The 144,179-nt window shown below is 49.0% G+C and overlaps 1 protein-coding gene across 1 annotated transcript; it reads right to left on the bottom strand.

Annotated features, from left to right (window-relative positions):
• Window positions 1-24,094: 24,094 nt before the first annotated feature.
• POC1A (POC1 centriolar protein A) lies at window positions 24,095-102,565 on the bottom strand. The gene is made up of 11 exons (XM_063941321.1): window positions 102,350-102,565; window positions 94,951-95,035; window positions 93,672-93,843; window positions 66,417-66,596; window positions 64,658-64,765; window positions 64,359-64,474; window positions 31,572-31,705; window positions 29,748-29,816; window positions 27,880-28,032; window positions 27,353-27,526; window positions 24,095-24,299 (listed from the first exon to the last, which is right to left on the bottom strand). The coding sequence occupies exons 1-11, from the start codon at window positions 102,359-102,361 to the stop codon at window positions 24,207-24,209; spliced, it is 1,296 nt and encodes a 431-aa protein (XP_063797391.1). The 5' UTR covers window positions 102,362-102,565; the 3' UTR covers window positions 24,095-24,206.
• Window positions 102,566-144,179: the final 41,614 nt, after the last annotated feature.

Genomic DNA, 144,179 nt, shown 5'->3' with positions numbered 1-144,179 from the left:
ACAAACAAATGCAATGTGACTTTCTACTTTGCAAAGTCTGAGTTTCAGATTCCAGGGATAAAAAACGAGTTTTATGGTAAGAACTTACCTTTGTTAAAACTTTTTCTGCGAGGTACACTGGGCTCCACAAGGAATGGACAATGGGGTGTAGAGTAGGATCTTGATCCGAGGCACCAACAGGCTCAAAGCTTTGACTGTTCCCAGAATGCACAGCGCCGCCTCCTATATCACCCCGCCTCCCTGCACAGGATCTCAGTTTTTAGTCAACCAGTCCAATGCAGTAGCAGGAAAAGAGGCGACAACGGTTAATAGCCGCAACACCTCATTCTCACGACAGGAGACGTGTCAGCGGCTAATGCCATACCAACCCAAAGAAGCTAAGTGCGTCAGGGTGGGCGCCTTGTGGAGCCCAGTGTACCTCGCAGAAAGAGTTTTAACAAAGGTAAGTTCTTACCATAAAACTCGTTTTCTGCTGCGGGGTACACTGGGTTCCACAAGGAATGGACAATGGGGATGTCCTAACGCAGTTCCTTATGGGAGGGGACGCACTGTAGCGGGCACAAGAACCCGGCGTCCAAAGGAAGCATCCTGGGAAGCGGCAGTATCGAAGGCATATAACCTTATGAACGTGTTCACAGAGGACCACGTAGCCGCCTTGCACAATTGTTCAAGGGTCGCACCACGTTGGGCCGCCCAAGAAGATCCAACAGACCGAGTAGAATGGGCCTTAATGTGATCAGGAGCAGAGAGACTAGCCTTCACATAAGCATGTGCAATCACCATTCTAATCCATCTGGCCAGAGTTTGCTTGTGAGCAAGCCAGCCACGTTTGTGAAACCCAAACACAACAAAAAGAAAATCAGATTTCCTAATAGGAGCAGTTCTCTTCACATAGATACGGAGAGCCCGTACCACATCCAAAGACCGCTCTTTGGGAGACAGATCAGGAGAAACAAGTGCCGGAACTACAATCCCCTGATTAAGGTGGAACGAAGAAACCACCTTAGGTAGATAGCTGGGACGAGTCCTAAGAACCGCCTGGTCACGGTGAAATATCAGATATGGGGAACTACAGGACAAGGCACCCAAATCCGACACTCTTCTAGCTGAGGCAATAGCCAGCAGAAACACCACCTTAAGGGAAAGCCACTTAAGGTCAGCTGAACCAAGAGGTTCAAACGGAGACTCTTGTAACGCCTCCAAAACCACCGACAAGTCCCAAGGAGCCACAGGCGGGACATAGGGAGGTTGGATACGCAACACGCCCTGAGTAAAGGTATGCACATCAGGTAAGGTCGCAATTTTTCTCTGAAACCACACCGACAAGGCAGATATTTGAACCTTGAGGGAGGCCAGACGCAGGCCTAAGTCCAGGCCCTGCTGAAGAAAAGCCACCAACTTGGCTATACTAAACTTGGAAGCGTCATAATCGTTAGATGCGCACCAAACAAAGTAAGAATGCCAGACCCTATAGTAAATCCGAGCCGAAGCCGGTTTCCAGGCCCGCAACATAGTTTGAATGACCGCCTCAGAAAAACCCTTTAGCCCTTAAGACGGAAGCTTCAAGAGCCACGGCGTCAAAGACAGCCGGGCTAGGTCCTGGTAGACACAGGGGCCCTGAACGAGGAGGTCTGGGCATTGTGGAAGTAGAATTGGATGCTCTGACGACAGGCCTTGCAGGTCTGAGAACCAGTGCCGTCTGGGCCATGCTGGAGCTATGAGAAGCAGAATTCCTTTTTCTTGCTTGAACTTCCGAATTACCCTGGGCAGGAGTGACACCGGAGGGTACACATACGGCAGCCGAAACCTCCACGGTACCGCCAGTGCATCCACGAATGCTGCTTGAGGATCCCTTGTCCTTGCTCCGAAGACCGGAACCTTGTGATTGTGTCAAGACGCCATCAGATCTACGTCTGGAAGGCCCCACCTTTCCACTAGGAGTTGAAACACTTCTGGATGGAGGCCCCACTCGCCGGCATGCACGTCCTGACGACTGAGAAAGTCCGCTTCCCAATTCAGGACTCCCGGAATGAATATTGCCGATATGGCCGGTAGATGGCGTTCTGCCCACTGTAGAATCCGTGAGACTTCCTTCATTGCTAGGCGGCTTTGAGTGCCGCCTTGATGATTTATGTAAGGCACTGTGGTGGGGTTGTCCGACTGTACTTGAACAGGATGGTTCTGAATTAAATGCTGGGCTAGGTTCAAGGCATAGAAGACCGCCCGCAACTCCAGAATATTGATCGAGAGGAGGGACTCCTTCTTGGTCCACCGCCCCTGAAGGGAGTGTTGCTCCAGCACCACGCCCCAACCTCTTAGACTGGCATCTGTCATCAACAGGACCCAGTCGGATATCCAGAACGGACGGGCTCTGCACAGTTGTTGGTCCCGGAGCCACCAGAGCAGCGACAGACGGACCTCCGGAGTCAATGAGATCATTTGAGACCTGATCCGGTGAGGCAGGCCGTCCCATTTGGCTAGAATCAGCCTCTGGAGAGGGCGAAAGTGAAATTGAGCGTACTCCACCATGTCGAATGCTGACACCATGAGGCCCAGCACCTGCATCGCCGAATGTATCGACACTTGCGGACGAGATAGGAAGCATGAATCCCTTCCTGAAGTTTCAGGACTGTCACTGACCTAGATTGAGGGTGTTGTGAACTCGGGGATTCTTCCGATGGTTGAGAAGAGGAACCACAACTGGGCCGGAACAGGGGTGACCTGATATAGGATTTCCTCATACAGGACTCTGACAGTAAGGTTTGGTGAAATATTGAAGAGCTTTATTGCAGGAAAAGAACAACTCAAAGTCATATAGCATAAAGGGAAACTTATGAGAGAATGTCCAGGCCCATTGAAGGGTTTGTGAGCAATGTAAAAGATACTGAACTTGTAAATGGTGGTTAAAGACACAGATGACTTAAAAGAACTTGATAACGGAGATTAAGACGCTGATGATTTGAAGAACTTAAGTGCAGTGGTTTAAGACGCTGATGATTTGTAGAACTTGTGAACGGTGACTGAGACGCTGATGATTTGTAGAACTTAAGTGCAGTGGTTTAAGACGCTGATGATTTGTAGAACTTGAGAACGGTGACTGAGACGCTGATGATTTGTAGAACTTGAGAACGGTGACTGAGACGCTGATGATTTGCAGAACTTGAGAACGGTGATTAAGGGCCGCAGCCCACGCTGATTCCTAGGATCACTGGTGACTGGACCGCAGAGAGACACACCAGCCGCTGGGAACGCTGGAACCTGTGCCTGGAAATGCCGGAGACACTGGAATACAGCTTCAGAGATTCTCGCCGGGAACAAGAGCGCTGGCATCCACTTCAGGGGAAAGACGATACTCAGGCACCGAGGCTCTGTCCGGCGTCTGACTTTGAATCTCCCGCCACCGCTGGATTGGCGGAACAGTCTGATGACGTCACCTGCTCCCCGCCTACGTGATGCCGGGTGTCATGGCGGCGCCCTTGCCCTGGAGAACCTCCGGAAGCCGCGCCAGCCAGACGCCGGAGCCCGTGGCCCACCGAAGGCGGAGGCCGCAACACAGACCAGCAAGCACGCAGGGGTAAGCACGGCGAACGCCGCCTCTGGCGTGTGACAAGGACTTTCTCCTGAGACAGGAACAACCGCTGGTTGTGAGTGTCCAATAGTGCTCCCAGATGCACCATGCTCTGAGCAGGGATCAGGGATGACTTCTTCCAGTTGATGAGCCACCCGTGGGCTTGCAGAAACTGGACCATCACATCTAGATAACGCAGGAGAAGTTCTGGGGAATTTGCCAGGATTAACAAGTCGTCCAAATATGGCAGTATCCTGACCCCTTGACAGCGGAGTACCACCGTCATCACCGCCATGACTTTTGTAAAGACTCGCAGAGCCATTGTTAAACCAAAGGTAACGCCCAAAACTGGTAATGGCAGTTGGCAATCGCAAATCTCAGGTATTGCTGATGAGACACTGCTATAGGAATATACAGGTAAGCATCCTGTATATCCAGGGAGACCATGAAGTCCCCAGGTTCCAAGGCCAGAACTATAGAGCGAAGAGTTTCCATCCGGAACCTGGAAACCTTCACAAACCTGTACAATGCCTTGAGGTTGAGAATGGGCCGGGAGGACATAGAGGAGAATAGTACCCCCGGCCCCTCTGCGCAAGAGGCACCTGTACTACGACTCCTGTATCCAGGAGAGTCTGTACCACCGAATGTAGAGTGTTTGCCTTTGTCTTGTCCAACGGGACATCTGTCTGGCAAAATCGATGAGGGGGTCAGTTTTTGAAGGCTATAGCGTAACCTCGCGTGACGACTTCCCGTACCTAGGCATCTGAAGTGGTCTTCAACCATTCCTGGGTATACCCTAGAAGCCGGCCCGCCACCCTGGGATCCCCCAGAGGGAGGCCCGCCCCGTCATGCGGCAGGCATATCTGTGTTGGAAGCTGGCTGACGGGCCGCCCAGGCTCTTTTGGGCTTAGGCTTACCAGGTTTGGAATGGCGGGCCTGCTTGTTGTACGCCTGACCTTTTGCTTTACCTGAAGGACGAAAGGGGCGAAAGGAAGAACCTTTAGCCTTCAACACAGAAGGAGCAGTACTTGGCAGACAGGCAGTTTTGGCAGTAGCCAAGTCAGCCACAATCTTATTTAAATCCTCCCCAAACAGAATATCTCCCTTAAAAGGGAGTACCTCCAGGGTTTTTCTAGAGTCCAGATCCACAGACCAGGATCTCAGCCAGGACTGACGTAGTAGAGGCCTTGGCTGCCAGGATACCGGCATCAGAAGCCGCCTCTTTAATATAACGAGAAGCTGTGACAATATAAGACAAGCATCGTCTAGCATGGTCAGAGGAGATTTCAGCATCTAACTCCAAGGCCCATGCTTCAATGGCCTCTGCAGCCCAAGTAGCTGCGGGTGTAGTATGGTATGCCGGCAGCCGGGCTCCCGGCGACCAGCATACCGGCGCCGGGATCTCGACAGTGTGGCGAGCGCAAAGGAGCCCCTTGCGGGCACGGTTGCGCGCCACGCTATTTTATTCTCCCTCCAGTGGGATCGTGGACCCCCATGAGGGAGAATAGCTGTCAGTATGCCGGGTGTCGGGATCCCGGCGCCGGTATACTGTGCGCCGGGATACCGACATTCGGCATACTGAAGACCACCCGTAGCTGCAATAGTGGGCCTTTGTGCAGCACCCGTGAGGGTGTAAATCGCTTTCAGACAACCCTCCACACGTTTAGCCGTAGGCTCTTTTAGAGATGTGATGGTGGTGACCGGTAGATCTGAGGAAACCACCATCCTAGCCACATGTGAGTCCACTGGAGGAAGTGTTTCCCACTTCTTAGACTGCTCCGGCGCGAGGGGATAGCGAGCCAGCATCTTCTTTTGAGGCACAAACTTCGTACCCGGGTTTTCCCAGGGTTCCTGACGTATATCAATTAGGTGGTCAGAGTGAGGTAAAACTTGCTTAATCACCTTCTGACGCTTGAACCTATCTGGTTTCTTAGGAGAAACGGATGGCTCGGGATCATCCATAATCTGTAAAATTAACTTAATAGCCTCCAAAAGATCAGGAACATCCACATGTGAACCACCCTCCCCATCAGCCGTATCTGAGTCAGAACCTGTGGGGTCAGTGTAAGTGCCGTCTTCATCTGACGAGGTGTTAGTGACAGCAGTGGATTGTGAGGAGACAAGCGCTCGCTTAGAGGACCCCTTGGACGTAGGCGAGCGACGGTCAGACCCATTAGAATGTAAGCTCTCACGAGCAGGGCCCTCTTCCCTCATGTGCTTATCCTTTCTTACTTTAATAATCTTCAACTGCATCAACTCCAGCAGTCTTCTGCCACCTGATACTTATTCCAGTGTCATCTGCTGATGTAACTATGTTTATTTACCCTGTACTTGTCCTATACTGTAAATTGCTGTTTTCCTGTTTGATTATTTATGTACTCTGTAGTTGGGCGCTGCGGAACCCTTGTGGCGCCATATAAATAAAGGATAATAATAATAATTTAGTAGTCAGGGACTGGTTCAACTTCTTTATTTGAGCAGATAAATCGTCCGCCCACGGCGGGTTAGCTGCAGGGACCACATACGGTTGCACCGGCATTGGGGGTCCCATAGGGGGTGTTAGTTTATGAACTAGCATATGCAGAAGCGTGGAAAAAGCGTCCCACTGCGGGTCATTATTTGCCCCCGCTGCCACGTCCCACTGGGGGCCAAGGAGCCCCCAGAACCAGAGCCCACAGCTGCTATATTCCCCTCATAGGTATCTGCGGCTTCAGCAACACCGGCAGTGTGTTCAGCCCCAGAACCGTTACCCTCAGAAGCAGACATGATGTAACTTGCAGTATCAGGTAACACAGTACAATTGTCAGCAGTACAATACCTCTAGCCCAAACCCCTGCGCAGAGTAGTCAGCACTAGCAGAGATAAAGGAGAGATATGGTGACTAAATCACAGAGAAAAATACGTAATACAGTATATCTTTGTGAAAATCCTATATTAGATAACACCTGACGCACCAAGCCCCCTCAGGTTATAGAATATAGGGATAGCAGGTTGAGTGAAAGACACGAAATGGACACCACTCAGCTATCAAATGCACACACAGATAGACACAGTTTGTACAATGCAGAGGTTATTACTAACAATAATACTGCACTGGACTAGCTTACACAGCTATATAACAATAGATATAACAGTACACAGTAAGAACTGGATGTATATCACAGGGTAATTGTACTAGGAAACCCTAAGTGCACTCTTTCTTAACTAACACTGTCTAAAAAAGGCAGGTAGAATACTTAAGTGTCTTGTAAAGTCACAGCGCTGACAACCAGGCGGCTTTATATACGAGGATTTGCCCAAGCAGTCCCAGGAACAGTGAGCTGAGGGATAATGGCGCCGCAGACACTGACAGGGAGTGAGGGAGAGACAGATATGCAGCTCCAGGGCGGGAACACTTGCTAGAAATGGCGCCCTGGGGGAGGGGCTTCAGGTCCAAGCCTTATCCCCTCTGCTGGCAAAACCCCCGGGTACTGCGGGCTCTAATAAAACGGTTTATAGAGAAAACCTGACCTGTTCCATGCCCTGGTGATCTAGTGGGATCGCCTGTACTGCCACAGTGTCCACCGTCAGCGCGCGCGGTCCGTCTCCCACTGACCGCACCGGATCGCGATAAAGACCCACTTACCACCTCCCGAAGCGCGGCCACGCGATCCCAGTGAGCCCCTGTCGTGTGTGCCTGACAAGAAGAAAACCGGAGCCTCCTGCTGTAGTTACCCGGCAACCAGGGCTCGGGAGTGTACAGCGCTGCTGGGGAGAGCCAGAGCAGCAGCCGTGAATGTCCACTGACATGTAACACTGCTGCTGCCCTTGAAGTCTTTTCCTCAGAAAAAAAGCTCTTCTTAGGGCTGCCTGGAGCAGCCCCTCTGTTAAGTGCCTGCTACTGCAAAACTGAGATCCTGTGCAGGGAGGCGGGGTGATATAGGAGGCGGCGCTGTGCATTCTGGGAACAGTCAAAGCTTTGAGCCTGTTGGTGCCTCGGATCAAGATCCTACTCTACACCCCATTGTCCATTCCTTGTGGAGCCCAGTGTACCCCGCAGCAGAAACAGCATTTTGTCTCTTCTATAATCTGCTACCATATACAAGTGCGGTGCATACAGACTGCACCTGCCATATGGATCCCTCTCCGGTACTGTAGTAACCAGCACATCTGGGGCACAAGCAACACTACAGACCAGCAGGTTCCGCAGATTGTGTCAGCGCTGAGAATGTTTTTCCAGGTAAGTCTAACCCTAACGTCAGCATTTTCACTATGTCAAATTTCATATGTCGACGGTCTGTGAATGTTTCCCAAATGTTGGCGACGTTGACATTTTAAACGTGAAATTAATAACGGTCGACAATACGAATGTCAACACAGTGATTGCCGACGCAGTGACTGCATACCCTGATCAGCATTTATCGGTTCCCGGTCTCTTGCCTTTTATCTCAGATTAAAGTCTCTCACACTGCTGTACTAGTGGTGCACAGGATAGGCGTGGCTTGCACCACTGTAGTGAGAGAGAGGCGCAAAAGGAGAAAGTTACTGAGCGTGGTACGACTTCTCGTGGTGTGCCAAACAGGGCTAATTGGGGCACATTGGGGATAAGTGTATGTGGACACACCTATATTATCGACAAACCCCACCTTCCCCTGTGGATCTAACCCCGTATGAAGATCCAGAGCCAGCCAAGAATCCAGTGTGAAAGCTGGAATTCTGCCGCCGCCACCGGAGACCAGTACATGGGAGGCTACTCTTAACGCAGCTGCAAAGACGGCGGCAAACCACGCACAGGCACGTACAGTGATGGTACTAAGGGGGTAATTCTGAGTGAATCGCAGCAAATTAAATAACAGTTGGGCAAAACCATGTGCACTGCAGGTGGGGCAGATGTAACATGTGCGGAGAGAGTTAGATTTGGGTGGGTTAATAAGATTTTACTTACCGGTAAATCTATTTCTCGTAGTCCGTAGTGGATGCTGGGGACTCCGTAAGGACCATGGGGAATAGACGGGCTCCGTAGGAGACAGGGCACCTTAAGAAAGAATTAGGATACTGGTGTGCTCTGGCTCCTCCCTCTATGTCCCTCCTCCAGACCTCAGTTAGAGAAACTGTGCCCGGAAGAGCTGACAGTACAAGGAAAGGATTTTGGAATCCAGGGCAAGACTCATACCAGTCACACCAATCACACCTTAAACTTACCCAGTTAACAGTATGAACAACAACGAAGCATCAGATCAACCCTGATGCACTATAACATAACCCTTATGCAAGCAATAACTATATACAAGTATTGCAGAAGAAGTCCGCACTTGGGATGGGCGCCCAGCATCCACTACGGACTACGAGAAATAGATTTACTGGTAAGTAAAATCTTATTTTCTCTAACGTCCTAGTGGATGCTGGGGACTCCGTAAGGACCATGGGGATTATACCAAAGCTCCCAAACGGGCGGGAGAGTGCGGATGACTCTGCAGCACCGAATGAGCAAACACAAGGTCCTCCTCAGCCAGGGTATCAAACTTGTAGAACTTTGCAAAAGTGTTTGAACCTGACCAAGTAGCAGCTCGGCAAAGCTGTAATGCCGAGACCCCTCGGGCAGCCGCCCAAGAAGAGCCCACCTTCCTTGTGGAGTGGGCTTTAACTGATTTTGGCAGCGGCAATCCTGCCGCAGAATGAGCTTGCTGAATTGTGTTACAGAACCAGCGAGCAATAGTTTGCTTTGAAGCAGGAGCACCCAGCTTGTTGGATGCATACAGGATAAACAGCGACTCAGTTTTCCTGACTCTAGCCGTTCTGGCTACATAAACCTTCAAAGCCCTGACCACATCTAGTAACTCGGAATCCTCCAAGTCACGAGTAGCCACAGGCACCACAATAGGTTGGTTCATATGAAAAGATGACACCACCTTAGGCAGAAATTGTGGACGGGTCCTCAATTCTGCTCTGTCCATATGGAAAACCAGATAGGGGCTTTTATGTGATAAAGCCGCCAATTCTGACACACGCCTAGCCGAAGCCAAGGCTAATAGCATGACCACCTTCCACGTGAGATATTTTAACTCCACGGTTTTAAGTGGTTCAAACCAGTGTGACTTCAGGAAACTCAACACCACGTTCAGATCCCAAGCTGCCACTGGAGGCACAAAAGGGGGCTGAATATGCAGCACTCCCTTTACAAACGTCTGCACTTCAGGCAGAGAAGCCAACTCTTTTTGAAAGAAAATAGACAGGGACGAAATCTGGACCTTAATGGAACCCAATTTTAGGTCACTCCCGCCTGTAGAAAGTGAAGGAAACGGCCCAGCTGGAATTCTTCCGTGGGGGCATTCCTGGCCTCACAACAAGCAACATATTTTCGCCATATACGGTGATAATGTTTAGCCGTCACGTCCTTCCTAGCCTTTATCAGCGTAGGAATAACTTCATCCGGAATGCCTTTTTCTGCAAGGATCCGGCGTTCAACCGCCATGCCGTCAAACGCAGCCGCGGTAAGTCTTGGAACAGACAGGGCCCCTGTTGCAACAAGTCCTGTCTTAGAGGCAGAGGCCATGGGTCCTCTGTGAGCATTTCTTGCAGATCTGGATACCAAGTCCTTCTTGGCCAATCCGGAACAATGAGTATTGTTCTCACTCCTCTTTTTCTTATGATTCTCAGCACCTTGGGTATGAGAGGAAGAGGAGGAAATACATAAACCGACTGGAACACCCACGGTGTCACTAGTGCGTCTACAGCTATCGCCTGAGGGTCTCTTGACCTGGCGCAATACCTCTGTAGCTTTTTGTTGAGGCGGGATGCCATCATGTCCACCTGTTGCAGTTCCCACCGACTTGCAATCTGCGTGAAGACTTCTTGATGAAGTCCCCACTCACCCGGGTGGAGGTCGTGCCTGCTGAGGAAGTCTGCTTCCCAGTTGTCCACTCCCGGAATGAACACTGCTGACAGTGCGCTTACGTGATTCTCCGCCCAGCGAAGAATTCTGGTGGCTTCCGTCATCGCCACCCTGCTCCTTGTGCCGCCTTGGCGGTTTACATGAGCCACTGCGGTGATGTTGTCTGACTGAATCAGAAATGATTGGTCGCGAAGCAGGGTCTCCGCTTGACGTAGGGCGTTGTATATGGCCCTTAGTTCCAGGATATTGATGTGAAGGCAAGTATCCTGACTTGACCACACCATGTAAATTTCTTCCCTGTGTGACTGCCCCCCACCCTCGGAGGCTTGCATCCGTGGTCACCAGGACCCAGTCCTGAATGCCAAATCTGCGGCCCTCGAGAAGGTGAGCACTCTGCAGCCACCACAGGAGAGACACCCTGGCCCTGGGGGATAGGGTGATCAGCCGGTGCATCTGAAGATGTGATCCGGACCACTTGTCCAACAGATCCCATTGAAAGGTCCTCACATGGAACCTGCCGAAGGGAATGGCCTCGTATGATGCCACCATCTTTCCCAGGACTCGCGTGCAGTGATGCACCGACACCTGTTTTGGTTTTAATAGGTCTCTGACCAGTGTCATGAGCTCCTGAGCCTTCTCCATCGGGAGATAAACCCTCTTCTGGTCTGTGTCCAAACTCATGCCCAGGAAGGGCAGACGAGTCATAGGAATCAACTGCGACTTCGGAATATTTAGAATCCAGCCGTGCTGTTGTAACACTTCCCGAGAGCGTGCTACGCTGACCAGCAACTGCTCTCTGGACCTCGCCTTTATGAGGAGATCGTCCAAGTATGGGATAATTGTGACCCCCTGCTTTCGCAGGAGCACCATAATTTCCGCCATTACCTTGGTAAATATTCTCGGTGCCGTGGAGAGACCAAACGGCAACGTCTGGAATTGGTAATGACAATCCTGTACCACAAATCTGAGGTACGCCTGATGAGGTGGATAAATGGGGACATGAAGGTATGCATCCTTTATGTCCAGAGACACCATAAAATCCCCCCCTTCCAGGCTTGCGATGACCGCTCTGAGCGTTTCCATCTTGAACTTGAACCTTTTCAGGTATATGTTCAGGGATTTTAAATTCAACATGGGTCTGACCGAACCGTCCGGTTTCGGTACCACAAACATGGTCGAATAATAACCCTTTCCTTGCTGAAGGAGGGGAACCTTGACCACCACCTGCTGAAGATACAATTTGTGAATTGCAGCTAACACTATTTCCCTCTCTAAGGGGGAAGCTGGCAGGGGCGATTTGAGGTATCGGTGAGGGGGCATCTCCTCGAATTCCAGCTTGTATCCCTGAGACACAATCTCTATTGCCCAGGGATCCACCTGGGAGTGAACCCACTTGTGGCTTTAATTTCGGAGATGCGCCCCCACCGGGCCTAGCTCCGCCTGTGGAGCCCCAGCGTCATGCGGTGGATTTAGTGGAAGCCGGGGAGGACTTCTGTTCCTGTGAACTAGCTGTGTTGTGCAGCTTCTTTCCTCTGCCCATGCCTCTGGCAAGAAAGGACGCCCCTCGGACTTTATTGCCTTTTTGTGAACGAAAGGACTGCATTTGGTAATACGGCGCTTTCTTAGGTTGTGAGGGAACATATGGCAAAAAAATTTGACTTTCCAGCAGTAGCTGTGGAGACCAGGTCCGAGAGACCCTCCCCAAACAATTCCTCACCCTTGTAAGGTAAAACCTCCATGTGCCTTTTTGAGTCGGCATCGCCTGTCCATTGCCGAGTCCACAGGACCCTTCTGGCAGAAATCGACATTGCATTTATTCTAGAGCCCAGTAGGCTAATGTCTCTCTGAGCATCACTCATATAAAGGACAGCGTCTTTTATATGCCCCAGGGTCATTAAGATAGTATCCTTGTCTAAGGTATCCAGATCCTCAGATAAGGTATCTGTCCATGCTGCTACAGCACTACACATCCAGGCCGATGCAATTGCCGGCCTTAGTAAGGTACCTGAATGTGTATAAATGGACTTCAGGGTACCCTCTTGCTTTCTATCCGCAGCATCTTTTAGGGTGGCCGTATCCTGCGACGGTAGGGCCACCTTCTTGGATAAGCGTGTTAGAGCTTTGTCCACCCTAGGGGAGGATTCCCAGCGTAGCCTGTCCGTTGGCGGGAAAGGATACGCCATAAGCATCCGTTTGGAAATCTGCAGTTTTTTATCTGGAGATTCCCAAGCCTTTTCACATAACTCATTTAGCTCATATGAACCCTCTTGTCAGGGACTGGGGTTTCCTCTGTGATGTGCAACACCTCCTTCATTGCTATAATCATATAACGTATAGCTTTAGCCAATATAGGCTGTAACTTTGCATCATCATAGTCGACACTGGAGTCAGAATCCGTGTCGGTATCTGTGTCAACAATTTGGGATAGTGGGCGCTTCTGAGACCCTGACGGCCTCTGCGACATAGGATCAGGCACGGGCTGAGACCCCGACTGTCCTAAGGTTTCAGCTTTATCCAACCTTTTATGCAAGGAATTAACATTATCATTTAAAACCTTCCACATATCCATCCAATCAGGTGTCGGCGCCGTCGGCGGAGACACCTCATTCATTTGCTCCCGCTCTGCTTCCACATAGCCTTCCTAGTCAAACATGTCGACACAAGCGTACCGACACACCACACACACGGGATGCTCTTTTTGAAGACAGTTCCCCCACAAGGCCCTTTGGAGAGACAGAGAGAGAGTATGCCAGCACACACCCCAGCGCTATATAACCCAGGAATAACACAGTAACTTAGTGTTAACCCAGTAGCTGCTGTATATAATGTTTTTGCGCCTAATTTATGTGCCCCCCCTCTCTTTTTACCCTCTTCTACCGTGAATCTGCAGGGGAGAGCCTGGGAAGCTTCCTCTCAGCGGAGCTGTGGCGAGAAAATGGCGCTGGTGAGTGCTGAGGAAGAAGCCCCGCCCCCTCAGCGGCGGGCTTCTGTCCCGCGTTTCTGTGTAAAATTATGGCGGGGGCTCATACATATATACAGTGCCCAACTGTATATATGCCCAACTTTTGCCAAGAGGTCCTAATTGCTGCCCAGGGCGCCCCCCCCCCCCCCCTGCGCCCTACAGTGACTGGAGTATGTGGGTGTAGTGTGGGAGCAATGGCGCACAGCTGCAGTGCTGTGCGCTACCTCAGTGAAGACTGGAGTCTTCTGCCGCCGATTTTGAAGTCTTCTTGCTTCTTTCACCCGGCTTCTGTCTTCCGGCTCTGCGAGGGGGACGGCGGCGCGGCGCCGGGATCGGACGACAAAGGGTGAGATCCTGTGTACGATCCCTCTGGAGCTAATGGTGTCCAGTAGCCTAAGAAGCAGGACCTATCTTCAGTGAGTAGGGCTGCTTCTCTCCCCTCAGTCCCACGATGCAGGGAGTCTGTTGCCAGCAGAGCTCCCTGAAAATAAAAAAAACCTAACAAAATACTTTCTTATAGCAAGCTCAGGAGAGCTCACTAAGTAGCACCCAGCTCGTCCAGGCACAGATTCAAACTGGGGTCTGGAGGAGGGATATAGAGGGAGGAGCCAGAGCACACCAGTATCCAAATTCTTTCTTAAAGTGCCCCGTCTCCTGCGGAGCCCGTCTATTCCCCATGGTCCTTACGGAGTCCCCAGCATCCACTAGGACGTTAGAGAAATATTGTTTCTGTGCAGGGTAAATACTGGCTGCTTTATTTTTACACTGCAAATTAGATTTCAGTTTGAACAAACCCCACCCAAATCTAACTCTCTCTGCACATGTTACATCTGCCCCACCTGCAGTGCACATGGTTTTGCCCAACTAACAAATTTGCTGCTGCAATCAACTCTGATTTAGGTCCTAAGACCATATGTAAATGTAACACAGAGTAAGGAGGTTCTGTTATATTCCATCTGTTTACTATGTAGTTGTGTGTAGGTCAAAGGTCCGCTATAAGATACACTATGGACTGTATATACAGACCCCTGGGTCATGTGCTTATTAATTATAACTACACCCTCCACTGCTACGCAAATATATACTGTATTAAAAACCGCACATTTATATATTGTGTGTAAAATAGATATATCTATATCTATATATATCTATATATATATATATATATATATACATACACACACACACACACAAGCATGTTACTCAGGCACAACAGCGAGACACACAGTGAAAGCCACGCCGTGTAAGTTCCTGACAACCGATGTAAGCAGCGACAGCCGACTGGCCTCGTGTCAGGACTGGAGTAAGCTCGGTCCATGGGAGTGAGTCAGCGCTGGGCTGTAGGCACAATGGGTGGGTATAGATCCGGGCATGTGTATACTGGGAGGTTTATATGGCAGTCAGCGTTGGCAGATGATAAGACGACATAAGCTCCTTCCTGTGAGCAGACAGGGACTGCGGAGACTCGTTACGGTCTATTCCTGCTGTACACAGAGCAGGGTTCTTACACAGGTCGTCTCTTCCTGCCCACTGTCCTCTTCCATTGCACGGAATACCCCCTTATAGTGCCAGGCAGGGTTATTACTGTGCAATGCAGCGGGCATAGAGGAAACAGTGGCCTATAACTAAATGGCTACTGCTCACATTGACTGAATACTTATAGTAAATAGATCCCTGAACATTAAAACTAAATTCACATTTAATAATCTATATACAGTATCTATACAGATACACATTAAATCCTTATATTTAGAGAATAATGTCACTACAGTAAAATAACTATATATGATGAGAAGCAAAGTTGTATGACTCATAAGTGTGTGTCCAGCGATGGACCACATAACTGTAAATAAGAATTTACTTACCGATAATTCTATTTCTCATAGTCCGTAGTGGATGCTGGGACTTCCGTAAGGACCATGGGGAATAGCGGCTCCGCAGGAGACTGGGCACAAAAGTAAAAGCTTTAGGACTACCTGGTGTGCACTGGCTCCTCCCCCTATGACCCTCCTCCAAGCCTCAGTTAGGATACTGTGCCCGGACGAGCGTACATAATAAGGAAGGATTTTGAATCCCGGGTAAGACTCATACCAGCCACACCAATCACACCGTACAACCTGTGATCTGAACCCAGTTAACAGTATGATAAACGTAGGAGCCTCTGAAAAGACGGCTCACAACAATAACAACCCGATTTTTTTGTAACAATAACTATGTACAAGTATTGCAGACAATCCGCACTTGGGATGGGCGCCCAGCATCCACTACGGACTATGAGAAATAGAATTATCGGTAAGTAAATTCTTATTTTCTCTGACGTCCTAGTGGATGCTGGGACTCCGTCAGGACCATGGGGATTATACCAAAGCTCCCAAACGGGCGGGAGAGTGCGGATGACTCTGCAGCACCGAATGAGAGAACTCCAGGTCCTCCTCAGCCAGGGTATCGAATTTGTAAAATTTTGCAAACGTGTTTGCCCCTGACCAAGTAGCTGCTCGGCAAAGTTGTAAAGCCGAGACCCCTCGGGCAGCCGCCCAAGATGAGCCCACCTTCCTTGTGGAATGGGCTTTAACAGATTTTGGCTGTGGCAGTCTTGCCACAGAATGTGCAAGCTGAATTGTACTACAAATCCAACGAGCAATCGTCTGCTTAGAAGCAGGAGCACCCAGCTTGTTGGGTGCATACAGGATAAACAGCGAATCAGATTTTCTGACTCCAGCCGTCCTGGAAACATATATTTTCAGGGCCCTGACTACGTCCAACAACTTGGAGTCCTCCAAGTCCCTAGTAGCCGCAGGCACCACAATAGGTTGGTTCATGTGAAACGCTGAAACCACCTTAGGGAGACATTGAGGACGAGTCCTCAATTCTGCCCTGTCTGAATGAAAAATTAGGTAAGGGCTTTTATATGACAAAGCCGCCAATTCTGAGACACGCCTGGCTGACGCCAGAGCTAACAGCATGACAACCTTCCATGTGAGATATTTTAATTCCACAGTGGTGAGTGGTTCAAACCAATGTGATTTTAGGAACCCTAAAACTACATTGAGATCCCAAGGTGCCACTGGTGGCACAAAAGGAGGCTGTATATGCAGTACCCCCTTGACAAACGTCTGAACTTCAGGCACTGAAGCCAGTTCTTTCTGGAAGAAGATCGACAGGACCGAAATTTGAACCTTAATGGATCCTAATTTTAGGCCCATAGACAGTCCTGCTTGCAGGAAATGCAGGAAACGACCCAGTTGAAATTCCTCTGTGGGGGCCTTCTTGGCCTCACACCACGCAACATATTTTCGCCAAATGCGGTGATAATGTTTCGCGGTTACATCCTTCCTGGCTTTGATCATGGTAGGGATGACTTCATCTGGAATGCCTTTTTCCATCAGGATCCGGCGTTCAACCGCCATGCCGTCAAACGCAGCCGCGGTAAGTCTTGGAACAGACAAGGTCCCTGCTGGAGCAGGTCCTTTCTTAGAGGTAGAGGCCACGGGTCCTCCGTGAGCATCTCTTGCAGTTCCGGGTACCAAGTTCTTCTTGGCCAATCCGGAGCCACGGGTATAGTTCTTACTCCTCTCCTTCTTATGATTCTCAATACTTTGGGTATGAGAGGCAGAGGAGGGAACACATACACCGACTGGTACACCCACGGTGTTACCAGAGCGCCCACCGCTATTGCCTGAGGGTCCCTTGACCTGGCGCAATATCTGTCCAGTTTTTTGTTGAGACGGGACGCCATCATGTCCACCTTTGGTTTTTCCCAACGGTTTACAATCACTTGAAAGACTTCTGGGTGAAGTCCCCACTCCCCCGGGTGGAGGTCGTGTCTGCTGAGGAAGTCTGCTTCCCAGTTGTCCACTCCCGGAATGAACACTGCTGACAGTGCCACCACATGATTTTCCGCCCAGCGAAGAATCCTTGCAGCTTCTGCCATTGCCCTCCTGCTTCTTGTGCCGCCCTGTCTGTTGACGTGGGCGACTGCCGTGATGTTGTCCGATTGGATCAATACCGACTGACCCTGAAGCAGAGGTCTTGCTTGACTTAGGGCATTGTAAATGGCCCTTAGTTCCAGGATATTTATGTGAAGAGACGTTTCCATGCTTGACCACAAGCCCTGGAAATTTCTTCCCTGTGTGACTGCTCCCCAGCCTCTTAGGCTGGCATCGGTGGTCACCAGCATCCAATCCTGAATGCCGAATCTGCGGCCCTCTAGAAGATGAGCACTCTGTAACCACCACAGGAGAGACACCCTTGTCCTTGGAGATAGGGTTATCCGCTGATGCATCTGCAGATGCGATCCGGACCATTTGTCCAGCAGATCCCACTGAAAAGTTCTTGCATGGAATCTTCCGAATGGAATCGCTTCGTAAGAAGCCACTATTTTTCCCAGGACTCTCGTGCATTGATGCACTGACACTTGGCCTGGTTTTAGGAGTTTCCTGACTAGCTCGGATAACTCCCTGGCCTTCTCCTCCGGGAGAAACACCTTTTTCTGGACTGTGTCCAGAATCATCCCCAGGAACAGTAGACGTGTTGTTGGAATCAGCTGTGATTTTGGGATATTTAGGATCCACCCGTGCTGACGTAGCATTACCTGAGATAGTGCTACTCCGACCTCTAACTGTTCCCTGGATCTTGCCCTTATCAGGAGATCGTCCAAGTAAGGGATAATTAAGACGCCTTTTCTTCGAAGAAGAATCATCATTTCGGCCATTACCTTGGTAAAGACCCGTGGTGCCGTGGACAATCCAAACGGCAGCGTCTGAAACTGATAATGACAGTTTTGTACCACAAACCTGAGGTACCCTTGGTGAGAAGGGTAGATTGGGACATGGAGATAAGCATCTTTGATGTCTAGAGATACCATATAGTCCCCTTCTTCCAGGTTCGCTATCACTACTCTGAGTGACTCCATCTTGAATTTGAACCTTTTTATGTAAGTGTTCAAGGATTTTAGATTTAAAATTGGTCTCACCGAGCCGTCCGGCTTCGGTACCACAAACAGCGTGGAATAATACCCCTTTCCCTGTTGTAGGAGGGGTACCTTGATTATCACCTGCTGGGAATACAGCTTGTGAATAGCTTCCACTACTGCCTCCCTGTCGGAGGGAGACTTTGGTAGAGCAGACTTCAGGAACCGGCGAGGGGGAGACGTCTCGAATTCCAATTTGTACCCCTGTGATACTACCTGCAGGATCCAGGGGTCCACTTGCGAGTGAGCCCACTGCGCGCTGAAATTCTTGAGACGGCCCCCCACCGTGCCTGAGTCCGCTTGTAGAGCCCCAGCGTCATGCTGAAGACTTGGCAGAAGCGGGGGAGGGCTTCTGCTCCTGGGAAGAGGCTGCCTGGTGCAGTCTTTTTCCCCTTCCTCTGCCCCGGGGCAGAAATGAGTGGCCTTTTGCCCGCTTGCCCTTATGGGGACGAAAGGACTGAGTTTGAAAAGACGGTGTCTTTTTCTGCTGAGAGGTGACCTGGGGTAAAAAGGTGGATTTTCCAGCCGTTGCCGTGGCCACCAGGTCCGATAGACCGACCCCAAATAACTCCTCCCCTTTAAACGGCAATACTTCCATATGTCGTTTGGAATCCGCATCACCTGACCACTGTCGCGTCCATAACGCTCTTCTGGCAGAAATGGACATCGCACTCACTCTAGATGCCAGGGTGCAAATATCCCTCTGTGCATCTCGCATATATAGTAATGCATCCTTTAAATGCTCTATAGTTAATAATATACTGTCCCTATCCAGGGTATCAATATTTTCAGTCAGGGAATCCGACCAAGCCACTCCAGCGCTGCACATCCAGGCTGAGGCGATTGCTGGTCGCAGTATAACACCAGTATGTGTGTATATACCTTTTAGGATATTTTCCAGCATTCTATCAGCTGGTTCCTTGAGGGCGGCCGTATCGGGAGACGGTAACGCCACTTGTTTTGATAAGCGTGTGAACGCCCTATCTACCCTAGGAGGTGTTTCCCAACGTGCCCTAACCTCTGGCGGGAAAGGGTATAGTGCCAATAATTTATTAGAAATCAGCAGTTTTTTATCGGGGGAAACCCACGCTTTATCACACACCTCATTTAATTCATCTGATTCAGGAAAAACTACTGGTAGTTTTTTCACACCCCACATAATACCCTTTTTTGTGGTACTTGTAGTGTCAGAAATATTCAATGCCTCCTTCATTGCCGTGATCATGTAACGTGTGGCCCTACTGGACATTACGTTTATCTCCTCACCGTCGACACTGGATTCAGTATCCGTGTCTGGGTCTGTGTCGACCATCTGAGGTAACGGGCGTTTTAGCGCCCCTGACGGTGTCTGAGACGCCTTAACAGGCACTAATTGATTTGCCGGCTGTCTCATGTCGTCAACAGTTTTTTGCAAAGTGCTGACATTGTCACGTAATTCTTTAAATACGACCATCCAGTCAGGTGTCGACTCCCTAGGGGGTGACATCACTAACACAGGCAATTGCTCTGCTTCCACATCATTTTCCTCCTCATACATGTCGACACAATCGTACCGACACCCAGCACACACACAGGGAATGCTCTGAAAGAGGACAGGACCCCACGAGCCCTTTGGGGAGACAGAGGGAGAGTTTGCCAGCACACACCAGAGCGCTATATATATACAGGGATAACCTTATATAAGTGTTTCTCCCTTTATAGCTGCTGTTTTATATTAGCTGCCAATAGTGCCCCCCCTCTCTTGTTTTACCCTGATTCTTGTAGCAGGACTGCAGGGGAGAGTCAGGGAGCCGTCCTTCCAGCGGAGCTGTGAAAGAAAATGGCGCTTGTGTGCTGAGGAGAAAGGCTCCGCCCCCTTCACGGCGGCCTTTTCTCCCGCTTTTTTCAGGAAAACTGGCAGGGGTTAAATGCATCCATATAGCCCAGGAGCTATATGTGATGCATTTCTTTAGCCATATAAGGTTTTTATAGTGTTTTATTGCGTCTCAGGGCGCTCCCCCCCAGCGCCCTGCACCCTCAGTGACCGGAGTGTGAAGTGTGCTGAGAGCAATGGCGCACAGCTGCAGTGCTGTGCGCTACCTTATCTGAAGACAGGAACGTCTTCTGCCGCCGATTTCACCGGACCTCTTCGCTCTTCTGGCTCTGTAAGGGGGCCGGCGGCGCGGCTCCGGGACCCATCCAGGCTGAACCTGTGATCGTCCCTCTGGAGCTAATGTCCAGTAGCCAAGAAGCCCAATCCACTCTGCACGCAGGTGAGTTCGCTTCTTCTCCCCTTAGTCCCACGATGCAGTGAGCCTGTTGCCAGCAGGACTCACTGAAAATAAAAAACCTATTTAAACTTTTACTTCTAAGCAGCTCAGGAGAGCCACCTAGCATGCACCCTTCTCGTTCGGGCACAAAAATCTAACTGAGGCTTGGAGGAGGGTCATAGGGGGAGGAGCCAGTGCACACCAGCTAGTCTAAAGCTTTTACTTTTGTGCCCAGTCTCCTGCGGAGCCGCTATTCCCCATGGTCCTTACGGAAGTCCCAGCATCCACTAGGACGTCAGAGAAATATATGTATCACAAGTGAATACATTGATCAAATCATATAAGCATATTTGTGCTGCTGGGGACCCTGCTCCTTCCACTATATAACTCTCAGTCTGTGGTTTCCAGCTGCCTCCATTCCCCTCCTCACATCATGTCACTGCCCCTGTCACATGCAGCCCTGTCCTCACTGACACATCACTCATCTCCTGATATACTCTGTGCTGCTGGGGGACCCTGCTCCTCCCACTATATAACTCTCAGTCTGTGGCTTCCTGCTGCCTCCATTCCCCTCCTCACATGTCACTGCCCCTGTCACATGCAGCCCTGTCCTCACTGACACATCACTCATCTCCTGATATACTCTGTGCTGCTGGGGACCCTGCTCCTCCCACTATATAACTCTCAGTCTGTGGCTTCCAGCTGCCTCCATTCCCCTCCTCACATCATGTCACTGCCCCTGTCACATGCAGCCCTGTCCTCACTGACACATCACTCATCTCCTGATATACTCTGTGCTGCTGGGGACCCTGCTTCTCCCACTATATAACTCTCAATCTGTGGCTTCCTGCTTCCTCCATTCCCCTCCTCACATCATGTCACTGCCCCTGTCACATGCAGCCCTGTCATCACTGACACATCACTCATCTCCTGATATACTCAGTGCTGCTGGGGACCCTGCTCCTCCCACTATATAACTCTCAGTCTGTGGCTTCCAGCTGCCTCCATTCCCCTCCTCACATCATGTCACTGCCCCTGTCACATGCAGCCCTGTCCTCACTGACACATTACTCATCTCCTAATATACTCTGTGCTGCTGGGGACCCGCTCCTCCCACTATATAACTCTGTCTGTGGCTTCCAGCTGCCTCCATTCCCCTCCTCACATCATGTCACTGCCCCTGTCACATGCAGCCCTGTCCTCACTGACACATTACTCATCTCCTAATATACTCTGTGCTGCTGGGGACCCGCTCCTCCCACTATATAACTCTGTCTGTGGCTTCCAGCTGCCTCCATTCCCCTCCTCACATCATGTCACTGCCCCTGTCACATGCAGCCCTGTCCTCACTGACACATCACTCATCTCCTGATATACTCTGTACTGCTGGGGACCCTGCTCCTTCCACTATATAACTCGCAGTCTGTGGCTTCCTGCTGCCTCCATTCCCCTCCTCACATCATGTCACTGCCCCCGTCACATGCAGCTCTGTCCTCACTGACACATCACTCATCTCCTGATATACTCTGTGCTGCTGGGGACCCTGCTCCTTCCACTATATAACTCTCAGTCTGTGGCTTCCTGCTGCCTCCATTCCCCTCCTCACATCATGTCACTGCCCCTGTCACATGCAGCCCTGTCCTCACTGACACATCAGTGGACATGTCGCTTCCTCAAAGATCTAGTCACCTCCTGAAACACTCTGTTAAGCTGTTCACATTTACATAATCTAGTAGGCTAAAGACCTGGGGACGAGCACAAGTTACAGACTGTATACAATATGGTGGTCAGACCCTGGTCAATCGCACCTTAAAAAGAACCTGCTCAGCAGTAAGAGAAAGGGGTAAACAGCACCAACTAAGTGGAGAATAAAAGAAAAACTAAGATGCCTCTCTGCTACTGTACAAGGTGTATACACATATGGACCCCCCTCTGCTACTGTACAAGGTGTATACACGTACAGACCCGCCTCTGCTACTGTACAAGGGGGGTCATTCCGAGTTGTTCGCTCGGTAAAAATCTTCGCATCGCATCGATTTTCCGCTTAATGCGCAATGTCCGCACTGCGACTGCGCCAAGTAAATTTGCTATGCAGTTAGGAATTTTACTCACGGCTTTTTCATCGTTCCGGCGATCGTAATGTGATTGACAGGAAATGGGTGTTACTGGGCGGAAACAGGCCGTTTTATGGGCGTGTGGGAAAAAACGCTACCGTTTCCGGAAAAAACGCAGGAGTGGCCGGAGAAACGGAGGAGTGTCTGGCCGAACGCTGGGTGTGTTTGTGACGTCAAACCAGGAACGACAAGCACTGAACTGATCGCAGATGCCGAGTAAGTCTGGAGCTACTCAGTAACTGCTACGAGGTGTGTAATCGCAATATTGCGAATACATCGTTCGCAATTTTAAGATGCTAAGATTCACTCCCAGTACGCGGCGGCTTAGCATGAGCAAATCTGCTAAAATCCGCTTGCGAGTGAACAACTCGGAATGACCCCCAAGGTGTATACACAAATGTACCTCATTCTGCTACTGTACAAGGTGCATACACATACGGGCCTGCCTCTGCTACTGTACAAGGTGTATACACATATGGACCCCCCTCTGCTACTGTACAAGGTATATACATGTACAGACCCGCCTCTGCTACTGTACAAGGTGTATACATGTATTGACCGCCTTTGCTACTGTACAAGGTGTATACACCTACAGACCCCATTCTGCTACTGTACAAGGTGTATACACAAATGTACCTCATTCTGCTACTGTACAAGGTGTATACACTTACGGGTCTGCCTCTGCTACTGTACAAGGTTCATACACATACGGGCCTGCCTCTGCTACTGTACAATGTGTATACACATATGGACCCCCCTCTGCTACTGTACAAGGTATATACATGTACAGACCCGCCTCTGCTACTGTACAAGGTGTATACATGTATTGACCGCCTTTGCTACTGTACAAGGTGTATACACCTACAGACCCCATTCTGCTACTGTACAAGGTGTATACACAAATGTACCTCATTCTGCTACTGTACAAGGTGTATACACTTACGGGTCTGCCTCTGCTACTGTACAAGGTGTATACACTTACGGACCTGCGTCTGCTCCTGTACAAGGTCTATACATGTATGTACCCCATTCTGCCACTGTACAAGGTGTATACACCTACAGCCCCCTTCTGCTACTGTACAAGGTGTATACACGTGTGCTTACCCCCTTCTGCTAAAGTACTGTACCCCTTAAAAATATAAACGTGCAGGCACATCCTGTTGCTGTACAGGACATATATACGTGTGTACCCCCTTGAATATATTTTAGTTTTGGAACGCACATGTAAGGCTGGCTAGGGTATAAGGAACCCCATTGTGAGCGCCCTGTTATATACAGGTCTCCTTACTGCAATAAGTAAATACAAAAAAATAGCCAATACACAAAACCAAAGTTTGGCCAATTGAGACAGTGAATAAATCTAGTATTACAAATGGTTTATTAAAATAAATTATATTAACAATTTTTAAAAAAAACAATAAAACAAAAACACTCATACAGCGTCACCCGTCCCACAGTTCCCATCTGCTGGGGTCACTGCGGGTGAGAGAAGGTCTCGTCTCTTCGTACATATTCTCGCAGTTTGTCTTCGGTGAGAGAAAGTCTCTGCTCTAAAATCGCTACAGTCTGGAAAGATGACAAAAATGAGATCAGGACTCAAACGTGGCTGATAAAGTGGAAACAAACTGTAAATTATACGGCTATAATTTATCAGAGCATTAACAAAAATGTATAACGAACTAATTGTATACAATGCCAAATCGCCCACACCCCGTTACTGGCAACCAGTGACCGGATCTCCCACACCCCCTACAGGCAACCAGTGACCGGATCGCCCACACCCCCTACAGGCAACCAGTGACCGGATCGCCCACACCCCGTTACTGGCAATCAGGGACCGGATCGATCACACCCACTACAGGCAATCAGTGACCGGATCGCCCACACCCACTACTGGCTATCAGTGACCAGATCGCCCACACCCCATTACTGGCAACCAGTGACCGGATCTCCCACACCCCCTACAGGCAACCAGTGACCGGATCGCCCACACCCTCTACAGGCAATCAGTGACCGGATCGCCCACACCCCGTTACTGGCAATCAGGGACCGGATCGATCACACCCACTACAGGCAATCAGTGACCGGATCGCCCACACCCACTACTGGCTATCAGTGACTGGATCGATCAGACCCCCTACTGGCAACCAGTGACCGGATTGCCCACACCCCGTTACTGGCAACCAGTGACCGGATCGCCCACACCCCGTTACTGGCAACCAGTGACCGGATCGCCCACACCCCATTACTGGCAATCAGTGACCAGATCACCCAAACCCCATTACTGGCAGTGACCAGATCACCCAAACCCCATTACTGGCAATCAGTGAGCAGTGACTGGATCGCCCACACCCACTACTGGCAATCAGTGAGCGGATCGCCCACACCCCATTACTGGCAATCAGTGAGCAGTGACTGGATCGCCCACACCCACTACTGGCAATCAGTGAGCGGATCGCCCACACACCATTACTGGCAATCAGTGAGCGGATCGCCCACACCCCACTACTGGCAATCAGTGAGCAGTGACTGGATGGCTCACACCCACTACTGGCAATCAGTGAGCGGATCGCCCACACCCCATTACTGGCAATCAGTGAGCAGTGACTGGATCGCTCACACCCACTACTGGCAATCAGTGACCGGATCTCCCACACCCCCTACAGGCAACCAGTGACCGGATCGCCCACACCCTCTACAGGCAATCAGTGACCGGATCGCCCACACCCCGTTACTGGCAATCAGGGACCGGATCGATCACACCCACTACAGGCAATCAGTGACCGGATCGCCCACACCCACTACTGGCTATCAGTGACTGGATCGATCAGACCCCCTACTGGCAACCAGTGACCGGATTGCCCACACCCCGTTACTGGCAACCAGTGACCGGATCGCCCACACCCTCTACAGGCAATCAGTGACCGGATCGCCCACACCCCGTTACTGGCAATCAGGGACCGGATCGATCACACCCACTACTGGCAATCAGTGACCGGATCGCCCACACCCACTACTGGCTATCAGTGACTGGATCGATCAGACCCCCTACTGGCAACCAGTGACCGGATTGCCCACACCCCGTTACTGGCAACCAGTGACCGGATCGCCCACACCCCGTTACTGGCAACCAGTGACCGGATCGCCCACACCCCATTACTGGCAATCAGTGACCAGATCACCCAAACCCCATTACTGGCAGTGACCAGATCGCCCACACCCCATTACTGGCAATCAGTGAGCAGTGACTGGATCGCCCACACCCACTACTGGCAATCAGTGAGCGGATCGCCCACACCCCATTACTGGCAATCAGTGAGCAGTGACTGGATCGCTCACACCCACTACTGGCAATCAGTGAGCGGATCGCCCACACCCCATTACTGGCAATCAGTGAGCGGATCGCCCACACACCATTACTGGCAATCAGTGAGCGGATCGCCCACACCCCATTACTGGCAATCAGTGAGCAGTGACTGGATCGCTCACACCCACTACTGGCAATCAGTGAGCGGATCGCCCACACCCCATTACTGGCAATCAGTGAGCGGATCGCCCACACCCCATTACTGGCAATCAGTGAGCAGTGACTGGATCGCCCACACCCACTACTGGCAATCAGTGAGCGGATCGCCCACACCCCATTACTGGCAATCAGTGAGCGGATCGCCCACACCCCATTACTGGCAATCAGTGAGCGGATCGCCCACACCCCACTACTGGCAATCAGTGACCGGATCGCCCACACCCCACTACTGGCAATCAGTGACCGGATCGCCCACACCCCACTACTGGCAATCAGTGACCGGATCGCCCACACCCCACTACTGGCAATCAGTGACCAGATCGCCCACACCCCACTACTGGCAATCAGTGACCGGATCGCCCACACCCCACTACTGGCAATCAGTGACCAGATCGCCCACACCCCACTACTGGCAATCAGTGACCGGATCGCCCACACCCCACTACTGGCAATCAGTGACCAGATCGCCCACACCCCATTACTGGCAATCAGTGACCGGATCGCCCACACCCCATTACTGGCAATCAGCGAGCGGATCGCCCTGTAGAGTAGGAGATGTGCTTTATCTACCGCAGCAGAGCCGACTGTTGCACTACTTTGAGACATGTTACTATCGATGTCTGACCCACAATCTCATTGCTGGTTTATCCCACATTGGTTGGCATATGTAGTATGGCCCGAGTTTACAGGTGGCGTGGGATGCTGGCCGATCTCGGGTGTTTGTTTTTAAAGCAGTAATCATTTACAAATCATGGTTTTGCCTTGTAAAGATTGCCCTTTTAATAAAAAAACGTCCAAAATTGTCCTGCCTCCCACACCTCCGGAAAATTTGGCCGCTATTCTATATGCCCCTGGGTGTTAGTGGCGGTGCGTATGTCGGTACTGGAGTAACATAAGGTGAAGCCGGCCCACATACTAGGAATCGGCCAACCTTACATTAGGAACATTCTTATATGGTGGCAGCGGAGTTTATAATATTCCGTGTTGGCATTATTACACATCTGCTTGTTGCACAGAGCAACCACCAAAACAACCGCTGGGACCGACGCTCCCGGAAATAAATGCATCTTTTCGGCTCGTTAGCCGACCTCACCTGAGTGAGGATATCCAACTGTCCAACGATGTGTTCCAACGTATTGGCTACGTTGTGTAGGTTATAGGCCTCTGCTGGTGGTGTCGGACGGTGAGGGGAGAGGGGCTTAGGTGGTACCGGGCTTCTTCTGTCCTCCACACTCCCCGCAGAGCTATGCGGAGCTTGCAGCGAAGGCTGGAAATACATGTAATAGAGATGAAAAACAAAAAGACCCAGAAAGCAAACAAAGGTAGAACGAGGAAGTCCGGGTACAAGGCGCTGCAGACAATTCACCCCGCATCAACACTCTGCGGAAGTAAACAGCGTAGCATGTACCAGCAGGTAGGTGCTATTTATACACTCATTACAACACACATCAGGGTGTAGCCGTTATGCAACTCCCATTATATAAGATTAAACACTCGCTGCTGTTCTCTCCCATTTCCACAAAGCATCAAGAAACCTTTATTAAAACAACTCAGTGCCCGGAAAGGCTGCAACGATAACGCTAGATATTGTTAGCTATAAAGAACTTTAGAATTTCCAACCTCATATATCGGATCATTCGAGAAAGGCGGATGCGTTGAATTGCGCAGACAGCTTGTTTTGGCTTCTGCGCCGTTCACGAACGTGTCCCGCAGTTTGTGCTTCAGGAGGTCGGCGTAGGTGGTGGAGTCAAAGTTAGTTTTCCAAACCATTATCTGGAAGAAACACAACTGTGCGTAAATAGCGGCTTTACAGAGGCGACGAGCCGAAGACGCGACAGTAAGGTGAAACGCGGCTCCTTTCATCCTGATCTCCCAAACTGATTACGGGAAAGCCAAACAGCGGAACCCACTACAACGGGAAGTGGAACAGGGGAGCCGCCATTGGGCCAAGTTTGGAATTCCGTTACAACAATTCAATAACTGCCTGGTATTTATTATTTTGTTTAAAGAGAAAGCTGAAGATTAATGATGGATGTTGTGATGCTACAAAGGGATTTCCAGGTCTGCAAAATACGTTACAATAATTAACAAACAAACACTTCCTTGTACAGAGAGGCAGCGAGCCGACACGCACAGGAACCAAATCCAGCCTACATTAAAAAATAAGAATTTATAGAACAAGTGACGGGAATGAAAGGGGTAAATAAACCATACTTGGTGCATTAATGAATAATAATAAAAAAAAATATAAAATCGAAGACAGACTTAAATAATTATTTTAGAACAGGGCACGACAAATCCCAGGGGCCAGGTAGTCAAGGCCCCTAGATTTTGCTGCCTGGCTACCAGATTTTGGAGGGAGGAAGCAGATACTCTCCAGCCGCAGCGGAGATTTTTGGAGGTGTGCCTGTATTGCGGCGCCCATTTCTTGCACAGGAGTGCATGTCCCGTCCTGCTCTGTCTGCTGTCCCCAAACTCCAGCTGCATAGAGATCTCCAATAAGAGGATCTATGCCTGACCAAGGATTGCGGCTTTGGAGGGGTAGTGATGTGGACACAGGGTAGGAGGGACTGTTTGCCCGGGGGGAGGCTGTGGAGTGGTTGTTTGCTTGGAGTTACCCCCTTATTTGTGTGGTCCCGTGGGGGTTGGTTGCCCATGGGGTTAGCTGCTCATTAATGTGGCTGGGGGAAGGGGGGGTAGCTGCATTAGGAGTTACGGGGACCTGGCTCTTACACTTTCATCATGACTCCTAGATTTTAGAAAAATTTGTCAAGCCCTGTTTTAGAAAGTCAGTAACATTTTAACTAGCCAACATCCTAAATGTGTTACTTCCCTCTTATGCCTCTATATCCTTCCTTAGTGGTAGAATTGCTGTCCGAGTAGATATTTAAGCACCGATACCCCCCTCAACGCTATGTAACAATTTAGCATATTTTATAAGTGAGGACACAGTGCGAGATTGCGGGCGGGGGTTTCACTGAACCTCGGTTTGCGCATCTATTGTGTAAAATGAACTACAACCTAAAATCATGTATTCATATTGCTATTTTGCAGAAGTCCTCAGTGTTCTATTGATTATATTTCCCAAAAGTACACTAATTAAAAAAAATAAAAGGAAGTACTTTAGATAAAAACAGAACCAAGGGCGGCAAAACAGATTTGCCGTAAAAACGGTAAGGCCCCAGGTATTAGGGAAAAGTCTGACCCGAGGGCTGCGAAACTCCCAGCTCACAAAGCTTCTCCATTTGTGCTGCGCTCAGGACACTTCTCCCAGGTACACTGTATAGTGCGGATTTATATTGTGAGAACTGTGCAGAAACGGATAGCCGCACAGACCGGAAACGTGGAACATTCCTCTGGTTAGACCTTTATTAAGCATGAACGGCAGGATGTGTAGAGTCTGGCGCATTCCTGGTTACTGGTGTCTGTGACTCGCACACACGCGAATAGGAGTATTCCAGGTATTTGTGTACAGTGCTTGCACTCACTTGTTCATCGGATCCTCCAGAGGCAAAGTACTTTCCTTCTCTTGAGAATTTGACACAGGTAACTGCTCCCTGTAAAGACACAATACAATACACTGAGAACGTCATTCTTTACTCTTGCACACTAAGCACCAGTCAGCTAAAAGGAATGCTCCACTTTAAACCAGTTCATAACTCTGCCCAATCCCACCCCACAAAACTTCCATAAACTTTGCTCCGTTTTTTTAAAATCAACACAATTCAGTAATATGTAAGTTAAAGAGCAAGGAAAGCTAATGGGCATAATTATATAATCAAAACTCTCATAAAACATACATAACAGAAGAATGACGTTCACCTATCTTTCAATATTACTGGGCTATGCAGAAGTAGGAGTTAAATGCTTGCAGTCTCCTAGGTAACATGTTCTATACAGAAAGATAAATTCCCATATAGTGGCACGATCTGTCACCGCAATTAAGAACAGCAGAAGACAGTTTTTTTGCCATTTTGTTCAACACTATCACCTAAAGGAGGTGTGGAAATATTACATCACTCTTTACGTTTTGCAAAGCTCAGTGATAGGATGGGTACTATGGGGGTCATTCCGAGTTGATCGCTAGCTGCCGTTGTTCACAGCGCAGCGACCAGGCTAAAAATCAGCATTTCTGCGCATGCGTATGCACCGCAATGCACACCCGCGATGTACGGGTACAAAGCCATTTGTTGTTTTTCACAGGTTCTAGCGAAGTTTTCAGTCGCACTGACGGCCGCAAGAAGATTGACATGAAGGGGACGTTTCTGGGTGTCAACTGACCGTTTTCAGGGAGTGTTTGCAAAAACGCAGGCGTGGCGCTGGGCGATTGTATGACTTCAAATCCGGACATGAATAGGCTGAAGTGACCGCAAGCGCTGAGTAGGTTCAGAGCTACTCAGAAACTGCACAAACTGTTTTGCAGAGCTCGGCTGCACAGGCGTTCGCACTTCTGCTAAGCTCAAATACACTCCCCAGTGGGCGGCGGCATAGCGTTTGCACGGCTGCTAAAACTAGCTAGCGAGCGATCAACTCGGAATGACCCCCTATAGCCTGTCTGACCACATCCAGAATCCGACGCTTGTTCACCCGACAAGCAAATGCTGCCAGTTATAACACACAAGATGTCCTCACACCGTTTATTTTTTTTAATTTTGTTTGATAATTAGCTAATTAACATGATAGCAAGATGATTCATAGCCTACGGTACTTGGAGGATCTTAAGGAACGTTTCAGTGTAAACCCAATCAACGTCTATCCCGCATTTGTCGAATTTATCCAGTATATTTATACAAACAATTTAAGAGAGAGAGAGAGAGAGAGAGAGAGAGAGAGAGAGAGAGAGAGAGAGAGAGAGAGAGAGAGAGAGAGAGAGAGAGAGAAGAGAGAAAGAGAGAGAGAAAGAAAGAGAGAGAAGGAGAACAGAATTTTAGAACAACGCGTCTCCGTTATATCAAGATTTCACTGTTTCCATTGATTTAATGAGCATTTAATCGCCAAGTACAGAGATGAGAAGGTCCATGAAAGTTCCACCGATATCCTTCACAATTCTGCTCAAGGCTCTAGAAAAGGTTTCTGATTGCCGACAGATTTCAAGATGAACATTTTGCGTTTGTGACCAGTGTGATATTTACAAGAGGAAAACGCAAACCGTAGGACAGCGGTTCTCAAATGCGGTCCTCAAGGAACCCCAACAGACCAGGTCCACATCAGGGTCCAGTTAGGAACAGACAGAAGGCAGCTGTGAGGGATTTGTTACTGAGCAGCCAGTGCCATGATGGCTAAAGGGCTGCAGTATATAACCGGCGGCTCACCTGATGACCGTGAAGTGTATATAACAACCGTCCTTCCAGCAAATCCAGAATCTTCAGTGTGGAATCATTGGAGGATGTGATGAGATAATTCCCAGACGGGTGAAAGGAAAGAGAGTTCACCACCCCACTGTGCACTGCAAGACACAATGAGACGTAAGTGCATCATCGTAACACCAGGTGACAGGACAACCGCCATCTCCAACCGCTACCAAACATGGAAGTAGAGCAGGTTTAAAAACGTGTATTGCCCATAGCAACCAGATTCTAGATAAAATATTCTAGACCGAATCTTATTGGTTGCTATGGCCAGTCCTTACACCAGGGGTGGCTAGACTTTTGGGACCTGGGATCTAGTCTTTGTTCACTTACTTACCGGTGATCTACAGACGTCAAATACCACCACCAATACCGACGCACACATTTAAAAATAAGAATTTACTCACCGGTAATTCTATTTCTCGTAGTCCGTAGTGGATGCTGGGACTCCATAAGGACCATGGGGAATAGCGGCTCCGCAGGAGACTGGGCACAACTATAAAGAAAGCTTTAGGTCTAACTGGTGTGCACTGGCTCCTCCCACTATGCCCCTCCTCCAGACTTCAGTTAGGATACTGTGCCCGGAAGAGCTGACACAAGAAGGAAGGATTTTGAATCCCGGGTAAGACTCATACCAGCCACACCAATCACACCGTATAACTCGTGATACTATACCCAGTTAACATTATGACAACAACTGAGCCTCTCAACAGATGGCTCAACAATAACCCAGTAGTGAAGCAACAACTATATACAAGTATTGCAGACAATCCGCACTTGGGATGGGCGCCCAGCATCCACTACGGACTACGAGATATAGAATTACCGGTGAGTAAATTCTTATTTTCTCCGATGTCCTAAGTGGATGCTGGGACTCTGTAAGGACCATGGGGATTATACCAAAGCTCCCAAACGGGCGGGAGAGTGCGGATGACTCTGCAGCACCGAATGGGCAAACTCTAGGTCCTCCTCAGCCAGGGTGTCAAACTTGTAGAATTTAGCAAATGTGTTTGACCCCGACCAAGTAGCTGCTCGGCAAAGTTGTAGAGCCGAGACCCCTCGGGCAGCCGCCCAAGAAGAGCCCACCTTCCCCGTGGAATGGGCTTTCACTGATTTAGGATGCGGCAGTCCAGCCGCAGAATGTGCAAGCTGAATCGTACTACAGATCCAGCGAGCAATAGTCTGCTTTGAAGCAGGTGCACCCAACTTGTTGGGCGCATACAGGATAAATAGCGAGTCAGTCTTTCTGACTCCAGCTGTCCTGGAAACATATATTTTCAGGGCCCTGACTACGTCCAACAACTTGGAAGCCTCCAAGTCTTTTGTAGCCGCAGGCACCACGATAGGTTGGTTCAGATGAAACGCTGATACCACTTTTCGGAGAAACTGGGGACGAGTCCTCAATTCTGCCCTATCCATATGGAAAATCAGATAAGGGCTTTTACATGACAAAGCCGCCAATTCTGATACACGCCTGGCCGAAGCCAAGGCCAACAACATGACCACTTTCCACGTGAGATATTTCAAATCCACGGTTTTAAGTGGCTCAAACCAATGTGACTTTAGGAAATCCAACACCACGTTGAGATCCCAAGGTGCCACTGGAGGCACAAAAGGGGGCTGAATATGCAGCACTCCATTAACAAAAGTCTGAACTTCAGGTAGTGAAGCCAGTTCTCTCTGGAAGAAAATCGATAGAGCCGAAATCTGGACCTTAATGGAACCCAATTTAAGGCCCATAGTCACCCCTGACTGTAGGAAGTGCAGGAAACAGCCCAGCTGAAATTCCTCCGTTGGGGCCTTCCTAGCCTCACACCACGCAACATATTTTCGCCATATGCGGTGATAATGGTTTGCGGTTACTTCTTTCCTAGCCTTAATTAGCGTAGGAATGACTTCCTCCGGAATGCCCTTTTCCTTCAGGATCCGGTGTTCAACCGCCATGCCGTCAAACGCAGCCGCGCTAAGTCTTGGAACAGACAGGGCCCCTGCAGCAGCAGGTCCTGTCTGAGCGGTAGAGGCCATGGGTCCTCTGAGATCATTTCTTGAAGTTCCGGGTACCAAGCCCTTCTTGGCCAATCCGGAACAATGAGTATAGTTCTTACTCCTCTTCTCCGTATTATCCTCAGTACCTTTGGTATGAGAGGAAGAGGAGGGAACACATAAACCGACCGGTACACCCACGGTGTCACTAGAGCGTCCACAGCTATCGCCTGCGGGTCTCTTGACCTGGCGCAATACTTTTCTAGCTTTTTGTTTAGGCGGGACGCCATCATGTCCACCTGTGGCCTTTCCCAACGGTTTACAATCATTTGGAAGACTTCTGGATGAAGTCCCCACTCTCCCGGGTGGAGGTCGTGCCTGCTGAGGAAGTCTGCTTCCCAGTTGTCCACTCCCGGAATGAACACTGCTGACAGTGCTAACACGTGATTTTCCGCCCATCGGAGAATCCTTGTGGCTTCTGCCATCGCCGTCCTGCTTCTCGTGCCGCCCTGTCGGTTTACATGGGCGACCGCCGTGATGTTGTCTGACTGGATCAGTACCGGCTGGATTTGAAGCAGGGGTTTTGCCTGACTTAGGGCATTGTAAATGGCCCTTAGTTCCAGAATATTTATGTGCAGGGAAGTCTCCTGACTTGACCATAGTCCTTGGAAGTTTCTTCCCTGTGTGACTGCCCCCCAGCCTCGAAGGCTGGCATCCGTGGTCACCAGGACCCAGTCCTGTATGCCGAATCTGCGGCCCTCTTGAAGATGAGCACTCTGCAGCCACCACAGCAGAGACACCCTTGTCCTTGGAGACAGGTTATCAGACGATGCATCTGAAGATGCGATCCGGACCACTTGTCCAACAGGTCCCACTGAAAGGTTCTTGCATGAAACCTGCCGAATGGAATCGCTTCGTAGGAAGCTACCATTTTTCCCAGGATCCGCGTGCAGTGATGCACCGACACCTGTTTTGGTTTTAGGAGGCCTCTGACTAGAGATGACAGCTCCTTGGCCTTCTCCTCCGGGAGAAAAACTTTTCTCTGTTCTGTGTCCAGAACCATCCCCAGGAACAGTAGACGTGTCGTAGGGACCAGCTGTGACTTTGGAATGTTTAGAATCCAGCCGTGCTGTTGTAGCACTTCCCGAGATAGTGCTACCCCGACCAACAACTGCTCTCTGGACCTCGCCTTTATCAGGAGATCGTCCAAGTACGGGATAATTAAAACTCCCTTCTTTCGAAGGAGTATCATCATTTCGGCCATTACCTTGGTAAAGACCCTCGGAGCCGTGGATAGACCGAACGGCAACGTCTGGAATTGGTAATGACAATCCTGTACCACAAATCTGAGGTACTCCTGGTGAGGATGGTAAATGGGGACATGCAGGTAAGCATCCTTGATGTCCAGTGATACCATGTAATCCCCCTCGTCCAGGCTTGCAATAACCGCCCTGAGCGATTCCATCTTGAACTTGAATTTTTTTATATATGTGTTCAAGGATTTCAAATTTAAAATGGGTCTCACCGAACCGTCCGGTTTCGGTACCACAAACATTGTGGAATAGTAACCCCTTCCTTGTTGAAGTAGGGGCACCTTTACTATCACTTGTTGTGAATACAGCTTGTGAATTGCCTGTAACACTGCATCCCTGCCTGAGGGAGTGGTTGGCAAGGCAGATTTGAGGAAACGGCGGGGGGGAGACGTCTCGAATTCCAGCTAGTACCCCTGAGATACTACTTGAAGGATCCAGGGATCCACCCGTGAGCGAGCCCACTGATTGCTGAAATATTTGAGACGGGCCCCCACCGTACCTGGCTCCGCCTGTGAAGCCCCAGATTCATGCTGTGGACTTAGAGGAAGCGGGGGAGGACTTTTGCTCCTGGGAACTGGCTGTATGCTGCAGCTTCTTTCCCCTACCTCTGCCTCTGGGCAGAAAGGACGCGCCTTTAACCCACTTGCCCCTATTGGGCCGAAAGGACTGTACCTGATAATACGGTGCTTTCTTTGGTTGTGAGGGAACATGGGGTAAAAATGTAGACTTCCCAGCTGTTGCTGTGGAAACGAGGTCCGAGAGACCATCCCCGAACAACTCCTCACCCTTATAAGGCAGAACTTCCATGTGTCGTTTGGAATCTGCATCTCCTGTCCACTGCCGAGTCCATAACCCTCTCCTGGCAGAAATGGACATTGCACTAATTTTGGATGCCAGCCGGCAAATATCCCTCTGTGCATCCCTCATGTATAAAAGTGGTCTTTTATATGCTCTACGTTTAGCAATATAGTGTCCCTGTCTAGGGTATCTATATTTTCTGACAGGGAATCTGACCACGCAGCAGCAGCACTGCACATCCAGGCTGAAGCAATAGCCGGTCTCAGTATAACACCTGTGTGTGTATATATAGATTTCAGGATAGCCTCCTGCTTTCTATCAGCAGATTCCTTCAGGGCGGCCGTATCCGGAGACGGTAGTGCCACCTTCTTTGACAAGCGTGTGAGCGCTTTATCCACCCTAGGGGATGTTTCCCAGCGTGACCTATCCTCTGGCGGGAAAGGGTACGCCATTAGTAACCTCTTAGAAATTAACAGCTTTTTATCAGGGGAAGCCCACGCTTCTTCACACACTTCATTTAACTCTTCAGATGGAGGAAAAGCTACTGGTAGTTTTTTCTCTCCAAACATAATACCCTTTTTTGTGGTACCGGGGGTAACATCAGAAATGTGCAACACATTTTTCATTGCCTCAATCATGTAACGTGTGGCCCTACTGGAAGTTACATTAGTCTCATCGTCGTCGACACTGGAGTCAGTATCCGTGTGGACATCTGTGTCTGTCATCTGAGGTAGCGGGCGTTTTAGAGCCCCTGATGACTTTTGAGACGCCTGGGCAGGCACAGGCTGAGAAGCCGGCTGTCCCACATTAGGTATGTCGTCAAACCTTTTATGCAAGGAGTCGACACTGTCGCGTAATTCCTTCCACAGCACCATCCACTCAGGTGTCGACCCCGCAGGGGGTGACATCACGTTTACAGGCATTTGCTCCGCCTCCACATAAGCCTCCTCATCAAACATGTCGACACAGCCGTACCGACACACCGCAAACACACGGGGAATGCTCTGACAGAGGACAGGACCCCACAAAGCCCTTTGGGGAGACAGAGAGAGAGTATGCCAGCACACACCAGAGCGCTATATAACACAGGGATCCCACTATAAATGAGTGTTTTCCCTTATAGCTGCTTTTTTATATATCATATATATATATATATCTATACTGCGCCTAAATTTAGTCCCCCCCCCCTCTCTTTTTTACCCTTCTGTAGTGTTCAGACTGCAGGGGAGAGCCAGGGAGCTTCCTTCCAGCGGAGCTGTGAGGGAAAAATGGCGCCAGTGTGCTGAGGGAGATGGCCCCGCCCCTTTTTCGGCGGACTTTCTCCCGCTTTTTCTGGAATACTGGCAGGGGTAATTTTACATCTATATAGCCTCTAGGACTATATATGATGTAGATTTGCCAGCCAAGGTGTCATATATTGCCCTCAGGGCGCCCCCCCCCCAGCGCCCTGCACCCATCAGTGACCGGAGTGTGAGGTGTACATGAGGAGCAATGGCGCACAGCTGCAGTGCTGTGCGCTACCTTGGTGAAGGCCGAAGTCTTCTGCCGCAGATTTTCCGGACCTCTTCGTTGCTTCTGGCTCTGTAAGGGGGACGGCGGCGCGGCTCCGGGAACGAACACCAAGGTTGGGTCCTGCGGTCGATCCCTCTGGAGCTAATGGTGTCCAGTAGCCTAAGAAGCCCAAACTACCACCTGTTAGGTAGGTTCGCGTCTTCTCCCCTTAGTCCCTCGCTGCAGTGAGTCTGTTGCCAGCAGATCTCACTGTAAAATAAAAAACCTAAATATACTTTCTTTCTAGGAGCTCAGGAGAGCCCCTAGTGTGCAACCAGCTCAGCCGGGCAAGATTCTAACTGAAGTCTGGAGGAGGGTCATAGTGGGAGGAGCCAGTGCACACCAGTTAGACCTAAAGCTTTCTTTATAGTTGTGCCCAGTCTCCTGCTATTCCCCATGGTCCTTACGGAGTCCCAGCATCCACTTAGGACGTCAGAGAAAATAGCATTAAGGATGACGCAATCAAATAACACCAATAATAACGCACATACACCCATGTGCAGAATACCCCCCTTTCCACTCCCATTGCAGGACAGCCCGCTGTGCAACATACCCCACCATGTGGTGATTCCCCCTGTACAACACCTCACCCCCCATGCAGAATACCCCCTTCCCCTCCCAGTGCAGAACAGCTCGATGTGCGACATCACCTTCTGTGCATATCTCCCCCATCCTTGTGCAGCTACTCTCATGTGCAGCTACTCTCATGTGCAGAGTACCACCCCCACCCATTGCAGAACAGCGTGCTGTGCAACATACTGTCCTCCTTCATGTGCAGATTCCCACTCCTCCTCCCAGTGCATAATAGACCCCCGTGCACAACTCACGCTGGCTCCCCGCTGTCACGTGCCTGCTCATACTGTCCTGCCACCGCTGACTGGATCAAACTAGATCTAACAGGAGCACAGGCTCCTCCCATCGCGTTCCAATGATGCATTGCGCGGGTGACGTCATGATGTCACCTGCGCGATGCATCATTGGGAACGCTCCGGACTCGCAGTTGGGCAAGTCACAGTTGTAATGATGAAGTTAACCGCAATCTACCGGCGGGAGCTTCGCGAGCTACCGGTAGATTGGGATCGACACTTTGGCCACCACTGACTGCCACCTTTGCACAACAGAACCTGGATTTCTTTCTTTCATTTAAGCAAGTGTTATCAGATAAAATCCATCCAGCCGCCCACAGGACACATTTCACCAACTGGAAAATAAATTTTCTGTAATTAATTCGCCAGCACCAGCGATTGCACCAAATGATGGTGAAAATAGCCACTAATCGCGGAGACAACTGCAATATATAAATACTGTAAGAGAATAACAATCTTCCTGCTAGAAACATAATAAATAAACCTGTACAACGAAGTCTTAGCGGAAAATGCGTGCTATTTTTTCTCTAGCATCCATAGGGGATATTGGGGGAATCTAGTACGATGGGGTATAGACGGGGTTCCAAGGAGCTGGTGCACTTTAAATTTCTTCCACTGGGTGTGCTGGCTCCTCCCCTCTATGTCCCCTCCCACAGGCAGTTTAGAAAAAAAGTGCCCTCAGGAGAGGATGCACAGTCGAGTTTTCTTCAGTTTCTTTTAAATCTTTGTTATTTTTGGTATGCTGTTTGGGCAACAGCATGCCTGCACCGTGGGAATTGGAGGGGGGAAGGGGGGCGGTCACCAGCCTTGTGAGGTGTCAAAGCCGCTTCCCCGCTGCAGGACCACCGTCCTGAGAGGTTGTTGTACAGCGGGGGTCACTGCGCCTTAGCAGTCACAATCGCAGCACACCGCACACCCCTAACAATAGCCTGAAGGTGACGACAGTGGCGAGTACAGACCGGTTCATGGTGCGGCAATAACGCGGGGGAGGCATATGGGACCCTCCCGGGAAGAGGGACCAGCTATAGCCCCCCTGAGTACACTGGCAGCGGTGGTTAAAACTAGCACTTGCTGTGATGTTTTACGCTCCTAGGGAGACTTTGCCAGTATAAATATACCTGAAACTCCGGCGCCATTACAGTGCGCGGAGCTTCCTCAGAGCGGGACCAGCGGCGTTTTGGCACCTTCCTCTGCTTACAGCTGCAGCAGCAGGCACACACAGCTCATCCAGACACTCAGGCAGGAAAACTGGTAGAGGGGTGTAATCAAAGGGGGAGAGCCGCTATTGTACACAAGCTGGGTCCTGGAAAGGACAAAAATCTCCAGTGTTTCACTGTGATAACTGCATGCAGCCTCACTGGGGCTGTGTAGCTGGGGTGTGTTGTTCCCTTCTCTCTGTCTCCCTCTCACATACAGTAAAGGCAGGCTTGCTATTGATTACTTGTCTGTGTGTATGTGTATTTAAGTGTTGTTCACTGTAAACATGGTAAAACACCAATTATGCAGTGTATGTCACCAGATTCTCTCCCTCTACATCTGGTTCCATATCATGTGAACAATGTAGTCAGTCCTCACAGCATGGGGGGGGGGGAGGAGGGGGGGTTCGAGAGCGTTCTTGGCTAGGTGCCATAAAATCCATGGATGTCAGATACAGTGGGGATTGAAAGTTTGGGCACCCCAGGCAAAAATTCATTTTAATGTGCAAAAAGAAGCCTAGGAAAGATGGAAAAATCTCCAAAAGACATCAAATTACAGATTAGACATTCTCATAACATGTCAAAAAAAAGTTTGATTTTATTTCCATCATTTACACTAGAACAAAAGAACAGAAAACAAAAAATGGCGTCTGCAAAAGTTTGGGCACCCTGCAGAGTTAATACCTTGTACTGCCCCCTTTGGACAGCTGAGACCTGGCAGTGTCATGGATTGTTCTCAATCATCGTCTGGAAAGACCAGGTGATGTCAATCTCAAAAGGTTTCAAAAGCCCAGACTCATCTGACCTTGCTCCAACAATCAGCACCGTGGGTTCCTCTAAGCCAGAGGTTCTCAAACTTGGTCCTCGGGGGCACACACAGTGCATGTTTTGCAGGTCTCCTCACAGAATCACAAGTGAAATAATTAGCTCCACCTGTGGACCTTTTAAAATGTGTCAGTGAGTCATTAATACACCTGTGCATCTGCTGGGGTACCTGCAAAACATGCACTGTGTGTGCCCCCGAGGACCGAGTTTGAGAACCTCTGCTCTAAGCAGTTGTGTAGAACACTGAAACTGAGAATAGTTGACGCTCACAAAGCAGGAGAAGGCTATAAGAAGATAGCCAATCGTTATCAGATGCCTATATCCTCTATTCGGAATGTAATTAAGAAATGGCAGTCATCAGGAACAGTGGAAGTTAAAGCAAGATCTGGAAGACCAAGAAAAATATCAGACAGAACAGCTCGCAGGATTGTGAGAAAAGCAAGTCAAAATCCACGTTTGACTGCACGATCCCTCCAGAAAGATCTGGCAGACACTGGAGTTGTGGTACACTATTCCACTATAAAGAGATACTTGTACAAATATGGTCTTCATGGAAGAGTCATCAGAAGAAAAGCTCTTCTATGTCCTCACCACAAAAATCAGCGTTTGAAGTTTGCAAATGAACATATAGACAAGCCTGATGCATTTTGGAATAAAGTTCTGTGGACCAATGAGGTTATAATAGAACTTTTTGGCCGGAATGAGGTACGTTTGGAGAAGGAAGGGCACAGAATTTAATGAAAAGAATCTCTGTCCAACTCTTAAGCATGGGGGTGGATCAATCATGCTTTGGGGTTGTATTCCAGCCAGTGGCACAGGGAACAAACATTTCACGAGTAGAAGGAAAAATGGATTCAATTAGATTCCAGCAAATTTTGGACGCTAACTTGATGCCATCTGTGAAAAAGCTGAAGTTAAAGAGAGGCTGGCTTCTACAAATGGATAATGATCCTAAACACACCTCAAAATCCACGGTGGATTACATCAAGAGGCGTAAACTGAAGGTTTTGCCATGGCCTTCACAATCTCCTGACCTCAACATAATTGAAAATCTATGGCTAGACCTTAAAAGAGCAGTGCGTCACAGACAGCCCAGGAATCTCAAAGAACTGGAAGACTTTTGTAAGGAAGAATGGGCGAAGATACCTCAAACAAGAATAAAGACTCTTGGCTGGCTACAAAAAGTGTTTACAAGCTGTGATACTTGCCAAAGGGGGCAGTACAAGGTATTAACTCTGCAGGGTGCCCAAACTTTTGCAGACACCATTTTTTGTTTTCTGTTCTTTTGAAAGTGTAAATGATGGAAATAAAATCAAACTTTTTTTTTACATGTTATAAGATTGTCTAATCTGTAATTTGATGCCTTTTGGAGATTTTTGCATCTTTCCTTGGCTACTTTTTGCACATTCAAATTAATTTTTGCCTGGGGTGTCCAAACTTTCAATCCCCACTGTATGTCATCTCAGCTCACTGCTAATGCTCAAAAAAACTCAACTGCAGCAGGCTGTTGCAGACCTAGCTGTAAGGGAGCCCCCTCTCTCTAGATCAGGACCACAAAAGCGTGGGTTACCTGCTTTATTCTCAGACTCCGATGAGGAGACACAGGAGGAGGGGGAGGAATTGGATCCTGTTACTGGGGATTCCCCTTCTATGCAAGGTATTGAACCCCTCATTCTAACTATTCGGGAATTGTTAAAGCTCCCTCTAGAGGACGTTGCAGCACAGCAGTCATTTTTCCTAACACAGAACAAACCCAGTGTCACGTTCCCTGATTCTGCAGAGTTAGATGACCTGTTTAAGTTAGCATGGAAAAATCCAGATAAAAAATTCCAAGTGTCAAGACGGTTTTTGCACACTTTCCCATGTGCTCCTGAAGGCAGGAAAATCTGGAAAGAACCCTCAGCTGTTGACGTATCAGTCTCTCGCCCATCTAAAAAGGCGGTACTGCCAGCTCCGGGCTCCTTTACCATAAAGGACCCTGGGGATAGAAAAATAGAGACTACACCGACACTGCACGCGTCCTGTGTGACTCTCTCAAGGAGATAGGCAATACTGATGTTAGGACCACTCCCTTTTTCAGGGGATTGGCTCTTCTGGGTGGAATTGGATACGTGGATTTCTAAACTGCGGGGAAATTCACATTTCTACTCCCTGGGGTCCCGCCAGCTAGACGTTCCTACTCGGGGCCGTCTACCCCGTCCTTTCAGTCTAACAGATTTAGATCTAGGGCCAGAGGTGCCTCCAATGCGGCTAGACGCACCAGAGGTAAGACAAAAAAAACCCCCCAGCAATCGCAGGTTCTCAGGAGAGCACCAGTTCAGCTTCCACTAAGGCCTCAGCATGACGGTGCCTGCCCACCCAACCCGAGGGGATCTTGAGGTGGGAGCTCGGCTGCGTCACTTCAGCCGCATCTGGGAAAGCGCCTGCCAGGATACCTGGGTAAAGGACCTCATTTCTCAGGGCTACAAGCTGGAGTTCAACAGCGCTCCTCCCCAACGATTTTTTAAATCAAGCTTACCAGCTTTGGAGGATACGCGTGTTACGCTGCAACAGGCCATCCTAAAATTGGTCCAGACCCAAGTCATTGTTCTTGTGCCACTGCAACAATAGGGAAAGGGTTACTACTCCAACCTGTTCGTGGTACAGAAACCGGACGGTTCGGTAAGGCCCATTTTGAATCTAAAATCCTTGAACCCTTACCTAAAGGTTTTCAAGTTCAAGATGGAATCCTTGCGAGCAGTGACTGCGGGCCTGGAAGAACGAAAGTTCATGGTCTCACTGGATATAAAGGACGCCTATCTCCACATCCCGATTTGGCCACCTCACCAGGCTTACTTGAGGTTTGCCCTGCTGAATGATCACTACCAGTTCCAGGCGCTACCCTTCGGCCTGTCCACAGCTCCGAGGGTGTTCACGAAGGTGAGGGCGGAGATGATGTTCCAACGCAGGGTCCAGGGGGTCAATATTGTCACTTATCTGGACGATCTCTTGATAAAAGCAAGATCCAGGGAGCTTTTACTGCTCCATATAGACCGCACTATCCAACTTGTCACACCATGGGTGGATCCTCAATTTACAGAAGTCCCACCTGGAGTCAACTCAGCGGCTCCTGTTCCTGGGAATGTTGCTGGATACTGTGGCCCAGAAAGTGTTCCTCCCAGAGGACAAAGCGAGAACACTTCAGGTGATGGTCCAAATGGTCCGAATGGTCCTCCGGCCTATGCGAATATCCATCCATCTTTGCATAAGATTGTTGGGGAAAATGGTAGCCTCATAAGAGGCGATACAGTATACAGTACATGCCAGAAAGTTTCAATTGGATCTCCTGAGCAAGTGGTCCGGATCACATCTTCAGATGCACCGGATAATACGGCTGTCACCTCAGGCCAGGATTTCCCTCCTGTTGTGGCTGGAAGGTCGAAGTTTCGGGGTTCAGGATTGGATCCTCCTCACGACGGATGAGAGTCTGAGGGAATGGGGAGCCATCACCCAGGGGGCTCAGTTCCAGGGCAGGTGGTCAGCCCACGAAGCTCTACCTTCGATCAACATTCTGGAACTTCGGGCGGTCTACAATGCTCTGATCCAGGCCTCTCCTCTACAGCAGTGGCGTACATCAATCGGCAAGGAGGGACAAAAAGCAAGGCCTGCATGCGAGAGACGTCAAAGATACTCCTCTGGGCTGAAAGAAGTGCAAGAGCAATGTCCGCAATCTTCATTCAGGGAGAAGACAACCAAGAAGCGGATCTCCACCCGGGAGAGTGGGGGCTCCACCATCAGTTGTTTCAGCAGATCATCGACCGCTGTAGATGCCCACAAATAGACATGATGGCTTCTCAACTGAACAAGAAGCTTCGTTGGTATTGCTCACGAACCAGGGACCCTCAGGCGAGGGCAATAGATGCACTGACGTCACCTTGGCCTTACCAGCTGGTCTACCCGTTTCCTTCGATTCCATTGCTCCCAAGGGTGCTAAAGTGAATCAGGAATCAAGGGGTCCAGGCAATTCTGATTGCCCCGGATTGGCCTTGGAGGGCGTGGTACGCGGATCTTCTGGCCATGTACGAAGACCCTTGGCCTCTACCACTGAGAAGAGATCTTCTTCAACAAGGACCGTTCGTCTACCCGGACTTACGGCGTCTTTGTTTGACGGCATGGAGGTTGAGCGGAACATCCTAGCACACAAGGGCCTTTCCAAAAAGGTTACTGCTACCGTGGTTTAGGCCAGGAAACCTGTGACGTCAAAACACTATCATCATATCTGCAGAAGATATGTCTCTTGGTGCGAGGAACGCACCTATCCGCCTGGGGACGTTTCCTGCAGGCTGGTGTGGATAAGGGCTTACATCTGGGTTCCATTAAGGTCCAGATTTCAGCTCTCTCCATCTTCTTCCAGAAGAGATTTGATACTTCACCTACAAACCTCCGTTTCTGCCACCCACGGCACCCTGGGATTTGGATGCAGTGTTGGATTTTCTACAGTCCTCCTGGTTTGAACCTCTGATGACGGTAGAAGACGAGTACCTCACGTGGAAGATGGTGATGTTATTGGCCCTGGCTTCTGCTAGGCATGTCTCAGAATTGGCAGCCTTATCGTGTAAAAGTCCCTATTTGGTCTTTTACGATGACAGAGCGGAGCTCAGGACCAGGCAGCAGTTCCTGCCGAAGGTCGTCTCTGCCTTCCACTTGAAATCAACCTATTGTGGGTCCGTCAAGTTCTGGCACTTCTGCTCCTCCAGAGGCATTGGATGCTGTGCGTGCCTTGAAGATCTATGTCAAGAGGACGGCTCGGATCAGAAAGACAGATTCCATGTTCGTGCTGTATGATGCACAGAAAAAGGGTTGCCCTGCTTCGAAGCAGTCCATTGCTCGTTGGATTAGGTTTACTAGCCAACAGGCCTATGTGTCGGCAGCCTTACCTGTTCCAGTCCCTGAAGGCGCACTCTATGAGATCGGTGGGGTCTTCCTGGGCGGCTGCCCGTGGAGTCTCGGCCTTGCAACTATGCCGAGCTGCTACCTGGTCGGTGAAGTTCTACAGGTTTGATACCCTGGCCAAAGAGGAAACCCAGTTTGGGCAGGCGGTGCTGCAGATGTCTACGCACGTTCCCGACAGTTGTGGAAGCTTTGGCACATCCCCATCGTGTACTAGATTCCCCCAATATCCCTTATGGATGCTAAAGAAAATAGGATTTTAATTACCTACCGGTAAATCCTTTTCTCCTAGTCCATAAAGGATATTGGGCGCCCGCCTCAGTGCGTTGACTTTTCTGCAGGTTGTCTCTTTTATGGTTACCTGTTCAGCTGTTGCTGTTTGTTACCAGCCGTTGCTGGTCGTTTTATGTTATTGGTGTGCTGGTGTGTGAATCTTACCACTCATTGTTATGTTAATGTTCCTTCTCTCAAGTATGTCCTTTCTCCTTCGGGCACTATTTTACCTATAACTGCCTGTGGGAGGGGGCATAGAGGGGAGGAGCCAGCACACCCAGTTTAGAAACTTAAAGTGCACCGGCTCCTTTGGACACCGTCTATACCCCATCGTACTAGATTTCCCCAATATCCCTTATGGACTACAAGAAAAGGATTTACCGGTAAGTAATTAAAATCCTATTTCAATTTTGGGGGAAGGGCTTCAATGCTGTCTTTTCTGCTGGTGGGCTCACGAGTGCAGCGGGGATGTGTTCTGTGTGCGTACGCATTGAATTGCCCTCACCCTCATCAGCACCGGCTTAGCGTTATCACACGATTAAAGCGTTTGCTCTGTGATTGACGCTGTACGTCTGCTGTCCGATGATCTGCTGTGCTCACAATAGAGGAGCTTCCAGTCTCACAACTCTGCAGACTGATAAGGAGATGGTAACACAGCCACATCACAGTGACTCAGCTAATCGCCCGTCACACTAACTAGCTGCACTTCCTGTTCTCTGTATAAACATCCACATTCGTGCGTCTGTAACAAACACACTTTAAAAAGGGACCAGAACCTCAATTAACCCTTCATTTAATTTATCTAGTACGTCAGAAGTCATACGCTAGATGCAGTTACAGGACAGAATCTGGGTATTCTAGGCTCCGGGTTCTAGATCACTACATCAGAAATCATATGCTAGATGCAGTCACAGGACAGAATCTGGGTATTTTAGGCTCCGGGTTCTAGATCACTACATCAGAAGTCATATGCTAGATGCAGTTACAGGACAGAATCTGGGTATTCTAGGCTCCATGGTTCTAGATCACTACGTCAGAAGTCATATGCTAGATGCAGTTACAGGACAGAATCTGGGTATATCTGTATGGTATTCTAGGCTCCATGGTTCTAGATCACTACGTCAGAAGTCATATGCTAGATGCAGTTACAGGACAGAATCTGGGTATATCTGTATGGCATTCTAGGCTCCGGGTTCTAGACCACTACGTCAGAAGTCATATGCTAGATGCAGTTACAGGACAGAATCTGGGTATTCTAGGCTCCATGGTTCTAGATCACTACGTCAGAAGTCATATGCTAGATGCAGTTACAGGACAGAATCTGGGTATATCTGTATGGTATTCTAGGCTCCATGGTTCTAGATCACTACGTCAGAAGTCATATGCTAGATGCAGTTACAGGACAGAATCTGGGTATATCTGTATGGCATTCTAGGCTCCGGGTTCTAGACCACTACGTCAGAAGTCATATGCTAGATGCAGTTACAGGACAGAATCTGGGTATTCTAGGCTCCATGGTTCTAGATCACTACGTCAGAAGTCATATGCTAGATGCAGTTACAGGACAGAATCTGGGTATATCCGTATGGCATTCTAGGCTCGGGTTCTAGATCACTGGGCCTAATTCAGCATGAGTTGCAGATGTGCGAAAAAACGCCCAGCACAGGGCAGGTTCGCCTCGCATGCCTGGTTCCCCCCCCCCCCCCCCTCCTTCCCCGCAGACATGCGCAAGCATTGCACTACGGCGATAATTTCACGTTTAGGGTTTCCCTCTGCCTACGTGAAAGCAGACGGCTACCCGCCATGTTTCCTGTTGCAGGACGTCACATAGCCGCCGCGGCCTGCCCCGCAAACGGGACGGACACGCCTCTGTTTTCCAGACCGTGCCCCGAAACACTGACAACGCCCTTTCCCGCCCCTGCGAATGCCTCTGCCTGTCAATCAGGCAGAGGCGTTCGCATATGTGAAATACCGCTGCATCTCACTGTGTGCACACGCGCAGTGCCGCTTCTCTGCGTGCGCACATTTCAAAATGATTCCGCACACTATCCGGATATATCCAGATTCCTTGTCCTTTTCTTTAATACAGGGATGGGGAACCTTTTTACTACCAAGAGCCATTTGGATATTTATAAAATCCTTCAGGGGTCATACAAAAATTCTCAACTTAAAAAATTACCCTGCCCCCCAGTAGGTCTGCCCCTTAGAGGATGTGGCCAATTAAAATGGGACGTGATACACATATGCCCCCAATAGTGCAGTGCCAGATCCACAAATGCCCCCACAGTGCCAGATCCACAAATGCCCCCACAGTGCCAGGTATACAAATGCCCTCACAGTGCGTGGCATGGATTCTATCAGCTTGTGGCACTGCTGAGGTGTTATGGAAGACCCGGATGCTTCAATAGCGGCCTTCAGCTCTGCTGCATTGTTCCGTCTCATGTCTCTCATCTTTCTCTTGGCAATGAGAACCTGGAGAGGATGGTCAGGAAAAGGCCATTCAAAAGTGTGGTGGAGCTTCACAAGGAGTTTATTGAGGCTGGAGCCATCACACACAGACGGATCCTGGATATGGGCTTCAAATGTCGTATTCCTCTTGTCAAGCCGCTCCTGAACAAACAACATCATCAGAAGCGTCTTACCTGGGCTAAAGAAAAATAAAAAATTGGTCTGTCGCTCAGTGGTCCAAAGTCCTCTTTTCTGATGAGAGCAAATTTTGCATCTCATTTGGAAACGGAGGTCCCAGAGGAGGAAGAATGGAGAGGCACACAATCCAAGATGTTTCAAGTCCAGTGTGAAGTTTCCACAGTCTGTGTTGATTTGGGGAGCCATGTCATCTGCTCGTGTTGGTCCACTGTGCTTTATTAAGTCCAGAATCAACGCAGCCGTCTACCAGGACATTTTAGAGCACTTCATGCTGACTTCAGCAGACAAGCTTTACGGAGATGCTGACTTCATTTTCCAGCAGGACTTGGCAGCTGCCCACACTGCCAAAAGTACCAAAACCTGGGTCAATGACCGTGGGATTACTGTGCTGGATTGGCCAGAAAACTCACCTGACCTCCATAGAGAATCTATGGGGCATTGCCAAGAGAAAGATGAGAGACATGAGACGGAACAATGCAGAAGAGCTGAAGGCCGCTATTGAAGCATCCGGGTCTTCCATACCACCTCAACAGTGCCACCGGCTGATAGAATCCATGCCACGCCGCATTGAGACAGTAATTCATGCAAAAGGGACCCAAACCAAGTACCGAGTACATATACATGATTATACTTTTCAGAGGGCCAACATTTCTGTATTTAAAATCCTTTTTTTATTGATTTATGTAATATTCTAATTTTCTGAGATTTTGGATTTGGGGTTTAAGCTGTAAACCACAATCATCAAAATTATAACAATTAAAGGCTTGAAATATCTCACTTTGCATGTAATGAGCCTATATAATATATTAGTTTCACCTTTTAAGTTGAAATACTGAAATAAATGAACTTTTGCACGATATTCTAATTTTCTGAGTTTCACCTGTATATTCTCTCTTCTCTATACAGGTAGTTCTAATTTAGCCCTCAGTCCAGACTATGGGCCTAATTCAGACCTGATCACTCGCTATTTTTTGCAGCGCTGCGATCAGATAGTCACCGCCTATAGGGGAGTGTATTTTCGATTTGCAAGTGTGCGATCACATGTGCAGCCGAGCAGTGCAAAAAAGTTTTGTGCTGTTTTCGAGTTGCCCAGAACTTACTCAGCCGCTGCGATCACTTCAGCCTGTTCGGGGCCGGAATTGAAGTCAAACACCCGCCCTGCACACTTGGACACGCCTGCATTTTTCCAAACACTCCCAGAAAATGGTCAGTTGCCACCCACAAACGCCCTCTTCCTGTCAATCTCCTTGCGATCGGCTATGTAAATGGATTCTTCGTTAAATCCATCGCTCAGCAACGATCCGCTTTGTACCCGTACGACGTGCCTGCGCATTGTGGTGCATACACATGCCCAGTTGTGACCTGATCGAAGCGCAGCAAAAAACCCTAGCGTGCAATCAGGTCTGAATGACCCCCTATGATCACTAGAGGTGTACAGTTCAGGTTTTCCTGCCCCTGGATAATTTGGGATCCTGGGTTCAGTATAGCGTCTGCGGCACTGTGCGGATAGTCAGGATGTTACTTCCCAATATTCCCCGCAAGTCTGGAAACATCACCACCGGCGGTAATGGAGGGGGAGGGCGCTGGGGGCTGGCTAGTGGTTCAGAAGCAGAACTCCGGGGGCATAGCTAAGTCCCCTAACAAGGCGCACTCACACACACTCGTATAATACCATGCTGCCCAGACATTGTACGCAGAGGATGGACACAAATGAATATGACCGGAGGACTTCAGGTCGGTGTCCGTGCCCAGGAAGTTGAGCGATAGAAACTTCTATGCGCCTGCATTACACTTAGTGTTCCTACAAAGGCGTTTTTGCGATTGAGACGCGCGGTATCAGAAATGTTTTGGAAACATTGCGGGCGCTCCTGGGCGATGGCTATTCATGCGCACGGTCCATCCTATAGGTGTCGCAGGCGCATCATTGAAGTGTTTGTGTACACAGACGCTTAGTCACATAGGACGCCATACTCAGACGGATAATCTGCACCTGCAATAGGGCTGGCGGAAATTCCTATGGAGGAGTCTGAGGCTGGGTTCACACTAGAGCGATCTCGGCCTGAAACGCTATTTCCAGCCAAATCGGAACAACACATTAGCTGGATGCCCAGCCCTGGCAACCAGAAGACATCACTAGCGAAAGAAGCATAGCACACTCCATCATCCCCCTGCATTGGCAAGTGTGTAGGCACTTGCCGGTGCAGGGTCCCGTCGCCCTGCAGATCGATGTGTAGCCGGTCTAAAGATGCATCAGACTATTACAGTGTCTACTGATGCTCACAGTGGGCGTCTCAGTCCTGGCACAGTCATACGCACAGGTGTACACCAGAGGAGGGCATATACTGGTATTACAGTGTCTACTGATGCTCACAGTGGGCGTTGCAGTCCAGGCACAGTCATATGCACAGGTGTACACCAGGGGAGGGCTTACAGTGGTATTACAGTGTCTACTGATGCTCACAGTGGGCGTCGCAGTCCTGGCACAGTCATACGCACAGGTGTACACCAGAGGAGGGCATATACTGGTATTACAGTGTCTACTGATGCTCACAGTGGGCGTTGCAGTCCTGGCACAGTCATATGCACAGGTGTACACCAGGGGAGGGCTTACAGTGGTATTACAACGTCTACTGATGCTCACAGTGGGCGTCTCAGTCCTGGCACAGTCATACGCACAGGTGTACACCAGAGGAGGGCATATACTGGTATTACAGTGTCTACTGATGCTCACAGTGGGTGTTGCAGTCCAGGCACAGTCATATGCACAGGTGTACACCAGGGGAGGGCTTACAGTGGTATTACAGTGTCTACTGATGCTCACAGTGGGCGTCGCAGTCCTGGCACAGTCATATGCACAGGTGTACACCAGGGGAGGGCTTACAGTGGTATTACAGTGTCTACTGATGCTCACAGTGGGCGTCTCAGTCCTGGCACAGTCATACGCACAGGTGTACACCAGAGGAGGGCATATACTGGTATTACAGTGTCTACTGATGCTCACAGTGGGCGTTGCAGTCCTGGCACAGTCATATGCACAGGTGTACACCAGGGGAGGGCTTACAGTGGTATTACAGTGTCTACTGATGCTCACAGTGGGCGTTGCAGTCCTGGCACAGTCATATGCACAGGTGTACACCAGGGGAGGGCTTACAGTGGTATTACAGTGTCTACTGATGCTCACAGTGGGCGTCTCAGTCCTGGCACAGTCATACGCACAGGTGTACACCAGAGGAGGGCATATACTGGTATTACAGTGTCTACTGATGCTCACAGTGGGCGTTGCAGTCCAGGCACAGTCATATGCACAGGTGTACACCAGGGGAGGGCTTACAGTGGTATTACAGTGTCTACTGATGCTCACAGTGGGCGTCGCAGTCCTGGCACAGTCATATGCACAGGTGTACACCAGGGGAGGGCTTACAGTGGTATTACAGTGTCTACTGATGCTCACAGTGGGCGTCGCAGTCCTGGCACAGTCATATGCACAGGTGTACACCAGGGGAGGGCTTACAGTGGTATTACAGTGTCTACTGATGCTCACAGTGGGCGTCGCAGTCCTGGCACAGTCATATGCACAGGTGTACACCAGGGGAGGGCATATACTTGTATTACAGTGTCTACTGATGCTCACAGTGGGCGTTGCAGTCCTGGCACAGTCATATGCACAGGTGTACACCAGGGGAGGGCTTACAGTGGTATTACAGTGTCTACTGATGCTCACAGTGGGCGTCGCAGTCCTGGCACAGTCATATGCACAGGTATACACCAGGGGAGGGCTTACAGTGGTATTACAATGTCTACTGATGCTCACAGTGGGCGTTGCAGTCCTGGCACAGTCATACGCACAGGTGTACCCCAGAGGAGGGCATATACTGGTATTACAGTGTCTACTGATGCTCACAGTGGGCGTTGCAGTCCTGGCACAGTCATACGCACAGGTATACACCAGGGGAGGGCTTACAGTGGTATTATAGTGTCTACTGATGCTCACAGTGGGCGTTGCAGTCCTGGCACAGTCATATGCACAGGTATACACCAGGGGAGGGCTTACAGTGGTATTACAGTGTCTACTGATGCTCACAGTGGGCGTTGCAGTCCTGGCACAGTCATATGCACAGGTATACACCAGGGGAGGGCTTACAGTGGTATTACAGTGTCTACTGATGCTCACAGTGGGCGTCGCAGTCCTGGCACAGTCATACGCACAGGTGTACACCAGGGGAGGGCATATACTGGTATTACAACGTCTACTGATGCTCACAGTGGGCGTCGCAGTCCTGGCACAGTCATACGCACAGGTGTACACCAGGGGAGGGCTTACAGTGGTATTACAGTGTCTACTGATGCTCACAGTGGGCGTTGCAGTCCTGGCACAGTCATATGCACAGGTGTACACCAGGGGAGGGCTTACAGTGGTATTACAGTGTCTACTGATGCTCACAGTGGGCGTCTCAGTCCTGGCACAGTCATACGCACAGGTGTACACCAGGGGAGGGCTTACAGTGGTATTACAGTGTCTACTGATGCTCACAGTAGGCATCGCAGTCCTGGCACAGTCATACGCACAGGTGTACACCAGGGGAGGGCTTACAGTGCTATTACAGTGTCTACTGATGCTCACAGTGGGCGTCGCAGTCCTGGCACAGTCATATGCACAGGTATACACCAGGGGAGGGCTTACAGTGGTATTACAATGTCTACTGATGCTCACAGTGGTCGTTGCAGTCCTGGCACAGTCATACGCACAGGTGTACCGCAGAGGAGGGCATATACTGGTATTACAGTGTCTACTGATGCTCACAGTGGGCGTTGCAGTCCTGGCACAGTCATACGCACAGGTATACACCAGGGGAGGGCTTACAGTGGTATTACAGTGTCTACTGATGCTCACAGTGGGCGTTGCAGTCCTGGCACAGTCATATGCACAGGTATACACCAGGGGAGGGCTTACAGTGGTATTACAGTGTCTACTGATGCTCACAGTGGGCGTTGCAGTCCTGGCACAGTCATATGCACAGGTATACACCAGGGGAGGGCTTACAGTGGTATTACAGTGTCTACTGATGCTCACAGTGGGCGTCGCAGTCCTGGCACAGTCATACGCACAGGTGTACACCAGGGGAGGGCATATACTGGTATTACAACGTCTACTGATGCTCACAGTGGGCGTCGCAGTCCTGGCACAGTCATACGCACAGGTGTACACCAGGGGAGGGCTTACAGTGGTATTACAGTGTCTACTGATGCTCACAGTGGGCGTTGCAGTCCTGGCACAGTCATATGCACAGGTGTACACCAGGGGAGGGCTTACAGTGGTATTACAGTGTCTACTGATGCTCACAGTGGGCGTCTCAGTCCTGGCACAGTCATACGCACAGGTGTACACCAGGGGAGGGCTTACAGTGGTATTACAGTGTCTACTGATGCTCACAGTAGGCATCGCAGTCCTGGCACAGTCATACGCACAGGTGTACACCAGGGGAGGGCTTACAGTGCTATTACAGTGTCTACTGATGCTCACAGTGGGCGTCGCAGTCCTGGCACAGTCATACGCACAGGTGTACACCAGAGGAGGGCATATACTGGTATTACAACGTCTACTGATGCTCACAGTGGGCGTCGCAGTCCTGGCACAGTCATATGCACAGGTGTACACCAGGGGAGGGCTTACAGTGGTATTACAGTGTCTACTGATGCTCACAGTGGGCGTTGCAGTCCTGGCACAGTCATACGCACAGGTGTACACCAGGGGAGGGCTTACAGTGCTATTACAGTGTCTACTGATGCTCACAGTGGGCGTCTCAGTCCTGGCACAGTCATACGCACAGGTGTACACCAGGGGAGGTCTTACAGTGGTATTACAGTGTCTACTGATGCTCACAGTGGGCATCGCAGTCCTGGCACAGTCATACGCACAGGTGTACACCAGGGGAGGGCTTACAGTGGTATTACAACGTCTACTGATGCTCACAGTGGGCGTTTCCGTCCTGGCACAGTCATACGCACAGGTGTACACCAGGGGAGGGTTTACAGCGGTATTACAGTGTCTACTAATGCTCACAGTGGGCGTCTCAGTCCTGGCACAGTCATACGTACAGGTGTACACCAGGGGAGGGCTTACAGTGGTATTACAGTGTCTACTGATGCTCACAGTGGGCGTCTCAGTCCCGGCACAGTCATACGCACAGGTATACACCAGGGGAGGGCTTACAGTGGTATTACAGTGTCTACTGATGCTCACAGTGGGCGTCTCAGTCCCGGCACAGTCATACGCACAGGTATACACCAGGGGAGGGCTTTATAGCACCATTTGCATAAAGATGCAGCCGGCGACCGCTGATAGTTGCAGGAACATGAACCTCTAAACCAGGCCCGATATCAGTAGAATTAATGATTATGGGACAATGAGAGTGCAGTGAATGGCTTAGTGATCGCTACAAGTTATGTGAATAAATTGGTCATCTCTTCATAAGTTTTCCATTTGGTTAGAACACTTCCAGCTAAGAATACCCCCAGATACGTACATTTTACACTACGAAAGAGAACGACAGAAAAACATAAAGGGGGCTCTCCATCTAAAAGTAAATTTTCACCCTCTAGTCTTTACAGCGAGTCATTATACTGTACAAATCCATTATACAAATCATTGCGCCCACTCCTTACAAACTACCCCATTCAGTGCCGGATCCTAGATACCAGGTCATACCTAGGGCTCATAGGGATATGAGGTAGCGTCAGCGGAATGGCACCAATCGGTATAAAGCTTTCGGCCTCCCAGAATGCAACGGGCTAGTCTCCTATATCCCCGCCTCCTGGCTCAGGCAAATCCGTTATTTTCCAAAGCTCAAGGAAGGAGCATCACAGAGAGCCGTAATCAGGCGAGAAGAACATACATACTAACATCTTACTTCTTGTATGGAAGTGTTTAAGTATAAGTATCCTCAAATCAGGTGTGTCGGGGTGGGATCCCTATGGATACTGTGGACTTCAGAGAAATAAGAGTTATTGACGGTAAGTCTACCATAACTACATATTTCTTCTGCAGGGTCCACAGTTTATCCACAGGATAAAATTGGGATGTCCAAAAGCAACATTAGTGGAGGGGACGCTCATGATTGGACAGGAGAATCCTTGGCCCGAATGCAGCGTCATGAGAGGCAAAGGTATCCATGGCATAATGTCTAATGAATGTGTTAATGGAAGACAGTGTGGCATAGTTGTCACAAAGCCACACCCCATTTGTGTGCGCACACCTTTCATACATACATATAATGCCCCAGTACAGTACATATAAAAACACCAAAAAATGGGTGCCTCCACAGTGCCAGATACATATATGTCCCCAGTGCAGATACACATGTCCCCACAGTGCCAGATATGCCCCCAGTGCTAGATACACATGTCCCCACAGTGCCTGCTATGGCCCCAGTGCCAGCTACACATCCCCAGTGCCAGATATGCCCCCCCAGTGCCAGATATGCCCCCAGTGCTGATACACATGTCCCCACAGTGCCAGATATGCCCCCAGTGCCAGATACACATGTCCCCCCAGTGCCAGATATGTCCCCAGTGCAGATACACATGTCCCCACAGTGCCAGATATACCCCCAGTGCAGATACACATGTCCCCACAGTGCCAGATACACCCCCAGTGCAGATACACATGTCCCCCCAGTGTCAGATATGCCCCCAGTGCAGATACACAAGTCCCCACAGTGCCAGATACACCCCCAGTGCAGATACACAAGTCCCCACAGTGCCAGATACACCCCCAGTGCAGATACACATGTCCCCCCAGTGTCAGATATGCCCCCAGTGCAGATACACATGTCCCCACAGTGCCAGATATTCCCCCAGTGCAGATACACATGTCCCCCCAGTGCCAGATATACCCCCAGTGCAGATACACATGTCCCCCCAGTGCTAGATATGCCCCCAGTGCAGATACACATGTCCCCCCAGTGCCAGATATGCCCCCAGTGCAGATACACATGTCCCCCCAGTGCCAGATATGCCCCCAGTGCAGATACACATGTCCCCCCAGTGCCAGATATGCCCCCAGTGCTGATACACATGTCCCCACAGTGCCAGATATGCCCCCAGTGCCAGATACACATGTCCCCCCAGTGCCAGATATGTCCCCAGTGCAGATACACATGTCCCCACAGTGCCAGATATACCCCCAGTGCAGATACACATGTCCCCACAGTGCCAGATACACCCCCAGTGCAGATACACATGTCCCCCCAGTGTCAGATATGCCCCCAGTGCAGATACACAAGTCCCCACAGTGCCAGATACACCCCCAGTGCAGATACACAAGTCCCCACAGTGCCAGATACACCCCCAGTGCAGATACACATGTCCCCCCAGTGTCAGATATGCCCCCAGTGCAGATACACATGTCCCCACAGTGCCAGATATTCCCCCAGTGCAGATACACATGTCCCCCCAGTGCCAGATATACCCCCAGTGAAGATACACATGTCCCCACAGTGCCAGATATACCCCCAGTGCAGATACACATGTCCCCACAGTGCCAGATATGCCCCCAGTGCAGATACACGTCCCCACAGTGCCAGATATACCCCCAGTGCAGATACACATGTCCCCACAGCGCCAGATATGCCCCCAGTGCCAGATACACATGTCCCCACAGTGCCAGATATGCCCCCAGTGCAGATACACATGTCCCCACAGTGCCAGATATGCCCCCAGTGCCAAATACACATGTCCCCACAGCGCCAGATATGCCCCCAGTGCCAGATACACATGTCCCCACAGTGCCAGATATGCCCCCAGTGCATATACACATGTCCCCACAGTGCCAGATATGCCCCCAGTGCCAGATACACATGTCCCCACAGTGCCAGATAAGCCCCCAGTGCCGATACATATGTCCCCACAGCGCCAGATATGCCCCCAGTGCCAGATACACATGTCCCCACAGTGCCAGATATGCCCCCAGTGCAGATACACATATCCCCACAGTGCCAGCTATGCCCCAGTGCCAGATAAGCCCCCAGTGCAGATACACGTCCCCCCAGTGCCAGATACACATGTCCCCCCAGTGTCAGATATACCCCTAGTGCAGATACACATGTCCCCCCAGTGCCAGATGTCCCCCCAGTGCCAGATATGCCCCCAGTGCAGATACACATGTCCCCACAGTGCCAGATATACCCCCAGTGCAGATACACATGTCCCCCCAGTGCCAGATATACCCCCAGTGCAGATACACATGTCCCCCCAGTGCCAGATACACCCCCAGTGCAGATACACATGTCCCCCCAATGCAGATACACCCCCAGTGCAGATACACATGTCCCCCCAATGCAGATACACATGTCCCCACAGTGCCAGATACACCCCCAGTGCCAGATACACATGTCCCCACAGTGCCAGATACACCCCCAGTGCCAGATACACATATCCCCACAGTGCCAGATATACCCCCAGTGCAGATACACATGTCCCCACAGCGACAGATATGCCCCCAGTGCAGATACACATGTCCCCACAGCGACAGATATGCCCCCAGTGCAGATACACATGCCCCCACAGTGCCAGATACACCCCCAGTGCAGATACACATATCCCCACAGTGCCAGATATGCCCCCAGTGCAGATACACATGTCCCCACAGTGCCTGATATACCCCTAGTGCAGATACACATGTCCCCACAGCGCCAGATATGTCCCCAGTGCAGATGCACATTGTCCCCCCAGTGCAGATATACCCCCAGTGCAGATACACATGTCCCCACAGTGCCAGATATGCCCCCAGTGCCAGATACACATGTCCCCACAGCGCCAGATATGTCCCCAGTGCCAGATACACATGTCCCCACAGTGCCAGATAAGCCCCCCAGTGCCGATACATATGTCCCCACAGTGCCAGATATACCCCCAGTGCCGATACATATGTCCCCACAGTGCCAGATATGCCCCCAGTGCCAGATACACATGTCCCCACAGTGCCAGATAAGCCCCCAGTGCAGATACATATGTCCCCACAGTGCCAGATATGCCACAGTGCCGATACACATGTCCCCACAGTGCCAGTGATGCCCCCAATGCCAGCTACACATGCCCCCACAGTGCCAGATATGCCCCCAGTGCAGATACACATGTTCCCCCAGTGCCAGATAAGCCCCCAGTGCCGATACATATTAGTCCCCACAGTGCCAGATATGCCCCCAGTGCAGATACACATGTCCCCCCAGTGCCAGATAAGCCCCCAGTGCCGATACATATGTCCCCACAGTGCCAGTGATGCCCCCAATGCCAGCTACACATGCCCCCACAGTGCCAAATACACATGTCCCCACAGTGCCAGCTATGCCCCCAGTGCCAGCTACACGTCCCCCCAGTGCCAGATATGTCCCCAGTGCAGATACACATGTCCCCACAGTGCCAGCTATGCCCCCAGTGCCAGCTACACATGTCCCCCCAGTGCCAGATAAGCCCCCAGTGCCAGCTACACATGTCCCCCCAGTGCCAGATAAGCCCCCAGTGCCGATACATATGTCCCCACAGTGCCAGATATGTCCCCAGTGCTGATACACATGTCCCCACAGTGCCAGATAAGCCCCCAGTGCAGATACACATGTCCCCACAGTGCCAGCTATGCCCCAGTGCCAGATAAGCCCCAGTGCAGATACACGTCCCCACAGTGCCAGCTATGCCCCCAGTGCCAGCTACACGTCCCCACAGTGCCAGATAAGCCCCCAGTGCAGATACACATGTCCCCACAGTGCCAGCTATGCCCCAGTGCCAGATAAGCCTCCAGTGCAGATACACGTCCCCACAGTGCCAGCTACACATCCCCAGTGCCAGCTACACATCCCCACAGTGCCAGATAAGCCCCCAGTGCAGATACACATGTCCCCACAGTGCCGGCTATGCCCCAGTGCCAGATATGCCCCCAGTGCCAGATACACATGTCCTCACAGTGCCAGCTATGCCCCCAGTGCAGATACACATGTCCCCACAGTGCCAGCTATGCCCCAGTGCCAGATATGCCCCCAGTGCCAGATACACATGTCCCCCAGTGCCAGCTATGCCCCCAGTGCCAGATACACATGTCCCCACAGTGCCAGATAAGCCCCCAGTGCAGATACACATGTCCCCACAGTGCAAGATAAGCCCCCAGTGCAGATACACATGTCCCCACAGTGCCAGATATGCCCCCAGTGCCAGATAAGCCCCCAGTGCAGATACATATGTCCCCACAGTGCCAGCTATGTCCCCACAGTGCCAGCTATGTCCCCAGTGCCAGCTACACGTCCCCACAGTGCCAGATATGTCCCCAGTGCAGATACACATGTCCCCCCAGTGCCAGATAAGCCCCCAGTGCAGATACACATGTCCCCACAGTGCCAGATAAGCCCCCAGTGCAGATACACATGTCCCCACAGTGCCAGATAAGCCCCCAGTACAGATACACATGTCCCCACAGTGCCAGATAGACCCCCAGTGCAGATACACATGTCCCCACAGTGCCAGATATGCCCCCAGTGCAGATACATATGTCCCCACAGTGCCAGCTATGCCCCCAGTGCCAGCTACACGTCCCCACAGTGCCAGATATGCCCCCAGTGCCAGATACACATGTCCCCCCAGTGCCAGCTATGCCCCCAGTGCCAGATACACATGTCCCCCCAGTGCCAGCTATGCCCCCAGTGCCAGCTACACGTACCCCCAGTGCCAGATATGCCCCAGTGCCAGATAAGCCCCCAGTGCTGATACATATGTCTCCACAGTGCCAGATATGCCCCCACAGTGCCAGATACACATGTCCCCACATTGCCTGCTTTGCCCCCAGTGCAGATACACATGTCCCCACAGTGCCAGATAAGCCCCCAGTGCCGATACATATGTCCCCACAGCGCCAGATATGCCCCCAGTGCCAGATACACATGTCCCCACAGTGCCAGATAAGCCCCCAGTGCCGATACATATGTCCCCACAGCGCCAGATATGCCCCCAGTGCAGATACACATGTCCCCCCAGTGCCAGATATACCCCCAGTGCAGATACACATGTCCCCCCAGTGCCAGATATACCCCCAGTGCCAGATACACATGTCCCCCCAGTGCCAGATACACCCCCAGTGCAGATACACATGTCCCCACAGTGCCAGATACACCCCCAGTGCCAGATACACATGTCCCCACAGTGCCAGATACACCCCCAGTGCAGATACACATGTCCCCACAGCGACAGATATGCCCCCAGTGCAGATACACATGTCCCCACAGTGCCTGATATACCCCTAGTGCAGATACACATGTCCCCACAGTGCCTGATATACCCCTAGTGCAGATACACATGTCCCCCCAGTGACAGATATGCCACAGTGCCGATACACATGTCCCCACAGTGCCAGTGATGCCCCCAATGCCAGCTACACATGCCCCCACAGTGCCAGATATGCCCCCAGTGCAGATACACATGTCCCCCCAGTGCCAGATAAGCCCCCAGTGCCGATACATATGTCCCCACAGTGCCAGTGATGCCCCCAATGCCAGCTACACATGCCCCCACAGTGCCAAATACACATGTCCCCACAGTGCCAGCTATGCCCCCAGTGCCAGCTACACGTCCCCCCAGTGCCAGATATGTCCCCAGTGCAGATACACATGTCCCCACAGTGCCAGCTATGCCCCCAGTGCCAGCTACACATGTCCCCACAGTGCCAGATATGTCCCCAGTGCTGATACACATGTCCCCACAGTGCCAGATAAGCCCCCAGTGCAGATACACATGTCCCCACAGTGCCAGCTATGCCCCAGTGCCAGATAAGCCCCCAGTGCAGATACACATGTCCCCCCAGTGCCAGATACACCCCCAGTGCAGATACACATGTCCCCCCAGTGCCAGATACACCCCCAGTGCAGATACACATGTCCCCACAGTGCCAGATACACCCCCAGTGCCAGATACACATGTCCCCACAGTGCCAGATACACCCCCAGTGCCAGATACACATGTCCCCACAGTGCCAGCTATGCCCCCAGTGCCAGCTACACATGTCCCCACAGTGCCATATAAGCCCCCAGTGCAGATACACATGTCCCCACAGTGCCAGCTATGCCCCAGTGCCAGATAAGCCCCCAGTGCAGATACACGTCCCCACAGTGCCAGCTATGCCCCCAGTGCCAGCTACACATCCCCACAGTGCCAGATAAGCCCCCAGTGCAGATACACATGTCCCCACAGTGCCGGCTATGCCCCAGTGCCAGATATGCCCCCAGTGCCAGATACACGTCCCCCAGTGCCAGCTATGCCCCCAGTGCCAGATACACATGTCCCCACAGTGCCAGATAAGCCCCCAGTGCCAGATACATATGTCCCCACAGTGCCAGCTATGTCCCCACAGTGCCAGCTATGTCCCCAGTGCCAGCTACACGTCCCCACAGTGCCAGATATGTCCCCAGTGCAGATACACATGTCCCCCCAGTGCCAGATAAGCCCCCAGTGCAGATACACATGTCCCCACAGTGCCAGATAAGCCCCCAGTGCAGATACACATGTCCCCACAGTGCCAGATAAGCCCCCAGTGCAGATACACATGTCCCCACAGTGCCAGATATGCCCCCAGTGCCAGATAAGCCCCCAGTGCAGATACATATGTCCCCACAGTGCCAGCTATGCCCCCAGTGCCAGCTACAGGTCCCCACAGTGCCAGATACACGTCCCCCCAGTGCCAGCTATGCCCCCAGTGCCAGATACACATGTCCCCCCAGTGCCAGCTATGCCCCCAGTGCCAGCTACACGTACCCCCAGTGCCAGATATGCCCCAGTGCCAGATAAGCCCCCAGTGCTGATACATATGTCTCCACAGTGCCAGATATGCCCCCACAGTGCCAGATACACATGTCCCCACATTGCCTGCTTTGCCCCCAGTGCAGATACACATGACCCCACAGTTCCTGCTTTGCCCCCAGTGCAGATGCACGTCCCCACAGTGCTCACCAGCCCCCGCGCCCCGCACACCGCGCTGCTGCTGCTCAGTGCTCTGCTCACTCTCCGGCGGCGGCGGTCTCTCCTGAATTAGGCGCCGATCCGTGAGCCAATCAAAGCTCGCGGTCCGGCAGCCAATCAGGAGCGAAGCCTTAGCTGCCAATCCGCGAGCGCTGATTGGCTCACGGGCCGGCGCCGTATGAAGAGAGACACCGCCGCCGGAGAGGCGTGAGTGTGTCTCGGGCTCGGAGCAGCGGTGGCCAGGAGCTGACCGAGCCGCATGCGGCAGATGAAAGAGCCGCAAGCGGCTCGAGAGCCGCGGGTTGGCCACCGCTGCATTAGCCGGAACAGGGAGATCAGCTTGAGAGTATGCTTCTGAAATAGTAATCTGAAGCCACCTCGCCACTGTCTGCTTGTCAGCAGGCCATCCTCTCTTGTGAAATCCGTAGAAAACTAAGAGAGAGTGTCTGTCTTTCTGATGGCACTGGTATGATCCACATAGAACCTTAAAGCACAGACTACGTCAAATGATGCATCTCCCACAGAAAGGTCCGGCCTTTAGAAAGCCGGGACTACAATTTCTTCATTAAGGTGGAACTCTGAGACCACCTTAGGAAGATATCCAGATCTGGTTCTGAGAACTGCTCTATCTGGATGAAAAAAAAAAAATCAGAAAAAAGGAGGATGACATAATAACACCCCGAAATCTGAGACTATTCTGGCTGAAGCAATAGCCAGTAGAAAGAGAACCTTAGCTGTCAACCATTTAAGATCCACTTGATTCAATGGTTCAAATGGGGCAACTTGAAGCGCCTTTAGGACTATATTTAGATACAAAGGAGCTGTAGGAGGAACAAAAGGAGGTTGAATGTGCAGCACTACTTGGAAAAAAGTGCGAACATCCTCTAGGTTAGCAATTTTCTTTTGAAACCATACAGTCAATGCTGACACCTGAACTCTCAAGGAAGCCACCCGTAGACCTTTATCCATTCCTGCCTGAAGGAATGCTAGGACTCTGAAAACCCTAGGGTCAAGCTTCCAGTCACTGCACCACTGAATGTAAGCATGCCATATTCAGTAATAAATGCGAGCTGAGGAAGGTTTCCTTGCTCCGAGCATTGTTTGAATTACCTGTTGTGAGAATACTCTTGCCTTCAGGATGGAAGTCTCAAGAGCCACGCCGTCAAAGACAGCCGATCCAGGTTCTTGTAATAACAAGGACCCCGCGACCGTAAATCTGGACGTTGAGGGAGTAGGAACGGAGTATCCACTGACAGTCTCTGCAGATCTGTGTACCAATGTCTTCTAGGCCAAGCAGGAGCTATTAGTATCACGGCGCCCTTTCCCTGTTTGCCTTTTCACATCACCCTGGGCACCAGGGCGATCGGTGGAAACACATAGGCTAGACGAAAGTCCCATCTCACTTTGAGAGCATTCATGAAGGTTGCTTAGGGATCCTTTGTCCTTGACCCGTATGCGGTAACTTTGTTGTTTTTCTTACTGGGTGTAACCCAAGCCTCTTGCATGATTTCCGTCAGCTGCTCTGACTAATTTTGGGACGTTTAAAACACAGGTGCCTTGGATTTTAACACAGGTTGCTGCCGCCTCCTCTAAAGATAGAATGGCTTTCATAGCATTAATTAGCTCAGGTACATCTACTGAGCTGGGACCTTCTTCCTCGTCTCTGTAATGCGAGGAACCATCCTCATCCTCTGAAGTGTCCCCTTCTGATCTCTATGGGTTGTTGGAGCTGCTCTAAGATGCGTATACGATGCTTTTTAGAAAGATCACTCAAAAAGAATAAAGGCTATTAAAATAAAATAATACAAAGCTTATGGCTGCGAAAAACCAGCAGCTTTATGACTGTGATCCGGCTCCTGCCGCACCAAACAAAAAACTGAATTGCCTGAGCCAGGAGGCGAGGATATAGGGGGACTGGCCCATTGCATTCTGGGAGGTCAAAAGCTTTTGATCGATTGGTGCCATTCCGCTGACGCTACCTCATATCCCAATGTTATCCTGTGGATAAACTGTGAACCCTGCAGGAGAAAATATTTTCACTCTCTAGTCTTTACAGTGAGTCATACTGTACAAATCCATTATACAAATCATTGCGCCCACTCCTTACAAACCACCCCATTCAGTGCCGGATCCTAGATACCAGGGCATACATAGGGCTTCCACTACCCAACAATGAAATGATGGACAATTGCCATCTAAGGTGCCACCCGGCTGCCTCTGCCTGATTATTACACGCTGCACGGTAACGTAAAATACAGTGCTATCGCACACAGCGTATAATATAATGGCAGAGACCTCGGAGGAGTCCTTGATACAGTGCGAGACATTTTCCATGTGTAATTCCAGCAGGTGGGACACACAGGGCAAGCCGTGTCAGAATACCTTGGTAGTGTTGGATGAGTTTGTTCATGCGAATGTCCCAGACCTTCACCGTGTTATCAGTAGCTGCGGCAGCTATGCAAGTCCCGCTGGGGTGAAAGTCCACGAAGTTCACAAACCTAACACATAAAACACACAAATCGGATTAAAGGGACAGAACAATAAAACAACTTTCATGGATGCACCTGGAAGACCAACCTAGAGCAGCATGGGCTTCAGAACCCCCGCTGCGAAACCATCCCAGGAAATGTAGCTTAGGAACAACTAGCTACCCACGACAGTCTCCTATCTGTAGGACTCACCCGCCGTGTTCACAGAATGAATGGATACACTCTCTGCTGGTCTTATCCCACAGTTTGATGGTTTTGTCGTCGCTGGCGGACACAATAAGTCTTCCATCGGGGGAAAATCTGAAATCACAGGGGGTCAAATGTTAAATATGCTGAAGCAACATAATTTCCGATAGTGCCTGGACAATATGCAGAACAGGTATCTGCCACCCGTGACTACCCACCTAAAGTTGAAATACAAATGCCAGCATGCACTAATAGATTGAGGCTGGGACTACTTGTTCCATTACAATTTGAGAACAAAGTTTGTCTCTCTCTCTCTATTAGAGACCCAAGTTCTCTGATTTCATATACATGATCCTAATCGTAACAGGGCAATCTCAGGCCTTTCATACAACTTATTTCACTACCGCTTGTGAGACTTGTGTTACTCACGCCTGGACATTTAATGGGTGAAAATCATTACAGATGTCCTGGGTGTGAGGCTTCCCCAAAGGACCCTACACACTGGTCAATATATACTCCCTATGTATATCTCCCTACCCGACCTCTCCGCTCTGCACAAGATCTGCATCTCTCATCCACACGCATTACTTGTTCACACTCAAAATTACAGGACGTTGGGCCTAATTCTGAGTTGATCGCAGCAAATATTTTAGCAGTTGGGCAAAACCATGTGCACTGCAGGGGGGGCAGATATAACATGTGCAGAGAGAGTTAGATTTGGGTGTGGTGTGTTCAAACTGAAATCTAAATTGCAGTGTAAAAATAAAGCAGCCAGTATTTACCCTGCACAGAAACTAAATAACTCACCCAAATCTAACTCTCTCGGCAAATGTTTTATCTGCTTCCCCTACAGTGCACATGGTTTTGCCCAATTGCTAACAAACTTGCTGCTGCGATCAACTCAGAATTACCCCCTTTACCTGGGCTTCACTCACTCTGTGGAATGCCCTCCCATGCACAGTAAGACTCACCTCTAGTCTCCAAACCTTTAAACGCTCCCTGAAAACTCACCTCTTCAGACAAGCCTATCAAATTCCAGACCCACCCGCATAACCTTCAGTGCTTCCCTATATAATTACATCCTCTCTGTACCGTACACATATCACCACATATCTTGTCTTTCTTTAGTCTCACACCCTCCTAACACTTAGCCAACATTGCGGGGTGATCATATCATACAACCCATTAAGAATCTAGCAATCTGGTGGACCATTATGCAATAGGTAGCATCTATCCTTGTGTATCAATGCCTATTTCCCTATAGATTGTAAGCTTGCGAGCAGGGCCTTCCTACCACTATGTCTGTCTGTTTTTACCCAGTTTTGTCCTATTACAGTTGTTATAATTGTAAAGTGCAACAGAATATGCTGCGCTATATAAGAAACTCAATAAATAATAATAATAATAATAAATATACAATGTCGTTCATATCTGTCAGTGTGGATGCTTCAACGACGAACAATGCGTGTGCACACAATCGTTCATCGTTGAACGATCATCGTTTAAACATACCAGTCAATTTGGACGATATAGAGGTCTTTACTCTCATATCGTTCAGTGTGTAGGCTTTAAATCTTTGGTGAAAAATCGACCATCGATAACATCGCCCAGTGTGTAGGGCCCTCAAGTCAGACATGCTCCCACTGTGCATGCCTAAGTAGAATTATTACATAGAATATAATATACAAGGAGCAGCTGTAAGACAAGTACACAAATAGCGTAAACTATCAGATATTTATAAAGCAGCGATATATTCGGCACTTACTTGGCACAGCGCACCCAGTTTATGTGCTGGTTCAGGGAGAAGAGGAACTTCTGCCTGTGAACTGTCCACACTTTCACCGTTTTGTCATCAGAGGCAGTGACCAGAGACTGTCCGTCGCCGGAGAAACTGACGCTGCGCACCGTGGCGGTATGGGCTTTAAACACCGTGGATTCTCCTTTTCTGAAATAAAGACAAGTCACGTAATAAGTATATTGCCTGACTGTTGACATGTCAGGGGCAGAGCACACAGCGACCACCGTACAGACACCTTTTCCATCTCCTAATCTACGTTCTACAGACGCACATAACGGACAGCCACACGTTACCCTCATGTACTTCACAGAGAGCCTGTGATCATCATCTGCTTATAGGTTAAGTGGGCTAAATACTGCAACGACGGCAGCTGTAGCAATATAACAATAGTGACAGCACTGTAGTGTCACCGCTAGTTCCTTCCAGATGGGCGCAGCTCCCTGCACGTTTTGCAACAGAGAGAATGCACCCTGCCCACTTCCGGAGCACCACGCTGGGCTCTGGTCGGTCTGTGCCACGCCGCCTGCTGTGTAGAGACTGTGGTGTTATACTTGGATGTCACTCCTCTAGAGGAAATCTGCGTTTTCCATCATCCGCGCCCGTTTCTGAAACTGCCTCTATATGGATCTGTCCTGAGGAAATGCATGCATATGGTATCCGGTCTCTAAGTCGACAGTGTCTATGTTGACAGTGTCTAGGTTGAACACTATTGGTCGACAGTAACGAGGTCAACAGGTCAACATGAGTTTTTCATATTTATTTTCATTTTTTGAACTTTTTCATACTTAACGATCCACGTGGACTACGATTGGAAATAGTAACCTTGCCCGAACGCGAGCCATGCGAGGGGACGCGGTGCACTAATTGGGGTTCCCAGTCACTGTACGGAGAAAACGACACCAAAAAAAAAAAAAAAACACCACCTAAAAAAACGCATGTCAACCTTTTGATCTGTTGACCTAGACCACGTCGACCTACAGACCCTGCCGACCAATAGTAGTCAACCTAGACACTGTCGACCCTCCATACCACACCTAATGTATATATAGGTGTTATTATATATTTCCTGGACTGGGGGCACTGTTACTTTATAGTTTTTCTATTTCTGATTGGTGCCCATTAATGCTGAGTGCAGTGGGATGATGTTTTTGTGCAGAGAATGTTTTATTCTTCCGGTACATGGGTGACCACCGGTAATTAAGTATCCAACTCACTGCGAGTAATAGAGGTGGATACAAAATTACCGGACCAATTCAACATTGTGACGGTGTGGAGACATCTGATCTGAAGATAAACTTGTCTCCGAGATCCCCATCACCGCTACTTTAGCAGCAGTAAAACTTGCCAGGTTTAGCTCTGCAGCGCTATGGTGCATGTGTGACCTTGGGTTCACGCATGCGCAACCTCCTGTGGTTTCGGATCCCTCTTTGGAAATTGGGACTCCTTTTTGAAGTTGCTGTCAAGCTCCTAAAAATTTAGTATTTTCGGAGCTTGATGAATTAAGGTCCCCATACTAGCGTATGGGTAGAAAGGGCCACCTACTTTTGTAGAAATTGAGGGATAATAAGATGTGAAATGCCACTTGTCTGGGGTGGTGGCATCTGATGCAATCAGTCAGAAACACCCACTAGGCAGCTGCTGGAAGGTAATCTTCCAGCTGCAGCCACTCTCGCAGGGATCTCCCAGGCACCTCTGCTTCCTGGTTCCCTCCCCCAGTGCCAATCGCTGCTGATCAGGCAGACAGGTGGAACTCACCACCCTGTGGCTGCAGACATTAGCAGTCACTGGGGAAATGTAAAAGAAGCCGCTCTTACCTTCTCTATGTGTATACCTGGCAGCTGCAGAGGGAAGCACCTGTGGAAAATGCAAAGTCCCAATGTACCAATCATCGACTGACCGATATACCAGCCATCGATGGTTGAACCGGTGTTTAAAAAAAAAATAAGATTTTAAACCTACCGGTAAATCTTTTTCTCCTAGTCCGTAGAGGATGCTGGGGACTCCGTAAGGACCATGGGGAACAGACGGGCTCCGCAAAAGACATGGGCACTAAAAAAGAACTTTAGGTATGGGTGTGCACTGGCTCCTCCCTCTATGCCCCTCCTCCAGACCTCAGTTAGAGAAACTGTGCCCAGTGGAGACGTACAGTACGAGGAAAGGATTTTGGAAATCCAAGTGCAAGATTCATACCAGCCACACCATTCACACCGTATAACATGGGATATACGAACCAGTCAACAGTATGAAACAAAACGGTATCAGTCCAAGACTGATCCAAACTGAAACATAACCCTTATGTAAGCAACAACTACAGGTTGAGTATCCCTTATCCAAATATTCCGAAATACGGAATATTCCGAAATACGGACTTTTTTGAGTGAGAGTGAGATAGTGAAACCTTTGTTTTTTGATGGCTCAATGTACACAAACTTTGTTTAATACACACAGTTATTAAAAATATTGTATTAAATGACCTTCAGGCTGTGTGTATAAGGTGTATATGAAACATAAATGAATTTTGTGAATGTACACACACTTTGTTTAATGCACAAAGTTACAAAAAATATTGGCTAAAATTACATTCAGGCTGTGTGTATAAGGTGTATATGTAACATAAATGCATTCTGTGCTTATATTTAGGTCCCATTACCATGATATCTCATTATGGTATGCAATTATTCCAAAATACGGAAAAATCCGATATCCAAAATACCTCCGGTCCCAAGCATTTTGGATAAGGGATACTCAACCTGTATATACAAATCTTGCAGGATGTTGTCCGCACTGGGACGGGCGCCCAGCATCCTCTACGGAATAGGAGAAAAAGATTTACCGGTAGGTTTAAAATAAGAATTTACTTACCGATAATTCTATTTCTCATAGTCCGTAGTGGATGCTGGGACTCCGTCAGGACCATGGGGGATTGCGGGCTCCGCAGGAGACAGGGCACATCTAAATAAAGCTTTTAGGATCACATGGTGCGTACTGGCTCCTCCCCCTATGACCCTCCTCCAAGCCTCAGTTAGGTACTGTGCCCGGACGAGCGTACACAATAAGGAAGGATCTTGAATCCCGGGTAAGACTCATACCAGCCACACCAATCACACCGTACAACTTGTGATCTGAATCCAGTTAACAGTATGATAACAAAAAACGAAGTAGCCTCTGAAAAGATGGCTCACAACAATAGTAATAACCCGATCTTTGTAACAATAACTATGTACAAGTATTGCAGACAATCCGCACTTGGGATGGGCGCCCAGCATCCACTACGGACTATGAGAAATAGAATTATCGGTAAGTAAATTCTTATTTTCTCTAACGTCCTAGTGGATGCTGGGACTCCGTCAGGACCATGGGGATTATACCAAAGCTCCCAAACAGGCGGGAGAGTGCGGATGACTCTGCAGCACCGAATGAGAGAACTCCAGGTCCTCCTTAGCCAGAGTATCAAATTTGTAAAATTTTACAAACGTGTTCTCCCCTGACCACGTAGCTGCTCGGCAAAGTTGTAATGCCGAGACCCCTCGGGCAGCCGCCCAAGATGAGCCCACTTTCCTTGTGGAGTGGGCCTTTACAGATTTAGGCTGTGGCAGGCCTGCCACAGAATGTGCAAGTTGGATTGTGCTACAGATCCAACGTGCAATCGTCTGTTTAGACGCAGGAGCACCCATCTTGTTGGGTGCATACAATATAAACAACGAGTCAGATTTTCTGACTCCAGCTGTCCTTGAAATATATAATTTTTAATGCTCTGACAACGTCCAGTAACTTGGAGTCCTCCAAGTCGCTAGTAGCCGCAGGCACCACAATAGGCTGGTTCAAGTGAAAAGCCGAAACCACCTTAGGGAGAAAATGAGGACGTGTCCGCAGTTCTGCCCTGTCCGAATGGAAAATCAGATATGGGCTTTTGTATGATAAAGCCGCCAACTCTGAAACTCTCCTGGCTGAAGCCAGGGCCAATAGCATGGTTACCTTCCATGTAAGGTATTTTAAATCTACCGATTTTAGAGGCTCAAACCAATGAGATTTGAGAAAATTCAAGACTACGTTCAAATCCCACGGTGCCACTGGAGGCACTATTGGGGGTTGTATATGTAGTACACCTTTGACAAAAGTTTGTACTTCAGGCACTGATGCCAATTCCTTCTGGAAGAAGATTGATAAGGCCGAAATTTGAACTTTAATGGACCCCAATTTTAGGCCCATAGACAATCCTGCTTGCAGGAAATGTAAGAATCGACCCAATTGAAATTCTTCCGTTGGAGCCTTCTTGGCCTCACACCACGCAACATATTTTCGCCAAATGCGGTGATAATGTTGTACAGTCACTTCCTTTCTAGCCTTAATCAAGGTAGGAATAACTTCCTCTGGAATGCCCTTTTCTTTTAGAATCCGGCGTTCAACCGCCATGCCGTCAAACGCAGACGCGGTAAGTCTTGGAACATACAAGGTCCCTGCTGAAGCAGATCCCTTCTTAGAGGTAGAGGCCATGGATCCTCCGTGAGCATCTCTTGAAGTTCCGGATACCAAGTTCTTCTTGGCCAGTCCGGAGCCACCAGTATTGTTCTTACTCCTCTTTTCCGTATAATTCTCAGTACCTTTGGTATGAGAGGCAGAGGAGGGAACACATACACTGACTGGTACACCCACGGTGTTACCAGAGCGTCCACAGCTATTGCCTGAGGGTCTCTTGACCTGGCGCAATATCTGTCCAATTTTTTGTTGAGGCGAGACGCCATCATGTCCACCTTTGGTCTTTCCCAACGGTTCACAATCATGTGGAAGACTTCTGGATGAAGTCCCCACTCTCCCGGGTGAAGGTCGTGTCTGCTGAGGAAGTCTGCTTCCCAGTTGTCCACTCCCGGGATGAACACTGCTGACAGTGCTATGACATGATTCTCCGCCCAGCGCAGAATCCTTGCAGCTTCTGTCATTGCTCTTCTGCTTCTCGTGCCGCCTTGTCGGTTTACGTGGGCGACTGCCGTGATGTTGTCCGACTGGATCAACACCGGCTGACCCTGAAGCAGCGATTTTGCCAGGCTTAGAGCATTGTAGATCGCTCTTAGCTCCAGTATATTTATGTGAAGGGACGTCTCCAGGTTTGACCACACGCCCTGGAAGTTTCTTCCCTGTGTGACTGCTCCCCAGCCTCGTAGGCTGGCATCCGTAGTCACCAGGACCCAGTCCTGTATGCCGAATCTGCGGCCCTCTAACAGATGGGCACTCTGCAACCACCACAGGAGAGACAACCTTGTTCTTGGTGACAGTGTTATCCGCTGATGCATGTGCAGATGCGATCCGGACCATTTGTCCAGCAGATCCCACTGAAATGTCCGTGCATGGAATCTGCCGAATGGAATCGCTTCGTAAGAAGCCACCATCTTTCCCAGGACTCTTGTGCATTGATGTACTGACACAGTTCCTGGTTTTAGGAGGTTCCTGACAAGTTCGGATAACTCCCTTGCTTTCTCCTCCGGGAGAAACACCTTTTTCTGAACCGTGTCCAGAATCATTCCCAGGAACAGCAGACGAGTTGTCGGGGTCAATTGAGATTTTGGAAGATTCAGAATCCACCCGTGTTGCTGAAGCACTACCTGGGTTAGTGCTACACCGACTTCCAGCTGTTCTCTGGACTTTGCCCTTATCAGGAGATCGTCCAAGTAAGGGATAATTAATACGCCTTTTCTTCGTAGAAGAACCATCATTTCGGTCATTACCTTGGTAAAGACCCGAGGGGCCGTGGACAAACCAAACGGCAGCGTTTGAAACTGATAATGACAGTCTTGTATCACGAACCTGAGATACCCTTGGTGTGAGGGGTAAATTGGGACATGCAGATAAGCATCTTTTATGTCCAGGGACACCATGAAGTCCCCTTCTTCCAGATTCGCTATCACTGCTCTGAGTGACTCCATCTTGAACTTGAATTTCTGTATGTACAGGTTCAAGGATTTCAGGTTTAGAATAGGTCTTACCGAACCGTCCGGCTTCGGTACCACAAATAGTGTGGAATAATACCCCTTTCCCTGTTGTAGGAGGGGTACCTTGACTATCACCTGCTGAGAATACAGCTTGTGAATGGCTTCCAAAACCGACGTCCTTTCTGAGGGAGACGTTGGTAAAGCAGACTTTAGGAACCGGCGAGGGGGAGACCTTTCGAACTCCAACATGTAACCCTGAGATATTATCTGCAGGATCCACGGGTCCACTTGTGAGCGAGCCCACTGATTGCTGAAAATCTTGAGTCGACCCCCCACCGCTCCTGAGTCCGCTTGTAAAGCCCCAGCGTCATGCTGATGGCTTTGTAGAACCCGGGGCGGGCTTCTGGTCCTGGGCAGGGGCTGCTTGCTGCCCTCTCTTACCCTTTCCTCTGCCTCGCGGCAGATAAGACTGTCCTTTTGGTCGCTTGTTTTTATAGGAGCGAAAGGACTGCGGCTGAAAAGACGGTGTCTTTTTCTGTTGGGAGGGGGTCTGAGGTAAAAAAGTGGATTTGCCGGCAGTTGCCGTGGCCACCAGGTCCGAAAGACCGACCCCAAATAATTCCTCTCCTTTATATGGCAATACTTCCATATGCCTTTTGGAATCCGCATCACCTGACCACTGTCGCGTCCATAAACTTCTTCTGGCAGATATGGACATCGCGCTTACTCTTGATGCTAGAGTACAAATATCCCTCTGAGCATCTCGCATATAAAGAAAAGCATCCTTTAATTGCTCTAGAGTCAATAAAATACTGTCCCTATCCAGGGTATCAATATTTTCAGTCAGAGAATCCAACCACACTACCCCAGCACTGCACATCCAGGCTGAGGCTACTGCCGGTCGCAGTATAACACCAGTATGTGTGTATATACTCTTCAGTGTAGTTTCCAGCCTCCTATCTGCTGGATCCTTGAGGGCGGCCGTATCAGGAGACGGCAACGCCACTTGCTTTGATAAACGTGTGAGCGCCTTATCCACCCTAGGGGGTGTTTCCCAGCGCGCCCTAACCTCTGGTGGGAAAGGGTATAATGCCAATAACTTCTTGGAAATTAGCAGTTTTCTATCTGGGTTAACCCACGCTTCGTCACACACGTCATTCAATTCCTCTGAGTCTGGAAAAGCTACAGGTAGTTTTTTCACCCCCCACATAATACCCCTTTTTGAGGTACCAGCAGTATCAGAGATCTGCAAAGCCTCCTTCATTGCCGTGATCATATAACGTGTGGCCCTATTGGAAAATACGTTTGTTTCTTCACCGTCGACACTAGATTCATCTGTGTCGGTACCCGTGTCGACTGACTGAGGTAAGGGACGTTTTACAGCCCCTGACGGTGTCTGAGACGCCTGAGCCGGTACTAACTGGTTTTCCGGCCGTCTCATTTCGTCAACTGACTTTTGTAATGTGCTAACATTATCACGTAATTCCATAACTAAAGCCATCCATTCCGGTGTCGACTCCCTAGGGGGTGACATCACCATTACCGGCAATTGCTCTGCCTCCACACCAACATCGTCCTCATACATGTCGACACACACGTACCGACACACAGCAGCCACACAGGGAATGCTCTAATCGAAGACAGGACCCTCTTAGCCCTTTGGGGAGACAGAGGGAGAGTTTGCCAGCACACACCAAAAACGCTATAAATGTATATAAACAACCCTAGAAGGTGTTGTTTTTGATATAAGCGCTTTTAATATATCAATATCGCCAAATTATGCCCCCCTTCTCTTTGTTACCCTGTTTCTGTAGTGCAGTGCAGGGGAGAGTCCTGGGAGCCTTCCTCACCAGCGGAGCTGAGCAGGAAAATGGCGCTGAGTGCTGAGGAGAATAAGCTCCGCCCCTTTTTCGGCGGGCTTTTCTCCCGGGTTTTAAGAAAACTGGCCTGGGTTAAATACATACATATAGCCTTAATGGCTATATGTGATGTATTTATTTTGCCACTAAAGGTATTTAATATTGCTGCCCAGGGCGCCCCCAGCAGCGCCCTGCACCCTCCGTGACTGAATCAGTGAGACGTGTAGCAACAATGGCGCACAGCTGCAGTGCTGTGCGCTACCTTCATGAAGACTGAGGAGTCTTCTGCCGCCTGCTTTCCGGACCTCCGTCTTCAGCGTCTGTAAGGGGGATCGGCGGCGCGGCTCCGGGACGAACCCCAGGAGGACCTGTGTTCCGACTCCCTCTGGAGCTAAGTGTCCAGTAGCCTAAGACTCCAATCCATCCTGCACGCAGGTGAGTTGGAAATCTCTCCCCTAAGTCCCTCGATGCAGTGATCCTGTTGCCAGCAGGATTCACTGAGATTTAAACCTAAAAAAAACTTTTTCTAAGCAGCTCTTTAGGAGAGCCACCTAGATTGCACCCTTCTCGGACGGGCACAAAAACCTAACTGAGGCTTGGAGGAGGGTCATAGGGGGAGGAGCCAGTACGCACCATGTGATCCTAAAAGCTTTATTTAGATGTGCCCTGTCTCCTGCGGAGCCCGCAATCCCCCATGGTCCTGACGGAGTCCCAGCATCCACTAGGACGTTAGAGAAAATCTTATTTTCTCTTACGTCCTAGAGGATGCTGGGGACTCTCTAAGGACCATGGGGATTATACCAAAGCTCCAAAACGGGCGGGAGAATGCGGACGACTCTGCAGCACCGAATGAGCAAACATGAGGTCCTCCTCAGCCAAGGTATCAAACTTGTAGAATTTTGCAAAAGTGTTTGAACCTGACCAAGTCGCCGCTCGGCAAAGTTGTAATGCCGAGACTCCTCGGGCAGCCGCCCAAGAAGAGCCCACCTTCCTAGTGGAATGGGCCTTAACCGAATTCGGTAACGGCAAGACAGCCGTAGAATGAGCCTACTGAATCGTGTTACAGATCCAGCGAGCAATAGTCTGCTTAGAAGCAGGAGCGCAAACTTTGTTGGCTGCATACAGGAAAAACAGGGCCTCTGTTTTCCTAACCCGAGCCGTCCTGGCCACATAAATTTTCAATGCCCTGACCACATCCAGGGACTCTGAATCCTCCACGTCCCTTGTAGCCACAGGCACCACAATAGGTTGGTTCATATGCAAAGAAGAAACCACCTTAGGCAAAAATTGAGGACGAGTCCGCAACTCAGCTCTATCCACATGGAAAATCAGATAAGGGCTTTTGTGAGACAAAGCCGCCAACTCCGACACTTGCCGCGCCGAAGCCAAGGCCAATAACATGACCACCTTCCAAGTGAGATACTTCAATTCAACTGTTTGAAGAGGTTCAAACCAGTGAGAGTTTAGGAACCGTAACACCACGTTAAGGTCCCATGGTGCCACTGGAGGCACAAAAGGAGGCTGGCTATGCAGCACCCCCTTCACGAAAGTCTGGACTTCTGGAAGAGAAGCCAATTCCTTTTGAAAGAAAATGGATAGGGCCGAAATCTGAACCTTAATGGAGCCTAACTTTAGGCCCAAATTCACTCAAGTTTGCAGGAAGTGGAGAAAACGGCCCAGATGGAATTCTTCCGGAGGAGCAGTCTTGGCTTCGCACCAAGACACATACTTCCTCCAGATACGGTGATAATGTTTCGACGTCACCTCCTTCCTAGCCTTTATCAGAGTAGGAATGACCTCATCTGGAATGCCCTTCTCCGCTAGGATCCTGCGTTCAACCGCCATGCCGTCAAACGCAGTCGCGGTAAGTCCTGGAACAGACAGGGCCCTTGTTGTAACAGGTCTTCCCTGAGAGGAAGAGGCCACGGATCTTCTGTGAGCATTTCCTGCAGATCCGGATACCAGGCCCTTCGAGGCCAATCTGGAACAATGAGAATTGTCTGAATCCCCCTTCGTCTTATGATTCTCAGTATCTTTGAGATGAGAGGAAGAGGAGGGAACACATTGACCGACAAACACCCACGGTGTCACCAGTGCGTCTACTGCAACCGCCTGAGGGTCCCTTGACCTGGCGCAATATCTCGGAAGTTTCTTGTTGAGGCGTGAAGCCATCATGTCTATTTGAGGCAGTCCCCACTGACTTGCAATCTCTGCGAAGACTTCCTGATGAAGTCCCCACTCTCCTGGATGCAGATCGTGTCTGCTTAGGAAGTCTGCTTCCCAATTGTCCACTTCCGGAATGAAGACTGCTGTCAGAGCGCTTACATGACTCTCCGCCCATCGAAGAATCTTTGAGGCTTCTGCCATTGCCACTCTGCTCCTTGTGCCGCCTTGGCGGTTTACATGAGCCACTGCTGTGATGATGTCTGACTGAATCAGAACCGGTAGACCTCGAAGTAAAGTCTCCACTTGATGAAGGCCGTTGTATATGGCCCTTAATTCCAGTACGTTGATGTGTAGACAAGCCTCCTGGCTTGACCACAGACCTTGGAAGTCTCTTCCCTGTGTACTGCTCCCCATCCTCGGAGGCTCGCGTCCGTGGTTACCAGAACCCAGTCCTGAATGCCGAACCTGCGACCCTCTAGAAGGTGAGCACTCTGCAGCCACCACAGGAGAGATACCCTGGCCCTGGGGGACAGGCGGATCATCTGATGAATCTGTAGATGTGACCCGGACCACTTGTCCAGAAGGTCCCACTGAAAAGTCCTTGCATGGAACCTGCCGAATGGAATGGCCTCGTAAGACGCCACCATTTTACCAGAACTCGAGTGCAGTGATGTACAGACACCCTGTCTGGCTTTAACAGGTCTCTGACCAAGCTCTGAAGTTCCTGGGCCTTTTCCATCGGGAGAAAGACCATCTTTTGTTCCGTGTCCAGAATCATGCCTAAGAAAGGCAATCGGGTCGTTGGAACTAACTGTGACTTTGGTAGATTGAGAATCCAACCGTGTTGTTGCAATACCCTCAGGGAAAGTGATACGCTGTCCAGCAACTGTTCTCTCGATCTCGCTTTTATCAGGAGATCGTCCAAGTATGGGATAATTGTGACCGCCTGCTTGCGCAGGAGCACCATCATTTCCGCCATTAATTTGGTAAAAATCCTCGGGGCCGTGGAAAGCCCAAACGGCAACGTCTGAAATTGGTAATGACAATCCTGCACAACAAATCTCAGGAACGCCTGATGAGGTTGATATATGGGGACATGAAGGTATGCATCCTTTATGTCCAGGGACAATATATAATCTCCCCCTTCCAGGCTTGCGATGACCGCTCTAAACGATTCCATCTTGAACCTCTTTAAGTATAGGTTTAAGGATTTTAAATTCAGAATGGGTCTGACCGAACCGTCCGGTTTCGGGACCACAAACAGGGTTGAGTAATAGCCCATCCCCCGCTGCAGCAGGGGAACTTCGACCACCACTTGTTGAAGGCACAACTTTTGAATTGCTGCCAAAACTACCTCCCTCTTGTCAAAGTCAGAAAAATATCTCTATGCACACTGCCATATTTGCACCTCACACAGGTCTGCGCTGCGCATGCGTGCGCTCTCCCGTGCGTGCGCATACTCGCTGTTGCGGGCACCCGCAGGCGCGCGGTATGTGCATTTACGGTAGAGTTCATGTGTTCGTAGCGTGCGACTCAATCGTTACATATTTCCACTATATAATGTATTTTGTAGATCATGGTCCCTTTGATAGAATCTGAAAGTTTGGTTAATGTAGAATGTTCATGGACAGAGAAATCCCCCTTTGTTTGATACGAAGGGTCAGACAGTAGTAATACAGTGGTGTTTAGTATCCATCGGAAGAGTATTTAATTAGCAATATTCCGGTGTTGGTTTGAAGCGGATTAATCGCTCGTGCGAATAGTTATGGACATAAGAAATTTATGAACATTCTACTGTATTTGCACTTACTTATCCACGCGGCGGGAAACCCAGTTTCCCACCCACCTGAGCGGTTGGAAATCGTCACAGCCCACCTGTATGAATCAACCTATGACCTTTTGTTATAATGCGAGGAGGAATTCCTGTGTCCAATGAACAATGAGATTGTAGGGACCATTGAATTGTATTGTGTGTGGGGCATAAAAAGACAAGCCGATCACATCCAGCTCACTCTTCAACGGTTATCATTGCTGAAAATCGGGAGCTGGATGTCCAGAGGCGCATGCGATCGTTTCCTTTGTGCGTAAGTTTTCTCCGCAATCATATTGTCTTTCTTTGTTGTTATGGGCCATATCTCTCTCTCTCTCTCTTCTCCTCTTTCTCTCGTAATCCCTTAAACGTAATAGTATTGTATTGTATTTCATGTGTAGTTATCTGGTTAGGTAGTCTATGTTATATTGTAGTGTATGACTTGTATTGTATTAATTCTTTTGCAAGTATAACATTCATAATATATATATTAGGCGTTGGACCCTAAGCACAGTATCTGTGTATTTCTTATAGTGTTAAGTATTCTCAGAGCGTCGGTGACGCTCAAACAGCTTTTAAGTTAACAAGGTTACACTGTGTTGCATCTACACCCTATCTCTACACTAAGGTTTTACACCATATTACATTGTCTATGGTTTAGATATAAAGGTTTAACATTGTGAGCGTCTGCGCCGCTCGTGATCTCCTCGTGGTCTCGAGCGTCCGCTACGCTGATAGCGTAGCATTACGGTGGTCGTTCACCTATAAGTGTGCCCGATACCAACAGCGTATTCTCGTGAGCGTCTGTATCGCTCGAGCAGCCCGCTCCCGATACAGCGTCCGTTACGCTATAGTGAACCATTACGTTAGTCAGCAGCCAATAGCGTGCCTACCTGTGATCTCTTGGCCGTGAGCGAACGTGACGCTTGAGCGTCTCGACCACGGCTAAGCGATCGTACGCAACGAGCGTACCCTTACGGTACTCCATACGTAAATAGCGTACAGTGTTCTTAGACCTCACAAAGGGTTTTATATAAGATAAATATTTAGCTTTATCAATTGGCGGCTCGTCCTGTCCTTCACATATCTCTGCTAGGTAATTTCAGCAGACATTATCCATCAGCAAAGGGCGGGAGATCATATTCTTCGCAGTGCTGACGGGATAAGCGTCTGCTTCGCTTAGTAAAGGGTGCTGAAGGAATCCGGAACCGGAGGTAAGAACAACACACTAGTGTCTTTTAAAACTGTTTATTTCTGTCTTGCGTACACACGCACATATCTGCATTTCTTTTTCATTCGTGTATTTTCATATATCACTCTCCTGTTTGCCATTTTATAATTGATAAAACGTGCTAAGAGAGATTTGTCGCTATTTCATAGTTAAAGTGTAAAACCCACACGCAACTCTACCTAAGGTAAAAGGAGAGATTGGTGTGTTGCGCGGTAGACTATCAAGGATCATCTACATTGATAAACGTGTTAGTTGTGTTACGGTGGACATTGGTTTTGTGTACACGTGTCTCTAACAAAGGGCTGAGACTCGCGTACGCAAAGGCCGACGCACGCAGCGTAAATTACGCAACGGAGCGTCTGGGTACGCCCACGTAACTCAGGTCACACGACAGTGTTGATTTTTAAGTAGCGCAACAGGCGATAAGTAGCGCATCAGGCGATAAATAGCACAAATCTATTTTAAATCCGAAATTTAGATTAACAGATCCTTCTCCAAATTCACAACACATCTGGTCTAAAGAAAATTTCTGCGCAGAAATAGAAATAGAAGCAAAAGTGTACGTGTGGTGAGTGAGTGTTTTGTATATATAAGTTTATACAATTTTACAGGTTGAACCACAAGAAGTCGAGTTCTCGCAGAGGTACATACGTGTAAGTGACATACATGGTGGCTAGGGAGGCATCTCTGGTTAAACATAAAATTTGAGCAGTAGAGTATAGTAGACCAGGAGGTCATACTACAGACCGGGAGGTCCAGGTACAGCAGACTAAGAAGTCTGCCATAAAAGAGAAAAAGGGCACAACCCAGGGGGTTGGTGCAAAACCCATATAGGCCAATAAAGCTCTGGCTGAAGGAATTCGCAGCCGAAATTTTCGATTCCACTGGTCGCTCAGCACATAAGATTAGTTGCTTATGTGCTGAACGATTGTACCGCATGTAATTGTGTACATTAGTTAATCTGACCAGTACCATTTGTGTACAAACCCGGTCGTAAAACTATTTGTACACTCTGATGTGATTTGTGTAATTTTTTATTTTCTGAAGGGAAGTTCGCTGGTCACTCAGGAATTGTCCAACAACCAATAGTTACTGGAAAGAGTAAGTGTTCTGCGGATATCCCTCGCATGTTCCAGTAAATAGAGGTTCATAGGGGCCCTGGGTCGAGTACGCCAGCACTAAGGCAGTGTGTGGGTCGTATTGGTCGGCGTGGGCGAGTGAGTGGGGTACTCGGTAAACCGCCACCGTCAGCCTATCGTGAACATTTTGGTTTTTGTAAGGGTTCGCTGAAGACCCTGAAATAAGGTCAGAGGTGGTGAAAGCAACGCCTGCAAGTTATGGGGGCCAATTGTTCAGGAAGGGGGCGATCAACCTCGGTTCGGGTTGATTCAGTAAACCGACCAGTCGGGTCGGCAAGGTACGTAATGTGTGAAAAATATGGTTCACATACAGAGGTTTTATGTGATGAATGGGAGAGAATGACAGTGCATGACGGGGAGAAATTCCCAAGAGTAGGTAGCTTTAGCCCAGAAGTGTTGCAAAATTTAAGGAGGAGGATATGTCTCATTAAATCATCAAAGAGACGAATCCAACATTATGATTATTTGCAGTTATGGCAACAGGAAGGTGAAATACAGAGAGGATTGGCTCTGGCGGCAGGATCTAATCCTATCAAGAAATTGATAGCGACGGCCCCGCCGCCACCATACATATCAGGAGAGAAATTGGTTGCGGAGAATGACGCATTAGGGTGTAACAAACAAACACTTAGCAACTGTGTAAATGTTAATAAGTTAACCAATGCAAGTATTAACCCGTGCAAGTTGTACCCTGTTTTGAACTTTCCCCAGGAGTGTGATCAAGAAGACGAATCGGCAACAATATCGGCGCTCTCTCTAGCAGCCACCATAGCAGAGACAACAGTAGGCACGGCTCCACCCACGAGATTAGTAACAAAAGCCCCTAGCGGAGGGATAGGTGAGGTCGTATCTACAGGTAAGTACGGCACCATACACTATGCTGAAACCATTTCACCACAGGCTGTAGAACCTACACAGAGTGATGTTAGTAGACTTAATCCTGTTAGGGTAATAGCAGTGCCAAATGGGAAAACTGACACGACAGGAATCACTCCTGTTAGGAACATTGCCATGTACAGCCCATTTTCCCGAATGGAATTAAGAACCATAGTGTCTGAATTCCCTGACCCTAGGAAAGACTTAGTTGCTAGCCAGAAATACATCAGAGACCTAGGGAACACTTTAGAGCCCAATAACAAAGACTGGCAGGTATTGCTGAGGGCATGTTTACCCTCAAATGTCGACGCAGCTCAATTTTTGGCTGACTGTGGATTAGATCAGGATGTACCTCTTACAGATGTGTACAACAAAGATAACGTAAAAAGAATAAGTTTACAGTTAAAGGAGTATTTCCCAGCGGTAGTTAAGTGGAACAAGATTTTCTCCATTAGACAGAAAGAGTCAGAAACTGCTGCAGAATATTTTCACAGGGCATTACTAGAAATGGCAAAGTACACAGGTATAGAGGACATTAAAACAAACATAAACCATCGAGAAGTAGCAGTATCTGTACTAATGGATGGTTTAAAAGAGACATTAAAGACAAGAGTACAGACCACGCAACCATGTTGGCGAGGTCTGTCGGTGGCTACTTTGAGAGAGGCTGCTATTGATCACGACCGGAATATCACCCGACACAGGGAGTCACAAGGTGATAAGTTAATGGCCGTAAGTATACAGGCCCTGACCACAAGGCAGCCTTTGTATAAATCACCAAACCCTGTGGGTAAGTCAAATGTGGTAACTTGTTTTTCTTGTCATAGACAGGGACACATGGCACGAGACTGTAGAGTGAAAAATTCACAAAACTCATATCAACCCCCTAGACAACGACACGACACACGACATTGGGAGCAGGGTCCGCAGAGACGGAGTTATGAGCCAAATACAGGGGAAACAAAAAGATACCCCCCGAACAGAGACTGGCAAGCCACTGGTAGTTCCCATTTAACCCCTTCACAAGCAGTTGCTGCCAGCGGGATTCAGGGAGGTCACCATACCCAATAGGGGTGTGGCCATACCTGTAATCTGCAGCCAGTAAAATTGATTGCAAGTCTTGGGAGTGAACCAGAAATTGCAATCAATGTAGCTGGTAAATCATTAAACTTTCTTGTAGACACAGGGGCGGCCAAATCAGTGATAAATTCGACAGTGGGCATGAGAACCACTGGTAAGACAATTCCAGCCATGGGAGTAACGGGAGTAGTCCAGCATTACCCTGTTAGCAAACCAGCCGAGATTACAGTAGGGCCGTTACATACCAAGCATTCCTTTTTGCTGGCTGCATCGGCACCGACTAATCTCCTGGGAAGAGACTTATTGTGCAAAATGGGGTGCGTCATTTATTGTACTCCCGAAGGTGTATTCTTGGACATACCTGAGAATCACGCTCAGGAAGTGCGAGACATGTTAGACTCCCCGTCAAAATTAATGTCACATACCATTATGACAAATAGGACTCCATCCCAAGTAGAGGAAATGACATCCCAGATACCAGAGTCACTTTGGACTAAAGATGGACAGGACACTGGATTAATGGCAAACGTAGCTCCGGTAGTTGTACAAGTAAAAGATGGTAGGATAGCTCCAAAAATCCCACAGTACCCTCTGAAGCCAGAGGTGGAGTTAGGAGTGTATCCCGTAATAGAGCGCTTGCTACAACAGGGCATTCTGGTAAGAACGTCCAGCACTGCCAATAGTCCCATCTTCCCTGTGAAAAAGAGTGGGGGGAGGGGTTACCGGCTAGTGCAGGATCTAAGGGGGATTAACAAAATAGTTGAGAGTCAGTTCCCCGTAGTGCCAAATCCAGCTGTCATCCTTATGCAAATCCCTCCCACTGCGAAATTTTTCACTGTTATTGACCTCTGCTCCGCTTTCTTTTCGGTACCTCTGCACCCTGACAGCCAATATTTGTTTGCATTCACATACAGAGGAGTCCAATACACATGGACTCGATTACCACAAGGTTTCATAGACAGTCCAAGTATCTTTTCCCAGGCTTTGCATGATTGTTTACAGTCTTTCCAACCAGAGAGTGGATCAGTATTAATACAGTACGTGGATGATCTACTACTGTGTTCTGATTCATTGGAAGCATCCCTGAAGGATACGAAACAGCTCCTGTTTCATCTTTCAGACACAGGACACAAGGTTTCCAAAGACAAGTTGCAATTATGCCAAACTAAGGTAAAATATTTGGGACACTGTCTAACACAAGGACTGAGACACCTGACCGCTGATAGAATTCAAGCAATTAGAGACATGACTCTGCCACAAACCCAGCAACAGATCAGAACATTTTTAGGAATGTGTGGGTATTGCCGTAACTGGATCCCAGGGTTTTCCATTCTAGCATTACCTTTGCAGGAGATGGTTTCCTCAAACAAACCTGATCGGATTTCGCATACAGACGAGTCCGAGATGGCATTTGAGAGACTTAAACAGTGCCTAACGCAGGCACCAGCATTAGGTATGCCAGACTATGGGAAACCCTTTGAGCTGTACGGAACAGAAAGTGCTGGTTGCGCGGCAGGCGTCTTAACCCAAAAGCACGGTGATGCCAGCAGGCCGGTAGCATACTACAGCGCTCAGCTAGACACGGTAGCGCGATCCCTCCCCACATGCTTGCGAAGCGTTGCTGCGATAGCATTGCTAGTAACAAAAAGCGAAGATGTAGTGCTAGGTCACAACCTCACAATTCATACACCACATGCAGTGTCAGCCTTGCTAAATTCTGCCCAAACCAGGCACGTCTCATCAGCGCGGTTTACAAGATGGGAATTGGCACTAATGGCCCCCGTAAACATCACCATAAGGAGATGCAGTGCATTAAATCCTGCAACATATCTCCCAGGTGTGCCTGGACAGGCACAAAGGGTGGAGGATGAGAGTGGTGGGGAAGGAGAATTTAACACAAAGGAAGACACACATGATTGTATGGAATATTTGACCCAAAATTTTACCGCAAGGCCTGACATCAGTGACAACCCACTGGAAGATGTAGATCTAACTTTCTACACGGACGGTAGTTGTCACAGACAGTCAGACTCGGGAGACTTGTGTACTGGATACGCAGTCGTAGATGACCAAGGCACCATAGAAGCGGAACCGCTAGGCCCACCTCACTCAGCCCAGGTTGCTGAACTGGTCGCCCTAACCAGAGCATGTGAATTGGCTAAGGGCAAATCAGCCAATATCTACACCGATTCTAGATACGCATTCGGGGTAGTCCATGATTTCGGAGCCCTATGGCGCCTCAGAAATTTCATGACGGCAGCTGGTACACCGATAGCGCATGCAGCTCACATCAAAAGGCTTCTAACAGCGATACAGGAACCCGACAGAGTGGCTGTTATCAAGTGTAAAGCACACACATATAGCCAAGACCCAGTATCACTTGGTAACAGCCGAGCAGACGAAGCAGCTAAGTTAGCAGCTGGTACCCCCAGACAGACAGACACCACACAACTGATGGTATTTAATACCATCAACACACAGAAGTTGTGTGAGATGCAAAATTTGTGTTCCACACAGGAAAAGGCAGTCTGGAAGGCAAAGGGATATGGCCAGGAGTCCTCAGGACTCTGGACGGATGGACAAGGTAAACCGGTGGCCCCCAGAGCATATCTTCCATGTTTAGCTGAGGCAGCACACGGGCTGACTCATCTGGGCAAGGAGGGAATGTGCAAGTTGGTAAGAGCATATTGGTGCGCCCCAGGATTTTCATCTCATGCAAGTAAGAGAGCAATGTCATGCCTTACCTGTTTGAGAAAGAACATCGGAAAGGCAATACCAACAGAACCATCTCATATCCCACCTGCAGGCGGCCCTTTCCAGGTAATACAGATTGACTTCATTCAATTACCCCCTTGTCGAAATTTGAAATATGTACTTGTTTGTATAGATGTTTTTTCAAATTGGGTCGAAGCATTTCCTGCGGCCACAAATACCGCTATGTTTACTGCTAAGAAAATTGTGCAGGAATTTGTATGTAGATATGGTATCCCTAGAATAATTGAAAGTGATAGGGGTACCCATTTTACAGGTGATGTCTTTCAAGGAATGTGTAAGTTGATGGGAATTGATAGCAAGCTGCACACTCCATACCGTCCACAGGCGAGTGCGAAAGTGGAAAGAGTGAACAGCACCATTAAAAATAAACTGAGCAAAGTTATGGCAGAGACAGGATTGACATGGCCAGAAGCTCTACCCATTGTACTGTACAGCATCAGAACCACTCCCAGGTCCCCTCTTAATCTGTCTCCCTTTGAAATCTTGTTTGGTCGACAACCGCATGTTATGATTAACCCTCAGGATGATTTGAAGTGTAACAATGAAGTGACTGTAAAGTACCTGGTTAATATGAGTAAACAGCTAAGGAATCAAAATGATAATTTGAAGTTAGTGATTCCTGATTTACCAGATAGTAATTGTCATGACATTGAACCTGGGGATTATGTAATGATACAGAATTTTCTACGCTCAGGTTGCCTTATTGACAGATGGGAAGGACCATACCAAGTCTTATTGACTAGCACTACAGCACTGAAGGTTGCCGAGAGAGAGAGTTGGGTTCATTCATCCCACTGTAAGAAGGTTGCTGATCCAGAGAGGTCCCGTGATAAGGAACAGACGGTAGAGGAAGTTGTATCACTGGAGTGTCTGTTCCAGGAGGACTGAGGCGGCACCTGAGCATCGAGAATCACAAGATCAAAAGCAGTTGTCGATTCCCCGTTTCCCTTTTATTGTTTTTCTCCACTTCCCATCCCCTCTCCCTCAAATTATTTTTTCCCCCCTTCTCATTCTTCTTCGTTTCCTCCTAAGATGGACTTGCCTTAAGAGACTGTGATCCGGATTTTCCTGTTGACCATATTGTTGACCAGAGCAGTCTGTTCCGGCGAGAGTACCATGGAGTTCGAGAGAGGTTCTGGAATGGGTTCTGATGACAGAGATGGAGGCGTAGTTTTCCAAGAACAACATAATCAACAAGCAAAGGCGAGTATCAGAAAACGATCCGATAGCATTGACCATAGAAGGAATTGTGAAGGATTGTTAGCTGAAGAAAACTGTATCTGTAGGCTCTGTGACAATGTAGTTGAGGATGGGTGCATCAAGAAATGCCAATCCAGTTTTAATATCCACATGGACCGGCATCCCTTGAGTGACTATCACTCCTTAGTGGGTAGTGTGCTAAATCAAACAGATTGTTGGGTATGCAATCAAGTACCTCAAGGTCATAGCAAATCAGGACTAGTACCATTTGCTTTAACGATAGGTGAGGTACTTGAGCTAAGTGGTGGGAGGCCGGTGGACAGGAGGTTTAATATCTCCAGTCCTCCTAGTTTGAAGCTCCACCAATATCATGTGGATAGATCCCTCATATGTTTTAACATTTCCAATCCCCGAAAGCCGGGAAATTGGGAAGTGTCATGGAGTAACCAAACCATGACCTTTTCATATAGAGCAGATAGAATGCCGACAGATACAGAACTTATACGCCACATAGCCAGTAGAGGAAAATCTTTCCGATATAGGTATACCCTAGGAAATAGGATTACGAGAGTTGGAGAGGTATCACCAGGATACTGTGCACATATCGTACAAGCTGATACGTGTACTAGACAGATGGGAGAATTAGGGTTAGGAGATTTCACATGGAAGATGTGTAATATGGTTATGTCCTACTCCGTCCCATATGTTCTCCCCGATGATGCATATTTCATATGCGGGAGGAAGGCGTATAAGTGGCTTGCCCCAAACTCGGAAGGATTGTGTTATATTGGAAAAGTACTGCCTGAAGTAATGACTGTATCACATGCCAAAATGAAAGATATACACCGTGTTGCCCAAGCTCCTTATACTCACACCCATTACGAGCACGTAGTTAAACGGCACCTGATAGAAAGAACAGAGCATCCGGCCTCTGACATGATCCATGAATCCACCAGGATTCAGGTTCTAATCGCGTTAGATTTCACTCGCACCGCCAGAGGAGTGTTGAATTATAAATACATATCTGCGCTCGCAAATTTGTTAGACAATATCACAGAAATGTATGATGACACGTTTAGGTATACTGGAAGAGAACTTCAAGCTTATAAAACAGAACTGGTTCAGCATAGAATGATTCTCAATTATCTCACGGCAGTAACAGGTGGATATTGTGTCACACTGGCAACGCAGTACGGCGTGAAATGTTGCACATATATTACAAATAGTACCGAGGACCCGGTCGAGGTCATAGACCAAAAGATGGACGATATTCTCCAATTGAAGTGGGAATTTCGCAGGAGACACAATCTCACCCTTGCTGCTGTGAGTAATGAGCTGACTGGTTGGGTGTCATGGTTGAACCCACGAAATTGGTTCTCCGGTTTAGGAGAATGGGCTCAAGGAGTCATAATGGATGTAGGGAAGTTTCTCCTATGTATCTTAGGTGTTATCATAACGATTGGCTTGATATTTAGATGCAGTCAGGCTTTAACGAAGTGCAAACGAAGTACCAGGGTGATGAGTTTAAGGAGTGAGGAAACTGTAATTCCAATGGATTTGATTTATGACCCAAATGTAGAAACAATGATGTGATGAAAATGCGATTTCTACGGTCCGTTTCTTTCACCTGTTTTTCCGTTTTCTCCAAGGTAAAAAGACCCACTTGGACGAGGAATTTGATGAGCCGATATACAGACAACGGATGGATTAAAGAAGAAGTTTTGACAACCTGATACACAGATTCTTGATGAACTTTGCCATAGATCCCCAGTTTCCCTAGAAATTTTAAAATTACGCTAGCCCAACACTTTTGTAAATCTATGGACATTGACAAAGCTTTTGCTCGCACCTTATGGGCAAAAGCACAAAGAAGACTGCATTCAACAGACACCGAACAAGACTTCAACCGACAAATGTTCATTTACCTGACATAGAATACCACTGCATTTACCGTAATTATGTCTTTTCTTCATCTCTACAACCTTCAGGTAATTACACACATAGTATAGGGAATACAGGCACAAATATCAGCAATCACATATTCCCCCATTCATGCTCCCCATTTTGTTGCAACCAAAATCCGAAAAGAGCTCGGTAAAGTTTGACAGCCCATCCACAGACCCGTACCACGGGATAAGAAGGAATTCAAATGTATACTTCGCAATACCTCGAAGCTTGATTTAAAACACGTACGGCACGATGATACATGACCCCCAAGCACGGATTCATACACACATGCTTCTGCTATCTCACTAGGTCATACCTTTTTCCTACCTTCGCCTCTCCTCCCCTACCCAACCATGTAAATGTATTAACCCCTTACATATATTTTTCTCTTTTTGAAATGTTTTAGGAAGTGGCAGTTATTGTTGACTGCCAAAGGGTGGACTGTCAAAGTCAGAAAAATATCTCTATGCACACTGCCATATTTGCACCTCACACAGGTCTGCGCTGCGCATGCGTGCGCTCTCCCGTGCGTGCGCATACTCGCTGTTGCGGGCACCCGCAGGCGCGCGGTATGTGCATTTACGGTAGAGTTCATGTGTTCGTAGCGTGCGACTCAATCGTTACATATTTCCACTATATAATGTATTTTGTAGATCATGGTCCCTTTGATAGAATCTTAAAGTTTGGTTAATGTAGAATGTTCATGGACAGAGAAATCCCCCTTTGTTTGATACGAAGGGTCAGACAGGAGTAATACAGTGGTGTTTAGTATCCATCGGAAGAGTATTTAATTAGCAATATTCCGGTGTTGGTTTGAAGCGGATTAATCGCTCGTGCGAATAGTTATGGACATAAGAAGTTTATGAACATTCTACTGTATTTGCACTTACTTATCCATGCGGCGGGAAACCCAGTTTCCCACCCACCTGAGCGGTTGGAAATCGTCACAGCCCACCTGTATGAATCAACCTATGACCTTTTGTTATAATGCAAGGAGGAATTCCTGTGTCCAATGAACAATGAGATTGTAGGGACCATTGAATTGTATTGTGTGTGGGGCATAAATAGACAAGCCGATCACATCCAGCTCACTCTTCAACGGTTATCATTGCTGAAAATCGGGAGCTGGATGTCCAGAGGCGCATGCGATCGTTTCCTTTGTGCGTAAGTTTTCTCCGCAATCATATTGTCTTTCTTTGTTGTTATGGGCCATATCTCTCTCTCTCTCTCTCTCTTCTCCTCTTTCTCTCGTAATCCCTTAAACGTAATAGTATTGTATTTCATGTGTAGTTATCTGGTTAGGTAGTCTATGTTATATTGTAGTGTATGACTTGTATTGTATTAATTCTTTTGCAAGTATAACATTCATAATATATATATTAGGCGTTGGACCCTAAGCACAGTATCTGTGTATTTCTTATAGTGTTAAGTATTCTCAGAGCGTCGGTGACGCTCAAACAGCTTTTAAGTTAACAAGGTTACACTGTGTTGCATCTACACCCTATCTCTACACTAAGGTTTTACACCATATTACATTGTCTATGGTTTAGATATAAAGGTTTAACATTGTGAGCGTCTGCGCCGCTCGTGATCTCCTCGTGGTCTCGAGCGTCCGCTACGCTGATAGCGTAGCATTACGGTGGTCGTTCACCTATAAGTGTGCCCGATACCAACAGCGTATTCTCGTGAGCGTCTGTATCGCTCGAGCAGCCCGCTCCCGATACAGCGTCCGTTACGCTATAGTGAACCATTACGTTAGTCAGCAGCCAATAGCGTGCCTACCTGTGATCTCTTGGCCGTGAGCGAACGTGACGCTTGAGCGTCTCGACCATGGCTAAGCGATCGTACGCAACGAGCGTACCCTTACGGTACTCCATACGTAAATAGCGTACAGTGTTCTTAGACCTCACAAAGGGTTTTATATAAGATAAATATTTAGCTTTATCACTCTCTGGGGAAGAAGTCGTAGTGACGATTTGAAAAACCGGCGAGGAGGCACCTCTTCGAATTCCAGCTTGTACCCCTGGGAAACAATGTCTATTGCCCAGGGATCCACCAGAGAGTGAACCCAGACTTGGCTGAAAAGACGAAGACGTGCCCCCACTGGAGTGGACTGCCCCAGCGGAGCCCCAGCGTCATGCGGTGGATTTAGTAGAGGCCGGGGAGGACTTCTGCTCCTGGGAACTAGCTGTAGTTGGCAGCTTTTTCCCCTTGCCCTTACCTCTGGCAAGAAAGGAAGATCCCCGAGCTCTCTTGGATTTATGCGACCGAAAGGACTGCATCTGATAATGTGGCGATTTCTTAGGCTGTGAGGAAACATAAGGTAAAAAAAGCTGATTTACCTGCAGTAGCCGTGGAAACCAGGTCCGCGAGACCTTCCCCAAACAACTTCTCACCCTTGTACGGCAAAACCTCCCTATGCCGTATTGAGTCGGCATCACCCGTCCACTGTCGGGTCCACAGTGCTCGCCTGGCAGAAATCGCCATAGCGTTTGCTCTGGACCCCAGTATGTCTTTATCTCTCTGAGCCTCTCTCATATAAAGGACCGCATCCTTAATATGGCCCAGGGTCAACAAAATAGTTTCCTTATCCATCGTATCAATATCAGCAGATAAGGTATCGGTCCACGCTATAACAGCGCTACAAACCCAAGCCGACGCTATTGCCGGCCTGAGTAATGTACCAGTATGTGTGTAAATTGACTTCAAGGTAGTCTCCTGCTTGCGATCAGCAGGATCCCTGAGGGTTGCGGTATCCGGAGACGGCAGCGCCACCTTTTTGGAAAGGCGCGTCAACGCTTTGTCCACCCTTGGGGAGGATTCCCACCGTATCCTGTCCTTGATCGGGAAAGGATACGCCATAAGAATCCTTTTGGAAATCTGCAGTTTCTTGTCTGGAGTTTCCCATGCACTTTCAAATAACTCATTTAATTCAAAAGAAGGTGGAAAAGTAACTTCAGGCTTCTTTTCTTTAAACATGTGGACCCTTGGATTAGGCACCGCGGGGTCATCTATAATATGCAGCACATCCTTTATAGCAATAATGATATAATGAATACTCTTTGCCAATTTTGGCTGCAACCTCGCATCATCATAATTCAGAATCCGTGTCGGTATCTGTGTCTACTACTGGAGAAAGTGGGCGTTTTTGAGACCAAGAAGGCCCCTGTGACATAGGGAAAGGCAGGGCATGACCCCCTGTACAATCCCTGGACTCTGCTTTGTCCAAACGTTTGTGCAATAAATTTACATTTGCATTTAAAACATTCCACATATCCAACCAGTCCTGTGTCGGCGTTGCCGACGGAGACACCACACTCATGCGCTCCACCTCATCCCTAGGAGAGCCTTCCGCTTCAGACATGCCGACACGCACGTACTGACACACCACACACTCAGGGAAATCTCTAATCTGGAGACAGTTTCCCCACAAGGCCCTTTGGAGAGACAGATAGAGAGTATGCCAGCACACACCCAGCGCCAATAACCCTGGAAAAAATTACCCAGATATAGCGCTCTTTTATATATATATATATATATATATATATATATATATATATATATATATATATATATATATATATATATATATATATATATATATATATATATATATATTATATATATATACTGCGCCAATTATGTGCCCCCCCCCCCCCTTCTTTAAAACCCTCTGTCACCGGTGATCAGCAGGGGAGAGTCCGGGAAGCCAGCTTCTCAGCGTGTGCTGTGGAGAAAATGGCGCTGGTGAGTGCTGAGGAACAAGCTCCGCCCCCTCAGTGGCGGGCTTCGGTCCTGCTCTTTTAAATAAACTGGCGGGGAATTCTCATAAATAACACCAAATAAAGTGTATATATCTATATAGCCAGTCCTAGAGGTATAACATTGCTGCCCAGGGCGCCCCCCCTGCGCCCAACAGTGTGCGCTGTGTGTGTTGTGTGGGAGCAATGGCGCGCAGCGTTACCTCGGTGAAGCTCCGAAGTCTTCTGCCTTCCTATACTCACCCGGCTTCTATCTTCCGGCTCTGCGAGGAGGACGGCGGCGCGGCTCTGGGACGAACCGCAAGGGGAGACCTGCGTTTTGACTCCCTCTGGAGCTAATGGTGTCTAGTAGCCTAAGAAGCAGAGCCTAACATTTAAGTAGGTCTGCTTCTCTCTCCTATGTCCCACGATGCAGGGAGCCTGTTGCCAGCAGGTCTCCCTGAAAATAAAAAAACCTAACAAAATACTTTTCTCCAGGAAACTCAGGAGAGCTCCCTGTAATGCACCCAGTCTCCTCTGGGCACAGTATCAAACTAAGGTCTGGAGGAGGGGCATAGAGGGAGGAGCCAGTGAACACCCATACCTAAAGTATTTGTTAGTGCCCATGTCTCCTGCGGAGTCAGTCTATTCCCCATGGCCCTTACGGAGTCCCCAGCACCCTCTAGGACGTAAGAGAAAAAAAAAATGAAATAAAATGGTGTTGGAAGTGTTTTAAACAAGTGTTAACATAATTCAATTATTAAAAAAAAACCCAATATCTGAAGTGTTTGGAAAACATACTAGCCAGTTAAGTAGTTAAAAAGAGAACAACCCTGAAATCCCAAATCTCTGTTGAGACAACTCTTGCACCAACAATAAGGCCATTAATAAATAACATTATTTCGTAACATCCTAGTGTTATTTGTTGCTTACTACTATTTAGCAGCTTTCTACCACCAACGCACGCAGTGACAATCCACAGCCAGCAGATGGCGCTGTTACACCAGCAGATGTAAGCAGAGGAATAACACGCCTAGGTTTCTTGGGTGGAAAAGTGGCATTAGGAGACGTGCAATAAAATGCCAATTGGTATATATAGCTGCTGACCCAATAGGATTATCTGACGCATTACTTCTCCAAGACCATTAACCTAAAGTGGCTTCTGGTGTTCTAGTCATATGCTGTATAATACAGTACAAAATGTAATCATGTGAAAAGGGAAACGGATCGCATTATGCCAGGACTGTGTCACATGAGTGGTCAACGGGAAGATTTAAGAGGAGATATTTGGGATTTATGGCACACAGACAAGCAGAACAATCTTATAGGATCTAGGACATTTCTGCCACATGAATATCATTAGACCCCTTCCCCATATTACCAGGAAAGGGTTCTTGTGCCTCTGTATTGCGTTATTATGGTTCCCATGAGCTGAAGACAAAGTAACACTTGTAATATATAAAGCCAACACTTACACGCTGGGGACCCACAGGCGCACGGTTTTGTCTCTGGACGCCGACGCGAGGAGATGACCGGAGGGCGAGAACTCCACAGACATTACAGCGTCTTTATGGCCGACGAAGCGATAAGCTCTCATCTGCGCTTTCATGTTCCAGACCATGACACACGAATCCATGGAACCACTGGCTGTAACGGTAACAGCACGCGTGAATTACTATACGTCACGGAGCATATACAGCAAGCTAGCCAGATTCTCTATAAATATATATGTTCCCAAACTCCTATACACGATGACGGACGAAAACCGCGTTCAGTCCCAGCGCATGAGAGCGTCCTCCCCAGCGGTGACCAGAGAGTGATGGTGGATCAGGACGATGAGGCCCCAGTGTTTACCCCTTGCGTCTATGTACTAATAACTTCAGAGAAGTAACAATCATTACGCACAATATGAGGCTGAATTTGGCTCCATATTGCGTGCACAGAATTAACGCGAACACACACACAGAGTTGGATCAATGACCGCCAGCACGCAATTAATGCTAGCAAGCAACTGCCCCTGGTGTAAAAGATCTGTCTGAAAACGGTGTAATTACGCTGAGCTCTACATGACCGGCATTTCCGCCGTATATGACCTTTGCCTACATGCAAGCTCCCCGCTGCCACCCGTTGTGTTCCTTACGCTGCAAGTGGAAATGTGACGAGTTACGTACGGCTCTATATCGCCCATAGATACGTGCGCTTGTGTCCAGCGCTACATCAGCAACGCGTTATCTGTATCCCCGCTAGCACAATCAGACCTGATCGCTCGCTAGCTATTTTTTGCAGAGCAGCAATCAGATAGTCGCGGCCTATGGTGGAGTGTATTTTAGCTGTGCAAGTGTGCGATCGCAAGTGCAGCCGAGCGATACAAAAATGTTTTGTGCAGTTTCTGAGCTGCCCAGAACTTACTCAGCCGCTGCGATCACTTCAGCCTGTCCGGGCCCGGAATTGATGTCAGACACCCGCCCTGCAAACGCTTGGACACGCCTGCGTTTTCCCAAACACTCCCAGAAAACGGTCAGTTGACACCCACAAACGCCTTCTTCCTGTCAATCTCCTTGTGATCGGCTGTGCGAATGGATTCTTCGCAAAACCCATCGCTCAGCAACGATCCGCTTTGTACCCGTGCGACGTGCCTGCGCACTGCGGTGCATACGCTGTTCTGACCTGATCGCAGCGCAAAAACCTAGCGCGCGATCAGGTCTGAATGACCCCCATAGTCCCCTAGGTGCTCTCGCAGTGTAAGACTCTCACCTATCTGCTTCATGTTAGGATTGAAGTCCACACTCGTCACGGTGTCTCTGTGGCCTTTAAAATGGCGCTCCAGCGAAGGATCATCCTAAAAGAAATAAAAGATGTATAGATATTTGTCCACAAAATAACAGTCAAACTACAGGATATATAACTAGACCACAGAATTCTCCACTGGGCCAACTACCAAACCTTGTGTTACAACCAAGGCTAAGGGACTAGTTACACAAGTAACCGGCATCCTGCGTTGTGGGAGGACATTACACAATCCAGCTTCCATTTGCTGATGGTTCTGTGTTTACTCATGTGTAGAACATCTGCTGGAAAACTTCAATAATGGTGGTGAAGGATCCAAAGCACAGGTAAAATCACTACTATGCTCATTCATCATTATTGCACCCTTCTGAGCTGGGGACCATTCCTAACGTTACCGCGCCCTTCCAGCAGAGGTCCCCCCACCCAGCTTTACCACACCCTCCCAGCAGAGATCCCTTCCTATCATTACCACACCCGTCCAGCGCCCTCTAAGTCAGGTCAACGCTGGGTGCCAGGAGGTGTAAGAAAAATGCCGGACAGGGGCAATTATAAAAAAAGGCCCTGTTACAGATCAGGTACTTAGACCCTCTTGCCCTACCCAACGCTACCGATTTACTGGCTGGCGTATGTCTGCTGGCTAGTCGTGTCAGCATTCTCCTATAGCTGCAGTCCAACGCCGCCATCTTGCCTCCATTAGCCGAGTTAGTTTCAATCATTCACAGCATTCCTTCGATTCACATGACTTTCACATCCAATCTTGTGCTAGAGCTCCCTATATAAACTGCTCTCTGCCACCTGTCCATTGCCAGCACGACAGGTCTCCTAGTCTCCTGACAGAAGCGGTGCCCAGTTCCTGAGCTTCACCACGTGTTTTACTTCCAAATCAGAATTGCGCTCACAGGGCCTAATTAAGACCTGACTGCAACAGCAATTATTCTCTCTAATGGGCAAAACCATGTGCACTGCACGTAGGGCAGATGTAACATGTGCAGCGAGAGTTAGATTTGGGTGGGGTGTGTTCAAACTGAAATCTAAATTTCAGTGTAAAAATAAGCAGCTCGTACGTACCCTGCACAGAAACAATATAACCAACACAAATCTAACTCTCTCTGCACATGTTACATCTGCCCAACCTGCAGTGCACATGGTTTTGCCCATTAGAGAAAAAAATTGCTGTTGCGATCAGGTCTGAATTAGGCCCATAGCGTGTTACAGACTGATCCACTCTGTTCTCATAGCACTCATCTAGGGTGTAGTATGGTATGCCGGCGGTCGGGCTCCTGGCGACCAGCATACCAGCGCCGGGAGCCCGACCGCCGGCATGCCGACAGTGTGGCGAGCGCAAATGAGCCCCTTGCGGGCTCGCTGCGCTCGCCACGCTGCGGGCACGGTGGCGCGCTACGCTATTTTATTCTCCCTCCAGGGGGGTCGTGGACTTCCACGAGGGAGAATAAGTGTCGGTATGCCGGCTGTTGGGATTCCGGCGCCGGTATACTGTGCGCCGGGATCCCAAGAGCCGGCATACTGAAGACCACCCCTCATCTATACTAAGGGGGTTGTTCAGGTTTGTTAGCAAACCAAAAAAGCACACTAGGCGAAACCATGTGCACTGCAGGTGAGGCAGATGTAACATGTGCAGAGAGAGTTAGATTTGGGTGGGTTATATTGTTTCTGTGCAGGGTAAATACTGGCTGCTTTATTTTTACACTGCAATTTAGATTTCAGTTTGAACTCACCCCACCCAAATATACTCTCTCTGCACATGTTACATCTGCCCCACCTGCAGTGCACATGGTTTTGACCATTAGTGTGCTTTTTTGGTTTGTTAACAAACCTGAATAAGACCCTAGGTTATAAGCCTGGATTTACGCTCCTCTGCTATATTGCATATAGGCGGTACTGAATGAGAAGGATCATTCACCCTCCTCGTTTCATGAATTCTAGTGTAAGCCAGTCCAGCCCTGTGGCCCCAGGCACACTGAGGACTCAGAACCTGACCGGCCCTAGAGAGAACACTGGTTAGGTAGTTGGCCGCAGGAAGGTTCATTTGGCCAACTACCAAACCTGGGGGGGTGATCCAGATCCGATTGCTGGGCTGCGTTTTTGCACAGTGGGCGATCAGGTCCTGACTGCACATGCACCGCAATGCGCACGCACGTCTGACAACAACAACGGGGTTCACTGGTCAGTGACGGGATGGTGTGAAAAATCCGTTTGCACGGGCGTTCGCAAGGTGAATGACAGGAAGGGGCCGTTTGTGGGTGGCAACTGAGCGTTTATAGGGAGTGTCCGGAAAATCACAGGCGTTCCCAAGCGTGTTCAGGGAGGGTGTCTGATGTCAGCTCCGGCTCCAATCAGCCTGATGTGATCGCACTGTAGGAGTAAGTCCTGTCCTGCGCACACACTGGATTTTCGCAGCTCGGTGTACACATGCAGTCGCAGACTTGCACGGCGAATTTACACTTCCCCTGGAGGCGGCGACTATCTGAGCGCAGGACAGCACAGTTAGCAGCCCAGCGATCAGATCTGAATTACACCCCTTGCGACTCGCCCCCTCCTTTCTCCCTGTAGATTGTATGCTCTTGTGACCAGCCAGTACTTTGCCCTTGGTTTCTGTCTGAAACAGATTAAAGGTTGGTGCAGTCGCTAACGAAAATGTCTGTTGGGCAGTAACTGGTGCAACGAGCGGTAAGTTCTACAGAACGCGGCGCACTAATGCTGCAGACCACAATGAAACAATGAATGTTGCATGCGGCACCCAGAACGTGTCCAGCAGCGTCTGCCCCTGGATGCCTCCTCTTCTACGTCATGTGCTAAACTAGATGGCTCTGCCTGCGCCGTCCCATTATTCCTAAAGGGGGGGGGGGGGGGGGGACAGTGAGCAGCTGGTGGGGAGAGTTATCCCTGTGGTTCTATGACCAGAGACGTCAGAGAAACCTCTCATTAGCTCTCCGCCTGCTCTATCACCATCCTCCATTATCTTCTGTGGCTTATTTGTGGCCCCGCTGTGTCCCAGTCTCTGGCTCGCTGACCCGTCTAATGCATTTTCATCACCCATATATGAAGGTAGGAACCAGGACGGGGGGGGGGGGGGGGGGGGAGGGGGGGTTGCCATAGCAGCAGGGGGGTGGAGCCGTAGCGGGGGCGGAGGCGGCACTGGGGGATGAGATCATCTCCGCGTCGCCTCTCTCAAAGTAGTAAACGGGTCTCGGGTCAAATCCATTTACGCTGCCACTGACCCGGTATTCAACCCGGACAGGGGCGTATTTACCCATTGGCCAGGATGGCACTCGCCAGGGGCACCAGCCGAGCAGGGGGCGCCGCCCGAAGGTGCCACCCTCGGCCAATGGGTGGAAACCCTTAAGCTGTCTGGCAATACCTGCTGTGTCAAGCTGCCTGTGCATTGCCTGGGATGGAGGGGGGAGGATCGCTCAGCAGGCAGGAGCCGGCGCCGCAATGCACTACAGGGAAGAAACTGAAAATAAACTACAACTCCAAGCCACCCTTGCTGTTGGGAGCTCCTGGCGGTAAGGGCTGCTGGAACCTGTAGTTTATTTTCAGTTTCTTCACGTAGTTTGGTGCAGTACCGGACACCGGCGCCAGCTCCTGCCTGCTGAGCGAACCTCCACCCTCCATCCCTGGCAGCTCGGCACAGCAGGTATTGCCAGACACTACGGCTATCTGCTGGGATGTTGTGGGGTGGGGACTAGGGCTATGTGCTGGGAGGGGGGTGGGGACTAGGGCTATGTGCTGTGTGGGGAGGCTATGTATGTGCTAAGGGTGTACTACAGCTATGTGCTGGGAGGGGGACGGGGACTAGGGCTATGTGCTGGGAGGGGGACGGGGACTAGGGCTATGTGCTGGGAGGGGGAGGGGGACTAGGGCTATGAGCTGGGAGGGGGACTAGGGCTATGTGCTGGGAGGGGCATGGGGACTAGGGCTATGTGCTGGGAGGGGCATGGGGACTAGGGCTATGTGCTGGGAGGGGCATGGGGACTAGGGCTATGTGCTGGGAGGGGCATGGGGACTAGGGCTATGTGCTGGGAGGGGCATGGGGACTAGGGCTATGTGCTGGGAGGGGCATGGGGACTAGGGCTATGTGCTGGGAGGGGCATGGGGACTAGGGCTATGTGCTGGGAGGGGCATGGGGACTAGGGCTATGTGCTGGGAGGGGCATGGGGACTAGGGCTATGTGCTGGGAGGGGCATGGGGACTAGGGCTATGTGCTGGGAGGGGCATGGGGACTAGGGCTATGTGCTGGGAGGGGCATGGGGACTAGGGCTATGTGCTGGGAGGGGCATGGTGACTACGGCTATGTGCTGGGAGGGGGATGGGGACTACGGCTATGTGCTGGGAGGGGGACTACGGCTATGTGCTGGGAGGGGGACTACGGCTATGTGCTGGGAGGGGGAGGGGGACTACGGCTATGCGCTGGGAGGGGGAAGGAGACTACGGCTATGTGCTGGGAGGGGGATGGGGACTACAGCTATGTGCTGGGAGGGGGATGGGGACTACAGCTATGTGCTGGGAGGGGGATGGGGACTACAGCTATGTGCTGGGAGGGGGATGGGGACTACGGCTATGTGCTGGGAGGGGGATGGGGACAAGGGCTATGTGCAGGGAAGGGTGGACGGGGACTATGGCTATGTGCTTGGGGAGGTGAGGGGCTATGTGCAGGAAGGAGGACTATGCTAGCAGGGAACTATTGTTATGTGTTGGGAGGGGGGTGGGGACTACCGTATGACTGTGTTGGGAGAGGGAGACTACGGCTATGTGCTGGGGGGACTGCGGCTATTGCTTGGGGAGGTGGGGGCTAAGGCTATTTACTGGGAGGGGGCTACGGCTATTTACTGGGGAGGGGTATGGGGATGACTGTGGGGCTTATCTGGCACTGTGGGGGCATATGTGTATCTGGCACCGTGGGGGCATATCTGGCACTATGAGCGCATATCTAGCACCGTGGGGGCATATCTGGCACTATTGGGTCATATGTCTATCACACCTCCATGTTCACTGACCACGCCCCATGTGGCCACACCCATTTTTGTCACACACAGTACCACTACGAATTTCTTTCTACGTGCACAACTGGGTAGTACACTGCACTTCTTTGCATTACTTTTTGATTATACTATCTGGCCTGGGGTGGCATTGCCTCCTCAGCCAGACCAGGCCCTGCTGATGTCTCCTCAGTGTTATAAGAATTACTGTGTGGGCATGTGTAAAGGGAACTGCTACTGTGTGGGCATGATGTGTATAAGGGTTACTACTGTGTAGTAACCCTTTCCAACAAGATCATGTCCCTTTTTTGCACATGCACCTTCCCTATTTCAAATATGGGGAGCACCAGTCCCTTACTTTGCCAGGGGCACCCGGACCTCTAGATACACCCCTGAACCCGGGAATAACCCTTCTTATTACCCGGGTTGAATTACCGGGTCAGGCGACCTAGGAATTCTCCAAGGCCCCTTTTCACATCGCACACTGACCCGTGTCGACATGGCAACATGCCGGGTCGATACCGGGTTATTTTTGCGATATGAAAAGGGCAATACAGTAAGGGGGAACACGTAGTAGGACAAGTCCGTGACACAGAGTCAGAGCGAAACACGGAATATTCTGCTACACAAAGTCAGTGGGAACACTGAATAGGACACTCGTGTACACGCTAGAATGATATATTGTTCTTTCAAGCGATGGATGTTAAATCGGTAGCGGGTTTGTACATTAGATATGTCTGTGAACGATGTGGCCCTGCATCATAGCTAATGACCAATATATCTGCATGTCTGGCTGGGTGTACGGGTGATCCCCCGCCTATACACCGGCAGCAGGGCACGCCGACACAGACGTCACAGCTGATGGTGGATATATCTGCATGTCTGGCTGTGTGTACATGCAGTAGCGGATCTTGCCACAGGCAATAAGAACTTTTGCCCGGGGCGCCGCCTTCCGGAGGGCGCCGCACCATGGCAAGATCCGCCACTGTGCAGTGTGCCCCCCGTCCCGCTGTGATAAGGGAACCAGACGCTACGCGTCTAGTTTCCCATCGTGGCACTGGTCCCCCCCCGCTGTGAAGGGAATCAGACGCTAAGCGTCTAGTTTCCCTTCATGGAGAGGACCTTTGCTGTGCGGTGCGCAATGACGTCATCTCGCACCGCACACCATTGTGACACAGACACTAGGGGTCATAATTGCCCTCTAGTGCCTATGCTGTGCTATGGGAGAGACGTCATGACTGACGTCTCTCCCATAGATCCGAGGAGAAGAGCGTCGCCGGCGGAGGTCTGCAGGTCTGGAATCAGGAGCGGGGATAGTAAGTATACTTTGTTTTTGTTTTTATTTCCTTTCAGCGGCACTACAAATGGGGGCATGACTGACCACGCCCCCGTATTAAGCCACGCCCCTATCTTTTGCCCGGGGCGCCACAAGGGCAAGAACCGGCCCTGTGTACATGTGATCGCCCGCCTATACACCGGCAGCAGGGACCGCCGACACGGATGTTACAGCTGATAGCGGGTCTGGAATCAGGAGCGGGGATAGTAAGTATACTTTGTTTTTGTTTTTATTTCCTTTCAGCGGCACTACAAATGGGGGCATGACTGACCACGCCCCCATATTAAGCCACGCCCCTATCTTTTGCCCGGGGCGCCACAAGGGCAAGAACCGGCCCTGTGTACATGTGATCGCCCGCCTATACACCGGCAGCAGGGACCGCCGACACGGACGTTACAGCTGATAGCGGATATATCTGCATGTTGTCTGGATGTGTGTACGGGTGATCCACCACCCATACACCGGCAGCAGGGACCGCCGACACAGACGTCACAGCTGATGGCGGATATATCTGCATGTCTGGCTGTGTGTACAGGCGATCCACCGCCCCTGCCTATACACCGGCAGCAGGGACCACCGACACAGACGTCACAGCTGATGGCGGATATATCTGCATGTCTGGCTGTGTGTACGGGCGATCCACCGCCTATACACCAGCTGCAGGGACCGCCGACACAGATGTCACAGCTGATGGTGGATATATCTGCATGTCTGGCTGTGTGTACAGGTGATCCGCCGCCCCCTCGCCCATACACCGGCTGCAGGCACCGCCGACACAGACGTCACAGCTGGGCACGCAAATTCCAATGCCAACCCAGCTGTGACACCAGGAGTGACATACAGTATAGTGTGCGCCCAGCATTAGGGTGCACCATGCTCAGGGCTGCACCAGGTCATGTGACAGGCAGGGGGTATGGTGGCATGCAGTGTGATATCTATATATAGCAGCAGCAGAGCACCACACAGGTCACTACTACCCCCAGCATGCCCAGACTGCTGACAGTGACAGACCCCGGAGACACGCACTTACCGGCTGCTCCATGCTGCTGTTGGCTGGCGGCGGCTCGTCTTCTCCGTTCAGTCACAGCCAGCAGCCGCTCTCCGCTTCGGCCAGAGACGGGTTACCGTAAAGCGCGCCTCTCAGGCCGCCTTCAATCTGATAGGCTGAGATGCGGCGGGGCGGGGCTAACGGGCTGTGCAGCCTGGTTGCTAGGAGATATCATACGCGACTATCTTGTAGAACCCGGAAAAGAGTACGAGCAGCGGCAGCCCCTCCCCTCTGACGCCGTCAGGTCATGTGACTGCTGTGGTCACGTGCTACAAAGTGTGGGCAGCCGGAGGCATGCGCAGGGTACAGACACGCCTCCCTACAGTGACTGACCAATGGTCTTCTCCGGGAGGCGTGAAAGGGCGGCGCTATGTGCCATAAGAGGGCCAATCAGAAAGCAAACTAGTAAAAGGTAAGCAGCCTGGAGGAGGTGGGTGGACTACTCCATCCTCCGGGTTGCAGCACTGTATAGTGGAGTACTTTGCTCCGGACCGCCTTTCACCCTCTTCCGGCCTTCTGCCAGAGGCAGAACGGTTTCTGCATAGTGAGAGGAGAACGCTTTATGTTTCATGGGGATGTAGGACCCCACATTGTGGTGCACATTGGGGGGGGCTTCCTCCTCACATAAGTTTTTGCCTCTGGAACTAGGTGGAGGTGTGGAGGCTTACCTACCTGTCTGCAACGGAGTCCCATTTCATGTTTTCATTTCAAAAGTATTCTTGTACCTGGGGAGGTTTTATCAGGGAGGCATATACATACCTCCCAACATGGCCCATTCCAGAAGGAACACCTACCTCCCAACATGTCCCATTTCAGGAGGAACACCTGGTCCAGGACTTCCCTGTAACTGTATGCTTGCCTCCCCTCTGGTGCAGCACCTTATCCTAGGGATGGCCATTGATGATTCCTATCATTGATGGCTTTTGGCTGATGTAGAATACAATTGCATTCGATGTGGGAGAACCAGATGGTTTCCCTCCATCGACGGCATAACCACATTTTTATTTTATTTTTTTAACTAGGTACCGGGACCCGACACCCACGAAGCCATGCCCCCGGCCCCTGATTGGCCCGCAGCTTGCTTAATACTAAAGTAGGGGGTGACCATCGATGGCCGAAACCATTGATGTTCCCTTACAGATGGTTTCCCACCATTGAGGTTATCCATCGATAGATAACCCACCGATGGCCATCCCTACCTTATCCAATAGCTATCTCACCACAGGTGCTGGTGTGATATAGTAAGAGGGAGGTCCGGGAACAGAGCATTTGTCCCCCCTGGGATGGGCCATATTGGGAGGCCTGTATTTAGAAACACCCATAAACCCCACACAGCTATTACCTATGTACCCCCAAAGTTATAACATTACATCCCCGTTATAATCTCAGTAAATGTGATATTTCTATAACGTGCATACAGATGTCCTCTGTAGGACTGTTCCCGGAAAGAGAATAACGCGGGGGCTGATGTCATGTGCTACACTTACCCTGGCCTTATGGAAGCTGCGATGTGAAACCTTGCTCAGCTGTGATCTGTGAACTAGGTGTCTATGTACTAAGCCTCCAAGAGAGATAAAGTACCAGCAAATCCGCTCCTGTTATGTTATAAGCTGATTGGCTGGTACTTTGTCTCTCTCCACTTTTTCAATCTCCAAGTCTTAGTACATAGACCCCATGGGCAGGGGGAAATACTCGCATTAAGAGGCATAGAAGTGGTCTCCAGCCTTGTCATGGGATTTCTAGAAGCCACAATTTACACCTTTGTTGTAATTTGATTGAAAACGACAATTATTGGGGTAATATTCCCAAAGATGAGAGAGAGCCTCACTCATCAGGAGTAACGGAAACATTGAGGAAATGCCGCAGCTCCTGAAGCAGCCTATAGAAGAGCGTCTGAGGTTCCTGCAAGATCTATGTGTCTGGGACATGTTCTGGATTCTCTGTGCCACATCAGTCTACACCAGGAATGGGCAAAATGTGGAGACCAGGCCCGAGAACCTAATCTGCACATGCATACGCATGTGCAGATTAGCCCCGTTCTTCCATAATCGCTGCGCAGCGAAAAACCGTAGCAAGTGATCAACTCGGAATGAGGGCCCATGTTAGGCAGTCCCCATAGTACATCACGAAAGACACTCAAATGGCCTTTAAGTAACCTAAAACAATAAGACTCTTACACATGAGAGGCTAGCGCTGTACTCCTGATGGATTATTCGATATCTCATAAATCTGTCGATCTTCCTGTCCTGAATCTCATGATGTCACTTCCTATCCTGCATCTCATGATGTCACTTCCTGTCCATCTCATGTCACTTCCTGTGAGCAGCGGGAGTTGTATCCTCCAGCGACAGTGCCTCCAGCTTAGATGAGACCATCTCTCCCTTGCCTGTTCGTCAGACACATTTGTGCTTTTTGGAACTGCAGCACTTCTCTTCATGTTCCCCCACAAACAGGTGCGATGCTCTGTATTTATGTAAGTGTTTCACGTTTCGTCGTTAAAACCTTTAAGTAAAATGATGTAAAAAATAAATACCTATTATGTATCTGTACTGTGAGTGGTAGCTAGATTACCTGCAGGAAACGCAGAGGGCGCAAACATCAGACTTGGCGTGGTCATACAATACATGCAATTACCAGTGTAAGAGGTAAATGGCGTTACTGAGCCATCCAACTGTATAGCCCCCTGACACCACCATATAGAGTGCATGTTCTGCAGAATAAGATCTGATGGATTTCCAGTTCTACTAATAAATCTGTCTCTACTGCTCCATTGTGACAGCTTTATCCCTCCCCTCGGCTTACATGTTATCTGCTGTCACATAGACCTCATGCGTGGCCAGGTCAAGTGTCCCGGTTTCTGTCCTCATCTCTGCGTATGGCCGGTAGTTTTACCTTGTCCCTGTATGACAGGGTTTCTCCAACTTGGTCCACAAGGAACCCTAACAGTCCGTCTTTTCAGGATATGCACGCTTGAGCACAGGTAGTTAAATTAAATTGGCAGTGGTACTAGTTAATCCACCTGTGTTAAAGCATAGATTTCCTTACTGTTAGGGTGCCCTGAGGACAAGGTTTGAGGTCTTTAGGACAACTTTTTTTGTGTTCTTCTTTTGTGTCATAGGTTTAAATTTGTTTCTCTCTTCGTGCATTGTAATGTATCTGGAACACCCGTCCTTGTTGGCTTGTCCCAGCACTTATCAGTTCATTGGGCTCATTGTTATAGTGTCCTTCCTCTAGAAGGCCGTCTCCCCTCCCTTGGGACTATCCTCCGTGCATTTTCGTTATGTCCTGTGGCTTCCCCACCATGTTTTCTATACAGGGAATATTGAGCAAAGATTTGTTTTGTGTGCCGTCTATGGTTGGGTAAATGGAAGTAAAATGATGTAGATAATAACGACTTATATGTACTGAGAGGGGAAGCTAGATTACCTGAAGGAAACGTATTCATACAAAAACTTGCCCAACCGTACAGTCCAAACAGCTGCCAGATTTAAAGGTTTGGATGAAAGTTTTTGTTACCAGCGAAGAGCTGCTAGAAACGCAGGATTCAAAAAGATCCAGATCTCAGACTAGTATGGATCTTGAGTGTGAATTAATTACACCCGAATACGTTTTAGAAGATGACCATCAAAAGGTGTCTGGCAGGTTGATGTTAGAATGTTAAATTTAGATGCGGTGGATAGTCTATCAAAATTCCTTTACAAAACTATGAACTACAAAGAGACACTAAAAAATTCTGATCAAGATTTAATGTTTGAAGACAGATCCAAAAGGAACAGATGTTTTCTAGTACTTAAAGCATTAAAGGAAAATATGTCCAAAGAATGGCGGAATGTTGATAAGCATCTGGGTAATATATAGAGAGTTGATCGTATGTTCCCAATTAATGATGAGCAATTTCTGAATTGGTGTGCTATACCTAAAACTGGTGCTGTGGTAGCGGAGGTTGTTTCTAAAACTACTATCCTCCTGGAAGATGGGGATGTGTTAAAAGCTGGTATGGGTAAACGTAATGAAAATTCTCTGAAGAAATTGCATAGTTCTACGGCAGTGTCTCTTAAGATCCAGTGTGGCTATAGCCTCAGTCTTTAGAGCTTTGAGACTGACTTCGAAGAAAATGTCAAGACAATGGGGGGCATTCAGTTAGCGCTGGAATCGCAGCAATTTACCACGATTGCCGTTTTCGACATTTTTGCTGGTATGTGCGCTCCATCGATTCACCCTATTAATATGCAAATGAGCAAAAACGGGATTGCCGCGAAAACTAGTGCCAAAAGGGAAACGTGAGAAATAGGTAAGTCTGGCCGTACCCACCAAAAAAGCTCAACTAACATTGTATAACAGTATAAAAGTTTATTATTGGTTATAATAAAAGTATTTCTGGTACTTAAATTGGGTCAAATGGCTGTTTGCATGCAGGGGTTTTTTTTATGTAAAAAAATTATAGCAATTTTTTTTCTGCCAAAATAAGTGCTAAAATTAAACTTGGGGTACATAAAAATGGATATAAGTATATATTTGGGTCATTTTAGGGGACTTTAATGAAAAAAAAAATGGAAACAGACCGATTACTCCCATCTGCAAGTCTAAAAAAAAACTTGTTTCACTGATAAAGCACCCCGATATACCTGTCCCATACCTTGTACCCCAATTTCCATTATTTTGCACTTTTTCACCCCAAAAATGACATGTCGTTATTGGCCAATTCAAAATAATTAAAAACTTCTAAGTGCCTAATAAGTCATTCAGGGGGTTGTCCCAGGGGTTCAGAAGCAAATCCCGACATTTTTAACTGAAAATAGTGATTTTCCCCAAATTTATCACCTGGTCAGAGTTGATGAAGTGATTTTTTTTACCGCGGAAACGTTTTTGCGAACAATTGAATAGGTGTTTGGCGAAATTACAGGAAATTGTGGTAATTTTGCGTCTTTACCGCAAAAACGCATTTTCGGCAGTAATTGAATACCCCCCGATATCTGCAAAAGAATTTGTCTATTATGTATAAAGCTGTAGAATATTTATGCAAAGCCTCACTTGGGGCAGTATGTACTAAAGGGAAAAATGCGGTAAAACCCCCGTTTTCGGGGGGTTTTACCGCATTTTCATATGTACTCACCCCCGGCCGCCGAGGGTATCGCCATCTTTTGATGGCGATACCCTATTGAAACCTATGGGCTTCTTACCGCTGCTAAATCCGTATTTTAATACATCCCGCCCTTGAGGTTTTGGAGTATGGTCACGTCCATTGGTAGCAGATGCGCATTCTAAAAATAGACTGATTTCCATACCTTATGGAGGCTCCCTGTTTGGTAACAAATTGGAGGCAATAATACAGAACATGACGGGGTTAATCTGCTAGATTGCCTTAGGATAGAAGACCCAGGTTTTGTCGTCTAAAGAGCAGTTTAGAGAGGCCAGAAGTTATAGACCACTATGACAGTATGGTGGCAGACTTTCGGCAGTTATGTCAAAGCAGTCCCTTCGCTAATCCTAGAAGAGGGGATGTCAGAGACAATGACTACTGCAGTTCTCTTGATCCTGTGCCAGTAGGTGGCAGACTTCTCAAGTTTTCCAGGGAATGGCAGGAGTCAGTTCAGGACTCATGGTTTTTGGGTATTATATAATGAGGTTATATGATAGAATTTTCAGAAGTTCCAAGAAGAGACAAGTTCGTGGAATCAAAAATTCCTGTGGTGGCCCTAGAAGTCAGGGTCTAGAGGACAGCTTGCAGAAGTTAATTAAGTCAGAAGCTGTGGAAGTTGTTCAGCCTTTAGAAAGGGGAAAAGTTGTTGTTGTTTTTTTATTCCCGCCCATATGTGTCTGATAGAAAAGTCCACAGGGGGGTTCAGAACAATTCTCGGGCAACTGAACAAGTTTGTGAGGAGAAGAGAATTTTTGATGGAAACACTGAAGTCTTTTCTGACAGGTGTAAACAACGATGATTTTATGGCGTCAATATATCCAAAAGATTCCTATTTTCATATTCCAGTATACATAGATTATCGGAAATATCTCGAGATTCTGTTTTAGGAAGGCATCTGCAGATTACGTGCCGTCTTTTTGGTTTGACAACGTCTCCAAGGAGAGTTACAAAGGTTCTGGTAGCACTTATTGCTGATCTGAGAAGACAAGAGGTAGCAGTTTGGCCGTATCTGGATGACCTACTAATTTGCGGGAAATCAAGAGAAACCGTAAAAGATGCTGTGGATAAAATATCACAGATCCTTCAATTTAATGGTTGGATAATAGATTTGAAGAAGAATCAGTTAGGGTGCGTACACACTAGGCAATATCGCATGTGATCCGGTCGATATCGTTCATATTGTCTAGTGTATATGCACAATATTGTGTATGATGCGCGATCCCGCAGTTGTATGCGGCATCGCCAGTCAGACCTACATGCAGGTCCAACATGCGATGTTGCTAACGATGGCGCAGCATGGCCCCCACTCCTCCCACCGGCGTTCATCGCTCCCGACGTCAGCAAGTATGTAATCCCTGCTACTAATAGGGAGAGGTCATAATCTTTTCATCTACCTGATGTAAATTGGGAGGAGACTTCTGCAAGTTCAACTGCAAGTGGCAGATTTGTAAATATCTTACAGCAGAAATTCTCAAATGCGGTCCTCAAGGCACCCCAACAGTCCAGGTTTTAGGTATATCCATGACTCAGCACAGATGGTTAAGTCAAATTGACTCAGGTGCAAATTAAGTCACCTGTGGCCAAGCATTGATAAACTTTAAACCTGGACTGTAAAGGTGCATACACACTAGGAGATTTTGAGCTCAAAGTAGCTCAAAATGCCAAAAGTGAGCTACTTTGAGCTCCAAATCGCCTAGTGTGTATTCACCTTAAGGGAGCCTTGAGGACCGCATTTGAAAACCTCTGACTTACAGGGAATGTCCCTCAAGCAATTGGTGAGGGAGCCCACTTGCAAAGTCGCAACATTAGACCTAATACTCACAATTGGTGACAGGATATCAAACATATATGTGGGTGAGAACCTAGGATCCAGTGACCATAAAGCAGTATGGGTCCAATTAATGCCTCACAAAACAAAAGTATTGTGTTTTTGGAATGCTGACTTTGCAAAAATAGGGAGATGTTTAAGCACTAAATTAGTGGATTGAAGGAACTTCAAAGTAGTGCAGGAGCGGTGGGAAAAACTATAAAAAAAAAACAAAGATACTAAAACCAATACTAAAAGCAACAGACCTTTGTTTCAAAAGGAATAAGAAAAGCACCAGGAAAAGAAATACACTGTCGTTTACAAATGAGGTAAAGGGGGCAAAACTTTTTTTAAGTATCTAAGTGGAAGGAGAAAATCAAATGGAGGAATAATAAGACTTGACTCAGAGAGAGTGGTGGTGGGAGACAAGGCAATAGCAGATTATCTACATTATTTTTCCTCAGTAGTCACTACAGAAGAAGAGGGGAAGGAGCCACAGTTAAGTTGCCAGGACATTCATAAAATAAGGTAGATGAAAGTACATTTACAGAGAAGGTCCTAAAAGAACTCTCAAAACTGAAAGTGGATAAATCAGTGGGGTCAACATCAAAGGATACTAAAAGAGCTTAAAAGTGTGCTGGTAGCAACATTGACAGAATTATTCAACCAGTCACTAGCTACAGGTGCAATTCCAGAGGACTGGAAAATAGTGCAGGTAGTCCCACTGCACAAAAGTGGAAGCAAGGAAGAACCAAGTAATTACAGACCAGTAATCCTTACATCAGTAGTAGGGAAAGTAATGGAAACACTATTAAAAGAAAGAGTTGTGAAATATCTTAAATCAAACAATTTACAGGATCCCAAACAGTATGGATTTACTGGTGGGAAATCATGCCAAACAAATGTTATTAACTTTTTTTTTTTTTTTACTATAATCAAGGTAGGACTGTAGATGTATGTGGAAGGCATTGGGTATGGGATACCGGCAGGGGGGATCCCGGCGGTCAGCATACAGACACCGGGATCCCTGTGGAAGGACATCAATGCCATTAACACCTGACTGCCTGATGTCAAAAACATGAAGAGATTCAATTACGTCAATGATTCAGTTACGATCTCCCGTCTAAAGTGTCAGGAGATTCAGGGGCACAATTCAATTGTTTGTTTGTCTTTCACGCGCCCATTAACGTCAGGCTTAGCCATGTAAAGCAGCTAAACCCGGCCAAAGTGCTGGGCTCAATCGCGAAAAGTGCTGTTTGGGCACTTCAGCTCACCACCCCCGGGGGAGTGCGAGCTGAAATGTAGACGCCCGAATGGAGTTACAATTAAATAGTTGGGCGCCATCTGCTGGCGGGAAGAACAATTGAATTCCACCCTAAGAATGTAAATGTTATCCCTTTAATTGTATGAGTGTGAGGCAGCGTAAGGGACACTTGGTAATGTGCGCAATGTGCACCCTGGAACAAACAAACAGTTTTTAATTGTCTTGGTAACTCTATTAGCACATAATTATGATGTTTGTTCTTTAGGATGCATGTTCAGCAATAGGTACAGGTCTTATTAACCATTAAACAGCACTGATTCTTTTTTTCCCCATTTGCTTTTCCTCAGCTGCTGTACCAAGGAGTAGCGCTTCACCTAAAAGGACATGCACAGGAGGCTGGGGAGTATCAAAAATGAAACACAACATTACGTACATCTCCATGGTTCAGCAGGCCTCGGTAACCTAAAGGGGGAGTACACACAGGAGATTTCTCCAGGAGATGTGTGCTGAGCGACGGGAGATTTCTCCGGGAGATGTGTGCTGAGCGATCATAGACCGCTCAGCACACATCTTCCCCGCCCCCCGCTCAGCACACTGCTGAGTGAGGAGGGGTGACGGGGGGACCGCTCATTTCACCCAGCGGTGAAATGAGCGATCTACTAGATTTGCCAAATTTAGAGCCGGCACCCCTACACACGGTGCAATGTGTTCTTAATTTCTAATCAGATTGCTTAGAAATTAAGTGAACATGGCTCGGTGTGTACCCCTCTTAAGTGTAATGTCCCATAACAATTATGTTAGCATTGTGATATTAAGGCCCGCAACCATTACAGAAAGTAAAAAATAAACACCGATGTTTGTGGCATAATTACAGTCAGGCTTAAAAAAACAAACCACTATGTAACGTAATATTTAAAAAAAAAAAAAGTTCCACAGAAAAATTACATCACACCAAAATGTAAGCATGTTTCCCCCCCCCCCCCCCTTCTTATTTAATGGAATCCCTACTGAATGCACCTGTCTGCAGGCATAGATTTCTTTAACTCACTAAGGGCTAAATTACTGCAATTTTTATGTTATTTTATTATTTGTAGAGTGCAAATTTATTTTGTATTATCTGCTTTTCAAGTCCTTTTCGTGTTTGGATGGCTCTGCGGCTCCCCATAGAACCTGCACCAGAGGTCCCTGCCAGACCTGTAGGCCTATGGGAGGAAGAAAGCGAGTACACATTCAACCTCCCTCCCGCAGAGCCACCAGCCCCCATCGCACCTACCAAGCAGCAGGAACCCACACAGGGCACATCTCATCCTGCCATCTCAAGTGTGGAGGAACTTGCTCTGTCCCTGGACAGCTTCTAGAAGCCTGTTGGAGCAAACCAAATCATTTCTTGCTCTACAAAGGGAGCTGGTGGTCCCAAGGGCCATTAGGGATGCTCCCTCTACTTCTACCACCAGCTGGCAACCCACCAGCCCTCAAACAGCATCAGAACGGACTCCTCCCGAGGCATAGTGTCCGTACTGTAAAGTTAAAATTATTTCTAATAAATATTTAAATGCCAGCGTTAATATATGCTGCAGACGCAAGGCGCATCTTACCATATACGATAAAAGTGCGCTGTATGTCGCAAACACTACATCCCTTAAGAGAAAGCAAGCAGTCACACACATTGATTGTAGGCTGAGGTCCAACGCTCAGAGATATATATATATATATATTTGATATTAAAAGGGTATGCATACAATGTAACATATGTACAGTATATCATTCAGTTATAACATATATATGTATGGTTACAGAGTTACAATTACATAACAAGCAGATAGTTACATAAGGATCAGTTACAGCCAGCATACTTCACCCTGTCCCTCAATGCACAGTCCTCTCCATCTTTGAATCTGCACCAACAGCAACTAACAGAGCTTCCTGGGTGAGGGGAAATACCTATATACTGTGTATTGGTGGAGGTACATGTCTGGGAATGAGTCTTCTTTTATTGGTCCAGGGGAGGGAGGTCTCTCATTCATGATGTGTTATTGGTCAGTTCATATGCAAGCAACATCCAGTTTGAAGATGCAACTATAGGGATTAGCCATGCTGTCTTTCATGAAGTTTTTTTGTTCACTTTAGAATGTGGCTTCATATTCATACATTTAATCATAACTAATCGTTGCAATGTGCTACAATCTACCCATAGCTATCAAATTAACACACATTCTCCTGATCATTTTGACACTAAGCATGATATGCTTAACTTGTTCCGTTCCAATAATACATATATAGCTGATGTTACACTCTATTATATAAATACATTATAATATCTATCTAGTGCTTGACATGTTTTGTCTATGTGTAATTTATGTGTTGTGTGAAATATGTGTTGAATATATATTTGTGGCTTGTCTGTGTGAATGCGTATGCTACCATATATCGCTGCGCACGCACAGAGACCAATCTGTTTGGAGTTTGTCTGTGGTGTGTATGTAATATTTTTTACTTTGACAGTACATGGACAGGGATGGGGGTCATGTAGAGGGGAGGGCAGAGGTACTTCTGCCTCAATGATTGTTTATTCTTGTTTCTATTTCTTTAGAAAGAAACAATTTTTTTAACACCTTAGTAATGTTAAAGTAAGTTACTTGTTAGTGTAAATTGTTATTATGTGTTTGGTAATGTGTGTGGTTTTTTTTTGTGTAGACGTAGGTACACTTTTTAAGGGGTATATTATAGGTAATGGGTTGTGTAATGTATTTTTTTTTTTACACTTACATTTAGGTGCAGTATTTTAGGGGTTAAATTATTGTAAATGGCTTTTTAAAGATAGCTATGTATTTAGAAAGGTATATTTATTGTAAATGTGCTTTTACAGTGTTATTAATTTCTCCCCAAAGTGTCGCATACAGCTAGCCTGTCAGATCCGGGTCTATTTTTTTAATTTTATCTTTTTGAGTTTTTGGTCATGTCTTTGGTACGAGTTCAAAACTCACACCCAATTACATTGGGCGAGTTGTATGTACACGACAGGAAAATATCTGGATGCAAGTTGCAGGAAATGTGAGTTTATATGTGCTCTCATCCTGTCACATCGTCCCAGTTCTACAAATGTACGAGTCTAGCGTCAAACTCTCAACATTTTACAAACGCTGACCCGATTACATTTGGCCCCATATATTGTTACTGGTTTACCCGCTTGTGGGCCTAATACAGAGTTGATCGCACCAGCAAATTTGTTAGCAGTTGGGCAAAATTGTGTGCACTGCAGGGGGGGCAGATGTAACATGTGCAGAGAGAGTTAGATTTGGGTGGGGTGTGTTCAAACTGAAATCTAAAATGCAGTGTAAAAATAAAGCAGCCAGTATTTACCCTGCACAGAAACAAAATAACCCACCCAAATCTAACTCTCTCTGCACATGTTACATCTGCCCCACCTGCAGTGCACATGGGTGGTCATTCCGAGTTGATCGCTATCTGCATTCGTTCGCTGTGCAGCGATGAGGCAAAAAAAGGCAGTGCTGCGCATGCATATGCGGCGCAATGCCCATGCGCGTCATACTATTACAGCGAACAATGTATTTTCACACAAGGTCTAGCGAAGCTTTTCAGTCGCACTGGTGGCCGCAGAGTGATTGACATGAAGTGGGCGTTTCTGGGTGTCAACTGACCGTTTTCAGGGAGTGTTCAAAAAAACGCAGGCGTGCCAGGAAAAACACAGGCGTGGCTGGGTGAACGCAGGGCGTGTTTGTGACGTCAAAACAGGAACTGAACAGTCTGAAGTCATCGCAAGCGCTGAGTAGGTTTTGAGCTACTCTAAAACTGCACAAAAAAACATTGTCGCCGCTCTGCGATCCTTTCGTTCGCACTTCTGCTAAGCTAAAATACACTCCCAGTGGGAGACGGAATAGTGATTGCACGGCTGCTAAAAACTGCTAGTGAGCGATCAACTCGGAATGACCCCCATGGTTTTGCCCAACTGCTAACAAATTTGCTGCTGCGGTCAACTCTGAATTACCCCCTGTGTTCTATCAAGCCTGTATAACAATGATCCTTCTGGACCTCATGCCGCTCTCCTGTGTGTCTGTCAGCTCCCACCCTATCTGCTCCCTGGTCAAGTCACAATTACAGATATTAAACTCCAAATAAAGACCTTCTGTGGACATGAGACCCACTCGTTCCCCCACTCTGTAACCCATATATCGCGCACATACATACAGGGGAATGTATTCGAGATCCCTCCCCTCTCTGCTGCCACTGTGCTAAGAGCTATTGCCCCTCTTGCTGTAAGCTCTGGGATTTGTGGTGTGCTCGCTGTCTGTGAATAAAGTTATGCACTTCTTTCCTCTGGCATGTGGTTTATTCCGAGCGTCTGCGGATGATCCACGGCTGCAGCTATAGGGGTACGGGGCCCTCCTGTTCCCCTCAGGTGCTGGATGCAGGAATCCATTGGCATACAGTGTAACAGTGCACCGAGCCTCTCCCATGTCCTGCAAGCCGTGCCCTAGGGTTGATCATCCATGATTCAAAATCATCGATGGTCTGTGGCCGGTGTAGATTACTTTTACCATTGATGGTGTATAACCGGATGGATATGCACCATTGATGGTATCTGTTTGCCCTGTGGTTCCTCTATCCCTCTGCTTTCACTGCCACCGTTGCTGGACAGGGCCGCTAGGCTTTCAGATAGCAGCCCGCAGCTGCCCCTGCGGCAGACATGGTGTGTAAAAGACGGGAATAGGATGTCTCTCCCAGGCTCTCGCACATTAACAGCAGCAGACAACACGCTTGTGCATAATCAATGATGGTAAAACCATCGATGATAATGCACAGAATAGTTGCCTGCCATCGATGGTTTCTGTCACAAACGCCATCTCACACCGATGGCTATCCCTACATAGAAGGCAGCCCTGCGTGCCATGCAACATGTACAACAGCACAACCCACCCAAACCCCGTCCAGATCTACCCAAACACATTACGGCAAAGCCACCACCGATTTTCATATATGCCACACCCAGAAAATCAGGACAGTCCTGCAATAATTATGGGAATAATTGAGATATTTGTTTTGAGACCATTAAAGCTATTGGGCACCTGACAGATCCAGCAAAATGTGACCTATAGGGACATTCTACATGGGTTTTATCCCTGTGTGATGTGATTATTCAGCTGGATCCACCCCTACCACACATAGGGGCTAATTCAGGTTGGATTGCAGTGTGTGATCCAACTGCGAAAATTACAAAAAAAGATGCGGCTGCATGCACATCGCCCTTCCAGGCGGGCGCAGAAAATGCAATCGCCTCTGCCTGTCAATCAGGCGGCAAGGCTCCGTTTCCTAGACGGAGAGATGCAGAGTCCCGCAAACGGGGGGCAGTGTTGTGCAAACGGGGGCGTGATCGCGTGCGGCTGCGTGTCGTCACAGGCAGCCGCCATGATCGTAAATTAAGCTGCGCTGGCAGGAGGCATCCTTAATTTCTGCTAACAAGCTGAAATTGCGATGCAATCGCAATTCCTGCTTGTTGAAGGGGGGAGGCGGCGGTCAGGATGCTGGGCGGCCTTGCCCTGCGATGGGCGGCTATTTGTAATCCTTACTAAATTAGACCCATAATCCTCAGCGGAGACGCCTTACATCTCACAGTTCCTGTCCTCCTCCTTCACAGTTTATTGTACCATGATCTCTTCCCTTTACCTGCGGCAACACGGCCGTATCGCGCTGCCCACACTAATATTTAGTTGCTTAACAGGAAGTTTGACCTGTAATATGTTATTTTTAGCACTCATGCTGGGTAATTCCTGGAAAACCTCTTTGTTTTCCCTGTGAACAGCTGGGAGATGTCAAGATAGACGTTTGCTGGAGACCGTTCTTCCCTGTGCGCTGAGAAGTTGGGAAACAGAAAACTGGAAAGTCCGCTGTACTCACTTTGCACGAAACTGTAGATTCTTACGGCGGTCAGTCGGGACTCATTCACTCCAGACTTTCATTCACTGAGTTTACATTTCTTTTCATTCCACTGAAACCTGAGTGTTTGTATTTTCTAGGCATCGAGATGCGTTAAGAAATCTGCATCTATAACAATACATTATCTTCTTAACGTCATACGGAAAAGTATGTTACAGGTTGAGTATCCCTTATCCAAAATTCAAAATCCCACATTTTTGGGTCCCCAACTGAGAAAATGACATATATATTATATATTGTGTGTATATATAGATATATTATATAGATATATAATATAATATATACGCATGTGTGTCATTTTCTCAGTAGGGGACCCAAAAATGTGGGATTTTGAATTTTGGTTTAGGGATACTCAACCTGTATTATTATTTAAATGACACCACAAATGCACCGCAGCGCTATTCAATGAGAGTTTGAGAAAAACAAGTGCAAATACAAGGGGGAAGAGGGCAGAGATCGGCGCAGTGCCAGAGTCTTCCTGGAATGTGCCGGTGAGAACAGAGGCACAACTAGGGGTTTTGGCGCCCAGGGCAAAATTAAAAATGGCGCCATCCCCAAGAAAAAATAAATAATTACTATAAAAGCATGATAAAAATCTTATATAGATACATAAACCAGTTCATTGCTACAAAACGGCTTACATCTCCTATATAATCTCCTATATAATAGCCCAGATCTGTGACTCTGTGCCTGTGTGGATAACGCTGGGCGTGGCTAGGAGCTCTCATTGGGTTAGCAGCAGGTCTATCACACCCAGTCCACAGCTGATTGGACGAGAAACGTCCTCCCACACAGGTTACATCCAATGGGAGGCTCTGCCCTTTGGCTGCTGTGTGTTCCCAGAGCAGGATTAACAATGGGGCTGATGGAGCTGCAGCTCCAGGCCCCACATTAGGCCCACTGCATCTGCAGCACCATACCCTCCAACAATTTACACATAAACATTGCTACAAATTCAAAAAGGGGGCGTGGCCATGGGTAAAGTGCCGTGACCACACCCCTTTTCCTAAACTTTCAATGGGAGTTTGGAGAGCCAGAAATCGGTACAGACCATAAAAAAAAGGTACTGTACCTGCCAAAAAGGTCCTGCTGGAGGATAAGCCACTGCAACGAGAATAACGAAGAAAGCGTTCTCAAGCGGCGAACGCAAGAAGATTGACAGGAAGAGGCCGGCTGGAGGCGTCAACTGACCGTTTTCAAGGAGTGTCCGTCCGAATGCAGGCGTGCCCAGCTGTTTCCAGGGAGGAATCCTGACGTCAGCTCCGTCCAGGATGATCGCAGCAGATGATTAAGTCCTGAGCTGTGCAGAGACTGCAAAAAACATTTTTTTGTGCAGCTCTCTGCACAAGCGTTTGCAGCCCTGCACAGCGATTCCCCCCTCCCCTGTAGGCGGCGATTACCTGATCGCAGCACTGCTAAAAGTAGCCTGCTAGCGATCAGGTCGGAATGACCCCCTATGTCCTGCTGCCAGTTCACCTGCCCCCTCCGGCATCAACAATCCCCACTCCCTAGCCACGGCGCAGGTGGATCAAAAGCTTCTACGGCCACCGGCATAGATGTGTATGACAGCGGCGCAGCAGGCGGCTTTCATAGCCCTCCCTGCGCCACATATTCTCTGAGCCCCGGAGCCTCCTCTGCACGTGATGTCACAGAAGTGCTTCCGCACCACAGCCGCGCCCAGATCCCCAGGCCCGGCGCTACCCGCTCAGCGAAGGGATGCAGTGCAGGGAGGCGCTGGGACAGAGAGGCGCTCCCCCTGCTCTGCATCCCTTCCCTGCTGCGCCGTCCTGTCCCCCCTGCTGCTGCTGCCAGTGCTGTGTCTGTCACTGTATGACAGTCTCTGGCAGCGGCGCCTGCAGCATGAAAAGCCTCCTCCCTCCCCTCACCTGTGTGACCGGCTGTGTACGGGACGGAAGGGGGCGGAGCTAAATGGGACGGAAGGGGCAGAGCTAAACTGTCCAGAAGGGGGCGGAGCTACACGGACCAGGCTGCTGTACCGAGGGAGACTGGCTTAGGTAAGTAGAGGGTGAGAGAGAAGTGTGTGTTTGTATATATGGTGGGTGTGTATGTGTGTGTATATATGTGTGAATTGTTTGTGTGTGTGTGAGGTATGTCTGTGTACGCGCACTTTATGGATGGTAGTACTGGGGGGGCATTACGTATAATGACGATATTACTGAGGGGGGGCATTACATGTAAGGACGCTACTACTACAGGGGGGAGCATTTTGTGAAACAACGCTACTACTGGGGGGGCCATTACGTATAAGGACACTTCTACTACAGAGGGGGCATTACATGTAAGGACGCTACTACTACTGGGGGGGCATTACGTATAAGGACGATACTACTACTAGGGGGGAATTACGTATAAGGACGCTACTACTACTGGGGGGGGCATTATGTATAAGGACGATACTACTACTAGGGGGGGCATTATGTATAAGGACGATACTACTACTAGGGGGGAATTATGTATAAGGATGCTACTACTACTGGGGGGCATTACGTATAAGGACGATACTACTACTAGGGGGGAATTACGTATAAGGACGCTACTACTACTGGGGGGGCATTATGTATAAGGATGCTACTACTACTGGGGGGGCATTACGTATAAGGATGCTACTACTACTGGGGGGCATTACATATAAGGACGCTACTACTACTGGGGGGGCATTATGTATAAGGATGCTACTACTACTGGGGGGCATTACATATAAGGACGCTACTACTACTGGGGGGGCATTATGTATAAGGATGCTACTACTACTGGGGGGGCATTACGTATAAGGACGCTACTACTACTGGGGGGGCATTATGTATAAGGATGCTACTACTACTAGGGGGGCATTACGCGTAATGACGCTACTACTACTGGGGGGCATTACATATAAGGACGCTACTACTACTAGGGGGGAATTACGTATAATGACGCTACTACTACTACTGGGGGCGCACTACATATAAGGACGCTACTACTACTAGGGGGGCATTATGTATAAGGAGGCTACTACTACTAGGGGGGCATTATGTATAAGGAGGCTACTACTACTAGGGGGGCATTACGTATAAGGACACTACTACTACTAGGGGGGCATTACGCATAATGACGCTACTACTACTGGGGGGGCACTACATATAAGGATGCTACTACTACTAGGGGGGAATTATGTATAAGGAGGCTACTACTACTGGGGGGGCATTACGTATAAGGACGCTACTACTACAGGGGGGGCATTATGCATAATGATGCGCATTACGTATAAGGACGCTACTACTTCTAGGGGGGGGCATTACGTATAAGGACGCTACTACTACTAGGGGGCATTATGTATAAGGATGCTACTACTACTAGAGGGGCATTATGTATAAGGAGGCTACTACTACAGGGGGGGCATTACGCATAATGACGCTACTACTACTGGGGGGGGCATTACGTATAAGGACGCTGCTACTACTACTAGGGGGGAATTACGTATAAAGACGCGTCTACTACTGGGGGCGCACTACATATAAGGATGCTACTACTACTGGGGGGGCATAATGTATAAGGAGGCTACTACTACTGGGGGGCATTATGTATAAGGATGCTACTACTACTGGGGTGCATTACATATGACGCAACTACTACGGGTGGGGCATTATGTATAAGAGGAATAAGATTGTGTTACATTGTGGTGTCATTTTGAATGGGGGTACTATTGTGTGGCCATGCCCCTTACTTGTGAGCCCACACCCCTTTTCCCGGCGCGTGCCAAAGGAATATGGGAGGGCGCAAATTTATAGTTTGCAGGGGGGCGCCGAACACCCTAGCACCGGCCCTGCCCAGAGGCCCTGACTCCGCAACACAGCACCTGGGCTGCCGGCCTGGAAGCCCCGAGATGGCTAATGTAACGGATAGAGTGGGTGATATCGCGGAGGGCAATGTCTGGACGCTGAATCAATGTAAATGGTGACAGTGCTGTGCAGTGCAGTGGGTGTGCAGTGTCACTGACAATGCACAGCACTCTCACGTTTTACATTGATTCAGCGAGTGAATCAGTTCTGTCAGCCAGTCACTATTGTTAGCGCCGGTGTCCCAATGCGCCGCATTACAGGGAAGTAGACTCACTAAATAAAGGACAGCTCCCAGCAGCCCTTACTGCAGGAGCATTCCGGCGCTAAAGGCTGCCGGGAGCTGTAGTTTATTGAGTGCATCTTCTTCCCTGCAGTGCGGCGCGTTGGGACACCGGCGCTAACAATATTGACTGGCTGCTGTGCGAGTCTCTGGGACAGCCACTGCCAAAGGGAGGACAGCAGCTTAGCTGCTTCCAGGAGGAGAAGCATTACCCACCCCTCCCCCACTCGCAGTACCTCCAGGCCCCATCCCCCACACCCCCCCTGCAGCATTCCCCCCTTCCCCACATGCGGCACCACCTCACTCGCCCCTCCCCCACCCGTGACACCCCAGCAACCGCTCCACCACCACCCGTGGTGGCTCCGGACCCTCTCCCCCACTCGCGGCACCAGCCCCACTCGTGGCACCACCACAACCACCCCACCCCCAACCGTGGCACCTCCGCACCCCCTCCATCTGCGTCTCCCCCGCACCCGCCACTCCCCCAACCACAGCACCTACTAGATGATTCCTCAGGCCCTGCGTGCACTGTTCACGCCGTTGCAAGGGACTACGACCCCTTAACCATCGCACGCCCTTTGTCCGTGCTATATTTAACCACTCACACAATTATGATTTGAGGTAATACTCCATATAATACAAATACTACATGCCACAAGGGCTTGCAAGGGTTAAGGGGGCGTAGCCCCTTACGACGGTGTGAAGAGTGCCCATAGGGCGTGATGAATCACCTAGTAATGAAATACGAAGAGAACATTTACATTTTATTGTTTCCTGGGACCAAGGTCCGCGTTTTTTTTGTTGTTGTATTTTTTTTTTAAATAAGCAATCCTTGTGGCTTTTTTAAAATAATTAAATAAGGTCTAGGGACTTTTCTTTTAATAATTAAGGGGCTTTTTATATTATATAAAAAAAAGGCTTGGGTCTCTTTTTTCTCAATTGTAAGCAAGGCATGGGGCTTTTTTTTTTTTTTTTTAATTGTTTGTAAAAAAAATTAGTTAAAACAGGGTGACTTTTCATAAATTCATGATTCATTTTACATTATATGTACTGTAATAAAATGCCAAAAAATAAGAATTTACTCACCGGTAATTCTATTTCTCGTAGTCCGTAGTGGATGCTGGGAACTCCGTAAGGACCATGGGGAATAGACGGGCTCCGCAGGAGACTGGGCACTCTAAAGAAAAGATTAGGTACTATCTGGTGTGCACTGGCTCCTCCCTCTATGCCCCTCCTCCAGACCTCAGTTAGGGAAACTGTGCCCGGAAGAGCTGACATTACAAGGAAAGGAAATTTTGAATCCAGAGTAAGACTCATACCAGCCACACCAATCACACTGTACAACTTGTGATAACCTTACCCAATTAACAGTATGAACAACAACTGAGCCTCACTCAACGGATGGCTCATAACAATAACCCTTATTTAAGCAATAACTATATACACGTATTGCATAAAGTCCGCACTTGGGACGGGCGCCCAGCATCCACTACGGACTACGAGAAATAGAATTACCGGTGAGTAAATTCTTATTTTCTCTGACGTCCTAGTGGATGCTGGGAACTCCGTAAGGACCATGGGGATTATACCAAAGCTCCCAAACGGGCGGGAGAGTGCGGATGACTCTGCAGCACCGAATGAGCAAACACAAGGTCCTCCTCAGCCAGGGTATCAAACTTGTAGAACTTTGCAAATGTGTTTGAACCCGACCAAGTAGCCGCTCGGCAAAGCTGTAAAGCCGAGACCCCTCGGGCAGCCGCCCAAGAAGAGCCCACCTTCCTTGTGGAATGGGCTTTTACTGATTTTGGATGCGGCAATCCAGCCGCAGAATGAGCTAGCTGAATCGTGCTACAGATCCAGCGCGCAACCAAGCAACATATTTTCGCCATATACGGTGATAATGCTTTGCTGTCACGTCTTTCCTAGCCTTTATCAGCGTAGGAATAACTTCATCCGGAATGCCTTTTTCAGCTAGGATCCGGCGTTCAACCGCCATGCCGTCAAACGCAGCCGCGGTAAGTCTTGGAACAGACAGGGCCCTTGTTGCAGCAGGTCCTGTCTGAGAGGCAGAGGCCATGGGTCCTCTGTGCGCATTTCTTGCAGTTCCGGGTACCAAGTCCTTCTTGGCCAATCCGGAACAATGAGTATTGTTCGTATTCCTCTCTTTCTTACTATTCTCAGTACCTTTGGTATGAGAGGAAGAGGAGGAAACACATATACCGACTAGTACACCCACGGTGTCACTAGGGCGTCCACAGCTATCGCCTGAGGGTCCCTTGACCTGGCGCAATATCTTTTTAGCTTTTTGTTGAGGCGGGACGCCATCATGTCCACCTGTGGCAGTTCCCATCGCTTTGCGATCTGTGTGAAGACTTCTTGATGAAGTCCCCACTCTCCCGGGTGGAGGTCGTGTCTGCTGAGGAAGTCTGCTTCCCAGTTGTCCACTCCCGGAATGAACACTGCTGACAGTGCTTGCACGTGATTCTCCGCCCACCGAAGAATCTTTGTGGCTTCCGCCATTGCCATCCTGCTTCTTGTGCCGCCCTGGCGGTTTACATGGGCGACCGCCGTGATGTTGTCTGACTGAATCAGTACTGGCCGGTTTCGAAGCAGGGTCTCTGCTTGACTCAGGGCGTTGTAAATGGCCCTTAGTTCCAGTATATTTATGTGTAGAGACGTCTCCAGACTTGACTACAGCCCTTGGAAGTTTCTTCCCTGAGTGACTGCCCCCCATCCTCGGAGGCTTGCATCCGTGGTCACCAGGACCCAGTCCTGTATGCCGAACCTGCGGCCCTCGAGAAGGTGAGCACTCTGCAGCCACCACAGAAGAGACACCCTGGCCCTTGGGGACAGGGTGATCAGCCGATGCATCTGAAGATGCGATCCGGACCACTTGTCCAACAGATCCCACTGAAAGATCCTCGCATGGAACCTGCCGAAGGGAATGGCTTCGTATGAAGCCACCATCTTTCCCAGGACTCGCGTGCAGTGATGCACCGATACCTGTTTTGGTTTCAGGAGGTCCCTGACCAGAGATGCTAATTCCTGGGCCTTCTCCACCGGGAGAAACACCTTCTTCTGTTCTGTGTCCAGAATCATGCCCAGGAAAAGCAGACGCGTCGTAGGAATCAGCTGCGACTTTGGAACATTCAGAATCCAGCCGTGCTGTTGCAACACTTCCTGAGAGTGTGCTACGCTGATCAACAACTGCTCCCTGGACCTCGCCTTTATGAGGAGATCGTCCAAGTACGGGATAATTATTACTCCCTTCTGCCGAAGGAGTATCATCATTTCGGCCATTACCTTGGTAAATATTCTCGGTGCCGTGGACAGGCCAAACGGCAACGTCTGGAACTGGTAATGACAGTCCTGTACCACAAACCTGAGGTACTCCTGGTGAGGTGGGTAAATGGGGACATGCAAGTAAGCATCTTTGATGTCCAGCGACACCATAAAATCCCCCTCTTCCAGGCTTGCAATAACCGCCCTGAGCGATTCCATTTTGAACTTGAATTTCTTTATATAAGTGTTCAAGGATTTTAAATTCAGAATGGGTCTCACCGAACCGTCCGGTTTCGGTACCACAAACATTGTGGAATAGTAACCCCTTCCCTGTTAAAGGAGGGGGACCCTGACAATCACTTGCTGGAGGTACAGCTTGTGAATTGCCGCCAGTACTACCTCCCTTTCCATGGGGGAAGCTGGCAAGGCTGATTTGAGGTAACGGCGGGGTGGAGTCGCTTCGAATTCCAGCTTGTATCCCTGAGATACAATTTGTATAGCCCAGAGATCCACCTGTGAGCGAACCCACTGGTCGCTGAAGTTTCGGAGACGCGCCCCCACCGCACCTGGCTCCGCCTGTGGAGCCCCAACGTCATGCGGTGGACTTAGTGGAAGCAGGAGAGGACTTTTGTTCCTGGGAACTGGCTGCATGGTGAAGCTTCTTACCTCTACCCCTGCCTCTGGCAAGAAAGGATGCGCCCCTGACCCTCTTGCCTTTTTGGGAACGAAAGGACTGCATTTGATAATACGGTGCTTTCTTAGGCTGTGAGGAAACCTGAGGCAAGAAAGTCGACTTTCCAGCTGTCGCTGTAGACACGAGGTCCGACAGACCGTCCCCAAACAATTCCTCACCCTTATAAGGCAAAACCTCCATGTGTTTTTTAGAATCAGCATCTCCTGTCCATTGCCGAGTCCATAAGACCCTCCTGGCAGAAATGGACATAGCATTAATTCTAGAGCCCAGCAGGCAAATGTCCCTCTGAGCATCCCGCATATATAAGACGACGTCTTTGATATGGCCCAGGGTTAGCAAAACAGTATCTCTGTCGAGGGAATCTATGTCGTCTAACAGAGTATCTGTCCACGCTGCTACAGCACTACACATCCAGGGTGAAGCAATAGCAGGTCTCAGTAGAGTACCAGAGTGTGTATACACTGGCTTCAGGATAGCTTCCTGCTTTCTATCCGCAGGCTCCTTTAGGGCGGCCGTATCCTGAGACGGCAGGGCCACCTTTTTAGATAAGTGTGTCAGTGCTTTGTCCACCCTAGGGGATGTTTCCCAACGTAACCTGTCCGTTGGCGGGAAAGGGTACGCCATCAGTAACCTCTTAGAAATCACTAATTTCTTATCAGGGGAACTCCACGCTTCTTCACACAATTCATTTAATTCATCAGATGGGGGAAAAGTCACTGGCTGCTTTTACTCCCCAAACATATAAACCCTCTTGGTATTAACAGAGTTAATCTCAGAAATGTGTAATACATCTTTCATTGCAATAATCATGTATCGGATGGCCTTGGTCATTTTAGACTGTAAATGTGCCTCATCATCGTCGACACTGGAGTCGGACTCCGTGTCGACATCTGTGTCAACCATCTGAGATAGAGGGCGTTTATGAGCCCCTGACGGTTTCTGAATCGCCTGGGCAGGCGCGGGCTGAGACCCCGGCTGTCCCAAGGCTGCAGCGTCATCAAACCTTTTATGTAAGGAGTTTACATTGTCATTTAAGACCTTCCACATATCCATCCAATCAGGTGTCGGCCCCGACGGGGGCGACACCACACTTATCTGCCCTTGCTCCACCTCCACGTAACCTTCCTCATCAAACATGTCGAATCGCCGTACCGACACACCGCACACACACAGGGAATGCTCAGACTGAGGACAGGACCCCACAAAGTCCTTTGAGGAAACAGAGAGAGAGTATGCCAGCACACACCACAGCGCTATATAACACAGGGATTCTCACTAATAATAAGTGATTTACCCAATAGCTGCTTTATATGTCTTATTTGCGCCTAAATTTATGTGCCCCCCCTCTCTTTTTAACCCGTCTGGTACCTGGATACTGCAGGGGAGAGCCTGGGGAGCTGCTTCCAGCGGAGCTGTGAAGTGAAAATGGCGCTGGTGTGCTGAGGAAGAAGGCCCCGCCCCCTCAGCGGCGGGCTTCTGTCCCGCTTTCTGTGTGAAAAAATGGCGGGGGTTTTTACATATATACAGTGCCAGACTGTATATATGTATTTTTATGCCAAAAGGTACTTCAATTGCAGCCCAGGGCGCCCCCCCCAGCGCCCTGCACCCTACAGTGACCGGAGTGTGTAAGTGTGCTGGGAGCAATGGCGCACAGCTGCGGTGCTGTGCGCTACCTTAATGAAGACAGGAGTCTTCAGCCGTCGATTTCGTCGTCTTCAAGCTTCTGTTCTTCTGGCTCTGCGAGGGGGACGGCGGCGCGGCTCCGGGAACGGACGATCGAGGACTGGTGCCTGTGTTCGAACCCTCTGGAGCTAATGGTGTCCAGTAGCCTAAGAAGCACAAGCTAGCTGCAAGCAGGTAGGTTTGCTTCTCTCCCCTTAGTCCCACGTAGCAGTGAGTCTGTTGCCAGCAGAAGCTCACTGAAAATAAAAAACCTAATAAATACTTTCTTTACTAATAAGCTCAGGAGAGCCCACTAGGAGCACCCAGCTCTGGCCGGGCACAGATTCTAACTGAGGTCTGGAGGAGGGGCATAGAGGGAGGAGCCAGTGCACACCAGATAGTACCCCGTCTTTTCTTTAGAGTGCCCAGTCTCCTGCGGAGCCCGTCTATTCCCCATGGTCCTTACGGAGTTCCCAGCATCCACTAGGACGTCAGAGAAAAAAATAGTTAAAACAGGGTGACTTTTCATAAATTCATATGATTAATTTTACATTATATGTACTGTAATAAAATGCCAAAAACTCACATAGCACATGTGGCAGGAGAGGTACTTTGCCACCTGTAAGCTACACACAGGGTCCTGGGGGTGGATGGGAAGTGTAGATGGACCAGGTTCCCATCCATTTGGCGCAGACCAGGTCTTTTAGGCTTCTTAGCCCAAGAAACTGCTTCATCAGCCAGCACCTGGGTGCTGGGTTTAAAGCAGAGTCTCTCCCATGAGTCAGGGCTCCTGAAGACAGTTAGTTGTCCAAGTGATAGGCCTGCTAGGGACAGTGGGATCCAGAGGGCTGGGCACTAGTGTCAGAATGCTGGGACTTGGAGGGTTCCTTATTAAGTAAGTGGGAGTGAGGCAGGGCCTAACCTCCCTGGTAATTTATACTAAAGAAGTGATCTTTCTTTTATGTATATCTTTGTTTTTGTGCTACCTGAATAAAAGGTATTTGTTGTTTTGCACAAGCCTGGAGTCAGTCGTTGGTGGATTTTTGTAGCAGAGCACATTCTAGCAAGTCTCCTGTTACAAATGGCACCTGTACAGGGACCCTTCTGCTAGTCGTGTCACACGTGGCAGATGACCCAACAGCCGCAAGGTAGCTGCACACATACCAGCGAACTCCAAATAAAGCTGAACTCGTGGGCATCAGTACCAGACCAAGGGTGTTGTGAGTAGTGATTAAAACCAACCCCAAAAAATGATATGTTTTGTTTAAACTGAATGTGTTTGATTTTGGTGCAAAGGTTTCCATTGGCAGCAAAGAGGTTAAATAGGGTGCATGGCCTGTTCTGTCTCATATGCTTTGCACCATTGAAAGTAGCTGTGTTGATTTGCTCTAAGGGGTTGCAAGCAGTTGAAGATAATTTATGACTGAATTTTTTTTCCAAGATTATTTTTACCTGTGCCTGCAAAATCTGGTAATGGGAATCTGGTGTCCCTGTTAATTAGCTCATTAAGACCAATCAAGCAAAGTTGAAACCTTTTATAAATGCGGTTCTATTTAAATAGAGAAATTTGTGGCACTATGTGTCCCAGCAATCCCTGAGTTCTAGTTTTAAGAGCCTGACGGGTGAAGTTGTTTATTTGCACTACCAGTGTAAGGTATTTGTGATCACTATGTACATGCTACTTTTCAGTGCTTTGCTAAAAGCTTAATCTGTGCTAAAAAGAAAAAAAGGAATTTTTATTTTCCCTTTCACTTACAGTTTTCAAAGGTAACAGGGTGAATAAAGATTTTCAGATATACAGCATATTCTGAAGTGTCTCTTCAAATGGGTAACAAAAAGAGAATTCATGCTAAAAAAACAAAAGGGGTGACAGCTCTAACCCCTCAGGTCAGGAACTTAAGTGACCTTATTAAAGCCCCACAGTTGGAGAGTGAAGTGGAGAGCTTATTGGGGAGTAATCCAGATCTTGTGGAAGATTTTAGCATGGAACCTTTTTTTTTGGTGTCACATGATAAGTGACCTTGAAAGCAATGTCCAAATAAAGGACCAGGAGCTAGAAGATCTTAAGGAAAAATGTGATTTCCTTCAAGAGCAGGTGAACACATTAACGCAAAAGCTGGAGGAGAAGGAATCTCTTTTGTCTGACTCTCTGACCAAATTGGGAAGGAGTAGAGAAGAGATTGCCAAGCTCTCAGGCCAGGTGTCAGAGTTGCAGAAAACCTTGGCAAAGGCTAAACCCAGATCTGAAAACTTTGTAGTACATAGCCAAGGACGATTAGAGGAAATCTCCTGTGACCAGACGATATAAGAGTTTGGTACTGGCCAATAAGGCTCTGTCGCAAGACTTGGCGGAGCTTCAGGAGGAGGTTTCTAAGCTAAAACCTTTGGCTATGCCTAGTTTCAGTTCAGACGCAGGCGTAGCGACACCAATTGCTGAAGACGTTGTGCTGAAGGTTGGGTCAGAGACATTATCAGCCGAAATGGAGATGCCATCTTCGGTGGAAATGATGCCAACGGTGGTGCAGGCTGTGGAAGAATGGTACCATACTGTATTGGAACCCGGGTATACTGGATTCCCTGTTCCAGCCAGAAGGAACGGGAAAGTTGAGCCAGAGCTGCCAGTGCCTAAGGCCCGGAAAGCTCCCTGCTATGCCACTAGTAAGGCCATCTGCCTGAAAAGTGGAAATGAGGGCCCTTCCTCAGAGGTAGAGCATTTACAGGCACTAATGTCTATTCAGTTGGTATTGCCATTCCAGAGCATGGAGGAAGCTGCAGCCATTATTGGGCAGCGCACAGAAAATCCACGGAAATTTTTCAAGCAGCAAGAGAGAGCCATATCAGATGGCAGTGTTTTGTTGTTAACCCCTAGGACGGCAGTGAGAAGTTCCTCCGAAGCAGCACCACCTCATTCTCCAGAAATGAATGTCGTAGTAGCTTAGGTGAAGAGTGGAACAAAGCCCTGAGTTCAGAAGAACTTGTTCAAGATGGAGCATGGCAGCCACAGGGGCTCACAGAAGATGTGTTTATGGAGACACGAGATGAGGATGTGGGATGCCCGGCTGCTCCTCAGTTGACAGGGAGTGAGGAGGAAGCGGTAATGGTTTACTTGATGTCAAGTGATCATCCACCTCCAAAACAAGAATCCTCTAATCTGCTGGATCTGTGGCAGAATGATGAACCCCAGGAATCTACCTGGACAGATGGCAATTTGATGACTACTCAAGAGCCCATCCTAGAGCAGGAAGTCTTATCTGAGCTGGAGAATGCTTCCGTTGAGGTCTTGGAAACCCAGGATCTGGACATACAGTGCACATGTGAGACTTTCTCTGACTAATCACAGACAAAGACCGTACCTTTGGAGGTGTCTCGCCCACGTGAGCTAGTCATGGCTAAGCTAGTGACAATACAGGAGTCTACTTCCGAAGTTATCCGGGAACCTGCTTCTGAAGGAGTTCCACTCGTGTATGGGGACGATAAGGTGCAAGATTTAGATCTTGAGGTTGTTGCACCCCAGCATGATCCACCACGAGAGGCTCATGATCCAATTGCTGAACTGGGACATTTCATAAAGGACACACTAAGTAAGGAGCAAGAACCTGTCTCAGTGGAATCGGTGCAGAGTCCTATTTCTGAGGTTGCTCTACCCAGGAAGAGGTCTCTATATGAGACACGAGAGCTGGAAAACTTGAGGGGAGAGTTCCAAAAGCTGGCCCTAAGTAATAGCCAGCTAAAAGAAACAGTGAAGGAGATTCCTAGACTACGGAGTCGAATAAGAGACCTGGACAAGAGACACAAAAAGGGTTATGTGCCGGTCATAGAACAGCAAGAGTCGGTGACTAGGGTCAAAGATGTGAGATCGGAGGACGAAGCAGTCACGTTAATGAAGAAAAGATTATCAAAGCTGGAAAAACTGGAGGAAGAACTAAAAGTTCAACAAATGAAAGGACTTTCGGAGACTCGGGACCAGTGCCTCACTCTGAGGGAAAGGGTGGGGGCGAAGTTGGACCATGACCTCAAAACAATTAAAGTTGGGGCAGAGATTAGGTGTTACCAGTGCCAAGAGCTTGGCCATAAAAGGTGGAATTGTCCATATAGGCAAAGACCAGTGAGGGCTGGGTGACTACTAGGCCCAGAGTGAACTTAAAAACCTTCCCTAGTCCAGAGTTGGTTAATGTTAGGTATCACAAACACCCAGAAAAGAATGAAGCGACTTCCTCAGTAGCCATTAAATCTGAGCCTGATAAGGGAAACTCCCTAAAGGTGGAAAGGTGAAGGGAAGGGGAAGTTTAGTGGGCAACAGGAAGTTGTCCATTAAAACGACCACTTTGGCCACTATGCCAAAGTGGAGGGAAAGGGAAGGTGGCACACTGGAGTCGGTGCCACCAACCTTTAATGGGAATAGATTCCAAGGCCAGTTAAAAAGGGCCTCAGGTGTGCACTTTGGGGAGGAACTTGAGACCCAGGTGTATGGGCCCAAGTTATGTCCCAAAGATTTGTCAGCCCAAAGTAATTGGCAAATGTGAAACCTTGCCAATGTCACATGCCGCTTTTCTGATCCAGGAAAAGCTGAGGGAAAGGGTATGTGGCAGGAGAGGTACTTTGCCACCTGTAAGCTACACACAGGGTCCTGGGGGTGGATGGGAAGTGTGGATGGACCAGGTTCCCATCCATTTGGCCCAGACCAGGTCTTATAGGCTTCTTAGCCCAAGAAGCTGCTTCATCAGCCAGCACCTGGGTGCTGGATTTAAAGCAGAGTCTCTCCCATGAGTCAGGGCTCCTGAAGACAGTTAGTTGTCCAGGTGATAGGCCTGCTAGGGACAGTGGGATCCGGAGGGCTGGGCACTAGTGTCAGGTTGCCGGGACCTGAAGGGTTCCTTATTAAGTAAGAGGGAGTGAGGCAGGGCCTAACCTCCCTGGTAGTTTATACTAAAGACAGTGATCTTTGTTTTATGTGTATCTTTGTTTTTGAGCTACCTGAATAAAAGGTATTTGTTGTTTTGCACGAGCCTGGAGTCGGTCGTTGGTGGATTTTTGTAGCAAAGCACATTCTAGCAAGTCTCCTGTTAAACACATACAATAGTGCTCCTTATTCACATTACGTCGCACAGTAGTAGTACTCTATATACACCGCACAGCAGCAATACTCCATATACACCTTACAACGCACAGCACCAGTACGCCATACACACCTTACACCGCACAGCAGCAGTACTCCATATACACCATACACCGCACAGCAGTACTCCATATACACCATACACCGCACAGCAGCAGTACTCCATATATACCTTACACTGCACAGCAGCAGTACTCCATATATACCTTACACTGCACAGCAGCAGTACTCCATATACACCTTACACTGCACAGCAGTATTCCATATACAGCTTACACCGCACAGCAGCAGTACTCCATACACACCTTACACCGCACAGCAGCAGTACTCCATACTAGAGATGAGCGGGTTCGAATGGAACGCCAGAATTAACGCCAGTTCGGTTTTATCCAGATGTTTCTTATTGGCTATCCAAAACACGTGACGTCCGTGAGCCAATAAGATGCCGTTTTGAGAACCGAGTAAAACCGAACCCGCTCATCTCTACTCCATACACACCTTACACCGCACAGCAGCAGTACTCCATATACACCTTACACCACACAGCAGCAGTACTCCATACACACCTTACAATGCACAGCAGCAGTATTCCATACACACTTTACACTGCACTAGTACTCCATATACACCTTACACCGCACAGCAGCAGTACTCCATATACACCTTACACCGCACAGCAGCAGTACTCCATATACACCTTACACCGCACAGCAGCAATACTCCATATACACCTTACACCGCACAGCAGCAATACTCCATATACACCTTACACTGCACAGCAGCAGTACTCCATATACACCTTACACTGCACAGCAGTACTCCATATACAGCTTACACCGCACAGCAGCAGTACTCCATACACACCTTACACCGCACAGCAGCAGTACTCCATATAAACCTTACACCGCACAGCAGCAGTACTCCATTTACACCTTACACTGCACAGCAGTACTCCATTTACACCTTACACCGCACAGCAGCAGTACTCCATATACACCTTACACTGCACTGCAGTAGTACTCCATATACACCTTACACTGCACTGCAGCAGTACTCCATTTACACCTTACACCGCACAGCAGCAGTACTCCATTTACACCTTACACCGCACAGCAGCAGTACTCCATATACACCTTATTCCACAGTGTGCCCATTGGACACATTATGCCGTACAGTGTGCACCCCCCCATATACTACAGCACCCAGTCCCCCCTTCCTCAAACACTACAGCACCCAGATACCCCCCCCCTTCCTCATACACTACAGCACCCAGACACCCCCCCGTCCTCATACACTACAGCACCCCCACATATACTACAGCACCTATCCCCCCTTCCTCACAGTCCAACAGCCGTACCCTCATACACTACAGCATCCATACCCCTTCCTCATGCACCCCCACTGCCGCCGCCACCACTCATACACTCAACACCCCTGCTTATACACAACAGCACCCAGCCCCCCCCTTCCTCATGCACGCCTACACCCAGACAGCCCCCCACATAAGACATCCCACCCTCTTCATGTCCACTCACCGGGATGTGGGGGTCTTTTTGCTGCAGGCAGCTTTCTGCTCCATGCACACACTGCTCCCAACTCCAGAGCAGAGGGAGCAGATCCCGCCAGCCGTGTGTAAGAGGGCTGGGGGAGGAGCTATTAGCAGAGGTAAGTGCTGAGTGGGGCTTGCACTTCATCATGTGCTCCCGCTCTGGCTGCTGCTGCACTGCGATCCTCACTATTATGTGATTCCTCCTCCATGCGGTCCGCTGCCCATCAGCCCCGATCCGACACCAGCGCAAGCCACTACGCAGGGGTGCCGGACTGGCAATTTTTAAATGAGATTTAAAAATACCACAAAAGCCTATGACGTCTTCGGACACCCTGCCCAGCCGATGACGCTGCCTCAGCTGCTACTTTCCCACCCCATTATTTTCCTATTGGCCCGGTGGTGGCTACCTTCCCACCTCCTTGTGGGTGTGACTACACAGTTCTTCGCTCCCTACCCGGCCCTGGGCAATCCGGAGCGGAGGTGGGGCGGAATGTTCAGTGGCCGACTCCCCTTCTGATGGGCCTGCCACGGCGCCCAGGGCATATGCCCTGCTCAACCCGCCCTAGATACACCATGGGGAAGGAGCACACAAAGACTACATGCGGGCCCCCTCCTCTATTAAACTGCCCCTGCTGCTTTCCTTATGTAGCTAATCAGCCTCATGTCGCCCCTGACCCTTCATTACAGAAAATGTTTTGCATTTAGAATGTAAGCTCTCACGAGCAGGGCCCTCAACACCTCATGTGCTTATCCTTCTCTTACTTAAACCTTCTTCGCTGGCACCTAACACCGTGGTTTTCTGCCACCGTGATAGTTATGTCAGCGTCGTCTGCTGCTGTAGCTATGTTTATTTACCCTGTACTTGTCCTATATTGTCTTGAACTGTAAGTCACTGTTTTCCTGTTGTGATTATTTTGTTTATGGACTCTGCGGATCCCTTGTGGCGCCATATAAGTAAACGATCGGATAGTTTTTCCTAAGGAATGAAAGCGCTAAACCATGCGTTTAAGTGAAGAAGGTGCATTAATGAAACGCTGAGTAATCCGGTGAGTTTTGCGTCTTTTTGAAGGTTTCTAGATCAGAGGCTTCTCGAACGGAGTTCCTGAGAGTTGTAGTCGCAAAACTATAAGCTTAATTTCCAAATGAAGTGTGTGAGCAATTATGGGCACTGCTAATAGTCCTTCATCTACAGATCGCAGTAACTGAGACAGGCAGTAAGGAATCAGACAGGGTTGTAGTTAAAATGACAGGTATCGGGATTCCGGCGTTCAGGTTACCGTCGCCGAAATGCCGACAGATGACAATGCAGCCAGCCAGAATCCCGGCTCACCAGGGCTATTCCCACTCTTGAAACAGATTGACCATCTTACAGGCAGCCAGTGAAGAGAGTAGAGAATGGGTGTTCTGCTGTATTCGGAGCCGGCTTGGTTTGGTAACATCCTGGTATCTACATTGTGTACCAGCTGCAAGCGTTGCAATTCTGTTGCTGGGAGACCCAGGTAGAGGGCATTGCAGTAGTCCGAGTGTGATGATACAATGCATTTATGACTTTAGGCAGATCTTCTGATGGAATCATGTTTTTTATTCTGGCTATGACCCTCGGGAAAGGATGATGAAATGAACATGGCTGACACTTGGGAGCCTGACTCAGATGGATCTCTGTGTATGGGTACATGATGCAAATTTACACATTTTATTTATTATTTATTTATTAACAGTTTCTTATATAGTGCAGCAAATTCCGTTGCGCTTTACAACTGGATACAATTAGAAGACAAAACTGGGTAAAAACAGTCATAGAGGTAGGAGGGCCCTGCTCGCAAGCTTACAATCTATGGGGAAATTGGCATTGATACACAAGAATAGGTGCTATATATTGCATAGTTGTTCACCAGATTGTAAAGGTTCCTTGTGGGCTGCATGATATCACATCACAGCAGTGATAAACCAGGTTCAGGGGAAAGGAGAGTGAAGAAAGAAAATATGTGGGGGATATGTGTGGACTGTACTGTGAGGATATAATTGGATAGGAGAGCTATGAAGGTAATGTGAGCGGTTCTGGAATTTGATATGCTTGTCTGAATAGGTGAGTTTTCAGGGAACGCTTGAAATATTGGAGATTAGAGGAGAGTCTTATTGTACGTGGGACGGCGTTCCACAGAGTGGGTGCAGCCCGAAGAAAGTCCTGTAATCGTGCATGGGAGCAAGTAATGAGTGTGTATGAGAGACGCAGGTCTTGTGAAGAGCGAAGGGGCCGGGTTGGCAGATATTTTGATATAAGTGAAAATAAGATTTTACTTACCGGTAAATCTATTTCTCGTAGTCCGTAGAGGATGCTGACCATGGGGATAGACGGGCTCCGCAGGAGATAGGGCACTTTAAGAAAGTTTTGGATTCTAAGGTGTGCACTGGCTCCTCCCTCTATGCCCCTCCTACAGACCTCAGTTAGGGAAACTGTGCCCAGAGGAGATGGACAGTACGAGGAAGGATTTTTGTAAATCTAAGGGCGAGATCCATACCAACCCACACCAATCACACCGTATAACTTGTGATAAACTACCCAGTTAACAGTATGAACAACAACATAGCCTCGGTTCAACCGACAACTATAACATAACCCTTATGTAAGCAATAACTATATACAAGTCTTGCAGAAGAAGTCCGCACTTGGGACGGGGGCCCAGCATCCTCTACGGACTACGAGAAATAGATTTACCGGTAAGTAAAATCTTATTTTCTCTAACGTCCTTGAGGATGCTGGGACTCCGTAAGGACCATGGGGATTATACCAAAGCTCCCAAACGGGCGGGAGAGTGCGGATGACTCTGCAGCACCGATTGAGCAAACAGGAGGTCCTCCTCAGCCAGGGTATCAAACTTATAGAACTTTGCAAAGGTGTTTGACCCCGACCAAGTAGCTGCTCGGCACAACTGTAATGCCGAGACCCCTCAGGCAGCCGCCCAAGAAGAGCCCACCTTCCTAGTGGAATGGGCCTTAACCGATTTAGGCAATGGTAATCCTGCCGTAGAATGCGCCTGCTGAATCGTGTTACAGATCCAGCGAGCAATAGTCTGTTTTGAAGCAGGAGCGCCAACCTTGTTGGCCGCATACAGAACAAACAGAGCTTCAGTATTCCTGATCCTAGCCGTTCTGGTCACGTAAATCTTCAAAGCCCTGACCACATCCAGGGACTCGGAATCCTCCAAGTCCCGTGTAGCCACAGGCACGACAGTAGGTTGGTTCACATGAAAAGATGAGACCACTTTTGGCAGAAATTGAGGACGAGTCCTCAACTCTGCCCTATCCACGTGAAAAACCAAGTATGGGCTTTTATGTGATAAAGCCGCCAATTCTGAAACACGCCTTGCCGAAGCTAACGCCAACAACATGACCACTTTCCACGTGAGGTATTTCAACTCCCCTGTTTTGAGTGGTTCAAACCAAGGCGACTTGAGGAAACGTAACACCACGTTAAGATCCCAAGGCGCCACCGGAGGTACAAAGGGAGGATGAATATGCAGCACTCCCTTCACAAAAGTCTGTACTTCTGGAATAGAGGCCAATTCTCTTTGAAAGAAAATGGATAAGGCCGAAATTTGGACCTTTATGGACCCTAATTTTAGGCCCAAATTCACTCCCGTTTGAAGGAAGTGAAGTAGACGGCCCAAATGGAACTCCTCCGTAGGAGCCGCCCTGGCCTCACACCAAGAAACATATTTTCGCCATATACGGTGATAATGTTTCAACGTCACGTCTTTCCTAGCCTTGATCAGGGTAGGAATGACTTCCCCTGGAATCCCTTTTTCCGCTAGGATCCGGCGTTCAACCGCCATGCCGGCAAAAGCAGCCGCGGTAAGTCTTGGAACAGACAGGGCCCCTGCTGCACAGGTCCTGCCTTAGAGGAAGAGGCCACGGCTCTTCTGTGAGCAACTCTTGCAGCTCCGGATGCCAAGTCCTCCGTGGCCAATCTGGAACAATGAGGATTGTTCTGACCCTGCTTATTCTTATTATTCTCAACACCTTGGGTATGAGAGGAATAGGAGGAAACACGTAGACCGATCTGAACACCCAAGGTGTCACCAGAGCGTCTACCGCTACCGCCTGAGGGTCCCTTAAACTGGCGCAATATCGCTTTAGCTTTTTGTTGAGACGGGACGCCATCATGTCTATTTGAGGCAGTCCCCACCGACCCGTGATCTGTGCGAAGACTTCTTGATGAAGTCCCCACTCTCCCGGATGCAGGTCGTGCCTGCTGAGGAAGTCCGCCTCCCAGTTGTCTACCCCCGGGATGAACACTGCTGATAGTGCGCTTACATGGCCTTCCGCACAGCGTAGAATCCTGGTCGCTTCTGCCATGGCCACTCTGCTCTGCGTTCCGCCTTGGCGGTTTACATGAGCCACTGCCGTGACATTGTCTGACTGAATCAGAACCAGTTTATCCCGAAGCAATTCCTCCGCTTGACGCAGGGCGTTGTATATGGCCCTCAACTCCAGGACGTTGATGTGGAAACAAGTCTCTACAGTTGACCAGAGACCTTGGAAATTTCTTCCCAGTGTGACTGCTCCCCAGCCTCGGAGGCTTGCGTCCGTGGTCACCAGGACCCAGTCCTGAATGCCGAACCTGCGACCCTCTAGTAGGTGAGCACTGTGCAGCCACCACAGGAGAGATACCCTGGTCCTGGGAGACAGGGTGATCCTTTGATGCATTTGTAAATGGGACCCGGACCACTTGTCCAAGAGGTCCCATTGAAAAGTCCTCGCATGGAACCTGCCGAAGGGGATTGCCTCGTATGAAGCTACCATCTTCCCCAGAACCCGTGTGCAATGATGCACTGAAACCTTTTTTGGCTTTAATAGGTTCCTGACCAGGGCTATGAGCTCCTGAACCTTTTCGATCGGAAGAAAAACCTTTTTCTGGTCTGTGTCTAGAATCAGGCCCAAAAAGGTCAGACGCGTTGTAGGGACTAGCTGGGACTACGGTATATTGAGAATCCAGCCGTGTAACTGCAACGTCTTCATGGACAGAGACACGCTGTCCAGCAACTTCTCCCGAGATCTCGCCTTTATGAGGAGATCGTCCAAGTATGGGATAATTGTGACACCCTGCCTGCGCAGGAGCACCATCATTTCTGCCATTACCTTGGTGAAAATTCTCGGGGCCGTGGAAAGCCCAAACGGCAACGTCTGAAATTGGTAGTGACAGTCCTGCACTGCAAATCTCAGGAACGCCTGGTGAGGGGGGAATATCGGAACATGAAGGTAAGCATCCTTTATGTCCAGGGACACCATCCAATCCCCCCCCCTCCAGGCTGGCGATGACCGCCCTCAGTGATTTCATTTTGAACTTGAACCTCTTCAAGTACAGGTTCAGGGATTTTAGATTTAAAATGGGTCTGACCGAACAGTCTGGTTTCGGGACCACAAACAGGGTTGAGTAATATCCCTCTCCTTGCTGGAGATGAGGAACTGTGACAATCATCTGTTGAATATACAATTTTTGGATTGCTGCCAACACTAGCTTCCTCTCTGACGGGGAAGCCGGCAGAGCCGATCTGAAAAACCGTCGAGGAGGCAAGTCTTCTAATTCCAGCCTGTATCCCTGAGAAACAATCTCTAATGCCCAGGGATCCACCTGCAAGCGAACCCAGACGTGGCTGAAAAACAGAAGACGAGCCCCCACTAGATCTGCCTCCCCCCGGGAAGCCCCAGCATCATGCGGTGGACTTTGCAGATGCAGGGGAGGACTTCTGCTCCTGGGAACTAGCTGTGTGCAGCCTTTTTCCCTTGCCTTTTCCTCTGGCAACAAAGGACGATCCCCGTACCTTCTTGCTCTTATTGGAACGAAAGGACTGCATTTGATAATGAGGTGCCTTTTTTGTATGCTGCGGGGGGACATAAGGTAAGAAATTCGACTTACCCGCCGTAGCAGTAGAGACAAGGTCCGAGAGGCCGTCTCCAAACAACTCCTCCCCTTTGTAAGGCAAGGACTCCATATGCCGCTTTGAATCGGCGCCTCCCGTCCACTGTCGGGTCCACAAGAACCGCCTAGCAGAAATAAACATAGCATTTATTCTGGAGCTTAATAAACAAATGTCTCTTTGAGCATCTCTCATATACAAGGCAGCATCTCTGATATGCTCTATGGTCATTAAAATGGCATCCCTATCTAAGGTGTCAATCTCCGTAGATAAGGAATCTGCCCATGCCACAACAGCACTACAAACCCAGGCCGACGCCATAGCCGGTCTAACAATAGTACCTGAATGTGTGTAAATGTGCTTCATGGTAATTTCCTGCCTGCGATCAGCAGGATCCTTGAGGGAAGCCGTATCCTGAGAAGGCAGTGCCACCTTTTTGGATAAGCGTGTCTACTTTAGGCGAAGATTCCCATCGTATCCTATCCGTTTGTGGAAAAGGATACGCCATAAGAATCCTTCTGGGAACTTGTGATCTCCTATCTGGAGATTCCCAAGCCTTTTCGCACAATTTGCTCAGCTCAAATGAGGACGGAAAGGTGACCTCAGGCTTTTTCCCTTTATACATGTGAACCCTCGTGTCAGGGACAGGGGGTTCCTCAGTAATATGCAAAACCTCTTTAATGGCAATAATCATGTGCCGAATACCTTTTGCCACCTTCGGCTGTAATTTTGCATCTTCATAGTTGACACTAGAGTCAGTATCCATGTCGGTATCTGTGTCATCGATCTGGGATATAGTGCGCTTCTGAGGCCCCGAAGGTCTTGGCGCCACAGGGACAGGCATGGTCTGGCTACCTGACTGATCCCTAGCTTCAGCCTTGTCTAACCTTTTATGCAATAGATTGACATTTGCATTTAAGACATTCAGCATATCCATCCATTCCTGTGTCGGCGCTGCCGACGGCGATATGACATTCAAGCACTCCCCCTCCACATTAAGCGAGCCTTCCTCGTCAAACATGTCGACACACGCGTACCGACACACTTCACACACACACACAGGGAAACTCTTTTCTGAAGACAGTATCCCCTTTAAGGCCCTTTGGAGAGACAGAGAGTATGCCAGCACACACCCCAGCGCAATATCCCTGGAGACCAACACAAAATGTTTTTCCCCAGCCGCGCTGTATAATATGTTATCCGCCAATTATGTGCCCCCCCCCTCTCTTTTAAACACCCCTTCACCGTGTGTAAGCAGGGGAGAGTCCGGGGAGCTTCCTCTCAGCGGTGCTGTGGAGAGAAAATGGCGCTGGTGAGTGCTGAGGGAGAAGCCCCGCCCCCTCAGCGGCGGGCTTCAGTCCCGCTCAAAGTTATTAAAAAATGGCGGGGGCTCTTTGATATACATGTTCAGTGCCTCCCTGTACATGTATATTGTCTTTTGCCATAAGAGAGGTGTTATATTGCTGCCCAGGGCGCCCCCCCTGCGCCCTGCGCCCTGCACCCTTACAGTGACCGGAGTGTGTGAGGTGTATGGGAGCAATGATGCACAGCTGCAGTGCTGTGCGTTACCTCTGTGAAGCTCTGAAGGCTTCTGCCGCCTGAGACGTCTTCTGTCTTCGTTTCTACTGGCTCTGTGAGGAGAACGGCGGCGCGGCTCTGGGGATGGACGCCCAGTAAGAACCTGTGTTCACTCCCTCTGGAGCTAATGGTGTCCAGTAGCCGAGGAAGCAGATCCTATCAATTAAGAAGGTCTGCCCCTCTCTCCTCAGTCCCTCGATGCAGGGAGCCTGTTGCCAGCAGTGCTCCCTGTAAAAATATAGAAAAAATCCAAACAAAAATGCTTTCTAGGCAGAGAACTCAGGGGAGCTCCCTGCAGTGCACCCATCTCGCTCTGGGCACAATGTAAAACTGAGGTCTGGAGGAGGGGCATAGAGGGAGGAGCCAGTGCACACCCAAAATCCAAAGCTTTCTTAAAGTGCCCTATCTCCTGCGGAGCCCGTCTATCCCCATGGTCCCAGCATCCTCAAGAACGTTAGAGAAAAGATGTATATTGGTGTAGTATGGTTAATAGTCTTGTGTGTAAGCAACATTTTTGCATATGTTCCTCCTATTCTGGGCAGGAAAGGAATTTGGCCCTTTCAGGGTGGCAACAATGGTGGTCATTCCGAGTTGATCGCTAGCTGCATTCGTTCGCTGTGCAGCGATGAGGCAAAAAAATAAGATTTTAAACCTACCGGTAAATCTTTTTCTCGTAGTCCGTAGAGGATGCTGGGGACTCCGTAAGGACCATGGGTATAGACGGGCTCCGCAGGAGACATGGGCACTTTAAGAAAGACTTTGACTCTGGGTGTGCACTGGCTCCTCCCTCTATGCCCCTCCTCCAGACCTCAGTTAGAGAAACTGTGCCCAGAGGAGATGGACAGTACGAGGAAAGGATTTTAGTTAATCCAAGGGCAAGATTTATACCAGCCACACCAATCACACCGTATAACTTGTGATATACTATCTAGTTAACAGTATGAAAAACCAACATAGTATCGGTCCAAAACCGATGAAACTATAACATAACCCTTATGTAAGCAATAACTATATACACGTCTTGCAGAAGTAGTCCGCACTTGGAACGGGCGCCCAGCATCCTCTACGGACTACGAGAAAAAGATTTACTGGTAGGTTTAAAATCTTATTTTCTCTAACGTCCTAGAGGATGCTGGGGACTCCGTAAGGACCATGGGGATTATACCAAAGCTCCCAAACGGGCGGGAGAGTGCGGATGACTCTGCAGCACCGATTGAGCAAACAGGAGGTCCTCCTCAGCCAGGGTATCAAACTTATAGAACTTTGCAAAGGTGTTAGACCCCGACCAAGTAGCAGCTCGGCACAGCTGTAGTGCCGAGACCCCTCGGGCAGCCGCCCAAGAAGAGCCCACCTTCCTAGTGGAATGGGCCTTAATCGATTTTGGTAACGGCAATCCTGCCGTAGAATGCGCCTGCTGAATCGTGTTACAGATCCAGCGAGCAATAGTCTGCTTTGAAGCAGGAGCACCAACCTTGTTGGCTGCATACAGGACAAGCAGTGCTTCTGTTTTTCTGATCCTAGCCGTTCTGGCCACGTAAATTTTCAAAGCCCTGACCACATCAAGGGACTCGGAATCCTCCAAGTCACATGTAGCCACAGGCACGACAATAGGTTGGTTCATGTGAAAGGATGAGACCACCTTAAGTAGGAATTGAGGGCGGGTCTATCCATATGGAAAACCAGATAGGGGCTTTTATGTGATAAAGCCGCCAATTCCGAAACTCGCCTAGCCGAAGCTAAGGCCAATAGCATGACCACTTTCCACGTGAGATATTTTAACTCCACGGTCTTAAGCGGCTCAAACCAGTGAGATTTCAGGAAACTCAACACCACGTTAAGATCCCAAGGTGCCACTAGCGGCATTGAATATGCAGGCTAGCAACATGACCACTTTCCAAGTGAGATATTTCAACTCCACTGTTTTAAGTGGTTCAAACCAATGTGACTTAAGGAAACTTAACACCACGTTAAGATCCCAAGGCGCCACCAGAGGTACAAAAGGAGGCTGAATATGCAGTACTCCCTTCACAAAAGTCTGTACTTCAGGTAAAGAGGCCAATTCCTTTTGAAAGAAAATGGATAAGGCCGAAATCTGAACTTTAATGGAGCCTAATTTTAGGCCCAAATTCACTCCAGTTTGTAGGAAGTGAAGAAAACGGCCTAGGTGGAATTCTTCCGTAGGAGCATTCCTGGCCACACACCAAGAAATATATTTTCGCCATATTCGGTGATCATGTTTAGATGTCACGTCCTTCCTAGCCTTTATTAGCGTAGGAATGACCTCATCCAGAATACCCTTTTCCGCTAGGATCCGGCGTTCAACCGCCATGCCGTCAAACGCAGCCGCGGTAAGTCTTGGAACAGACAGGGACCTTGTTGTAACAGGTCCTGCCTTAGAGGAAGAGGCCACGGATCTTCTGTGAGCATTTCCTGCAGATCCGGATACCAGGTCCTTCGTGGCCAATCCGGAACAATGAGGATTGTTCTCACTCCTCTTTTTCTTATCCTCAACACCTTGGGTATGAGAGGAAGAGGGGGAAACACATAGACCGACTGGAACACTCACGGTCTCACTAGGGCGTCCACAGCTACCGCCTGAGGGTCTCTTGACCTGGCGCAATACTTTTGTAGCTTTTTGTTGAGACGGGACGCCATCATGTCTATTTGGGGCAGTCCCCACCGACTTGCAATCTGCGCGAAGACTTCCTGATGAAGTCCTTACTCTCCCGGATGCAGGCCGTGTCTGTTGAGGAAGTCTGCTTCCCAGTTGTCCACTCCCGGAATGAACACTGCTGACAGAGCGCTTACATGATTCTCCGCCCAGCGAAGTATTCTGGTGGCTTCCGCCATCGCCACTCTGCTCCTTGTGCCGCCTTGGCGATTTACATGAGCTACTGCGGTGACGTTGTCTGACTGGATCCAAACTGGTCGATCGCGAAGTAAGATCTCCGCTTGACGTAGGCCGTTGTATATGGCCCTGCGTTCCAGGATGTTGATGTGAAGACAAGCCTCTTGACTTGACCAAAGGCCTTGGAAATTTCTTCCCTGTGTGACTGCTCCCCAACCTCGGAGGCTCGCGTCCGTGGTCACCAGGATCCAGTCCTGAATGCCGAACCTGCGACCCTCTAGAAGGTGAGCACTTTTCAGCCACCACAGGAGAGATACTCTGGCCCTGGGGGACAGGGTAATCCGCTGATGCATTTGCAGATGTGACCCGGACCATTTGTCCAATAGGTCCCACTGGAAGGTCCTTGCGTGGAATCTGCCGTAGGGAATGGCTTCGTATGTCGCCACCATTTTTCCCAGGACTTGAGTGCAATGATGCACTGACACTTGTTTTGGTTTCAACAGGTTCATGACTAGAGTCATGAGTTCCTGCGCCTTTTCTGTCGGAAGAAAAACCCTCTTCTGGTCTGTGTCCAGAATCATGCCCAAGAAGAGCAGACGAGTTGTAGGATTCAGCTGCGACTTTGGAAGATTGAGAACCCAACAGTGTCGCTGTAACACATTCAGTGAAAGTGATACGCTGTTCAGCAACTTCTCCCGTGATCTCGCTTTTATGAGGAGATCGTCCAAGTATGGGATAATTGTGACACCCTGCTTGCGCAGGAGCACCATAATTTCCGCCATTACCTTGGTGAAAATTCTCGGGGCCGTGGAAAGCCCAAACGGCAACGTCTGAAATTGGTAATGACAATCCTGTACCGCAAATCTCAGGTACGCCTGATGAG

Source organism: Pseudophryne corroboree, chromosome 9 (genome assembly GCF_028390025.1).
Source record: "Pseudophryne corroboree isolate aPseCor3 chromosome 9, aPseCor3.hap2, whole genome shotgun sequence".
NCBI classification, from domain to species: Eukaryota; Metazoa; Chordata; class Amphibia; order Anura; family Myobatrachidae; genus Pseudophryne; species Pseudophryne corroboree.
This window is presented reverse-complemented; position numbering and strand designations above follow the sequence as displayed.

Coding starts and splice junctions, on each gene's coding strand:
- POC1A (XM_063941321.1), bottom strand. Junction 66,597..93,671: donor CGCCTGTGGGTCCCCAGCGT/GTAAGTGTTGGC, acceptor TCTTTATTTCAG/AAAAGGAGAATCCACGGTGT. Junction 29,817..31,571: donor ATACACTTCACGGTCATCAG/GTGAGCCGCCGG, acceptor GTGTCTTTACAG/GGAGCAGTTACCTGTGTCAA.